This window comes from Sebastes umbrosus, chromosome 7 (genome assembly GCF_015220745.1).
Source record: "Sebastes umbrosus isolate fSebUmb1 chromosome 7, fSebUmb1.pri, whole genome shotgun sequence".
Taxonomy (NCBI): Eukaryota; Metazoa; Chordata; class Actinopteri; order Perciformes; family Sebastidae; genus Sebastes; species Sebastes umbrosus.
Window position 1 is genome coordinate 23,924,741 of NC_051275.1, and position 144,179 is coordinate 24,068,919.

General features: G+C 40.1%; 1 protein-coding gene and 1 long non-coding RNA gene across 2 annotated transcripts; one reads left to right on the forward strand and one right to left on the reverse strand.

Moving 5' to 3' along the window:
• The first annotated feature begins 19,026 nt into the window (after nt 1-19,026).
• si (sucrase-isomaltase (alpha-glucosidase)) lies at nt 19,027-98,816 on the forward strand. Its single transcript, XM_037776408.1, has 48 exons — nt 19,027-19,061; nt 19,666-19,789; nt 21,164-21,249; nt 21,547-21,667; nt 23,804-23,913; nt 24,218-24,369; nt 28,323-28,494; nt 28,936-29,035; nt 29,656-29,768; nt 29,931-30,056; nt 33,021-33,152; nt 33,606-33,725; nt 37,630-37,743; nt 38,268-38,352; nt 40,060-40,177; nt 43,254-43,425; nt 44,943-45,059; nt 47,073-47,227; nt 50,298-50,382; nt 54,436-54,492; nt 58,195-58,319; nt 58,501-58,589; nt 58,883-58,932; nt 59,437-59,622; nt 64,142-64,291; nt 64,429-64,635; nt 64,769-64,923; nt 66,197-66,365; nt 68,970-69,066; nt 70,490-70,602; nt 70,895-71,020; nt 73,247-73,375; nt 73,875-73,988; nt 74,099-74,161; nt 74,315-74,428; nt 74,521-74,611; nt 74,737-74,875; nt 76,119-76,252; nt 76,429-76,463; nt 77,066-77,182; nt 84,361-84,509; nt 85,835-85,919; nt 86,090-86,146; nt 87,009-87,133; nt 87,537-87,625; nt 90,773-90,822; nt 94,237-94,407; nt 98,492-98,816. Exons 2-48 carry the CDS (start codon nt 19,666-19,668, stop codon nt 98,570-98,572), a joined length of 5,469 nt encoding a protein of 1,822 aa, XP_037632336.1. The 5' UTR covers nt 19,027-19,061; the 3' UTR covers nt 98,573-98,816.
• LOC119492059 lies at nt 54,116-62,212 on the reverse strand. Its single transcript, XR_005207711.1, has 3 exons — nt 61,823-62,212; nt 55,130-55,170; nt 54,116-54,270 (listed from the first exon to the last, which is right to left on the reverse strand). It is a non-coding gene; the product is annotated as an uncharacterized LOC119492059 (long non-coding RNA).
• Nucleotides 98,817-144,179: the final 45,363 nt, after the last annotated feature.

Below are 144,179 nucleotides of genomic sequence, written 5' to 3' on the forward strand. Positions count from 1 at the left end.
AGTGGCACCAAGAGAGGGCAGGTGGAGCAGGAGGAAGCTACTGAGACGGAGAAAGAAGCAGGAAGGAGTGATTTAGGACATATGGTGAAAGACAGAGAGGACACCGGTGCACTTAACAGGGCTGCATTAGTAAGAATACAATTACCACGTATGCATTTTGAAATGATGGAATGATCGATCGGGAAATCATGGCAAAGACTAGTGCTTGAAATTGCAATTGACATTCTTCCAAGTTACTCATTTATGATTTTTAGTTGAGCTTTATTTTGTTTTAGACAGAGTTTTAGCTCAGGTTTTTAGATTTTAAGGAACATTTCATGTCATGATTACAACGGGAACTGTACAACACACTCGGTCGTCAATACTTAAAGGCCCAAGACCTAATTCCATTGTTGTTTATATCGATGCAATCTCTGAACCGGCTATCGCTCTGCCTACGGATAAGCCTCTGGGGGCTAGGGGCTATAGTTCTGGGGTTCCGGTGTAGCCAGTCAATATCTGGCCCGAGACTTCCTGTTCCGTGCACTGCTCATTGTTTACAGTTCGATTAGCAACTCGAGATGCAAGACTGAAGTTGGAGTTGAGAGACGACGTGTACAACCAAATTGTTTCACAAGTAGCCAGTTTACAAGCTTATTTTAAACCAATAAAAAGCTAAATCATCGTCAGATGATAGCTGGTAGGTTCCGAGATTGCATTTCGGCTGATGCGTTCCGCCTCTTTTGCTATCCACACGGCCTTTTACCTGCATTCAACCAAAGCCTGCTTGAACATGATTGTTCAATACCACTCGGACTACTAAAGGAAACCAACACATTTCCATTACCAAAATCTTGTCTTGTTGCCTACAGATTCTACATGTGAATGCAGAATCTTTTCATAGAGATAAATATCAATTTGATACATTCAGGGTGAGTTATAGATCCCAAATCAACATTTTGTGAGTTGCTTAGCTGTTCATAATTGAAAATGTGTGACTTTCCCAATCCATGTTTCTTCCCGATACCAATATGGTATCAGCCGATACCGAGTACCGATCCGATACCAGCGTGATAAATATAATACCTTCATCACTTTTGGGTTAGCTTTGTGGAACTCGTCTCGTCGTTGGAATGCGGTTTCCAGCATTTGCTGCTGTGCTTCGTTATTTTTTTTCCCCCTTTGCCTTGGTGTAGCTCTATCGCTTGATGCGTCTTCAAATGGTTTATGAGATTGCTGGTGTTTAATTTGTAGTACTAGTGCCACCCCTGGAAACAAAAGCCTTACATACTGAAGATATCACCGTTTTACTTGTTTGATTTTCCTCAGAAATATTGCCAAATGGCTGACATTTTCCTCGCTCTGACTACCGTTACACTCACGCATTGTTGCTGTTTGTCATCGCCACGTGACAAACTACCTGCAATGAGTTCTTCGCTGCTCTAAAACAGTAGTTGCCAGTTGCAGCCATGATACATCCCGGCCGACAGCACAGCGAAGGCTACTGTTTTGGAGCAGCAGAGAAGAATTGATTTATGGTTAAACAAGTTTTTTTCTGGGTTAATGAATTATTGTATCGGATCGGTGCATAGACATAGACTTGCTGATTCCCAATCCCAAATTTTGGGCAGTATCGGACGCATTTCTGATACTGGTATCGGAACAACTCTCATGGTTTTCACCTTGAGAGTGTGTGTGTCATCATGGCAATATGGGGTCCAGGAGACACCTACTGTAGCTACTACAGAAGCAATTTTGAGTACTTTGCCAGGTGTTTTATCAGTCTGTGGATAGATTTTGTCATTGTGATAGCGTCAGAACCGTGCAAGATGCAGTCACGAAACTTTACAGGTGTGTAGTTGAGATCAAAATAGAGATGGGTGTGGATTGAGCAATGGCGCCGGACGTAGGGGAGTGTAAGAAGTGAGGAAGGAGCCATAGCCCCCCCACACACTTTACGCCCCTGGCCCTATTTGGCATCGCAGCTGGTGTGATCCCAAGATGGTCTCTAGTTTCTTGTTGTATTTACAAATCAGACTGCTTGGTTAGTGACTGTTATGATGCGTAATGTGTCTCTATACTGTATGTGTGTATGGCCGTGATTGTTTCTCTGTATGCGTGTGTTTGTGTGTGTGTGTGTGTAATGATGTGGATCTGTTGCTGTGCTGGTGAAACTCCTCTGTAACTACTACTACAGCAGAGAGGGGGAGAGATTTATGGAGATTTTTGCTTAATGAGCAGCGATCACTTGCATTGTTAGCATTAGATCAACAATGCAGCAGTTCGCTTAATTAAGGCCTGACTGCTTTTAGAGGCTCAGCACTCACCCGCCCACACACACACAAACACAAGCAATGCATTTCTATAGGTCATGAGTATTTTAATGGACACAAATCCCCAGCTACTTGATGATGTTTATTGCCAAACATTCATTAGAGGAGGAATTACTGTAAAATGTATTTTTAATTGGTAGAGCATAGAGGAAACTACGTTTAACTGCTCATGTGGATGGCATGTCAACCAAACGGTGTTAGACTACGATGTGTATACATCTTAATATTGGTGCTAGTGGTGGTCTTCTAGCCTATATCTGTTCTTTAAAAAACCATATCAACGCTGCCTTTTCCTCTTCCTATCATTTATAGTCAAGCACTTTGCCATGGTTTGGAATATGCATAAATTATCTCTTTCATTCTCTTGCTATTCTCAAAAAAAACAATAGATAAGACCATGAATGTCGCCACGTAATCTGTAACACCATGCAAAGCACAGGCCCTTAGAACACGGGCACATTATTATTATCCCGTTTGGAATTTATAGAGCTCTGCCTGCAAGTGTGAACGTAGGAGGAGCGCGTGTTTCTTCTTGCCACAGCTGAGTGATTGTGTAATTTCTGGAAACAGTCTCACCAACAGGGGAAAATTGACGTTGAAGCGATTGTTTTTTTGTTATTTAAGAACGTCTCACTGATGTCGGTTGGTCTTCTAGCTGCGGCTGTGTGTGTGCGAGTGTGTTTGTTTCTCTGAACAATGTCTAGAGAGTATGTGGGCTTGTGGAGAGAATCCATAATGCAGCCCTATAATTCAGGCAGAATGCTGATTCACGGTCGCCGGCAGGACAAAAGCAGTAGCTTTAGCGCACTGCATGCTGCTGTTGCAAATCAGCATGAGTCTTAGTGTGTCTGCTTTGCTCGCAAGTGTATTTTTAAGGGGATTTTTCTGTTCGCTGTGTTTCCCTGCAGGTGTATGTGAGCATTTATGTGCAGACAGGCATGCATGCGAGTGTGCGTGCAGGTATAGCTGCTGTCAGGAAGTGAGGGCAGCACCAGGCAGATCTCAGCTGTATATGAGTGACGCTGAGAACCCTTAAGGAAACACATCTAGACAGAGAAGAACAGAGACCCCTGACGTGTGTGTGTGAGAGAGAGAGAGAGAGAGAGAGAGAGAGAGAGAAGAGAGTTGGATAGTGAGATAGAAAACCAGAGAGGGAAAAAAGCCCCCACCCACTTCCCCGTAAGCTGCTGTCACTCTTCCCTCCACTATCTCCTCTTCCACCCTGGTCTCTCCTTCTCTCCATCTTGCCCGGAGAGGAGAGGGCAGAGTGTGATAAGGAACCAGAGGGGGAGACTGATGAGATGGAGAGGTGAAGAGGAGAGAGGATTGGAGATAAACAGTGTAGACACTGCAGACAAGTGAAATCATGAACACCTAAAGAGAAGACTAGAGGGAGGGGAGAAGGGAGAGAGAGAGGAGACAGTGAGGTAAAGGGTAGGACCTATTTTTAAATGTCTGATGTATGAGCATGCTTAACTGCTTCGACTGAGTAATTTTGCCGGGCCGCGTGAATAATGCGGTTTGGAGGATGACTGGAGCGGTGAAGAGGAGAGCGGGGCAGGTGATGGACAGGGTGGCGGGTGAGGATGGACTGTAAAATGTAAAGCTGGAATACTGTACCTCCTATCAACACCGACTCAGGCAGTAATTTGGACTGGCACTCAAGGCAAAAGCCAGGGTGATTTATCATCATTGTCACTGGTCATTACGCCAAATTATTTTGTATTAAAAAAAAAAAGACGTCACAGAGGATTTGCACTGAGCGATTGCTGCTCGGGTTTTAATTGGAGCATTTAGCATTTTTTTTTTTTTTTGCTAGCATCAGTTTCTCTGAGTGCGAGAAGAAGTGCCCCTCTTTCACTCTCTTCTCTCTCTCTCTCCTTCACCTCCTTCACATCCTCCTCCCTCCCTCCATCTCTCGGAGCAGCAGCAGCAGTTGATGGATCGTTCAGGTCGGCAGGGTTGACAGGCAGGTTGATGTAAGAGACAGAGAGACTGAAAGATGTACAGCGTGCATTTGTGTGTGTGTGTGTGTGTGTGTGTGTGTGTGAAAGAAAAAAAAGAAAGAGGGAGGGAGAGAGTGAGGTGGCTACCCTGATCCTCTCCTTCACCCTCTCTTGTTGCCCCCATTCTTTGAACTTCTACAATCATCTGCTGATACTTTGACCCCGTTTATTTTTTCCCATCCTTCTCCCTCTCTCTGTATCATGTCATGGTTTTACAGGGGTGTTTAGGAGCAGCTGTAGCCCAGAGGCTAGAGAAAAAAGAGATTGCTGATACAAATCTCTGGCCTGGCAGTGAAAACACGGGTGGGGAATGTGAATGAGAAACAGTATATTTACTCCGATTACTCTGCTTTCTTGCCGAGTTATAATAAGATTGATACCACTCTTGTTTGTACTCTAAAAACAGTTAGCTTAGCATAGTAAAGAGACTCCGAAAAGGGGTAAACAGCAATTTGGACACGTGACACGTTCAATATTAATAAACAAGCACAAAGCGCTCATGTAGCAGCGGGGGAGGGGCTTCAGGGTCAACCCGTTCTCACTCCCAACCCATCAAATACCGCCGATTGGGCAGTGCCCCTCAGCATTGGAAACCGACGCACAGAGGCTTTCAACTAACTCCAATGTAAACCCACCCGTGGCATTATTCAACGGTCTGAGCAAGTAACGTAGTATTAATAGCATGAGATTCAGCTATGGGTGGGCGGAAGGGTTGGTGAATGGGTCAAACAAACGAGACTTTCAACCAGGAGACTACTGATAGTGTCCCGTGAGAAACTAAAAGTAACGTTGACTTATTTTGTCACATCAGTCTTTAGTCACGTGACTCGTTGGTATCATCAGCCCCGTGAGTCATGTGAGTCGAAAGTCAGTGAAGTTAACCACGACCGTTTTCTAACCCTAACTAAGTCGTTGTGTTTCCTAAACCTCCTGTGAAAACCGAAGTTTATTTTGAAAGGACAACGAGCGTACTATTGACACCATCCTTGGTCCGTCCAAAAGTCACGCAAGAGGGCTACCCCGTGCGTTGATCTCCGATGCCGAGGGGTACTGACCAAGTGGCGTCATTTGACGAGTTGAGAGTGAGAATGTGTTGACTAGAGTCAATGAGTGATGAGCAGTTCTCAACAAGGCTGCAAGCAGTACTTAAGGGGTCCAAGAAATCGGCGCGGTCCTTAACGGCCATGCGCTCCAAAAGGGCACATGTTCCGAATGGCCATGCCCCTGACAACACCTCCAAGCAGCAATACCGGGAGCCAAGCAATCGGCCCGCTCCTAATGGGCACTGTACTAGTCTTTTCTAAAGTTCACAAATGAATATGTTGTGTCTTGTTTGTTGCAGTTTTACAGGGGGTTATGTGCTGGAATATTTCTGGCCAGGGGCAGTGACAAGGGGAGCATATCCTTGTTACCAAGGTGCTTTGTTTCCCAGCTTAATATCCTTTTAATATGACATATTGGCGAGACCTTTCAAAGTGTTTTATGTTCTCAGCAATGTGTGTTTGTCTAGGTCAATAGCCTACTGATGTTATACTCCTTGAAACCTACGCTCTCAATTTTTTTTTTCTCCTCATAAATGGATATCTCCACAGTGGCTGCACAGATTTTTACCGTTTAAACTCCATTTGGATACGGCGGGTGGTAGCTTCCTATTCAACGTATCAATCTTCTCATCTAAATCCCTGCAAAAAAAGCACAAGTGTATTTTCCAAAATGTCAAACTATTTCTTGAAAGTGTTCAGAGGTGTACATAAAGGAATCCATTATAAAAATGCTGCATTTATGGATAATTCTCTACATTGTATAATCCCTGTTCAAAAAAACCCATTTTATCCTATAGTTTATATACCCAGGAGCTATTATAGTCATTACATATTGCCCATTTACAACACGCAGTGCCATTAGCACCTGATATCTCTCTACATTCATTTATAGGCTAGTTAGATAACCACACTATAGCACATTACCTTAAAGGAATGTATTCAACCTTTAAATTAATCTTAAAGCTCCTTACGTTACCTTACACAATTAACCCTTTGACTCATACTATAATCTCATGCATGAGATGTAAGTGCAGTGGTCTCAGCGGTGCACAATCTCACACGCAATACTAAAGAGCTTTTGAGCATTTATGTTGCAGCGAGTCGATGGGAGCAGAAAATTATCGATTACCTCCAGGGATACTTAAGCCAAGGTTTTGTGCCTGAAAGAGAAAATGGATCTTTAACGCCATATAATATATCCAACATCTATATTCAAGCTTTCCTCTTCAGTTTGCCATACCATATCGGAGCCTGAGCTATTACGTGTGAGTAAAATCATCCCGAGTGTTTACATCTTGATTGTCTTGGTGCAGTGGAAAGGGCAGAAGTCTCAGTACAAACAAATACCCCCCCCCCATTTTTTGTCTGCATTTTGGACTCTTAACTGGATGAATGAACGCTCAAGCATGCATGAGTAAACAAAGCCAGGGTCTTTAAGAGGTTGGAGAGGACTGACACTGAGGCTGTTGCCAGAAGCTGTAGGCTATCTACGGCAGGCAGAGGGAACTAGCGCTAACCATGCTACAGTGGGCCACAGAGACAAACACATTTACTTTGTATCTGCAATTTCTATATTTAAAAGAAAATTGTAACATCACAGAGTTGCAGTCAGAAAGGGCAGCATGACAGGGCTCACACTTCTTTCACTTCATACGTCTCTGAATCAAAATCGATTCAGTGTGCTTTATTGGGATAAGTGTGAGGATAAGAAAGTGTAGATACATATCAAAGATCAAAATGCTGTTTACCTTTTTGTCCATGTATTTGTGTGGACAGTGGATCTGATCTGGGTTTCCATATCCAGACCCTCTGTCAGTTGTTTGTGACGGCATTTGTGTGTATACATCCGTACGTATGATGACTTGCGAAAAGTTATCCCTCATTTTTCGTGCATTTTACTACGAATCACCAGCAAAAAGTGACACACGTGTCACTTTCCACTCCAGCCTTTTACAAAAAAAAACTAGGTTTAGGAAAAGATCAACTTGGTTAGGCAACAAAACTACTTAGATAGGTTTAGGAAAATATTGTGGTTTGGCTTAAAATAACTCCAGAACTGCCTTTACTTAAGTACGGAACTTACGTGACAAATAAATCAACGCTGACGTATGGTTTCACACAGGATATGAACACCAGTCTCCTGGGCGAAAGTCCGGTGTTTTTTGACCCATCCATCCACCACGACCTCGTCCCTATGGAGCGTTTGTTGCTCTTTACACTTCCTGGTTCACAATTATATGGATTACATGCAAATTGATTTTGTAGGATATATACTAATTACTGTGCATTACTTTTCGTAGGTATAGCTACGAACGGTGTATGAGAACAGCCTGAAAAAACACATATTATAAGGAAATGCCTGCAGTAGGTTTAACAGGATTCACATACTGTAGATGCCTTTGTCTAGTCTACTCTTTCACAGTCCTCATTTTCGTCTGTGTGCTTCGATGCTTGTGAGAGTTGATTCTCAGTCCTGTATTAAAGGACTGGGAGGGTATATGTTTGTGGAGGTAATAAGTCCAAACTGTAAAGGGACTGCTTTGAGTCTCTCAGTCATGAAACGCGCAGACCTCTGTGATTGGATGTGGCTGTTTTCTACAGATTCAGCAAAGTACTGATTTGGGACCTCTGTTTGTGATTTCTGTTTATACTTGTCAGTATGACGGCACTTCAGCGAGCTAAATTCCTGCCTGTGTTCTCAGAGGAAGTTTGAAAATTGAAGAGGCTCTGTTTCCTCTTCACCTTTCCTTATTATCTTGCGAGTTTCCAATTTATATTCAGTTCTAACACTGCTCCAGTAGTTTCACGTCATTACACGTTTTTTTTTAAATGATTATTATTACTTGCACTGGTTCTGAAGGATTCATCTCTGGCCTTCTCCCATTCATGTTTTGTCAAATTAATTGAAATTTAAAAGATGCTGTCTTCTCATGTTCAGTAATCAAAGTTCTTTTCTGACAGTTGGCTCAGCTAAAGAAACAAAAAAAAAGTCAGTGTGTGTAAGAGAGAGATGAAAAATGCTCACTCATAGCGCTGTGTGTGTGCGTGTGTGTGTGTATGTGCGTGTGCGTGTGCGTGTGCATGTGTGTGTGTGTGTGTGTGTGTGTGTGTGTGTGTGTGTGTGTGTGTGTGTGTGTGTGTGTGTGTGTGTGTGTGCATGTTGTGGGTCTCAGATTAGATTGGTCTGGTGGGACCTGACTGAACCACTCCCCTGGATTGAACCAGACATCAGTAAAGCCTGACATGGCAAAGGGCTACTGCTGAGCTCGCACTGCTTTATTTATCACCCTGAAGTGAGCGAGTTTGTGTGTATGTATGTGTTCACATATTTGGGCCTCTTACAAGACTGTCTGTGCGTGTGTGTGTGTGTGAGAGAGAATCAAAGAGAACAAGAGAGTGTGGGGGGTGGCTGTGAAAGTTTGCGTGTTCACACACATGCACACGAGTGTTTCGGACCTCTGGACTCAGTCCAAGCTCTGCTCCTTCTCTTTTTATACATGATATTAATGCCACAAGGACGGCGATGAAGTAAGGAACAGAATTTCGATGAAGCGTGTGTGTTTATTTGCCTTTGTGTGTATGTGAGTGTGTGTGCGTCTACGTATTTATAACACAAGGACAGTGATGCAGAGAGGAGCTGCATACTGATTAAGTGAAGTCGAAGAGAGGGCCTCTGTGTTGGCAGGCAGAGCCACGCAGCAACAACAAGTCATTCACCTAATTTAGGACACACACACACACACACACTCACACACACACACACAGATATGTTCGGATAACTGCATGCAGAAAGTGCGCCACGAGATGTTTTGAGCTGCAGTGCTGTATTCTATTCAACTTTCACTGGAGACTGATTTTTTTCTATCGGATATTTTTCTAATGATCGTTATATAGAAATAAAGATATGCCATAACTCTTCATGGCCTCTGATTCAGCAGAGAGGTCATTAGAGATGGAGAGAGGAAGGAAGAGAAAAGAGCAGAATGAAGGGAGGGTAATGGATAGAGGGAGCAGTGAGAGACAGATAGAGAGTGAGAGAGAGGGAGGACGGGAAAGATCAATACAGTCTGTACTTTGAGAGCTAAGAATCTGCATATCATGGAACAGGGCGAGGGAGGAGAGTTGGTGTAGGAAAATAAGAAAAAGTACACGCAGAAAGTTTGCACGTTTTGTGTCCTTCTGTTTCGGGAGGGAACGAGACACGAGTGCAGGTAAGAGCAGAGGGGGCGATGACAAAGTTGCCTTTAAGTAATTTTCAAGTGAAGTATGCAACAATGGCGGTTCTGCAGGAAAGATAATGGAAGATACGGAGAGAGAAGCCGGGGAAAGAAAGAAAAAGAGAGTCACGCTGCTGGAGGAGTGAGAGTGACAGACTGAAAAGGGGATTTGCGGTCTTTCTCGAAGATAAGCAGCACACTGTTGTCTTTCTATCCTGCTAACCCTCACACTCGCAGTGGCGCCATGTGCAAGCGTGCGCACACACAGAAACGTGCACAAACGGGCACGCACGCATAACCAACACTATTCTATTGCAGCAAGCTCTTGGCACCTGACAAAACATCACCCGCTCAGAGTTGCCATGGCAACGGGGAGATTCGTTGTTGCTACCCGTACAGCCTGATGAGAGAGAAGAGAGAAGGGGTGGGGGGGAGAGAGAGATAAAACAGCTAATTGAACTTTAAATGAGCATGTTAATTAATCTCATGGTACAAAAATGCCATATTTATTTGTGAAGTGGTTTTTAATTCATGTTTGACCAACATGTTTGTTATTTTACAACATCAAGTGTACGCTGCAGTTTGTTTGTTGTTGTTGTTGTCGGAACCATTTATTATTTATTATCTATTGTGGTGCAGTGTAATCAGAGATCATAGCACTGCAATCATCCACTGTCATTTTAATAAGTTATATATTTAAGCATGTCTTTAAAAACTTAAAAAAGCCACATTCTATCAGTCCAATATTGAAAATATATTTAATAATTTTAATTTGCATTAATGCATTTAAATTTTGGTCAAATAATAAACTCCGTCTTCATTTAAATTTGATTTATGAGAAATATGTTCCGATCGTGTTATCTACATTAAACACAGATTTCAGAGATGAAGTTAAAAACATTCGCAAAGCTTCTATGTCTGGCAAAAATAGGATTCATTTCTAGGATTAATAGTCTGCATAAGAATGGAAATATAATTGAATTTGCTGATACACAGCTCATCTCCAATGGCTGGAGAAAGTAAAGATGATTCTTTTGCAGTCAATATAACTTAAATAAGTTAATACTTAATAATAAAATCAGATGACTGCGAGACATCCCTGCGTAATAAAGTTAAAGTTGATGAATAATCGAAAACATCAGTTTCTTCACATTTTCCACACGCGTGCAGATTGTCTGTGAAAACCTTTAACAGATGCAACTCCCATAAAAACACACACAGAACCAGAAAGATCGTGTCTCAGCAACTTGTCTAAAGGTTCACCGAGTGTCTTGATGTTTTCTTTTATCTTTCTCTTCTTTGAGCTTGTTTGACAGGCGGAGACATGATGAGTGAGTAAAGCTGCTGTGAATGTTCTACAGGGATGCAGCTGCAAAATTCAGCGATGCAACAAAAATGTCAGATACTATGAGATCACACACGTGTGGTATTACATGCATAAATCTCCACCTATGACAAGACTACGTGCAAGAAGACAGAATGTTATGTTGCACATAAAGGCCTGCAGAATCATCACCGTGGGAAGGCAGGCTGGAGGAGATGATCAGCTGCACAACAGCACCTCTGGAGGGAACACTGCAGCAGGACAGATGTTTGGCAATGCAGGAGCTTAACCCAGGTTCATCTGGTGACTCCCAGCCTGCCACCCAGCTAAATGCATGTACATCACTCAGTATGCATAGAATAAACCTGGTCCATTAGTGCCCAATCAATTATGGATTCTCTGCCAACAAAAGTTAGTTTACTTTTACGGAAAATCTCAGTGTCTCTCATAACTCCAGGTGAAGATGATTGTTGTGGAGTACTGTTGTCACAATACAACAATTATGATCGATATGATACCCTGCCTAAATATCTGATACCGATACCATGGCAAAAACCCCAAACATCAGGAAAAGTAATGGAATAATAGATGACAGAACATAGAAATTAAAATTTATTTTTTTATTAATTAAAATCATGGTATCATGGTATACAGTAATCTGATGTCCCCTAAACGTGAGTTAGTGATTCATTTGATTTGACACTTTATATTTGCAACCAGATATCACTTATTAAAACAGAGTTTAATACATTTTTCTTTTGTAAAACAGCACCCCTGATGGCGCATCAGCAACAGTTAAGGTGGAGAGTGGTACTGCAGCACGGGAGACAGCGAGACGCTTCCAAAACAAAAACCCACAAAACGATCATAAATTCAAATGAAGTTCTGTGAGGAGTTGATGAAATAAAAGTTGCTAAAATCAGGAAGACACCACAGTAACTGTAGAAATTGCTGTGTTGTGTCGAAGTGGTGTTTGTGAAGAGAAGGTCACTCGCCGTTGGGCTGCTTTTCCCTTTTTCACTTTACAGACTAACACGGTAAAATAATACAGTATCACATGCTCTTTGGTGGTTTATATGTTTGCAGAATTACAGGAGATGCTTGGACCGATTCAGAAAAAATGGTAAATCTAATTGTATCCTAATGCCGTCCTCTAAAGCAGAGTGCATGCACAAACACACTGCCCCGCTGTCGCACATCGACGCAACTCACGGCTCATGTTAAAACACTGTCATTCTTAAAGCAGCAGTAGGCGAGATTGGAGCAAATATGATTAAAAAAAGTTATTTTTATAGAAAGGTCACTATATCCTGACAGTAGTGCATGAGACAGGTTCTCTGAAAAAGATCATGTGCCTCTGTGTCCGCCGCTGCTCCTAATGGCATTTGCAAGATTTCACAGAACGGAAGTAAACAACCAATCAGAGCCGAGCTTGAGCCTTGCCATCTCTGAGCAGCTGTCAATCACTCACAAACTCCGATAAAATGGTCAAGCTTGGCAGTGCAGATCAAATATGAATCAATATTCTGATCCTGTAATGCCTATTTCTCGCCTCAAATGTTTTCAGAAACATCTTGTAGTGTACTGTTTGGATGTAAAATGAGAAAGTTTGTGACCCAGCAGCCATGTTGAGATCAGTTGAGGAAATACCAAACATCGCCCGCCAGCCGGAGCAAACTTTTTCATTTTACAGCAGAGCCATCAGGAGGTGCAAGTCTAGTTATCTCTCAGAACACTTGAATTACAATATGCTGAAAGGGTATTATGTGATTTTTGCCCAATGATGCCAAAAACATTCTGCCTACACCCACTTTAAAGTACAGATACTAAAAAAATGGGGTATTGTACCATTTTAACAGCAGAGTATTGCATTTCTAGTATTGGAATACCGTGCAACACTATTGTGATGTTGATACGTTTTTCTTGTGGACCTCTTTCAGAATGATTGTGATGTACGTCATGTTGCAGTGGGGATATAGAGGAAGGACAAGTGCATATACTAATCATGAAATAATTATATATGGATGACTGTGAGTTTTGTTTGTGCAGTGTTTATCCTTTAATGGCATGACTATTATGCCGTCATCAGCACATTCAATTTAAGATAATTAACTGTCAGATTATATTAGCTTTTAAATCTGCTATGCAATCTCAGAAAATGGTGGGGGTGAAGAGGGGAGTAGTCTGAGAACTAAAAAATCTTTTATGTGCACATGCACGGAGAAAGAGAAAGAGAGAGAGAGAGAGAGAGAGAGAGACACGGCACACTTTCCTCTTCTGCTCAGCACACAGATATGAAATAATGAAATATTGATACTCCACAGACCGTGAGCAGCTCGGCAGCAGCAGTAAATTTGAGAACTCAACACATGAAAGGAGAGCGAGAAGTTTTTTTTTTTTTTTCTTTCATTTATTCTGCTTTTCAGCTTCTATGTGATACTATACATTACAACTCCACTGAACTGCAGGCCTTCTGGAGTTCACAAGGTCACTGCCAGGTTTCACAACATGCCTCACATGAGACAGTGGGAAGGAGATACGCTAAATATATTCACACTTTGACCTTCTTTCGACAGATAGTAGCAAGTGGTGAGCTTTGCACCGAACGTGAATAACAACACACAAATAAATAGTGGTTAATCATTATAGTGGATCTAGTGCACAGTGCATTTAAAGCAACTGTCAAAGCTTAACACCCGACAGGTGTTAGCATGCTCATTATTTTATGTGTGTGCACATGCCCATGACTGTGTGTGTGTGAGTCTATTCCTGTCAAAACATGAGAGAGCAACAGCACAGATGGATGACATTTCCCTTAGAAATGATGCAGCAGAAACTGTGTGTGTGTGTGTATGTGTGTGTGTGTGTGTGTGTGTGTGTGTGTGAATAAAGTTGTGCATATGCATTTCCCCCTCATTCAATATGCTGTTTCTCCCCCATAGGGGTCTAACATCTGTGCCATGCTTATGGGGAATGCTGCATAATGGGAACACTTAGATAGGCCACCTGCATGGTATGGCTTGTGCAGTCATTGGCGATATAACCGTTACAAACACACACACACTCATAGAGAACAACTGCAACAGCCCCGTATAATTGCTCGATGAATTTGTCTCCTAGGAGGTTGAACGGCTATATCAACATGGACAGTTCATTGTTATGTTCCCATTTCCTGGGCTTGATTTCTGTGAGGCTGAAGGCAAAGATAATCATTTCTCCACCACTAAACTTCATCCTGTGGCAGCAGTTTAATATGTCAGGAAGGGGTTATCCCTTTGCACAAGCATATTACAACGTGTGGGAGACCCATCACACTTTGATGCAAATCAAACGCCAATAAACGCGCAAATCAGCGCCGCTAATCACGTAATTTATCATTAAAAAAAGGGATGTACATATTTCAACCACACTCTCTTCTACCAGCGTCACGCACCAGTAACATTCTTTGATTTTCACATGCAAAAGCCCAGGACACCAGGTTAATTAGAGATGTTGTTGAGTAGCATGTTTGCTTGGACTGTAATTAAACTACCAGAACATAGATGCTTGTTAAGGAGGTAGACCTACATTTAAAGGAAACACCTTGCTAATTGCAGATTCCATGAGAGACACTCTTCATCACTGGGGTTACGTTAGATGTGCAACACTAGGGTGCTTATTGGAAACAGAAAGATGCGGTGATCGTTTCACTGACATTTTGTTTTGCTAAGCAAATGCATTAATGGTAGGTAGCAGACTCACACAAAGCGGTTACAGAGACCAGCACGGATTCACCAGATTGACGACCTGGAATCAACAAAGCCCAACACTGCTTCAAGTTCTCTGAGCAATGGCACCTGGCCATGTATGTAACAGAAATTATGTGTGTGGGAAACTAAATGGGCTAGTGTTTAGAACAGCTTCTCATGCACTGGACTCTACAGACGGACTTCTTACATGTGTGAAGTGGAACTCTCTTCTGTGAAGAGGTGAATCAACAAAGGAGGAGCTGGAGATCAAGCGCATGAAGAGCAGCACTGAGCCGACAGCTGAACACTACAGACCCACAGCAGGTAACAGGGTTCAAATGTGTGTGCACATATTACTATTGTGACTTCAAAAATAATGAATTGTGTGCAAAAATTGTGCCCTCAATCTGGTAATTACTGTATGTGCAGAAACAATATATTGTACCATACCATAAATCACAAAGGGTTAACAGCCACAACTCACAGTAATGCACTGACATGCATCTCAGTCTAAAATAAAACTCCATGTGGCTCATCATCTACATCTTCCAAGACTTGACAACTTACAAACAACGAGTGTTGAAACAATGTCCATTCAAAAATGTATAAGAAAGAGTGCAGAGCGGATTTTTAGGGACCTCTACACTTTAACACTCCGCCAGATATCCTTTCAACTTCAGTTTCTGCTAAGACAATTTGACAATATTTCAAGGGTAAGAACAAATTACTACAAACCTTGGCCTTATATATGACAGACAAGCAGAGCTATTTTTTTTTCAGTTCTGGCAATAGCATGGCAATTATTTAATCAAAACATGTGGAAAAGTTTGTTTGGATAAATTCAGAAGCTGGAAGTGTGATGACACATTGTTTCACATCGTGGAAATGTCTCCTATCTCAGTGTGCATTAGAAGAGTAGTCTTCCGGAGTGAACATTTGCTATACCGTCATATTGTCAATTATTAATAGACCTGGCATTTATCACTGGAGAGAATAATTCAGTGTAGAGACACAGTGGAGAGCCGAGGCCAGGTAAAAATCAGTATAAACACATTTATTATGACGAGACCTTGAGAGTGCTTTACTGTGCTTCGAGAGAGCGGAGTTACAAAATGGGAATGTAGATGATAAAACGTTGCAAAAGTCATAAAATGCAGAAAAAGAAAGATCCACGTGTGATCCGACTGTAAATGATACCAGTAAAGAGACATTTTAGTAGTTAATGGTGATCAAATTAACTTAAATAACTCTTTGTTTATGCAGATCTGTTATCAGGTAGACAATCGAGGGATTGCGTCTCCAGGATACTGGTGAGGGTTCACAGTCATACCCACAATGCACACAAACAGAAAAACACACACACGCATGAACACACATATATATAATCTTGGTTGGTTGGCAGCTCTCAATGTCGAGTGCCCAGTCTTAAAGTGACTGGATCGATACGGGGGAGTGAATTGCCAATTTCAGTTTGTTCTATTGAAATCGGCTGGCGCTGCATTCTAGAGGGAGAGCACCTGAAATTGGCAGTGGCAGAGTGGAATTGGATGTGTGAGGAGAGTAAAGGAGTGAGCAGAATGATCAGAGACCGACTGGGACGCCTATATCTCCATGCACGTATACTCAATGGCGATGTTCCTACATCATCGTTTGCATACATGGTATCATGGTTACTGTTACAAAAGCCCTTCTAGGCCTCGTCTTTCGCCGTCTCACCTACATGGACCCACTCACACACACACACACACTCAAGCTCGTATTGGCTTCTTCAATCGTATACCATAGCAATCATGGCTCTATGTTGGAAGAGCAGACAATTGTTTCTCTAGATAGCAAATAACTCATTCAGTAGATCCTCTCCATTCTGTTTACTGTGATGACATGGACTGGCGCCATCACCAAATGGAGTGTATTGGCATAGATGGATGTCTGGCCATAGAAACTGTGCACAATTTAAACCATAGCTTTGCAGTCCTTTTCTAGCCAGACAAACTAAAGCGACAGACAGTGCAGGACCACACAGAAACTTCACTCTTTCTGTGCACTTTGAATACCAGACCTGGGAAAATTAATATTTGTGACATTATGTTCGGAGTTAGACCCCCTTGTGGAAACAAATGGAGACTGCATCCCGTCATATTTAATCTCTGTTTGCAGAGGCAAGCAGTGGAACTATTTGCTTCAAAGGCAGAAAGCCAACTGCCCGCTTTGGTTTATCTGTGGGTCCCAACGACTCCCACGTGTGACGACCAGAGGGGTGGCGAGTGTTGTTCATCTCTGCTGCTGACCTGCTACATGATGATGATTGTGGCATTGTGTTAGTGTCACAGCAGAGGGTGCAGTCATCTGTCTTCTACCCACAAAGCCTGGGGAGCATTGTTACGAGACAAAGACGGTGTAAAAATGAGCAATAATTACACATAGCGACTCTTAGTTCTGTGATTACAAGCACAGCTTTGTACTGAGATATTTTGTTCCCTTTGGAGCTGAAACAATTATTCAAACAGAAAATTATTGTTTTTTGATAATCAATTAATTGTTTAAGTCATTTTTTTTCAAAGAAAAATGCCCAAAATTCATTGGTTCCAGCTTATTAATTGTTATGATTGTCTGCTTTTCCTCATTTTATAGAATTGTAAACTAAATATCTTTGGGGTTTTGGACTGTTGGTCGAACAAAACAAGATGTTTGAAGACATCAACTTTGGGCTTTAGGAAATTGTGATGGACAGTTTGAAGACCAAACTGAATAACTGATTAGTAGAAAAAATAAGCATCAGACTTATCGATAATAAAAATAATCATTAATTCCCTTTAATCTATATTCATAAAAGACTTATGCTCAAAACAAACAGATGAATGCATTTACAACTTTTCAACATCTGGCTAGAATGCCACCACTGGGGTGGTTTGAGACAAATGAGAAGCATGAGAGTCCCAGCAGGTGATCTGCATGTGATCACACGTGGAAATTTAACATGCTTGAAGGCTGCCACATGTAACAATACAGATACAGGGACTCTGTATCATCTGTTATATGATATATACAGTATATATAAAAATACCTTTGAAGTTTTGATCCCAATGGATTCAATACACATTATAGATATACTGTATAACAGAATATATATTATTATTATTCTAATGGGTTGCTTGTTTGTACTTCAAAGAGTCAACTAAATATTGCTAAGTGTGTGTGAGCGTGTGTGTTGCACATGTGTAAAACAACGGTAGCGTGATAGCAGTGGGGTAAAGATTACTCGTGCTGAGTCACAGCTTACATAAAACAAAAATACACACTAATCGTTGGGTAAATTATAACCACACACACACACACACACACACACACACATACACTCATAAGCTCTGTGGAATCAAACATGATAGCTGGATTGATTGTAACAAGCTGATATGGGGATTTTAGGCTGCAGTTGTTTTCTCATACTCTAGATGGTTATCAGACATTTTATGGCTTTGGGGTCTGCATGCTCAGACTATAAAACACACACACACACACACACACACACACGCGCACAAGCTACGCAGTAAAGGAGTGGTGAGCCCCTATGACCACAATACATCCTGTGGATTATAAGGTGCTATCTCACTTGAACTCAAAGGCACTTTGCCCTGAACATCGGAGAGAGCCGAGGTAAGTCTGCCGCTGCAGGCTGTCTACCTGTTCAGCTCAAAAATGAATCTGTATTTGATATTACACTTAGAGCATTCGTTGGTGATACAACACCATTTAAAATCTGGATACTGGATGATTCAATTTTAATAACATAACATCAATGTATTATTATGATGAAGAAATTAAAAACAATTGCATTAAATATCCTTTTTGATATAAATACAGATTCAACTTTATGTAGCTTGCAGATGTTTTTATTATGCAGTTCTATCCATATTTCTGTGGGCAGACTGTGACCAAGTTTGTTAATGATAACGTTGGTTATGTGTAGCGCTTTGCCTAATAAAGCTTTCTAATCTAATCTAAATTATTCACTGTAAATTGCAATACAGCCCGGAGGAACATATGCCTATGGAGGGCTTTGAATACTGATGTGTAGATTTTTTTATTCAGATGTACACTTCACTGATCCACATTTTTTTCATGGCAGTCTTGAACATAATTACAGGTGACAAACCTCCTCTTGGGTTGACATTAACTTTTAAAGGATACGTCTCAAAGTAACCAGTGAACCAAAGGTATTAAGTAAAAGTTCAAATGAAATATCAGATACAAATCTAGACCGTCTACACTCATGGGAACCTCAACAGTGCAGCCATAAAGTGATTTTTAAGTGTGTGTGCATGTACATGTATCAGAATGTCTGTGTCGGGAGAAGTAACATGATATGCTGTTACGGGCGGAAGCTATTTTTAGGCAGGTAGTGCAAGCTTAATGGAAGAAGAGAGAGGCTAAAAGGTTTGTACTGTATGAATGCGTTTGCTTGTGTGTCTCGGTGTTACATTGCATGTTTGCAGGCGATTTGCGATGCCTCTGTATGGTGTGCAGGGGGGCATGCACACGTTTGACTCTCTGTCTCTCTCTTTGCCCTCGCCTGCTCTTCACAGCACATTAAACAGGATGGCTATGAGCCTCTCATTCACCCAAATAGACACATACCCACACACATACATTCACCTTGTTTTTGTCTCCAAGAATACGTTGGAGTGAAGCCTAATTGCTTGAGTGATATGATGGGTGCCTTCACACGTGTTAGGGCTGGCCAGTCTTGTTGTTCTTTACTCTCATATTTATTTTTTCTTCAGTTTAGTGTGTTTTTTTCAACTACAGAAAGATTTTGCTGTGTCCAAGGTTAATGCAAGGAAAATATATGTGTGTGTTTACCATAGTTTTGGTTGTTTGTGCATATGTGTGTCCTGCCAGTGGGCCTCATTAAGCAGGGAAGTTTTTTTTGAGACCTTTGAGACCTTGCCTTTAGTAAACTTTGTGTCATTATTGGGTGTTAATGATGTTGACCTTTGTAATCACTCTCTGTGCATGTGTGTATGTGTTTGTGTGTTAGATGGGGAAAAGGCAGTTCACAGGTTTGGAGGTGACCCTAATAGTCATGTTCGCATTGATGTTCGTGGTGGCATTCGCTCTCATAGTTCTGTTTGTCACTGGAGAACCTGGGCTTCTTAAAGATGGTAGGTGAACAGAACATGCTTACACATGCATAAAGATGTATATTTAACTTAAACACAATAGCCCCAAACTGTCACCATCTTTTCAGCCAAGAGCAACTGATCACATTTTCCAGGTAACTTGGACTGGTCCTACTATCAAGCATGGTTACAAAAAATGTGTTTTCTCTGGAACTGAGATAGAGGCAAGATATTATAAAAATCTAGCTTTGCTTTGAGACCAAAGTCCATTAAAATCCCAATGTTAGTTACATGTAGCCTAATCAGTAGACAACTAACATTTGAACGTGACAACATGGTTACAATTATTTCCACCTGGTTATGGTCATGAAACCATCATGTCAATTGGAAACGACCCGTCTCAACGTATGTTTTGTCAACGTATTCTCATAGAATGGTTCGTATTATATCTTCCGAAAAGTTATTCCTCCTTTTTCATTCACTACGCATGTGTCAATTTTTGCACGTTACATGCATATAGTCTTTTAAAAATAAACTTCCGTCTTCACAGGAAACAACTTCCTTAGGTTCAGGCAACAAAACTACTTAGTTAGGTTTAGGAAAATAACAACTTGGTTAGGATTAGGTAAGAAAAATAGTGAAGTTTAGGAAAGGATTGTGGTTTGGCTTAAAATAACATTGACTTCTGGTTCCACAAGGGACACAAACACCAGTCTCCTGGGCGAAAGTCTGGTATTTTTGACCCACCCGGATGTCCTCTCTACGCGGCGTTCGGGGCAGTGCATTACTTTTCGTAGGTATAGCAATGAACAGTGTATGAGAACAGCCTTGTTTTGTTGACCCATCCATCCACCCAGCACAGGGAGGATGTTGTTCTATAATAACATCACCTCACTTCCTCCCTTCATAACTACTACGACCACTAGAGGGCTTTGCTGAAACGACTGATTCCGTCATTTCTTTGTATTCACTGTTACAATGTTTTTTTAATGCAGTAGCTGACAGGAAGTAAACTTGGACCAAAGCTGTTGCCCTAGCAACAGAATGGCAATGGAAATATATATTAACCTTTTTCATAGTAGAAAAGCACAGGTATATTAAATAACATTAATGATGGCTGACTTCTATAGGGACGTCCCTGTATTGTGCATGCTGGCTCACATGAATAGCTTACTGGGACACTTAATGTAACTGACCCATCTTTAATGTTATGAATTTCACCTTTGCTTTTCCTACTATGACATGTCAAAATGTCTGCCGCAAAAAAGGTCTATTGCTGAGAGCTATCAGTTTATTGCTCAAATTGGTGTAAATCTTAAATTAGTCTATTCAGTCTATTCAGTAGTTTATCATGGTAAGATTACTGGGTTGTCACTTAGAATTTTGGTTTTAAGTAAACATTTCATCTTTTGGCAGAAACTACTGAAGATTTCATTCCTCAGTGTCCCAACATTCCTCTGGCTGAGAGAGTCGACTGTTTCCCTGATGCTGGTGCCTCAAAGGTATGAGTCACTACCATTTCCAAGAATGCAAAGTAATGTTCATGGAGAAGGCCTTTAACTGAATGGGCGGTGATAAGGAGTTGAAGATTCCATAATGACTGGTTTTCTTACAACTCAATTCTTACTCTCACCATTGTCACAATTGAAAATGAAATGATTTCTGTTACCCCGGTCATAATGATTATTAGAACAACAGCGATGATGATAATGATAACATTGTGTATAGTAGCAACAATGACAATAATGATAACGGGGGGGGTGATAATGATAACAACATCAACCTCTCTACTCCAACAGCTGCAATGTGAGCAGCGTGGATGTTGCTGGAGCCCACTAGATGAGAGAAATGTCCCCTGGTGTTTCTTCTCAACCAACCATGGATACACAGTGGAATCAGTGGAGCAACCGAATCCTTACGGTAAATCCCCATTTCCGCTCTCTCCATCCCGCTCTCCCACTCATGCAGTCTCCCAATGATGAAAATATTTGGCTTTCTATTTAGCTTATTTTCTGATTCTAACTGCTCCGCATTCCTTCAATCTGTCCGTCTGTCTTCCTCACATTCGTTTTTCCCCTTTTTCACTGGCTTTGCCTAAGGCATGCTTTTCTGTGAAATATGACATGGATGGCATATCAGAAAACATGATTGACTTTGCAGCATGCAGGTTTTCCTATTTTCTGCTTGATTTCACTGCCTTATGTGAACCCAGTAGAAGAAACATTGGACATTTTACATCAATATTTTCAGTCACATCGTTTGAATAGCAGAATTCGTTTTGGAAAAGAAAAAAATATATATTTGTTAACAATATTTGTTTTGTGTGACAACAGTGGTTAAATTGAAAAATGGCAAACCCTTAGACCGAGGGGACCATTATCAAAAACAACCATTTCTCTTCCTCTGCCTGAGATTACTGTTACTCAACAGGGACTTTAACCATCATAGAAAAATGAAAGCACTTCTTCTTAAACAAGTCTCGTCAATTGTATCCCTCAAGGCTACTATGCACACTGCCCACATTTACCTCAGAGGCACCTGTGAACTCTGTAAGCATATTGCACCCTTTGGTCATACTGGCAAATGTATAATCTGGGAAAACCTCTGTTTGAACGGATTCCTTTCCCAGTTCACCTGTGCTCAACTCAAACTGGAGACTGTTGCAGTTTATTTTTATTGTTGCAGTCCACTCATCACTGTAGGAACTAGATATTTGTCATGTTATGATTAAATGTAAGTGCACTTATGTTGCCCGGATAACTAATATGGTTGGTGCACAGCTCATCCAACAATTGTTCTCTAGACCTCGGATGTTAGTGGAGCACATTGTGATCATCAAATAGACCACTCATGTTTAAGGCCTATTTGATATTAATACAGAATATTGGTCAGATGTGTATATAAGTATTAAAGGAATAACTCGATAGTCAGGGAATCTTGTCGTCACCATGATGTTGCCAGGCAACTGGCAGCACATAATCCCCTTTACAACCGCAATGTGTCTTGTTTTTATACGTACGTTTTTGTATGGGTTAAATAAACAAGATATAACAATATTAATTAGAGAGCTCTATGAGGTGATTGATTTTGTTACCTTCGAACAGAGCCAGGCTTGACATTTTCCCATTTCCAGTCTTTGTGCTAAGTTAAACTAATCTGCTGCTGGCTGTATTGACTGTACAGACATGAGAATGGTGTCAATCTTCTCACCCAACTCTCAGCAAGAAAGTGAATATTGTTTCCCAAAATGTCAAACTATTTCTTTAAACCCATAACTAAGGATGCACCGATACTGGATCGGATATCGGGCCGATACCGGATCGGATATCGGGCCGATATGGACTCAAATAGCTGGATCGGATATCGGTGACAATGGGTCCCATCTACTCAATTCCACTCCGTGTTTATATACTATATACATTATACAGTGAAATTTTTATTTCTGTTTAAGTTTTGACCTATTTGTTGCTGTATTCAAAAAGTTTACACCTGAATTGTAATCCCTGTTTATTTTGAAGATCTTTGTTTGTGTATGATTTACTATTTTCAAAATAACAATTGAATAAATGTATATTTATCTGTTACATTTTGTTTTACAAAGTTAAGAAAGCAATGTTTAAGTCAAGCCTGATGTTGCCTTATACATAAAATAATGATCCCAGCATACAGCTTATTGATTAAACACTGGTATCGGATCGTTACTCTGTATCGGTCGATACCCAAAGCTCAGGTATTGATATCGGTATCGGGACTGAATAAGCCGGATCGGTGCATTCCTAATCCCAACTAAAAACTTAAGAAATGATCACAATGCCTAAAACTACAGTACTACTGACTTAAGCAACATTTCTGTACAGTTTTGGTACACTGGAAAGTAGAGCAAAACAACAGAACCACTATCGTTCCACAGTAAAAGTACTATTTTTGTGTCATTTCATCTTTATCTTATTTATTTTGGGGGTTAAGTAGTTAAATGCGATATATGTCTTAAAACGAGTATTTTTAACTGTATTATAACCTTTACCCTTTTTTTTTACCATGTGTTTAATTTTGCAGTAATGAAAGCCCAACTGAAGAGAATGGCCTCTCCGTCTTTATTTGGGGCCGATATACAAGAGCTGTCATTTCACGCAGAAATGCAGTCAAACAATCGACTCCGATTCAAGGTACACACTGACAGACACCATCTCCGTTAAACACCTTTTTTTGCTCGCACACAAATTCACGCTCGCATCCACACACACGTTTAGACAGCAACAGAGGAAATTGTGAGATGAATCTCGTCCAGTCGAATTAATTTCAAAGGCAGTTCTTATCAAAGCGTGTTTAACACAAACGCTGCACAGAACAAAAGAGGACAAAAATAGCGACGTACACAACAAAGTACGAACATGACCGTAAGATATGAGGCCACACTCACACTGCCTGTGTGGTTGCTTCTCTCCTCTCTCTCTGTCTCTATCTCCTCAGATCTATGATGCCCACAGGCAGAGGTTTGAAGTCCCCCACGAGCACATCAACAGCCTCAACAGTGACCCCTCCAGCCCCATCAGCAACACACTGGAGATGACACACAAACCCTTTGGCCTTACTGTGCGCAGGAAGGAGAACAAAAAAGTCCTGTGAGTGCTCACTATGTGTGTGTGTGTGTGTGTGTGTGTGTTCATTGTATATTTATGTTGAACGGAAACAGTGTTGTTTTAAACTACAATATCACATTCTTTTCCATGTGGACAGTAAACGAAATACAAAAAAGAGCAGACTATACATACTGTATATTCAACAACATTATGTGAATCCAGGCATGTAGTATATTACTTTATTATGTGTTATAATAGGGTATATACTACTGTATGGCTGCACTTGTAGAGAGGGGTGGGTGGTTGAAACATTTATGGTTTTATTAAGATGATACTGCAAGCTACGTTCACAGTAGACTGTGTGGATGTACAGTAACTCTGGAGACAAAATACAGCAAGTGCCATAGTGCCCGAAAATATTATAAGACAAGCTGAGCTGTTGAATATTTGATTCGGTGTCTCACCTTTTGCTTCTCTCTTGCAGTTGTCAGTCTTTTCTCACTCACCTTATAGAATTGAGAATTGTCAATATATTAAAAGAGCAGTGTCGGTGATCTTGAGAAACCAGCAAGAGTACACGAGATTTTTTAAAAATGATCCAACCGAAAAATCTAGCCCGGTGTTGCCAACTCTTTTCCAATGAAAGTAGCTAGCAGCACTAGCTCCAAAAGTCCCGAAATCTAGCAAGAAAGTTGCCAAGTCAGCAACATTGGCCGCGAGTTGAGTTTGCCATGTTACGATTTCAGTGTATTTTTTTTGCTAAAAGCAGTACCTGTGAAGGTTTCTGGACAATATTTGTCATTGTTTTGTGTTGTTAATTGATTTCCAATAATAAATATGTACATACATTTTCATAAAGTAAGCATATTTGCCCACTGCCTATGTCGATAAGAGTATTAAATACTTGAGAAAGCTCCCTTTAAGGTACATTTTGAACAGAAAAGAAGATGTGTGATTGATTTGCAGTTAATCACAATTAACTATGAACAATCATGCGATTAATCGCGATTAAATATTTTAATGAATTGACAGCCATAGTAAACATATGCTATTGAATGTAAACAATGAACATGGCTATCATTAGTACTCACAGCTGTCAACCTAGCAGCTTGTGAAAGACTCCGATGCCGTGCAACGAGTGCAGGCAGGCAATCATGTCATTCAGGCCGAATGAGTCCTATGACAGCAACAGATGTCAGATTTCTTTTTTTTATTTTCTCAGAGCATTTGATTTATTGATTGTTGTCGGGATGTGAAGAGAATTTCAACTAATCAATTCCAACTAAAATCTTTACCAACCCTGCCTTTAACATTGTTTCTTTGTAACTCATTTGATGCAATTATGTCAGAAATCCTCTATAGAGGTCTGTGCGCCACTTTACCTCATTGCCATGCATTACTTTCCACATTAATGATGTAACACCTTGCCATGTTACATGTTAGTTTCCCACAGCAACAAGTAATTACTTTCATGTCGAACCAGGCTACTTGGTTAGCCCTGGGTGACATCGCAGTGAACAATTACCCCTCAGAGCTGTGTGCCCACACACACTTCCTAATTAAACCCCAAAAGGCATTAAACCATTATTATTGTTGATGCTACAGTATATAGAGTATGGCACTTTGTGAAAAATAGGGCTTGTGAGGGCACAACAACCTTGTTTTTATTACTACTAGGACGTGATGCACGGGGTTAAATACCATAACCATGGCTTCTTGCACTAATGGTGTTTTGCATACCACTGTGTTCTGTTGTTGTGAATTGGAGCGGATTATGGCGCATGACACATTTCCCTGCAAGGCAAACATTTATCTTTCATCTAGTTTATTTTTTGGGAAGGTGAAAGCCACATTTTAACTGAAACTTAGAGCTTGTCTAGACATGACGAAACATTTGGCGGCGACAGTGCTTGCTTTCTTTCCATGTTTTCTAACTATATGATGTTAGAGCTAAATATGTTAACCATCCTGAGTTTTCACACTGATAATTTATTTCCATTGTGAAATGTTCTAATATCAAATGACAGGTTTTGCCTCACTTACATCACTTACTGGAATATTGAGCAGCATCGTCTTTCTCAACACTTCACATGGCCTTCAACCGGAGGCAGTGAGATTGCTCTGAAGATTAGCAGCTATTTAGTAGTCAAATTGCTCTAACTGTGTTTTCTTTTCCCTGTCTTTACGGGGCAAATGTTACATGAATCACCTTTATCCCTCAGTGTGTTTTCTGGTGTATTCAGGTGATAGGTCAGCCTTTGGGTTTTCATGGGCTTCTCTTTTGTTAAGATTATACTTCATTCCAAAAGGTGGAGTTTTCTTCTCTGCATTTAATACTCGGAACTCACTTTACTTTTCGAGGTCAGTGTAATGGTCTCTGCCAGTCGCAAGAATACGAAAAAGCCATATTAAAAACGCCCACGCCACCAAATTAAATCATTTTACAGGACCTTTCCAAGGTGTTAGAGTAGAATATCAGCATCTATTGAAGGAGGGCCGGTGGTTGACCCCAAGTAAGTTTCAAATGGCTTAATCATATTCAACCTTTTTCACCATATTTTTAAAAGGTCTTATTGATAACATTTTTATGTAGACGAATATTAAAAAAAAAAAAAAGAACTTTAGCTTTAGCCTTTAGTGAAAGGCGAAGGTGCCGAATAAAAATGTGGATTTTTCTAAAAACAATGATTGTGAATTAATCATTACAAAATGTTAGCAGGTCCACAATGAATGTTTTGTTTATCTCTGTAGAAGATCTGACATTTGGTTCCCACTTCTAACAAGGTTTGTGAGCCAATAGTAAAACAACATTGGTATCACGTGGTATCTCTGGGTCGTTGGTTAGCATGAAAAAAAAAAAAAATGGCTTAGATTGACCGTAAGTGTCTGGCAATGACTTGTTGTGAAGTAAATTCAATGGGAAGAGGAGGGAGGGGGAGAGGAATTGTTAATTCAACAGTTTCATTGGATTGTCGTGCTCACACAAGTTTTGTTTTTTTTATTATTTAAAATGGCCTTGTAAGAACTGTAGGAAAATCATTTGGTACAATAATCTGCATCCGTTATCATCGTTATCAAGAGCGATATCGCACGCACCGGCGAGTTATTGTTTTTACAACTATTTGCTACTATTTTTCCAATCACATGCTCGGGACATTACCACTTATGTCCATAAAGTAGAGTGATAACAAGGTTTATAAAATTTATTTTCATACCATAAACAATTGCATCAAGTCATCATTAAACGTTTATTCTCCAGATATCCAAAGTTCCATCGATAGATGGAGAGATAGAGCGAGAGAGAGTGTGCACATTGAGTAATGATACTCATAATCATTCCGCTCTTTGACCTCTCTGGCCGGTGTATGGGCATTATCTTCTCGTAATAAAAGCTAATTGTGAATAGATTCCTACGCTGAACACAAATGTAGCCACTCCTGGTCATCCTATTGACTCTGATTTAGAGTTACAACTAGAATCATATGAATAAAATCTAAATTAAATAGTCTTTATTTCAGTTTATTTGGTTGTCTCTGTGTTGTCATGACTATTCAATAACAATCAACAAAGCATTTACAAGATTTACTTACATATTGTGTCTCTACATCTTCGTTTTGGCAGCTGTATTCAGCTAGAGCAAGCTCAGTATTTCAACTAGTGTATGTCTTGTTTTGAAGGCTAGAGAAATGCTACCCAGAAGGCTTATTAGAGCTTGATGGGATGGTCTGTCTCCCTTGTTTTTTTTTCCTTTCTACAACTCAACTCCTCCAACGCGTCCTCGTCTGGTTCCCACTCCCACTCTCTCTTCTCTCTGCATCTCACTCTTTCTTTTCTACTTCCTCATCTCTCACATTTTCTCTCTCACCTGCTCTCTCTTATTTTTTACCACCTCCCTTTGCGCTCTTTCTTTTCTCACATCATGTCTTCTCACTTCCACAGCGGTGACCTGTTCTTTTATTTTCTTGTCTCCCCGTTCTTTTTAAAAACACATTCAGGTTTGACACTACAATGGCTCCGCTGGTGTTCGCAGACCAGTACCTACAGCTCTCTGCTAAGCTCCCATCACATAATATTTATGGCCTGGGAGAGCATGTGCATCGACAGTATCGCCATGACACTAACTGGAAAACCTGGCCCATCTTCACCAGAGACGCTTTCCCTAATGGGGTGAGGAGTACGCACACAAACACACACACAGGTTTAGATATTAAATCGACAAATCATTTTTAACGCCATTGATGCTTGCATGGTTCAAGACACACTTGTGCATGCAGATGTACATACAAACAAAATGATAAATAGTGCATCTGCATCTAGAAAGTATGTTAACCCCTTTAATGTTGTTTTTTTTTTGTTGTACCTGAGATATTGTGTGCTCAAAGGCTTACACTTGACTACCTAGGATGTGTGTGCAGTGTGCGTGCCATGTTTACGTGCGCTCCCAACATGTGTATTCTCCTTCCCAAAGGGCTTCTAATTGAATGCCTTGTAAGCTGATTAGGCGGCGGAGTCGCCCCCTCTGCTTCAATAAGTCTCCCACGTCCCTTGTACGCCTCACACCTCTTCCCTACGTCCCCTCATCCCTCTGTCTCTCTGCCTTCCCCGCAGGGAACACATAACCTCTACGGACACTACCCATTCTTCCTCTGTCTGGAAGATGAGAGCGGAAAGTCATTCGGGGTCTTTCTTCTGAACAGCAATGCTATGGGTGAAGATAAAAGAACACACACACACGCAAGCACACATGCATACTGGGGACATATAGGAACACATGAAAACACAATGACCGTGTCCTCAGGGAGGTAGACAAGAGACGTGTTTTGAAAAGGCAGCAGTGCGCAAAAAGAAAAAAAGAACATATAGTTTAATACACATACACAGGCAGACAAAACATCGGAAAAAGAAAGCTATTTTGAAATGGTTCAAGGGCACATGAACCATCAGTTATGCCTCATCCTCCTAACACAATTGGATATACGGTTGCCTCAATCAAAAAATTGTGCTGACAAATCAAAGAGAATATTGCATGACTGTTTTATTCTATGAAGGAGATGACTGAAAGCAACGGGAATGCCCGCTGACATGTTTCTCTTACTCTAGTCTATAGTCTCCGGATATAAAAGCTGGATTTTTTTGCCTCTCTTGGATTGTCTTGATTGATACACAGATGATGTGTGTCTGCACAAAAATAAATAAATCTCAAAATAGAGGCCATGCTGGTTCACAATAGTTTAAGAGGGCATTTTTAAGGTTATGATTTATAGTGAAGAAATGCATTAGGATTTAGTTTGCAGCGTTTTCATCTTGTGTTTTTTTTTTTTTTTCCAGAGGTGACTTTGCAGCCCGCTCCTGCTGTGACCTACAGGACGATTGGAGGAGTCCTTGACTTCTACATTCTCTTTGGAGACACGCCAGAACAAGTGGTGCAGGAGTTCCTTGTGGTGAGGCACAAATAAATGTCTTGTTTTTTTTAGGTATACAGTATACTGTATATTACAATATACAGACACAGTTCCCTGGGTAAGTTTGTTTGTGCAAAAGTGTTTTGCGAGTTGCCTTAACGCAGTAATTGCAATAACAATATGCCTGACTGTGTTGTCCAGCTCACTGGGATGCCGGTCATTCCACCCTACTGGTCCCTGGGTTTCCAGCTTTCTCGGTGGGACTACGGCAGCCTGAGTGAGGTCAAGAAAACAGTGGAGAGGAACCGTGCCGTGGCCCTCCCATATGTAAGATCCTATCTGCTTGCTATTCTTTCTTTTTTTCCCCATTTCTTTTTAGGCTGTTTATATGCAGTATGTCTGACAATAGAGAGGCAAAGTCCTGCATTCGGACTAAGCGATGGCCCTTCGGGTGGACCAACATCGGAAGAAATATGAACGGTAGTCGATGGCGAGATACTGTACAACTATGTTTTTGATCCCGTTTGAATTGCGCCATGAATCACACATGATGTTTGTCAACTTAAAGCCTAATTTTGCAAAACAAGAAAGTCACAGTTTATTGTAAAACTGTTGAAGTATAAGACTGTGAAAATACGTAATTAGAAAGACTACACATCTAAAAGTTGCGTAAGTGATGTCTCTCACACTGAAACTACGATGCCTGTGTGTTTCGTACTGGGATGCACTCACACGAGCAACAGCTTTTGTTCGTTCTTTCTCTTCCTGGCTGATAAAAAGAGCAGGAGTCGCTGGATAAAACACATCAGATAAGATAAAGTTTAATTTGTGCGTGGAACATAGCTAAGTTAGCTGGCAAGTTAGTGTCGGTGATGTATATTGTATGAGACAAGAGATGTAGTTCACTCAGCAGTTCCACACAAAACAAAATGGTACTATGACAAACTGATACTTTATTAAATTGCAAAGTTATCTTTTAAATTAACAAACATCATATGTGTGATTCATGTTGCAATTAAAATTAGATCAAAAAAATATTTGTCTCTTGCCGTTGACTATCGTTCATATTTTTTCCAAAATAAGGTCTCATGGTGGTCCATCGGAAGGGGAGGGACTTCGCCTCTCTCTTTGTCAATCTAAAATTGCTACCAAGGCTACTGCTGCCACTTCAGTCTGTGGTTTTGTATTAATATTCTTGTGATAGAAATGTGAACTGTTTTAACACATTTTGAATCGTATTGCTATCATGATATATCATGGATTTCAGGCACATTATTGTACACACGTTTGGCACTTTCACACTCAATATCTCAGCTCTGTGCTGTAAATCTCAAGCATATACATTCTTGTCACATTTTGTTTGCATGGCGTTTATTAGCGCAATAAAATCCTATCAGACTAGGTTTAAGGTGAGGCTGCAAGTTCTCTGTGTCCATTCATACGGTTCTGATTGTTGTGACAAAGAGGAATGGGCAATCTGTTACTGAGAATCTACATGACAAAAATTCACCCAAAGTATCAGGAGCGTGCAATCATTATCAATCAACAAGAGTCTGGGAAATGAATACACGTCATTTTCTTTGCAAAGCCGGGAATGCAAATTGGGGACAAAACAGAGGCAGGTCTTTGAATTTGACCTCAGATGTCAGATGTTGAGATACGACTAAATGTGCATTTCAAAGACCAACTGTCTGAAGTCATGTTGTGACAATGCGTAGTACGTGCAGTGGGGGATTTCTTTAGCTGGGTGGGGGATCGATACTTCACCTTGTACACCCCTTGTTAAATTTGAACCGCTCATGCACTACTGTGTGGCTCCAGAGGCAAGAGCCTTAACCACTACACTATCTGCGGAGACGTGATATGAAGGTTGAAGCAGGAGTTCGACAGACAGTCAGAGTGATAGGGATGGCCTTTAGCTTAGACGGGGTAATCCAGCTTTCTGTCAAATAATGGAGAGTCTTCTGGACTCTATAGGTTCAATCCCAGGACAACTATTTTTCAGGCGTCGCTGAATGTTAGCGCTGATCAAAGATCAATCGACCGAGTTCCTTTCATTATCTCATTCATCCTGATGTGAATGTTAAAACTACTCCAACGCCTCTTCCCTTCCGAGACACTTGATAAATACCAGTTCTGGTTGACATTTTCTTGGGAATGAGCCTCGCTGCTTATCTTCGTCTGGGCTCGCGAATAGTAACTGTAAGAAGTCCGCACAGAGCGCTGATGTTTGATGTACTTTCTCTTCCTTAATTACTAAAGGTAAACGCCTAATCTTTATACGTCCTCATAAAACACTTCAACTGTATCACAAGTCAGCAAAGACTGCACCAACGAAGGCCGCGGTTTGAACTCTTATTCAAAGATCAAATACAAACACATGTCTCACCCATCTCAATATTTCACTCTGATGATCTCCAATATTTCTTTCTTATCTGAAGACATTAGGATGCAGCTGCTTCCTCTCCTGCTGTACTCAGGGACATATTTGATAACCATTAGATAGACCACAGAGGGCATTATCACATTCTCCCTAATATGTCTGGAGCTGATTACCATTAGAGGAAGGATCTGGCAGAACCTTCCAAACCATCTGCTCCATCGATATGAAGTAGATTTTGGCAGACAACGGACAGACAGAGAGCAAGCGGAAAGTCACACCCAGAGACAAAAAAAAGAATAATAATGTGCATTCCCACTGTCCTCCCAAGGTTTAGCAGCACATTAGCCAAGTTGTTAGCACTCGCAATCAGGTCTCCAAAAATCCAGCGAAGGCAGGTCAGACAAGATAGCAGTTTTAGTTGTTTTTTTCAGCGAGGCTCACAGTGCAACTGCTTCTGTGTTTATTAGCCATGCTGAGAAGGGAGAACGTACAGTGTTAGGAGGAAGCGTTCAAGTCAATATTGAGGATGCTAAATTTTGAGTGGATGCGTTCAAGTTATGCACGGAAGTGGAGGCATGAGCGGGTAACTTTAAGAGCCATTAAGAGTCATGTCTAATTCATTGCATTAATGCAAGATGCAAATATTATTTTAATACATGGAAGCCATGCCAGCATTTTAGCATTTCCAATTAAGCTTTGAATATCTAATGACATCTAACCTATTTGAAGTAAACTCATCAAGGTATTCAAATCACATGCAGTATTCTGAAAAGATTATTTCAAAGCAAGACTAGGAAACTGATTTTTTTTGTAAATACTGTTTTTTTTTCATGAACTGCATATTAATAGGTATTGCATGTACATGAGGTGCCCATACACTAAGCACTAATTGTATTCTACCCATGCAGGACATTCAGTACACTGATATCGACTACATGGAGGATAAGAAAGATTTCACATATGACAAAGTAAAGTTCAGCGAGCTGCCTCAGTTCGCCGACTACCTTCATGAGAAGGGACAGAGATATATCCTCATCCTGGTAAGAAGCACTTCAGTGTGCATTTGACACATTTACAGACAATGCAACCTTTAAACATCCCTGTGCGACTACAAAACGACAATGCACCTTTCATTCCTGGGTCTTTTATTGTTTGGTAGCATTCATATTGTTGTATTACTGGCCAAGTGTTGGCTGCTGTGTTGTCAGGATGATATATTCCAGATGTAATGAGGCTTGTCAGATATTTGTTTTTAACTATAGGAGCTTGCCGTCATATAAAAGTAAACTTCTCAAATCACTGACTCCGTTAATGATCAACTTATGTGAGAGTTTAAAAAAAAGAACACTGCAAATGTATGGTTTATCGTTTCTGACATGTTTTTTTACTTGAGTTTGCAGCTAGTGAAAACACAGCAATTTCTAAACTTTCATTAGGCAGCCTTGCAAATGCACCAAATGACTGTTCTTACGAGTGCACTCCTTTGCCCCCAGGACCCTGCAGTAGCCACCAGTAAGAGGGTAGGTAATGCTGCATATGACTCCTACGACCGTGGGACTCAGAAGAATGCCTGGGTCACTGAATCAGACGGGAAAACTCCTCTGGTGGGAGAGGTGAGCATGCATACAGATGAAACAATACACTTAGTGGCTCCTTGATTAGATATTTCTCTCCATTCAAGCAAAGATGTCCCTCCTCCTGATGGTAATGCCTCTTTAACCCCAAGCTTCCATCCCATATATGCCCAATGTCTGCGTCTTATGTAAATGGCCTCGTCACAGCGATATGAAAAAGTACATGGGTCAAGCTTAATGTTGCGAAGCGCGGGTCAAACGCAGGGGTTAAGTGTAAGAGGGGTATTAGTCATATAAATATATTTATCATCATATACTGTACAGCGAAAGGTACATATGTTTGAGAGGTTCTTTCTGTTCCACTTAGTGTTACAACTGGCAACAGACATGATTTAAACACCCTTAGCATGGCATGATTGTTGCCAAACGTACCAAGTCTGGCATCTCAGGAATTGCCAAACTGTTGGGAATTGTATACACTACAGCATATGGATTTTACTCAGACTAATGTGGTTAGCAAAACATATTCAGACAGCTAGAGTCCCTGAGCAGTCTTATACCAGCTTGTGCTGAGACTTGCTCTCGGATAAGTAAAAAAAATACAAATAAAAGACTTATTATCAGACTGAAAATTGATGTTGGAAAATTCTTTAAAATCTCCCATTACATTCACAGAATTACCAACTACTCCCTACAATATGTGTGTGTGCATGGCGACTACAATATTGTGTTTAAAGAGAAAAGTATAGGTTAAGGAAAAATCATGATCATGCTTCCATTCTACTTTATACAACAGATCGAATGATATCTTGTGAAAAATGTATTCTTCCTTTTTCTTTCGTTTTCCTTTGAATGTCCAGCAACGCTTGTCATTTTCTGCTTGTTACGTGCATACAGTCTTTTCAAAATAAATTTCCGTCTTCACAGGAAACAACTGCCTTAGGGTTAGGCAAGGAAATTACTTACTCAGGCTTAGGAAATGATCGACTTGGTTAGGATTAGGTAAAAAAACAACTTAGCTAGGCTTAGGAAAAGATTGTAATTTGGCATAAAAACCAAGTACGCCAGTTACGTGACAAATAAATCAACGTTGACCTATAGATTCACACGGGACACGAACGCCGGTCTCCTGGGCGAAAGTCTGGTATTTTTAAACCCACCCATCCACCACGACCACCTCCCTTCGCAGCATTTGCCGCTCTTTATATTTCTTAGTTCACGATTACGTGAATTACACACAAATTGATTTTGTGGGATATACACAAATTAGCGTGCATTACTTTTCGTAAGTATAGCTATAAACAGAGCATGAGAACAGCCTGCTTTATATCAGTTGTAAAGGCCAGTGAAAGTGTTTTAATAGTTAGGGAGTTTTGCGACACATATTTGGCCCTAAGCATCAATTGAGCTTTGTATCTATGGTACAAGGTCAAGTATAGCTTTGCGAACTTAATATCCCAGGAACGTGGCATTAAGATAAATTCCAATAATCTATGCAATACAAGGATAAGAGCCTGAGGATAGCCATCAAAGAACCAGCATGATTTAAGTAACATTATAATGTTGGCGAGATGCCTCCTGACATTTGCTGAATCCATGACTCATGAAAATTAAAACTGCGCTGAAGGTCCATTGAGTGTTTGGGTCTTTGAATTATCGTGTAACATAAGCATAAATGTATGCATTAGCTCTGTGTGTGCACATGTGTGACTGGCTCACCATTATATCCCCTAATGGAAGTTCAAGCCTCCGGTATGTTATTTTTTGATCCTTCTCCCCACAGAGCACATGTTTAAAAAGCTCTCCCCCGCAGAGAGAGGTGGAGGTGGGGGGTAAAAGTCTGTTGCTCCCGTGCTTTTATAGTCTTGCTTTTGATTACGCACACGATTAGGCCCGGTCCCTTGGCTAATCGCTTTTTCATGCTGTTTATAACAGGTCAAACATATGCATTGATTCCGCATTAGTGTTTAATCTTAAAATGTTCTGCATCGACGCATCACAGATTGGGTGTGCGAGTGTGTGTGTGTGTGTGTGTGTGAGAGAGACAGATAAGGAGAGAAAAAGTCAGTCTATGTGCCCATCTACGTGTATCCATTTCTCTAAATGAGAAGCTATTCTCGGTTGTTTGTGTCTGTGCACGCATGTGTAGGATTATAATTGATTCTGGTTTATTTCCATATGAATATACAGTGTGTGTCCTGGTTATGAAAACAGTGGGGTCTTTGCAAAATGACCTCTGCGGCAGCTGTGTCAGTGATAAAGGAGATACAGAGACAGGCTGCTATTTATTCTGCTTTTAAGACGGCTAATTGCTCACGGAAGATAAGGATAAAAGCTTTTTTCCTGGTGTCCCATATGTTTCGGTGTGCGAGTGAAATCATAGCAGGGACCTCAGTCGCACGGATCAACATTTCTGTTCTGAGGCAAAACAAATGGATGGGAGTAAACAAAGCAGCGTGGAGAGAGAGAGAAGGAGTCTATGTGGGTTTAAAGGTAGGAATGACAGACAGAAACATGGGCAGAGAAAAAGGCAGGTGCAGGGAGACAGACACAGTCACAAATAATAGATTAGAGAGTAATGTACGGGGGAGACAGACTGGCTGTCTCTCTGAGCGACGGAGTGACAGGGGAGGTACACAGGAAGTCAGCCAGAGTGAGAGACAAGAGACAAAAAGACAGATTATCAGGTAAACACGAAAAAGGGACAGACAAGATGGAAGGTGGGGAGACACTTTTGTGGAGTAGCAGAGGCAGGCAGAGGGACATATAGAAGACAAGATAGACAGGTGGGCAGACTGACAGACAGACAGAAGAGCCTAAAAGCAGACAAATAGATATAAAGATGGAGTGAGATTGGCAGCTACAAATGCCAGCAGATTTGTTAAAAGTGTTTATGGTATTAGTAAGCAGCTGGAGACGTCAGACCGACAAATATGTGGAGTTAAAAGAAGGAAGAAATGACTGGAAAAGAAATGATGGAAACTGTGAGGGGACTATCAATAAGCTCTGACCTTGGAGTTCTGACCACCTGCCAAAAACATCTGACTATAAATCTATGTGAGTGTGTGTGTGTGTGTGTGTGTGTGTGTGTGTGTGTGTGTGTGTGCGCGGACACACGAGCGTATACGTAAGCATGATTCATGTCTTTGCTACAGACTGGGTTGTAAAGTTATTGGCAGAGGAAGTAAAGGTAAAAGATAGCTAGCGTGGAGCAACCTTGAGATTTAATATCTACTGCGCTCTACAGAGGAGTTCACACACAGAAACACACACACACACACACACAGAGACACACACAGAGACACACACGTGCAAAAATCTCCGCCTTTCTCTGTGGATTAATCATTTTTCTCAATACATGCCATTAAGGACGGCTTCTAACACACAGTCACGTCTAGAGATTTCTATTGCATTATCGATTTCTCCTCTCCTCTGTGTTCTCTTCCTCAACTCTTCGGTCTCTCTCGCTCTCTCTCCTTTGCCATCTCTCTCTCTCTCTCATCAATCCCGCCCCCTCTCGTTCTTCATCTCTCTTCTGTTCTCTTTTTCTTTGTCACTTCCACATCTCTAAGCTGTTTCTCTGACGTTGTTTCCAGCTCTAGTTTTGCGCCTCAGTGGAGCTCCCTATACGCCTACGCCATCTTAGCCTATCTCGCCGTCATGTTGTTTACCTGTTTTACCGTATTGTGTATAAGCTCGCTTCTTGCCTAATTAAAGACATGTTGCAGAAGCTTTTTAAACTGAAATAAAAGGATAAGAAAAATACTAATGAAGTCCTGTCAAAAAAAAGAAGTGCAACATTGTGTTTTGCCAAAACAAAAAACCTGAAGTGAATACTGTCAGCAGGGGAGCTATCTGATGCCAAACTAATGTTCTTAGAGTTTTACTCCAAAACTATTAAAAAGTGCTTGTAAACACATATCTCGCATTCACTCCCTCTCAGGTGTGGCCAGGGGAGACTGTGTTTCCAGACTACACCAGCCAGAACTGCATCGACTGGTGGGCTGATGAGTATGAGCGGTTCTCCAGAGAGATCAAACACGATGCCCTCTGGATTGTGAGTCAATTTTAAATACATAACATGAAGTTGTGTATTCGCTGATTAGCTGTTCGCCAACCGAATATCCTGAATATGACATTATTATGCAGCCAATTACGCACACACAGGGGCAGTGAGCTTAGATTTTTGTAATTTTCGGTGGCAATTACTTCACTGTGAGTTGAACGTCGGAGGCCAATAAAGAGCACCAAACACAGGCTGACACACAAAGAACAGGCTGATATTCATATTATGCTGTTAATGGTTCCTCAGCTGAAAATTTGGATTTTTGGCTCAGTCATTACTCGGACTGTTTGCGGCAACACACACACACAATTTCTTACTTCAAACACCTTCGCTCAACCCAGGTCACTTTATGTTTATCATGGAAAAAATATATATATATTTTGGATGTGGATAATGCTCGTTTTCAGCATGTGATTATCCTGGATTCACAACACTCGTATGGCATGATAATTAGAAGTTCAAATGATTAGTTATAATTGTGTTTTATTCAACCGTGTCCTCTGATGCACTTGCAGGATATGAACGAGGTCGCTAATTTCAAGAAAGGATCAAATAAGGGCTGTGCTGACAACAACCTCAACTACCCTCCCTACACTCCAAGTAAGACACTGTTTTGTAAATGTCCTGCGCCATAATAAATGCTTGCTGTTAATATCCCAACGTATTCTCCTACAACGGTTCATATGATATCTTACAAAAAAGTTATTCCTCCTTTTGTTTTCCTACGAAATTTCCGATCATTCTATGCATACAGTCTATTCAAAATAAACTTCCGTCTTCACAGGAATCTACTTCCTTAAGTTAAGGCAACAAAACTACTTGGTTAGGTTTTGGAAAAGATCGTGGTTTGGCTTAAAATAACTCTTTAAGAGGCGTGACTTAAGTACTTAAATTACTTGACGAATAAATCAATGCTGACTTCTGGTTTCACATGGGACACGAACGCCAGTCTCCCGGGCAAAAGTCCGGTATTTTTTGACCCATCCATCCACCCCGACCTCCTGCCTATGTGGCGTTTGCCGCTCTTTAAACTTCCCGATTCACAAATACATAAGAATTGATTTCATGGGATATACACAAATTACAGTGCATTACTTTTTGTCAACACATTCTCACTCCCAACTCGTCAAATACCATCACTTGGTCAGTGCCTCATGGCATCGGAGACTGGCACACATGGTAGCCCTCTTGCGTTACTTTTGGACAGACCAGGGATGGCGTGTCAACCAACGCTCTTTACATGCATAATGTCAATTCAAAATAAACTTCTGTTTTCACAGGAAGTTTAGACAACACAACCACTTAATTAGGGTTAGGAAACGGTCATGGTTGACTTTAACTTCGCTGACTTACAACTCACGAGACTAGCAACTCACGTGACTCACAAGACTGACAATACCAGCGAGTCACGTGACTAATGACTGACAAAAATAAACAAAATAAGTCAACATTACTTATACTTTCACACGGGACACAAAAAGAGTTGTCCTGGTTGAAAGTCTTGTGTTGGTTTGACCCATCCACCACCACTCCCGCCGGCCCTTAGCAGACTCACACTAATAATACTACGTCACTTGCTTCGACTGTCGAATAAGACCGTGGGTGGGTTTACATTGGAGTTAGTTGAAAGCCCGGTTTGTCACATACTTTTGCCAAAGGGTGCCTCTTTGCGTCGGTTTTTCAATGCCGAGGGGCACTTACCAAACAGCGGTATTTGACAGTCTGTAATATCCACAATATCTGTGTTCCTTTCGAGACATGTTTGAGTCTCAAAACTTTGTCACAGCAGCACTGTAAGCAAGTTTGCCCTTGCCTACAAACCAGTCATAAATCTACATACCGTACTATAAAGAAATAGAGGGTGTCATAGGCCTGCAGCTTGAAGCCCAAATGCTGTGCACAAGTTGATAAATTCCGCCACAATAGCTCATAAAGTAAGTTCAGGTCCAGAGGAAAACTCATCTAAAATAGTGGGTCCCCGGTGAGGAATTTTGAAAATGACTCTTCCGCCATGTCTTTTATTCCGACTGTGTCCCAGACAGGATGATCATAACTGGAAAAGGCATGCTCCCCTGATGCCACCTTTTTATTGCACTCCTCCTTAGTCATCCTCTTCCTCCATTGCTCTGTCTGTCTCTCATTTCCTCACTGCTCCCACTTCCTATTGCTGTATATATCAATGTCTCTCGCTCCTTCTGTCCCCTCCTTCCTCCTTTTTCTCACCTTCACCTCTGCCTCCTATATTCTGTATTCCTTCCATGCCCCCCATCTCTTTACCTTCTTCATCTTCTCTCTCTCTCCCCCCAGAGGTTCTGGATGAGGTGTTGTACAGTAAGACTCTGTGTATGGACGCCAAGCAGGCCTGGGGGAACCACTATGATGTCCACAGTCTGTATGGCTACTCTATGGTGCTGGCTACAGAAAAGTGAGTGCATTCACATTGATAGAAGGAGTTTGGCCATGCTTGCACTACGGGAGCCAACTTGCTGCCACCCCCGCCAGAGCAATGGGGCATTGGCAAACTCAAAACACGTTGTGTAATGTCAAAACAGTGCAACACACAAAATATTTAAGTGTAGTAGAATCAGAGGCTTTTGAGCAATGGCAACATAATTATGTAGCGGACATGAAAAAAAAGTGCAACGGAGAAATCTGTCAGTTCAGTGCTGCCCAGTGACTTACGCCCTTCTGCTAAATCAAAAGCCTGTGACTCTTGCAGACCATTTTGCAAGTTGGATCCCATGTGATAAGTGCAGAAATATGCTTTAATGAGCCCGGCTCCCAGGGTGAGTGAATGAATTTCTCATCTGGGGTCTGGCGCTGAAACAGTTTAAGGGCCCATTACTTACACAAACCTACAGAGAGGAATCAATGTGATTATAGGATATAAGCAATGACAGATGAAAATTGATGACACATTAAGCAGGTTAAAGTCTATTTAGGCTTTATTCATGCGAAGGCTACTGTTTTAGAGCGGTGAAGGAGAATAGATTTGGGGTTAAACAAGTAGATTTTCATCTGGGTTAATAAATGATGGTATCAGATCGGTGCATAGACTGGGGTACTCGCCAATACCGCTATTTTGGGCAGAATTGGATGCAGTTCTGATACTGGTATTGGTATCGGCACAACTGTAACTAATAGAGGTGTAAGAAAATATTGATACATGAGTATCACAATGTTATGTTTTGGAATACTGTATCAATTCTCCAAAACACTATCGATTTTTAATTAACCTCTTAAAAATCCAATGGCCCGCCTACAGTGAAGATACTTGCATCATATGAAAGTAGAAAAGTGAAAGACTCCATTGGTCACCAACCATGTCATACTTGCTTGTCGCAAAGGAGGCTAAATAACGCTCTAAAGTACCCATGAGTCTCCCCTTCACAGGCATGCCCACTTTATGATAATCAAATGCAGCTTTAGGCAAAAAACATGCAGTTGCATGCTGTACAAAGGAGCTATTTTTCCCTATTTTATTGTAAAATGGTGTATTTCTGGTGTGTTCTTTATACTGTGACAGTTTTCCTAAAATCAGATAAAAAGAAAAAAATACATCCTATAGTTCCTATAGTCTATGCATATTGCATAATGTCATTTGCATGCATGTGGCACACAAGTTTGAGTATAATCAAGTTACTCTAATGGATGTAAAGCCCATTAAGTTACATAAAGCATGCTACATAAAGTTTGCCTCACCTCTGTTACTGTGCTTTGGCGCCACGCAAATGATGATATTGTGACAAGTGAGGTGAGTCTAAATTGTAGCTAATCTGTGTTTCCATCACAGTAACAAGCACAGAGAAATTTCAAAAGAGAGTGGCAGAGGAGGGGGGAGGGGTTCACAAGAGCACGTCAGATTCATCCTCCAAAGACTATCAAAATAGTGCAGTCAAGTTGGTGAGCCAGGCACAAAGCACTTAAATGTCACAGAGGTATAGAGGCTGCAGTCACATTTATCTTGGTACAGGAATCTCTATAGTCTCCCAGCCCCCCAGCTAGTCATTTCACACAAGGCTAAAGCTGGCGTCAGTTGCCAGAATTTTAATATGTACTAATGGTGATGGTATGGGAAATTGCATCAATTAGAAAGCAGCACACACCTGCACTAATGGGTTTTCAGCTGATGGAAAATAACACCCCGTGAAACTAAACAAATGCAATGCGCACCTCTTGATGCAGAGATATATCATAAACTGTATGTTGAGGTTAAAAGTTAAAAAGTAGCAAAGAACTGTCAAAAATATCGATACAATTTTACCAATGGTTATATATCTCACATCAGTATTACCCCCCCACATATTGGGATGTTGTGCAGTGATTTTCTGCTGATTCATCACTGCCATAAACTTTCAGATGCATCTCAGATGTCTATAAAGAAAAAACAAAAACAATGCATTTTCATAAAATGCCACTATAACCTTTCAGGTGTTACTGTTCTCCTGACTGCAGCCTCAGCACTGCTTAGTCTGCAGAGGCCAAAGAAGAGATCATTCCTCAATAATATTATTATGAGATAGTATTCAGCACAACACTCTTTGTGACATCTTAAAGGTTGCAATGACATTTGGCTGCAAGACGTCCCACACTGATCATCTTGGAAGTATACGTGGAGAAAGGCTTTTCACATTCATATTTGGCGGTCTCATATAGACATATATTGCACAATAATATTAAGGAAACAGTGTGAAGTCAATATTGTCAGACCTTACCTTGTTGGGGCTATGGTAGAGTACAAGTCATTACGTCATCGTAGAGGCATATCAAATGTAGCGCCACCTCCTGACACTAATAGGAAACATTTTTGAGAGAGCTGGCTAAGCTTAGCCCTCCTGAATATTGGGGCTGTCCCGAATACCATTTTTTTGGGCACTATATGTCAAATTTGCTTAAAATCCCGGGACTCTTCCTGGAGACTTGGTCACAACCACACAGTATACACGGCTGCACAAAGACGCACACAATGTAGGCATGAAGGGATACATAATACACATGGTCACACACATACATACACACACAGGCACATCCATATGCACCGGAGACCATGAAATACAAGCGCTCTGACGTCGAATTGCTGACTCACTCCTTTGGTATTGAAGCTGGCTCGTCTTTCTTTTATCTTCTTTCTCACTCCCTCCTTCTTTTTTCTCTCTCTGTCCACTAATTAAAATGTATTATTGGCAGGAGACACATTTCATAAACATCATCAGGGTTCCATATTGTCATGGAAATCAATGCGGCTTCGATTTCCCTCTTCAAACTAAATAATAATGTACAACGCGCTGGGGAGAAAAAGTACAAGTAGATCTGGCATTGTCCCCATCTAATACATCTCTCTCTTTCTCTACTCTGTGAGCATGTATGTGTGTTTGATGTCGGTTTCTCCCTTGTGGTGTTTGAGTCACGCTCTCTCTCTCTCTCTGTCCCCACGTCCTTTTTTATCTTAACGACCTCTTTCTTTCTCTCCCTCTCTCGCTCTGCTCCTCTCGCTCCCACAGAGCTCTGCAGCGTGTGTTCGGAGGAAACCGTACTCTGATGTTGACCCGCTCCTCCTTCCCAGGTGTGGGAAAATATTCGGGTCACTGGCTGGGGGACAATGCTGCCAACTGGAACGACATAAAATGGGCCATCCCTGGCATGCTAGAGTTTGGGCTCTTTGGGGTTCCCTATGTGAGTAGCAAACCTCCACACAGGGGCAAATACTGTTCATATTACACTCAAAGTAAGTGAGTTTGACAGGAAAAAAAAACTGTATCTACCTGGTTGCCATGACAGGACTTAAGAGGACTGCTAGGAGTAATCGCTTCAGCTTTTCACTTGAGCTACAGATTCAAACATCACATAACATTCAGTGTTAATTTGGGCCTCATTTCAAGCCTTTTGTTACTCATATTGTCACAGAACACTTGCTGCAGAAGAAAAAAAAACAACTCATGTTTTGTTTGATTTGATGTGGCGAAAAAAAAAAACTCCAGGCGACCGGGAGCTCCGTGCAGTCGGGTTCATTTTTTAGCAAATATCCATTAGCACAGGCACATTTCACTTGAGGCTCAGATTCCCTTCAGATAGTATTAATGAAAGAGACAGAAATGCTATTAGGTGTGGAGAACGCTTATATCATACAAAAAGACCTTGTAACAAATCAATTTAGCTGGAGCCAGTCATAGCTCTTATTACGTGTTTCAGTTTAGTTAACATGCAGTTCTGGCATTTCCCTCTTTTTTTTCTTTTTTAAAGGAGGATTTTAGCTGCTAATTGAGATCCATGTTCAGGCGTAAGCATTAAGACAGAAGGGCAAGAAAAAGTGTGTCTGGAACGAGATCCATTAAAATGTCTGGAAGAACACCAGTTCCCCTTGCATTAACATAAGATTCAGAAAAAAAAAAGCACACACACTTCTAGTCAGTAGCCATGAAGTGCGCTCTGTACCGTGTACTGCCATGTGTGTATTTGTAGTGCAAACAGCGGTGAGAAAACAACAGGGAGTCGGACGCACGCGCAAACACACACACATGCACACACGCGCCTCCAGCTGTGCACGTCGGGTGGTCTAGATGCCAACTACATCCTGGTGGGACTGTGTCAAGCAGATTTTTGGTTCTTCAGCACACACACACACAAACAAACAGAGAGAGACAAAAAGAGAGAGAGCGGGAGAAATGGGATTTGGATCGATTGCCTCCCATTGAGCCAGTTGTAAAATGTGGCCAGTGGTAAACAATAGAAAGCGGTCTCTGTGGACTGGCCTTTGACGGAAGTCTCTTTTCTTGGACTCCGCGGTGCAATTAATGTAAATAAAGATCACTGCCCGCATCTGCTGCCTGCCAGTAAATCTTGACTGGATTGAACGGACATCAAGAAAGCCATTTTAAAAGACAAATATGTGGCCGGCTATCACATCGGTGCCACTTTTTCACTACTGCGGGAGATTTGTTGACCTCAGATTCAGTTTATTTTCTCTCTGAAGGCATTTTTTAAACATATAGTGCTACTATATTTTATTTCAGTTTCAACACACAATCTTGAACTAGAATCCACCTGTACCCTCTTTTTTTTTTTTTAGATGAAACGGCATGCCAACTGTACAATTCAAATACACTGAATTTCACATTTAAAAGGACATTAATAGAAATATTCTGTAGGTCCTGGCTAAATGTCAAGCTGTCATCCCCTCCTGTGTGTTTCAGATCGGAGCTGACATCTGTGGGTTCTTTGACGACTCCACTGAAGAGTTATGTCGTCGCTGGATGCAGGTGGGAGCTTTCTATCCCTTCAGCCGGAACCACAACGCTCAGGGCTACGAGGTATCGTAAAGGCATTTTGTTCTACAATTCTTCTATTACACTGTCAGTTTTAGATTTATGTATCACACAGCCATTGTTTGGTCTGAAGTGCTGCGGGGTATACCCCTCATTTCATAACATTGCATATATATATAGGTGCTGTAAAACACCAAGTGGTTAAAAATAGGAACTTCTTTCAGTATCCATGGAGATTGTCATCATTCCAGCACTGGTACAACTATGTTGTACAATGGGAGCAGTGGGACATCTGATTTTGGGTTTAACACTGGGAATATTTGCTGTTGAAAATCCATTATAGCTGCAGTGGGTATTGGAACATCTGAGCCTGAAGCAGAACGAAGCTCAGTAGCTCAGCGCCAGACTGACACTCATCAAAGAGAGTTTACACTTTAGTAGAAGATAACGTTAATGATAAATTATGTTAAATGACTATAATATGATGTACCATATGGTGGATACAAGGCCAACGTATTGTAAACTAGCAATTTCAGCTTCGGTGGCCCCCATAGGAATCAGGTTATCACTCTCTAGTCATACACAGCACCATCTCCTAAAACTAAAGAAACACCAACCAAACTCTTTAAATATGTAGTATCACTCTAACTACAACCCCGTGCACACCGCTTCATAATGCAGAAGCCTGCCTTGCCTTGCGGTTAATGAGCTATGATTGGACAATTGTTGTTCAGAGGAGGGGTTCAGTGAAAATTTATAGTACATATTTAAGGTTCGGTATTTTTAAAAAACATTAAAAAACATTTTTAAACATTTCCTAGGCCAAAGCAGACCAAATTATTATTATTATTATTATTATTAATTATTTCATTTTAATTCAGATATATTGTACATATTTTTTATAGTATTTATTTTTTATTCTAATTTTCTTTTATTATTAGTATTATTTTTTATTTAATGTTCTCTTACTCTGTTTATGTTATGCACCAATACACTAAAGCAAATTCCTTGTATGTGAAATCTATGTGACAATAAATATGATTAATAATAATAATTATATGAAGCATACTGAATATAGAGTTGTTTATCTTTAAGAGGCACACTATAAATGTAAATGTCAGATTTAAAATGTCACAGAGACACAGGAACAGCACCCACTGAGCATACAACAGTGTTTATATTGATTCTACACACTGAGCTATTATTGTAGATGAACATATGAAATCGGTTCGAGAAAAGTCAGACGGCAGCATTGAATGGCGTGGAAATTGATGCTCTCGCAACATTCTTCATGTGACATTTCCATGCTCATCATCACTGCTGCAAAAAATAGCACAGCATTGAGGTTATGCTGGCGGGGGGGCTGAGTACGACACGGTGTGTTTTATAGAAGCAGGAAGGGGAGAAGGGGGGGGTATATTTGCTGGAGGACAGGGACATGATGATGATGAATCTGAAGTACGATTTCCACTAAACGAGACAGCTAATGTGTGACCTTTGCTTTGCCCTAATCATGGCTCTCATCACACGGCCATGCAGGCCAGTCCAAACACACACACACACACACACACACACACACAGTCCTCATCACACTTCTCCGAGGTGCCGAGGGCATAAATGATTAGCCAGATGAGAGGAGCACGGCCTGTTAGCGGCTAATCACCCTCTCACTCTCCACTATCATCGGAATTAAATCATACTTCTGTTTCTTTCTCACACACTTTTTTTCTCCTTTATATCTTTCTCTCAATGTTCTCCTTTGCTCGTTCTCTTTGCAAACTCTGCTTTTAGATTAGTCCTATGTAAAGGTAATTCCCATTTTAATCTTCATAATCAATGTTAACTGTCCACTTATTCATCGTGAAATAAATTGGTGATGTAAAAAGAAATCTCCATTTCCCTTATTTACCTTATTTCCCTCATTCAAACAAGTTCTCTCTTCTCATCTCTTTCTCTTTTTTTGCTCTGTGAATAAAAGACAAATCTTTATTTTCCGTCCTCCCTTCTTCTTTCTCGTTCCTCAAACCCCATCCCTTTAATCCATCTTTCTGTCTCCAGCCCCAGGATCCAGCTGTGTTTGGCCCCGGCTCAACGCTGGTGGAGAGCTCTAAACATTACCTGAGGATACGTTACACACTCCTGCCTTACCTCTACACGCTCTTCTACAAAGCCCACACCACAGGGGACACTGTTGTACGTCCGGTCATGCACGAGTAAGTCGTTTGTAATACTGTAAGTGTACTGTCCTCATAATATGCTGGCAGGGCATGGACACTCATGTTAAGGCCATTTATATGGTTAAGTGGTAATACAGTTAGGTTTGGTGGAAAAGGCTCTGCTCTTGAGGGAGCTGTCACAGAATCAGAGCAGAGATCATTCTGTTACAGAGAACTAATTTGCCTTAATAAACACATACGTCAACATCGATCTTTGTTTAGCTAACAATATCACATAAGACGAAGTTTGAGTGGTGGAGGTAGCTGTTTTAAATTAGTTCAGACTTTTGGTCACATGAGGTTGGAAAGGGTTACCGTGGTCTCAGGGTACGCGTCTCCCACTGGCAAGGAGTCTCTCAGGAAGTGACGACGTAAATTCCTGCTCAGTGCTTCCAAAAAGATACAGACTGCTGTTTATTCACACAAAATGACGTTGAACGATACACATGTTGGATATGTAATGCATAGTATGCAATTTTGAACAAAGTCATAATCTTTTTAGCATGCATGAGGTTAAAAACATCTTCAAACCACCAGGGGAAAGCATATCAAAAAACAATTCAGCCCATACAGAAACTTTAAATGATCATTTTGGACATTAGCACCAAGGCAAGCGCTTGCCAGACAACAACACAAGACATCAACTAAACTGCCAGATGGACTTCATTTTTTACCATACCAATCTAAATGAGTGCACAAACACTGAAAATGACTACACACAGAGTTCAATGAATACGCACATATTCAGAAAGCAGAGCAAATTGCAAATCGTCAGCAGCACAACATTGTGTGCAAACATGCAGGTCATAAATGCCAATAATTCATACACATCACAAATTGAATCATGAACAACGACAGCAGAGCGGCAAAGCTGAACACCGAAGTAGCCATCAACAATGCAGCCACACTGTCATTGTCAAGCAAACACAACGTAAAACAACAAGCAGCACAGCAGCAGACACTTACCTTCACCCCGGTACAGCGGTGAGACGAAATGTCCGGTGAGGAGCAGACTGAGATCAGCATGTGGCAGCAAACGTGCTAACATGAGCACAATGAACAATGAACTTTCCAGGGTTACATTAGACTAATGAAAAACACTGTTTCTAGATTATTATTTCACAAGTCATGAGTCATTCACAACAGTAATGTTTGCCTGTTATGGCCACGACAGACATTGGAAAGAACAAAGCTTCTGTGCATGTTCAGTTCAGGAGTCAGCTCAGAGAGCCAATCCTCCCTTAATAAACGCATACATGAACCTCAATCTTAGTGAAAGCAACAATGTACAATATCACATAGGAGGAGGAGGTATCTGTGGCAGCAAATGGCGTTGGCAATCCAGACCTCTTCTCCTCTCCACACACACCAAAGCTTTTAAGTCTTTATGATATTAATGACCATAAATTAAAGTTTGAGTAAAGTATTCTCTAGTGATCAACGCTTTAACATGCATGAGGTAAAAACGCCTTCAAAACCTCCAAGGGGGAAATATGCAAAAAAACATCTCAGCCCATAGTCTACAGATTTATATATTGTATATCATTTTGGACATTAGCACCAAGGCAAACACTTGCCTGACCACACCACAAGACATCAACTGCTGCGTGAACTTGCAAATGAGTGCACATACACTGCAAATGAATAAACAAATTAATACATATTCAGTAGCATACATGTAGCAGATTGCAAGCAGCCAGCTGCACAACATCACATGCAAGCATACAGAGGCCATAAATGCAACTAGTTAATGCACATCCCAAATTGAATCTTGAACAACAAGGAGGAGTTTAGCTTTATATCCCATTATGATATGAACGACCAGGAACCAAAATGTGAGTAAAGTATTCTCTAGTGATCGTCTTTTTTAGCATGCATGAGGTAAAAAAAAGCCTTCAAACCGCCAGGGGGAAAATATTTCAAAAACCAATTCAGCCCATATAGAGGAAGTAATTCTTCAAATGATCATTTTGAACCATTAGCACCAAGACAAGCACTTCCCAGACAACACCACAACACATCAACTGAACTATTACACAAACTTCATGTTTTGTTAATTTCAAATTAATAGGCATATATTCGACAGCAGAGCAGATTGCAGTCACACAACATCACCTGCAAGCAAACAAAGGCCAAAAAAGCCAATAATTCATACACATCAGAAATTGAATCATGAACCACAGAGAATCAAACCTGAACACAGAAATGCAGCCATGGCTTATTTACTGGCATCTAGGCCATATCTAAGAATGTTCATTAAAAAATCTGACCGCTGCTGGAACAAAAGACCTCCTGAATCGTTCAGTAGAAACACTGAGGCATCACTAGTCGCTCACTGAATGAGCTTCTGAGTCCGTTAAAAACACCATGTAATGGATGGCCTTCAAAATGCAGAACTGTTTTAAGTTTGGCCCTTGTCCTCTTTTCTATAGTGACCTCCAGTAAGTCTGGTGCAAGACCAATCACTGAGCCAGCCTTTCTGATCAACTTATTGATCCTGTTTTGTGTCATCCACAGTGATGCTGCCCCCCCCCCCCCAGCAGAGCATGGCATAAAATTAGGAGTGTTTGCCTGTTAGGGCCATGGCAGGCATTGGGGAGAAGAAAGGATGTTGTGCATGTTTAAATTGTCCAAATATAATAACAATAATAGTAATAGCAAGAAGAAGACAAATGATGATGATAATCTTTATTTATATAGCACTTTTCAAAACAAAGTGACTGTCAGTAGTGATTTTATGAGCTGAGTCAACATTCCTGCATCCAAATGATAGGCTGTAACATTAAGTGGGAATTTTAAGTGGGCCGCAAAGTGTTTCTTTATTTATTTTTACTTTGTTCAATTTGAAAAAATGTTCAAACAATAATGAATTATGAGAGTAGAAACAGTGGTGATATAATTTTACTACCCCAAAGGTTGTCATAAAACAGCAGCAATAAACAGGTGAATTTACTGAACATGCTGCTTTTTACACAATGAATGTAGTCTTAAGATGTCTTTTTTGTTAGCCAGAGCATAATTTAAAATATATCTTATTGGTTTTATACTCTTCTTTGTCACTCCTAAGGTTCTACTCTGATAGCGCCACCTGGACAGTGGACCGCCAGTTCCTCTGGGGAAAACACCTGCTCATCACACCTGTACTAGACCCGGTCAGCCAACACACACACACAAACAAAAAAACAAAACATCCCAGAATATATACACATATGAACATGCTTTGGTCCTTCAAATGCAAATACATTTACTATATCATATCTATAGGCACAGAAACTAGACTATACTATCATATGCAGTACATATAGAAACGTACGTGTAGTACATAGAGAAATGTGTCTTGCAGATGATGCAGATGAGATGATCAGCTACTCACACACACTCACACAGTGATACACACACTCTGACCTCCACTGGGAAAACATGACATGGGATTTTCTTTGTTGCCCTCTCCTCCTCTCATCCCTCTTTCTTCTCTCTTTCATATCCTCCCTCTTTTCTCTCAGCTCTAATGAGAGCACTGACCTCATTACTAGCAGATTAGAAGTGTAGATAGAAGTGTGTATGTGTGTGTTTGTGTATTTTTGTCTCAGTGCGTGTGTATACGCGTGTGCCTGTGTGTACTAGTAAACGTGCGTGCCTGTGCGTGCATACACAGCGATTGCGGTCATGTCAAAGTGGCCTGATTAATAAGCAATTTAGCATGGCCTCTTGTGAATTACCGAATAGTGGAAAGCGAATTGGATTCATAGTGGGGCCAGGGATAAAGCAACTTCAATCAGTGTGATTGTGGAAAAGTTTCTCATACAAGAAGTGGAGGGGTTTATGCTTGCAGTGTAGGGACAAGGAGAGGCCATAAGGTGACTATTCAGGTTGTTATTTTTGCGAATCAAACAGACTAACAAATAGCAGTCAGATGTGCACCTATGTTGGGTCCGTTCAAAGCCAGAGGCACATCAGCTCAGCTGCTGTAGTGCAGTTGGAAACAGACTAGGATGAAAAGAAATCCATTATCAGTGGGTGTGTTAGGGGGCTGGCATCAATTTTGACCAAGCGCTCGCTTCTTTTCTCTTTAAAAGTAATGTGCTCTGCATCATCAAAGTGCCCCGATAATTGAATAGAGAGCAATGCCTGCAATAGAAATGCATCTCCAGGGAGGCAAATTATGGCCTTGCTTGTGATGGTGCAGAAATGTCATGAATTAATCCACAGTACATTAGATCAACTTATTCAGAAATGAACTAATGTTTGCTTACCGTGTTGCTGTCATGTGAAAACTCTTTGGGTGACACTGTAAGCAACTGCAGGGTTATAGGGGGGCGTCTAATATGACAGACGATGCATTCAGGCCTACAATCCTCACTTCATGCATCATAACACAGTCTGACAGCTCGGGTTCGTTCACACCACAGCCACATGTGGAATATACAGTTGGAAAATACAAGTTATTTTTTTTCTCTGCTTGAGGGAGTTCAAATTCCAAATCAATTTGGCCAACATATCATCCACAAACAGAGTTTGTAAGCTTCGGAGTGACGTTTGTTCACGCGCTCAGAATTTGGGTTAAAACAAACTCGAGCAAAACACCAAAGATGCACCATGCTGCTTGATCAATACTGACAATCAATGCTTACAAGACCTCACACGAATCTCCCCTCCCACTTCTGCATACTGAAGTTCATCGAAAGCAGAAAAATACCAAAATACGTCCAAGGTAGCAAGAAAAAAATTATAGAAATGCAACATTAATGGCATAATATAATACATTTACAACGGTAACATGGTTACCCATTGACGACAAGTGTGAAAGTCACTGGTGGACTCAGGGGAGGGGGAAGCAGGAGGTTGACTGCCCCCCCCCCCCTTGGTGGCCCCAGGTTTAAAAGAAATGCTGCAAAAGTGCCCTCTTAGATGACCTTATGGTAGATAAAACATGATAAGTGCCCTCTGGGGTGGCCTTCCAGTGGAGAAAACATGATAAAGTGCCGTAGGCAATGTAAATTATCGACATTGAGTATGTAATAATAATTTGTATCTATGTATGTATAGGTTTACGAAAGCAAACGTCTTTTTTTTAAGTTGTGTCTGTATAGCCTATAATTGTGAAAATGTAAATGTAAATAGATTTATTTTTCTTCTCTCACCTATTATGATTTTTAGTTTTTTTAATGCACAACATGGCCTGTTGTGCTATTATATGGCAACCTTAATCTGTTGTAGAAAAGTAACAGAGCAACTCAGTGTAGCACGCTGTCATACGCTTTAGAAGCATCTCGGACCTCTGCTACGCCACTTGAGAAGGATCCTTTCCAAATGTCAGATCCGATGTGGCTGAATATTCATCTTTTTGTGGTGACAGGGTGCTGCTGAGCAGCGGTGCTGCGGTTTAAGCCAGGGCGAGGGCAGGCATTAAGAACAGAGCGCCCGCTATCTGTTACAGATGCATCAGGCTGTGAAGGGCCACATGAAGAGATAGTGTCGGCTTCTTGAGTGAGGTCACAGGCCGATCTTTAACAAGCCTTCACATCCTACCGTCACTTTTCTTTTTTCATCACTCTCATATCTCTCTGTCTGTTTCTATTTATCGCTCTGTCCGCCCGCCTCTCCCTCTCTCTAATGATGCTCTTGCTCCATCATTCAGATCAGTCGATTCTTTAACCTTGATCTCTGTGATAAACTGGGGAGATCTCCTGCACTCTCTCTCTCTCTCTGTCATCCCCTCTGGTCTTCATCCACTCTCCCTCCCTCTTGCCCATTACTCCCTTTACTTTTTAGCTCATCCTTTCATCAAACGTTGGCTCCCTTATCTCATCTGCATTCTCTTAATCAGCTGCTGTCAACTCACCCTTGTGATCCCATTTCATTTCATCCCTCTCTCTCTCTCTCTCTCTCTCCCTTTCTTGCCTCTCTCATCTACCTCAGCTACCATCTGATCATTCTGCCAGTGTGAATCTTTAGCCCACCTGATCAAATCTTACCTTATGGCTAACTGAGCTTCAGCACTCCAAATGAGGATACAGACCTCATGCCTTGTCCCTCTCAATCACAGTTAGCAGCCATGCTAAGTCCTGCAGTCCCTTCCCATTAGTCAGAGCGGTGAGTGATAGGCGCCGAGAGCAAATCAGACACCAGAAAACGAGGTATAGGGGGAGCATCCATTTCCCCAGGCTGTCATCCCACTGGCTGCAGTGCAGCAGGTGTGACAGGTGATCTGCCTCAAACTGCAAATGTGGATCCCAAAGAGGACTTTAAGTCACTTAATTTGGTTAGCAGGCCATTATAGCAATATGTCTCTATCATATTTGTCTCTTTATAGAGTTTCACGTGTGCTTTTGGGGTGTTTTGCATTTCAAATTTGCTCTTCTTTATCCTTTTTGTTCTTTCGTCTCTTACCTGTTTGTTCTTTTCTTGGCTTCCTGTCAACTCTCTTTCTTGTTCCTAATAACAGGCCTCAGAGGGCCAAAAAATAGGACATGCTGCTGAAAAGAGAGAGAGAGAGAGTGGGACAGACGTTGGTGCCTTTGACAGACGGCCTTGGCCTACACAGCTGACATAGTGTATTTCACAATTTGGTCTGTTTTGAGAGGGACCTCTAGTTCGCTCTGCGCTCTCTGTGTTCATCTCTCTCTCTCTCCCCCTCTCTGGTCTGCCCTGTCAGAAAGAGCAGGGAAGTGACAACGCTATCAAAGGCTTGATGCTCTTCTATTGATTGCCCCTGTCTGTCCGCCACCTTAAGCTATCAAAGGCTGTCACCTATCAGTCGTCGCTTGATGCTGTCTTTCCCATCATCTGTTGCATCATGGCACTGTAGACTGAAATGTCACCAGGGCTTTGTGGAAACTTTATATCAGATGGTAGGCAGTTTTTGAAATAACTCTCCTTGATGGAAACATTTTATCTTCGTCTTATTTATTATTAAGTTGCAGTGATTTATAGCGGCAAGAAATATCCACGCTTCTTATGTGGTGTATTGTGCCGCCTCTCCTTGTATTCAAGATGAAAGTTTTAGGATTGGTGCGGTGAACTTCAGCAGGTGTTACTGGCTGCAAACACAAATCACACACAGGCATGTTTTTACACAGAACACAAAGCTGACATCTGTTGATGGTATATAATGTTGTAATTAATGGCAACAACCAACATTTAGATTCGTTCAAATATGCACACATGAATACGAAGACATTTATTTTGTTCTTTGTGTCCTGCAGGGTGTGGACAAGGTGCGGGCATACGTCCCGGATGCTGTGTGGTATGACTATGAGACGGTAAGACTATGATCTGCTCACTTTAAAGGGGACCTATTATGCTCATTTTCAGATGCATACTTGTATTTTGGGTTTCAATTAGAACATATTTACATGCTTTAATATTAAAAAAAATACTTTACTTTTCTCATAACGGCTGTGCTGCAGCACCTCTTTTCACGCTTTGTCTGAAACGCTCTGTTTGAGCTCCAAAAAGCCCAGTCTGCTCTGATTGGTCAGCTGGTCCACTGTTGTTATTGGTCAACTGAACCAAACTCTTCAGACTCCGCTACAGCTCCGCTCTAACTAGCTTTGTTTGAAGGGATGCCAAACTACCCGCTAGGCAAAATGTGTTACTTGGTGACATCACTATGTTACAGAAGAAAAGGCAGGACTTTAATCAAGGCCTTTCAGGCAGTTCAGGAGCAGTGTTTCTGTGGGGGAGAGTAACTCCCTTTGGCGTAGACTTTGGGCTTTTTAACTTTGCAGACCTTTTACATGCACAAAAAATATATGCAGTATAACACACTAAAGGAAAGGTAAAAACACAAAAGCATAATAGGTCCCCTTTAAAATAGATTCCTCTAAAGCACATCCTTTTCCTCTTCAGATGAGTAATTAATAGTTGTTATAAATGTAAATTAATTCATATACTTACAGCAGACATTGCAGACACTTGACAATGAAAAGGAACTTTACCTGCAACAAACTGAATGTTATTCAAGTGAAGTGCACATAACATGAATTATTTCATTATTTTTTCTGTTATGAGGATGAGAAAATTTGATTTATCCTTTAATTAGACAGCGAAGTGTGGGTGTTCCTTTTCTACCAATTTATATACAGTACATGAAGAAGACGGAATATTAAAAACACACTTTCAATAAAATGCAATCAGATTCAAAACCACAAGGCATAAAAAAAAATTCTAACATCTCTCTGATACAGACGTCATAAGCCTTATAAATATCATAAGCAGGAAATGGTTTGACAAATAGGCTAACCGGATTAATTGGAGGGTTACTGTATTACTGTAGAATGCATTATTTTGTACAGGTGTACCTGATTAATTGGTAATAAATGCGTTGCACTCACCAAAAATAACTGCAAAATGGCTTATCATTATTATGTTACATTAGTGGAATTAACACCTACACAAAGAACGTGTATCACATGAAAGTCGTTGCCTCGAGTTCTTTGTTTGAGACTGAGAGACGAGAGCGATAAGACAGAGCGAAAGCGAGGACAAAGATAGAGTGAAAGAGGGGACAGGGAAGGGAGGAGGGAGACTATCTCCCTGACAGAGAGATAAAAGAGGTGTTGAGCTCCTTTGGGACCTTATTTGGGCGTCACAGTGGCGATGTAAAGCGCCCGCTGATCAGATGAACGATTAGATTGGCTGTCTTGCCGCCGGCCCCTTGTCCTGGTTGGTCCCCTGTGATTATCTGGGTAGGAGGATGGAAGGGTTGGCGGGGGAGTATTGATGTAGTGAAAATGACCATGAAAAACAACTTACAGAGGAAAGGAATAATGGAAAAACAGGGATGAAGGAGCAAAAACAGACAGGACGGGAACTAAGAGAAAGTAGGTAAAAAAAAAAGAGGAGAGAACGTGACACGGAGAGAGAGGAAGAGCGGGCACAAAAGAGGAGATGAGAAGAAGAAAAGAGGGATGGCAATAACAGTATGTAGAGGAGTGGGAAGATGGGAGGATTGCCCAGCAGGAATAAGGAGAAGAAGAGAAGACAAGGGTAGAGAAGACCTCCTTAAGGCACACAATGAGGGGGTGATAAGATCTGAAATTGGTTGTAGACGCTCCACTAACTCCAGCCCACACACTCACCCATACTCTACTGTACTGCATAAAGTGGTACACGCACACACACACACACACACCTCCATGGGAATGGAGGAAAATGGGATAAAAAAAAAAAAAGAATTAGAGCACCACTAGAGAGACTAACATGACGTGGAGAAGGAAGTAGGTAGAAGGAGAATGAGAAGAGATGGAGAGAAGAGAGTTTTAAATTGTTTTAGGCCGGGATGAGGATTCAGTCCTCAGGGGATCAGAAATTAACTGGGCTCTATCTGGGCCCTCGGAGAAATGAGTGGAGGGGCAGAGAGAGAGAGAGAGAGAGAGAGAGAGAGAGAGAGAGACAGAAAGGGAGAGCGAAGTGTGTCTCCTCATCTCAAATAAATGCTCCTTAGCAGAACCGAACATAATAATGATTTTATCATTATGATGATTATATCATTATAGTGCAAAAAATAACACATTTGACATCCTCCTCTGACTCAGTCGCTGCATTTTCAAAAAAAATTTGTAAGCATTTTTTTTATTCAACTGTGATCAAGCCCTTTGTCCAAAATGAGGCTTACGTTTGATAACTATGAGCTACAAGGACATTTATTTAACCTGTGACTATATATTTAAAGGGTCAGTTCGCCCAAATTACAACAAGACTAAGACAAGTATATGTCTGGACTGTGTACGGTCAGTCTGTGAATTTGTGGCAAAATTGTTACAAAAGTCAGTAGTCAGTGGTCATGTCTATAATGTTAAATCCAGCGGTCCATGTCCACCAGGTCTGGTGAGGACGCTAGGGGACGTGCTGCTCCACTCAACTGGTCATTCAAGCAGTGTCGTACCCTATCTTGGAATGCACGTGATTGGTCTCTGCTTTTCTGCTTTCCGTTTTCAAACAGAAAACAACAATCTTGTTTCATTTTAGACAGTTTGAAGAGCTTGGTCCAAGTTTCGTGAGCCGGACGCGTCGCGCTGGACGGGCTCAGTTGCATAAAGTTGCATAATGCTCAGTTGCATAAACGACTGTTGGCGCCTTTTCATTTTGAAAGAGCAACGGCCAATGAGGAAACTCAAACATTCGGCCGACTAATCGTGTAACTTCATCACTCACTTACTCACTCACTCACTCACTCAGTGACAGACTTTTGCGTTTGTAGGGCTGGCCCTCTGCGGTCCAGCCAAAAATACATACTTACTTATGTGTTCTTCTATACTTCGTGGAGATTCCTGTTGCAACCCCAAAACAATGGCAGAGAATATACATACATACATATTTTATGTGTATAGGTCACAGGTTTTTAAATTACAATAGAGCATAATCCACAAACTTCACACTGTGAACATATACCTTAGGTGCTATTTCTGCAATGGAAAGCAGCTCCAATGAAAAGTGTCCACAGTAAGGTCTGTGGAGTATCCAGAGTAAACAAAATCAAGGCTATCCACATAGCTCGAAACCCCAGGGGATATGTGAGAAAAAAAACATTGTAAACTGGTACTTCAAAGCATTTTTTGATTACTTTTTGAATTATTCTGTAAGCTCATGCAATGAAACTTCATGCAACAACTGATGCAATCAGGTTTGAGTATCTCAAGTATTTCCAAGAGTGTACTTTGTTGCAGCGAAGGCCAAGAGTCATCATCAATGTCTTTAAGTTTCCTATGCTGTTGTAACTTAAGAGTCTAATCCATTTACACCACTATAAAGCACAGGTTTCTCGTGTGTTTCTGCGTCAGTGTTAAAGAGTCCTCAGAAAAAGTCAATCGAAGAGATGGCAATTTCACCCATGCTTGCGCAAAATTGTGGCCACTGTGCTAACCTTGAAACGGGCGACATGGAGATTGTCTCGCCCACATGTGGAGCATCACATGGGGGAATTTATCTGAGTTAATGGATTCCGTTCTCCTACCGATCAGATGGAACGACTGGCAGACCGCAAAACGCACGTCGATATGCATCTTCCAGCTGACAAGCTTGGTTTACACATCAGAGGTGGCGCGATCCTCCCCACGCAGAGACCTAATGTCACCACCACATACAGGTACAGACGTTCATAGTCCTTATTATCATGCACACACTCACAGAAGCATAATACACTGATAAATCAACACATTTTAATAAATCATAATCATAAATGCATCAAATTGTGCTATAAATGTGCACATGAATAGTAATTACATGTGGGTATGGTGTTTAGCGTGTGTTTATGTATATGTCTTTAGTCGGCGTAACCCCATGGGTTTGATCATCGCTCTTGATGACAACAACCAGGCGGCTGGGGAGCTATTCTGGGATGATGGAGATTCCAGAGGTATTGTGTGCAAATGTGTTTGTGTGTGTGTGTGTGTGTGTGTGTGAGAGAGACGGGATCACCCACATCTTGTTATAACCACTCATTACAGGCATTTTTTTTTATGAGCATAAAATTGAAGCTCTTATCTTGTTCAGCACAAAGCATCACATGAGTCAGTGCGGCTGTTTAAACACTGTCAGTCAGCTCACACATATTAACAAGTGAAGGTCAGTTACTCGACTGTGTGGCAGTAAATCAGTTGTGGAACCGCTGTGACAATTATTAACATCTGCTCTTTCTTTTCTTTACAGAAACAGTTAAAACAGGCAACCACATCCACTACCAGTTCTCCGTTGTCTATGTAAGTTCCCCTCGCCATCTTTTAAATCCGGCCCACATATTCCTTCTGATCCGAACTCAAGTTCAAAGTTCAAAACCACCAGAGACTTTCGACTTCCCCAGTCCACAACACCGAGCATAATTGATCCAAGCTTTGTTGGATCAAGTACTCTGTGTTCCTGCTTCACACAGCACTGAGAGTTGCCCTGCATGTTTAATGTATGGCTGGCGATTTTCTTCCTGTACGTTAGCATTACACTGGGGTGAGGGGTTTACAGACAGGAAATCTATCGGAACAGCTGTTTGACTGATGAACAAGAGTTTTGGGAGTTTTTATAAGCCGGTTGCTTAACCACTAATAGAAGGGAGTGATGTAAGCTGTGACTGTTGTACACTGGAATGGATCAAGTCTATTCAAAACAGCAAAAAAGAAAATGAAAGTTATATGTTTCTGAATAAGTTTGAGAGAATGCAATGAATGTAATGGGCTCACATAAGGCATATGTGTGTGTCCTCTGCCTTATAGGGAGTGCTGACGATGCAGGTGACCCATGCCGGCTACAAGGACCCGAACAACCTTACATTTGAGAACATCGTTGTGCTCGGTGTGCCTCATCCTCCCATTTCCGTCTCTGTGACTCACGTTGGAACAAATGGAAACTTTACCACCAGGCTGCTGAACTCGGATATACAGTACAATGAAGCCAAGAAGGTAAACACACACATAGACATCATCCTTCGCAAACAAACAGCAACCATTTTTTATTTCATGCCAGTGGAAATTACCTTTACAGAAAAGGCCCTAAATTGATACATAAAACACAATGAAATAATACTAACGATGTAAAAAAACAGTGAGCATTGCCAAGCATTTATCAGCTAGGGACAGTGAGTAAATGTTGGACCTACATTAATCAGGTGGCCAGAAACCAGTGGGCAACCTCCGTGTCTGAAAAGTGAAGCCAATGCGGAAGTGCCTTAAACTTACATTCTTTCTAATAGCCAGCAGGGGGCGACTCCTCTGGTTGCAAAAAGAAGTCTGACAGTATAGAAGTCTATGAGAAAATGAGCCTACTTCTCACTTGATTTATTATATCAGTAAACATTGTAAACATGAGTTTATGGCCTCAATCGCTAGTTTCAAGTCTTCTTCAATACAGCATGATGTTCATTTAGTAATTGATGGTTCCATTTAGAGTCTAAAAGACCCTAAAGCAGGGTATGCTTTAGGGCTGGGCTAACTTGTGATTGACAGGTCGCTACCACGATGTTGTCCAGTCTGGGAGTTGTCCGTGTTTTCGTCTTACAACTTTAACCCTTTCACAGTGTGTTTTCAGTTCATGAAAGTTAATTGTAACATTTTTGGTCACCTAAAAATGTCTTATTCAGCGTTCGGTTGTACTTAGCTCCACCCTTTCGTTTCACTTTTGGTTGCAAAAAAACAAGATTGTGACAGCCAAAAACCAAGATGGAACCAGCCAAAATGCCAAACTCAAGGCTTCAAAACGGCAGTCCACAAACCAATGTGTGACGTCACGGTGAATACGTCCACTTCTTATATACAGTCTATGCCAGAAACACGACTCCAAATAAATGTTAATGTTGCTCTGTGTCTGCTGAATGTGTAAATAGGCCACTATTTGCTGACAAGTTTGCCATATCAACTTTATACTCTGATAATATATCAGTGTTTAAAACAAACTACTACTATTAAATAATAATAATAATAATTTTTAATTCATTTGTTGTGGTTGTTTGGCTTTATTCATTCCTCAGATTTAGTTTTGGGAATGCCAAATTGCATAATTGAAAAGGAATTGTTGATAGGCTGCACAAGTACTTTAGAATTGAATACATAGTGGAACAATAAGCACTACACATTCATAAAGTATTAAAAACTCCCCTATATATCTTCAAGTTTTTCCATAGTCAGGAAAACCTTGCTGTACTGATGCAGGGTGGATGAGTACTACGGTGGTTACTCTTGCAGGTGCCCTCCATTTGTTTCAATAGACCAGGGATGAAACCATTACTGTACATTTCAAGGTTAGCCTCTAAGTGTAAGAAATGATAACAGTTTACATTAGGAGAGGATCGTAAAAGCTTCTGTGTGTGTGTGTATGTGTGTATGTGTGTCAGAAAGAGAAAGAAAGATTGAGAAAGAATAACTGAGCAATGGTCCTACAGTAAGTGCCCAGGGTTATGAGCTAATGGCACGAGTCTATAAAGTGTCAAGAGGTTCGGTTAAGTACAGAGATTTGCTTTACGCGCTTGTGTATATTTGCGTGCGCACACGTGTTCATGTGTGTGTGGCCGGGGGCTATGCTTGTGTAAATCCTCAAGGTCTCTCTGGTCACACACACAAGCATGCATTTATCAAATGACTCTCAGCGGTAATCATTTCCTGGGGGTGAAGGGTAAATGTGCTGTTAAACCTAAACTCTGGCTTGTCATGTCCATCAGTCTTTGTATGCGAAGTCGGACTGGGCCTTGAACATGGCTCACAGCCGCCAAACATCATTAGTTCCATATAGACTTAAATAGAACACATGAGTCACGTTGGCTTTCTGTATTTTATTTAGTTTTTTGACCTGATTGCGTTTTTTGGAAACCATTTCCCACCTGCTATAAGGCCCTACTGCCTTCTATTTTGTTCACAGTGCATGTCCTTGTGCCTGTTTTCTTTCTCTTCTTCCTCATTGTCCTCCCTCTCCTCCCTCTGCCTTCCATTTCTGTATTCATCCCTCTGCCCATTTGCAGTCTCTTTGCTCTTTTCTTCTGTCCAAATATGCATTTGTTGTGTGCTTGTGTCCTGCGAGATACTTTTTACACAATGGAATTGCTGAAGCATGATTCCAAAATAAAATGACACGAGGAAAAAAGACAGATGAAGATCGCGGAAGTCTACTCACCAGCTGAGGATGTATCAGACGGTGACTGTAGTGACTAGAGTGGAAGGGGCTCCCTGAGATTTGTTGTGAGAATGACTCATGTTTTCCGACAGAGGCTGTTGAGACGGAGAGGAAAATTAACAGCTATGTCCAACAGTACAACAGTTAACCACATATACAACATTGAAGTGATGTACATCATCTGAAAGCTGGGAACCTGAAGATTAATTTGAGATGCAGCTCAGCACTGTGTGTCCAGTTGTTCTAGTTATAAATCAGAAAAAAAAAAACATTCATTATTAATTACAATAAATTGCAAAAGTGTATAAGGTCTTAGCCCTGGGGCACATATACAACGTCAGGAGCGCGTGGTGATACACGCTTCGGGTGTTCACACCAGCTGTGTTTCTGCTGCTGCTGTCAGCCCTTTCTTTCTACATAGAGTTTGCCTTTTAATGGCCATTTCACTTCATGATAAATGTGATTTAAATTTATTTTAGACAGAGAAAGGTTCAGAAACATGTGGTAATTTGTAAATAGTAGTAATAATCCACAATTAAAACTGTACTGTATTAATTCATGAAGCTCTCCAAGTCACTCTATGTTCTAGAATACTGTCCGGCACATATTTCAGAATAAAAGCCTCGTGTTAACAAATGAAGGAATTCTGTCCAGAAAAAAACGCTTGAGGACTTTTATTTTGAAATGAAAGCAGGAAGTGTTGATTTAAACCCCAAACTTTATCAAGTCATGGAGCTCTCCAATTGACTGCATGTGTCACAGCACTGACTGCTCATATTTCAGAATAAAAGCCTCGTGTTAACAAATGAAGGAATTTGGTCCATAGAAAAAAACGCTTGAGGGCTTTTATTTTGAAATGAAAGCAGGAAGTGTTGATTTAAAAATAAGTCTTTACTTTTTTTCATCTCCGTAACATAATGTACAGATTGACATCAAAACTGTAGTAAAGTCTTGCTGGTATGATGTCAATATACAGTCAATAGATCACCTTCACTGTCCGTGACATATTCTACAGATGTCCAGACATGTAAACTGTATTATGTAGATGATATGATGTCCATATACTGTCAATAGATCACTTTCACTGTCTGTTGCTGCTGTGAGACGCAGCTGAGATGCGCGTGGCTCGCGTGAAAAATAGGCGAGACCTCTATTTTATAAAAGAGACGCGCGTCTGACTCTCGCGGGCAGTGTGGCTGCTCTAACCTGTTAACATGAATGCCGAAATAAAAAACAACACAACATGCAGCCGCCACGTGCTCCTGATGTTGGATGTGTGTCTAAGCAATGTGTGTCCAGTTGTTCTAGTTATAAATCAGAAAAAAATTAATTATTATTTACAATAAATTGCAAAGTGCATAAGGTCTTAGAGCATTATGGTAGACGTATATGATGGCCATTCCCATGGTCTAATATGTCTCAGAAGTTGTTGCAGCAATGTTGGGGTTAATACCATTTGTTACACAGGTTTGGTTTAACAATTTTTTACCATTCGAGAATTGATAAAAATGATCAATAATCCCTCCAAAATATCACATTAAGACACCAAGACCTTGAGGAACACCATAGAAAAAGCCATGCTGTGATTAGGTATCAAAAACTTTTGACATTTGGAGATTTCTGCAAGAATTGCATTTTTCAGTGATTGAATGGCAAGCACTTCTGTTCTGGAAACTGTTCAGAAACCCCCTTATTGTCAATCTACCTAGTAAAGCCATCCATCCTCTGAATGCCAAAGGTCTCTAGTTTGTGGCTGTAAAGTTTCATGAGGCTGTGATTAACCTAGAGGTCACTACAGTTCATTTTATACAGAGAGGAGAACGTTTTGAAAAATGGTCTTACTATAATGAAATGGCTACTATGGGGACTTACATTATCACACATGAATACAATTTGGCTCATTGGATCCACAAGAGCCTCGGCTTTACAGTGACAGCCAATTTATGCAATTCCAAGACTGTTAAGAGACCCCTTTGAAAATGGCCATGCCAATTTTAATTCACCAAAATTTCGCCTATCTTTAGAGCCTTATTGAGCCTCCTTCCCGACAAACTAGCCGGTATACCAGTCTCTCCACTCTACCTCTAAAACTGAGTCGCTACAGCCTCTGAAAGACAGAATAGCTCAGGCCCGCCGGCAGGTCATCAGATGTTTAAGAGGTTAATTGATAGCACATGCAACGTCAAGCACACATTCTGTCTCAAGGAAAGCCTGCCTGGGCATGTTCTCGCATTGTCATCCTTGGATTTAATAATCACTTCTTTCTCCCACCTTTATCCTCTCCTTCACTTCATTACACACACCCACACACACACACAGGTTATGTTCCTGCTTGGCCTCTCGCTGACTGTCGGGGAGTCCTATCTGGTGCAGTGGAAGCTGGAGCCGAAGGAGAACAAGCGCTTTGACTGCCATCCAGAGGAGCATGCAGATGAGGCTAAGTGCAAGGCCAGAGGCTGCATCTGGGAGGTGAGGGCTGACACAGATGAGTTGCACATGCACATATACATATTATTTCTGTATTCTATCAGTACACAATTGGAACGAAATAAAGTTTTGTTTTTAAACAGCTGCAAAAATTTGATATGCGTTCTGTCTCCATTCAGCAAAGCACCATTGAACATGCTCCATGGTGCTTCTATCCAGAAGACTATGGCTACACCGCTACGGCAGTAATAGAGACCAACTCAGGCATGACAGCTGATATCACTCGGAACAAGAAGTACAGGAGCAGTGGTCGCCCAGATTCACCAGACATTGACACGCTCCGTGTTGAGATCCATTACCACAGCAGTGACATGCTGCAGTTCAAGGTGTGTGTTTCTTTGTGCTAGTAGTGGTGCATTCTCTTGCATATACTGTTTCTTTCCCCCACGCTGCTTCTCAAAACTATTTTTCTATATTTCAGTGAATCATGCTCCACACTAATATTCCCTCCCTGTCCAGATCTGGGACCCAGCCACGGATCGTTATGAGGTTCCAGTTCAGCTGTCGGTTCCTTCTGCTCCTGAGACTGACGAGAGCAAGAGGCTTTACCAGGTCGAAGTTACCCGCAACCCATTCGGCATCCAGGTCATAAGGAAAAGCACAGGAACCAAGATGTGAGTAACTCAGTTTTACAAGTGTTTCAGGTGAGGTTGTTGGCATGTAGATGTTTTATTCTGTTTCATGAGTTTAGGGGTTTATTGCTATTATTTTGGGGTATCTTTCATCAGTCTCTGTTAAAAAAGTATTCCTGGGTTTTCTTTCCATATCCTCAATTTGGCATCCACTGCAGCACTTGCTATTAAAATTTGAAACAGTTGTGATTAAAACAAAGTTAAACAATAATTTGTCAAAATATAAAAAAATACAGCTCCAAAAAAGTTACCAGTTCAGCAATTCACTAATTCAGCAAATTTTTAAATGTTCTTTATTTAAACCTATGGAGTGAAATGTAAATTTCCCAGCGTCAATTTTTGTTTATTACAAATGTCAATGTGATTTTTAATGAGGTTTTCTTACTTCTGCAACAGAACCTGAAAGTTCCAGTTTAATTTCAGATTTCTATTGGAATTTGTATTTTATGATAAAACAATTTGAATAAAGAAAAACAATATTTTTTCATTAATTCCTATGTGTCGACATAATTTGTCTATTTTATGTCTTTAACTCCTTGTTAGTGCTGCCTACCTTGGCCAGGTAGCGCTTAAAAAAAATTGATTTTTAACCTCAGTGAGATTTTATAAATAAGTGAATTATATCCTTTCCTTATCATTAAGGTAGATGAATATGCATTGCATGCATTTTGTGTCCACAAGCACGATGCAATCCCTTCTCGTTGCCCCTTAAATTGGCCCCTTTAGGGCGGTGATTCACCAGGCAAGTTTGGGCAATACAGATGCTCCTATTAACAAGCAATACAGTGAGATGTGGGGTAAAAATTCTATTCAACTATTTCCAGGCAAGAACATCTTTATTCCCCTGTGAGATTAAAGTAACAATGCTGAGTCAACTCCTCTGGTGCCGTTACCCAATCAGATATGCTCAGGAAAGTTGCCCAGTGTATCAGCGCCTAAAGTAGTTTCCTCTTGTTCAGCAGCCGCGATGATGTCACGTGTATAGCAGCTGAGCGTCGGAGAGTCTTTACAAGGCATATCTTTAAGCGAGGGTGACATTATTTCGTCGTTAAGCCTTCCGTGTTTTTTAGAAGTGTCAGTTGGATTTTTACTAATTAAAATTTATGAACTATGCTGAAGGGATGCCTGCGGTTCCTGCAGGTTATTATGCTTATTTGTGTCAAACATATTGTGAATAACTCCCTTTGACAATAATTCCCTCTCCCCCGCTCTCTCTCCATCTCTCATTGATTTAATCCTCTGTCACTTTTCTCAGCTGGGACTCCTCTGTGCCAGGTTTTACATTCTCAGACATGTTCATCCAAGTGTCTACTCGACTGTCATCGGAGTTTGTCTACGGCTTTGGAGAGACGGAGCATCCCACCTATAAACACAACCTCAACTATCACACCTGGGGTATGTTCGCCAAGGACCAGCCTCCTGGTGTAAGTATCACACTGAAGCACATGCATGCACACACATGAAAATATGAGTACAGCACTCATACTTATCAGAAGTAGCTGTTATTTCACATTGTTGTTAAAGCATAGTTCACTAGCATGTCATCTGTTAGAAGAAATGTTTGACTGGTAATGATTTCCATGAATACACACCTTTTTAAAGCATTGTCATGTTCCATCAAAACTAGTTTTGTGCTGGTAATGGCATACAGTACGTAACAGAGCACCCTGCACTGGAAGTCTTTAACATCACACCCTCTAGAGACTGCAGAGGTGACTTGTAAACAACTTTCCTGCACAGTATGTAAACTCGTCTTTCTCACATCCGTGTCACTTTGATGCGGTGCCGTTGATATGTGCGGCGGTTATGGAGTGTCATCATGTTTTCCCTACTGGTGTCAAGGCCAGACAGGATGAGGTTTCCACCTGCATCAGCATTATCAAGCCTAATTGCTGAGCTGTCAAGACAGCTCCACAGGGTTCAGACAAATGTTACGGGGCCCCTCGGAGAGCAAGGGAATTAGAGTTAGGAGAGAAAAAAACAAAAGAAAAGGTAAAGCGGATGAAAATGAGAAATAAATATAGAGCAGACAGGCTGACGTGAGCTCTGTATTTACACAGTCTTTGATATACTAATATTAAACCGGATAAGACAATGCTTTAAATAGGAGTTTGCCACATAAACATGATATAAATTAGGTCATAGACAGAGTTATCATAGTCACATAAGAGCATTAACTTTTAGTAGCATTATTTAAAGCTGCAGTTGGTAATTTTGAGCTAATATGATAAAAAGTTATTTTTATAAAACTGTCACTATGTCCTGACAGTGTAGTACATGAGACAGATAATCAGTAAAACAAAAACTAATGTCGTCTGCCTCTTCCTAGTGCTCCTAATGGCATCTGTAAGTTTTCACTGGGCCCAAAGTAAACAACCAGTCAGAGCCGAGCAGTCTCTAAAACAGCTATCAATCTCGCAAATCTATTCAAACTAGACAGTGCTGATCAAATATGAATTAATATTATGTTACTGTAATGCCTATTACTCGCCTCAAATGTTTTCAGTAACATTATTTATTTGTGAAGGGTGCGTCGTCAACCTAAAACCTTGTATTAGATTGCTTTTTAAGGGCCGTTTTTCCCTATAAGCACTATCCAGGTAATTCACAGCAGTGCACAGGCCAAAAAATGTTCCTCGGAAAGACTCTTTTTCTCACACGTTTCACCATTTACATGACCTTTCTACCACCGAGTGTAGCTAGCTTTACTTACTAACCAACATTTACACAGAAAAAATAGATCATTTCAAAGGAACTGACAAAAAGCCAACAACATAATAAACAAACTGAATATAACACTGCAATGCAGAGCATATCGTCTGATTCTATACTCTCATGGGTCTTTTTTGTTTAAAACATTGCACAGACATAGCCACAAGGATACACAGCTGCATCAACATGAAAGAGAGATATGGTTTGAGGTTGAATACTTGATAGTTGAGGGAAACTTTGTAGTGTATACTCTGGAGGGGATATCTCCAGTCATTAACAAGGTTGTGTGCCATAGAATATAAATATGAAGTTTTATAAGACACTAAGTACATTTCAAATCCTGTTTTATTTAGTTTTGACTTTTACACCCGACAGAGAGAGACCAAGAGAACACTGTCACTGGCTGTCACTCTTTGTTAGCGACGAACTAACGACCTTTCCCCTTCTTGAGTCAGGCCATCGCACCATGTAGCAAGGCCACAAGGACACATGCATAGCAAGAAAAGCACACATCCAGACAAAAGATGACAGAGCCGGTCCTCTGAGCCATTATATTACAGTTTAACAACTTCTTATGAAGCAGAAGTGCAGGAGGCTGATGGAGTGTGGCATGCCCATGAGTTTTGGTTGCAGGATGGTGACATCTGAAAGTGGCAGATTTCCTGTCCCCCGCCACCTTGCTCTCTGTTCCTCTTAGCCCCGTCTGTCTACTTCCATCCTCATCTAAACACTGAAGACAACAGTGGGACCTTCACAGTAGTTACAGAAGAAACACACTCTGAAACTCAACTCACCCCCATTACAACAATATATTGTTACACATGCACAATTACTGAGGGAAACTGCAGTGTATGCATGTAGAAAATCAATGCAAGTTAATGCAAAAAAAAGCCCATTTGTTAAGCTGTGTTTGGTAACCACCAAGCCACAGTTTTGTCATTAATTATAATGAGGCCAGAGGAATTTTGGAGATTTTGGAGCACTACTGGGTGCTATAACTAACACAGAAAGTATATATTTAAATAAATGTTCTAGTCAGTGTACGTTAATTTGCATAGAGGATAGCTGTAGGAATATTTTTTCCCTACTTTTGGGAAAACCGTTGAATGTTGACAGCACTTGGAGCAAGCCCCATTGTAGCAGTGTTGTTGTCATAAATACAATTAGAAATGCCCTGTCAGGTGTAAAGCAAAATGCTCATGAATAAACAAAGTGGTGCACAAACAAACATTAGTACATGCCACAGAACAGACCAATTCTTTACCCAAATCTCACAATTTGTTCCTTCATTCCTACTTTCTGTCTCTCGGCTACAGTACAAGATGAATTGCTATGGAGTGCATCCCTTCTATATGGGCCTTGAGACCACCGCTGATGCTCACGGTGTGCTGCTACTAAACAGCAATGCCATGGGTGAGAGAAACACACATGCACAAACACACGTGCACAAAGGTGCACACATGCTTGTGCATGAATTGCCAGTACATCCACATACGCTATATGCAAATGCGACCAACCACATGCACAGATAATCACACTCAATTACATATGCGGTGAGACTGTATGTATTAATGAGTGAGTTTGACAGGGAGTGTTATTTAAAGCCAACACAGCGCAATTAACACTTTCTAGTCATGTCCACTTTTGTATATATGCATACTGAACAGTTATTTAACTGTCTTGATGAAAAGGTAAAATAAATACCTACTTTTTTAATGTATTCTAACTAGTTTTCATAAAGAGGCTCATATTTATGCAACATATTCTCCAGTCTTTTCAAAATTACCTTCTTTCTTCACAGGAAACAACAACTAGGTTTAGGCAACAAAACCTCTTAGTAAGGATTAGGAGGAGATCGACTTGGTTGGGTTTAGGCAAGAAAACTATGTAGTTAGAGGTAAGAAAAGATCGTGGTGAAGTTATACCAAACCAACAGTGGTTACGCCGCACCAGAAGTAGCGTAACTTAAAGCAGCAGTAGTGCATGGGACAGGTAATCTAAAAAGTCCTCCGGTGCTCCTAATGGCATCTGTAAGATTTCACAGACCGGAGAAAAACAACCAGTCAGAGCTGATCTGGAGTCTGTCCCCCAGCTGCCGTCTATGACAGCCAGCTGTCAATCACTCGCAAACTCACGACCAAACGTTCAAACTAGGCAGCGTTGATCAAATATGAATCAATATTCTGTACTATAACGCTAGGCTAGATTTTCTAAAACCTGAAAACAGAGCCATGACGAGGTGCAGAAATCTAGTTTTCTCTCAAAACACTTGAATTACAATATGCTGAAAGGTTATTATGGAATTTTTGCCCAATGATGCCAAAAACATTCTGCTTACTGAAGCTTTAAGTATGGAAGTACCGTGACAGAAACAAAGTAGTTAGGTTTAGGAAAAGATCGTGCTTAATAACGGAAGTGGCGTAACTTAAGTAGTGGGTAGGTGGGTCAAAAATCCGGTGTTTTCTGACCGCACCCATCATCCACCTCCTCCCTACACGGTGTCCGCCACTCTTCATACTTCCTTGTTCACAATTACGTGGATTACATACAAATTAATTTTGTGGGATGTATACGCATTACAGTGCGTTCACTTTTTCATAGGTGTAGCTACGAACGGTGTATAAAAACAGCTTGACTTATGTAGAATAGTGTTTTAGTTGTTTGTTGTTCCTCCAATCTTTTCCTCCCTTCCCGTAATGTTTGCTTCTTCCTTAAGTACTAAATCATGCATTATGCCCCACATCGTAAGTGAGCACGGGCCCATACTGAACACACACATGCCACTTCATATACATTTTTAAAAGGGACATAAATGTCTTATTTGCTTTATGTCCAGATGTGACTTTCCAGCCTACTCCAGCTTTAACCTACCGAACTGTGGGAGGCATCCTGGATTTCTACATGGTCCTGGGACCTACGCCTGAAATGGTGGTGCAGGAGTACACTGCAGTGAGTCTTCTCGGACTTCTGGTCTGCCTGTGTGTGTAACTGTGTGCTTCGGCGCCTGTGTGTGTGTGTTTTGTGTCTGGCCCTGGGCCACTGTTGATGGACTGCAGCAGCTGGGAGTTCCTCGCTTCATTGCGCTCTCTCATTTAGCCTATCTAAACACACACACACACACACACACACACACGCAGACAATCAAACAAACACTTTATGGACGCCGTCCCGTTTTCCTGCAAAACAACTTTTTTCTGTGCTGAACTGTTTTGACTTCCTTGTTTGTTTTTCTTCTTAACAGCTGATTGGACGACCTGTTCTACCTGCCTATTGGTCCCTGGGGTTCCAGCTTTGTCGCTATGGTTACGCCAATGACCAGGAGATAGCAGAACTATACAGAGACATGAGGGCAGCGGGCATACCCTATGTAAGTTCCTGGCCAAAGGCTTTTAAAGATAAGAAGAGCAACAGCCACACGGGTACCGTTTACAATGCTGTGGCAGGAAAGAGTATTGTCAGCATTAAAAAAACATGACAATAAAACATAAATCCTCATCTCATATGTTTTAAAATAACAAAATATTGCAGGGCACAATGCCAATTTTGCCCACATACATTTTATCCTATTAAATTCCAGTATGTTTGCCAACACTGATTTCATTCAATCAGTGTCTCAACACCATTTTTTCCCCCTCATACGAACAAATGCAATCTGATAGCTTCTTCTTGTCTGCCGTAGGTTGTATAGTAGGGACAAGCACTCAGTGGAATAGCCTGAGCTAAATCCAACACGGTATCTGCCCATATTACACAATATGATTAACTGTATGCGGACAATAACTACATGAATCTAAATTAGATAAAAGAAGTTATTGGGATGAAGCAAAACGGAGACATTTACCTAACTTAACCTAATGAAACATGACCTATAATTTAATTTGAAATCCATTCCATAGTAGGTTTTTACAGCCTCTAGCCGTTTCCAGTTTGTACAAGAGCCAGTAATTCTCTCTGACAATGAAATCTGGGGTTCACATTTGAATAAAATAATAAGTAATATTCATCTGTGAGAGCTCTGTGTTTGACCATGGCCAGATGTCCCACGTGGAAGCAGGACAGAACATAAGAATTTCCATCAATAATCATGCGATCCCCTGAATACACTTCCACAAAGCCAACCTAACCTGCAAGGAGCTGACGCCAGCCAAAAAGAATTCTGCATCATTAACTGGAATGAAAAGGCAGAAAAAAGCAGATACTTACAAAGACTACACATCAGCTAGCTTTACAGACTAACCAACCTTAAACTGCCACTGACGCACCAGACAACCCAAGCAGATGAAATTTTGTTCTCACTGTAACAAATAAGAGCCAGAAGCAAAGGGAACTCTCTCTTCTCTCTCAGGTGTTACCCGCCATATGTTAAGACAGATTTCCATATTTATTTAGTGGGAATCCCAACATTCGACATCACTTTAGCAAAATGTGCAATTAAGGCGAGACACCTCAGGCAAAAACATTGCTTTTTCATGCACCGGTCAGTTTTAAGATTTTGCGCAATTGAGCTTCCAGAACATGTCTTCTTTCAGACGACTGGAAAGAAAACATCCAAAATACACATTTAAGTGTTTATTTTACTACACTTTGTCCATTTGTGTCTTTAGATTTCTCCTAAATTCACCAAAAGTTAGCATTAGATAATGCCTCATTTGCATATTTAATATAAGTTTTCAGAAAACTTGTACTACAAAAACATAATTGTCTTAATGTAAGTAATTAACTGGTGAAGTTGCATGGTGATATCTATTAGTTAAACATTTTACCCTATTCACCTGATGTCTCGCCTTAATGTTCCTGACCTGATGACAAGAAGGTTGCTTTTTTAATAAAATGTAAGTTATAATTATTCATTCATTCATTCAGTCTTTACAATCACATAGCGTACCAGCTCTTAAGCAGCTGTAAAGTTCTGGGAGTTGAATATGCAACAAACAGTTGAACAACAGTGTAATGCATGTCCTAAACAAAAAGGGCTTTGTCATGCTCATAGCACAAAATAGACCTGAATTTAATACAAGGAAATATTGTTCTTTAAAACAAGGGTTATCAAACTTTTTGGGGCCAGGGAACTTTTAAAGGGGAGAAAATTGTCCAAGGATGCCATCTTATTCGTAACACCAATTAAGCCTATGCTACTACCATTTGTACTAAATGCCATTGGAACTATTTGTCTTCTAAAACTTTTCAACCTGCTATACTTTTCAAGAAATTGATCTAAAAATCTGACAGTAGCAAAACTGGCATAGTCCTAATAAATCCAGATTTTTTAAATTATACTGACTTGCAGTGAGTGCTTCAACTTAAAAATAATAAGCTTATTGCTGTGTGTCACAATCATATCCGAGTTTCTATTGGCCCAAAGCTGACGTGGTTGGAAGTAATGGACACACATGTTCCCCATCTGTAGATATAGACTTTTTAATGATACATCACAGTATTATAATTTATAGCAAATTATTATGTGGACCCCACTTTGAGAATCACTGCTTTAAATTACAGTGTTGTTTTAATTCCTGTCTGGTTCTGATATATTTAATAAAACAAAGTCAGTTTAACTTCAATTAATTTGAGCTTTAATTTCCGTCTGCTGCAGGATGTGCAGTATGCGGACATCGACTACATGGACCGTCAGCTGGACTTTGTTCTGGACCCGGAGTTTTCTAGACTGCCTAAGCTGGTGGACGACATGAGGGGAGAGGGCATGAGGTTCATCTTCATCCTGGTAATGCCATTATATCATAAAGTATTGATACAGTCACATGGTTGGTAATCTCTATAAACAGGTTCTGCATTCACATGTAGAATCTGTTGGCAACAGGACAAGATTTTGGCATCGGAAGCATTCTGGTTTCCATTTGTAGCCCGAGTATTATTGACCAATCACGCTGGCTTTGGTTAAATGCAGGTAAACATGTGGAGAGCAAAAGAGGCGGAACGCATTGGATGAAATGCAATCTGGGAACCCACCGGCTAATATCTGACGATGATTTAGCTTTTTATTGGTTTAAAATTAGCTTGTAAACTGGCTACTTGTGAGACAATCTGATCAATCACGTCGTCTCTACTCCAACTCCAGTCTCGCATCTCAAGTTGCCAATCAACCTGTAAATGATGATTGACTAAACCGGAACCCCAGAAATATAGCCCTTTGAATGTTAAATTACTGAATTGCCCGCCTCTGTACTACTAAATACACAAGAAATGTGTGTATTTAATTCCAGGATCCAGCCATCTCAGGCAATGAGACTGTATACCCTGCTTTTGAGAGAGGTCAAGAAGCAGATGTGTTCATCAAATGGCCCAAAAACATCAGTGATGACATTGTATGGGGGAAGGTAAGAGGGAATGGACGGACAAAAAATACACAAGCAAAACCAACAGGCAAAATTATACTTTTGCATAGTGTGTGGTGGTATAATATCATTTGTCATGTCTTTTTTTACAGGTCTGGCCAGACTACCCCAACGTCATAGTAGATGAATCTCTGGACTGGGATACACAAGTAGAGGTACAATATTTTCCGTCTTCACCACTCTGACACATATCATTTCATAGCTTCCAACACATTATATTTATGAAATGCATGAGATCTTTGAGACTTGGTTGGGTTGATAACTTTTTGGCATTTCATTTCCCGGTCATTTGACTGTCCCATTTCCAGAAATACAGGGCGTTTACCGCATTCCCCGACTTCTTCCGCAATGAAACAGCAGCGTGGTGGCAACAAGAAATACTGGATTTCTATAAGAATACCACATTTGATGGCATCTGGATTGTGAGTGACCCAGAGGAAGACATTTTAATAAAGTGACCTTATTACCTCATTCTGCCTGATTTTCATTTCCTGCACTCTGTCTTCATCTGTAGGACATGAATGAGCCTGCCAGTTTTGTCCACGGGACAGTTGGAGGGATGTGTCTCGGTAATCCACTTCTAGAGAACCCTCCGTATATGCCATGTAAGACACACAGGATTCTATTGTTTGTTCTCCCTAATTGTGTTGTAATTAGATTATTAAGCTATGATGTCAACATCAAGAGTAAATTATTCTTTGTGTTTGTTTTTGTGTTTTGTCTCCAAAAGCCCTGGAGTCTAAACATCTTGGCTTAAACCATAAGACTCTGTGCATGAACAGCGAGCAGATACTCAGTGATGGAAAGACGGTCAGACACTACGATGTCCACAACCTCTATGGCTGGTCCCACACCAAGCCCACCTATGAGTAAGTCTAATTGTACTTGGGTCTATACAATAGGTGGTGCTGGTATTATTTTACACTTTACAAATAAATATATCACCCGTAAAATGGCAGATTAAATATATTCCGCAAAAGTATGAAAAAAAACTTCCATATTAACCAACAGAAATGGTATGTAATTAATTTTGTGATATTTTAAACACTGCAAAACAGGACATTATCTGGCAAATATGCATGATCCCATGACAATTGTTTGTATTGCCTACTGAATCAGACTGCATTTGGAAGTATACAGATTAGTGTAATAATCCCAATCCTACATAATCTGAACAGTTAATTTAGATGTAGGTGAAGAGAAAAGCAAAGTATCCTCATACAATGGTTCGTATGGTATCTTACGAAAAGTTATTTCTCATATTTTGTGCGTTTTCCTACGAATGTCCAACAACACCTGTCAATTTCCGTTCGTTAAATGCATAAAGTCTTTTCAAAATAAACTTCCGTCATCACAGGAAAGAACTTGATCAGGTTTAGGCAACAAAACTACTTAGTTAGGTTTAGGAGAAGATCGTGGTTTGGGTTATAGTAACTTCGGAAATGGCGTAACCTACTGTAAGTTCGGAAGTTACATGACAAATAAATCAACGTTATTTCTGTTTTCAAATGTGACAAAAACACCAATCTCCCAGGCGAAAGTCTAATGTTTCGCTCTTTATACCTCCTGGTTCACCATTACGTGGAATACATACAAATTGATTTTGTGGGATAAATATGAATTACAGAGCATTACTTGTATGGGAACAGCATAAGAAAAGAGGACAGCAGGAGCAGAAACTATCATCGCAATCACATTGAGGAAGAAAATGTCAGCCACGAGAGATGCATAACCGATATCCTCCAGCTATCCACAGAAATACAGTCTCATCAAATCTTTATGATATTAATCACCAATGTGAAACTGCATTGGTCCTTGTGGTGGTGAAATGTTTCTCTCACCACAGGGAGGCCAGATTGCAGAGTTAGCTACAAAAGAGCCCGGGGATACTCGGCACCACCGGGCCTTGAGCCCAGGTGCTTCAGTTTAGGAATGGTTTCATGTTTAGCACCGTGCTGAATTTAACAATCACAATTAATTGGCTAATTCGCTTCCAAAATGAAAGTAGTTTATTTAAGGGGGAGACGACACTTTTACGTTCTATTTGTTGCTAGTTTATGTATGTCTGCGTGTGATTTCCACTTGTAAAACAAAAAGCCTTTCTCTGTGCAGCGCCCTACTGAATGTGACGGGTAAAAGAGGCATAGTGGTGACCAGGTCCACTTACCCCTCCAGTGGAAAATGGGCAGGACATTGGCTGGGAGACAACGCTGCAAGCTGGGACCAGCTATACAAATCCATTATAGGTATACAGACATACACTGTAAAATACTCTTTTGGATACAACTTCTCATAATTAAGGATGGCCAGTAATCTGACAATATTAGCACATTTATGAGAGGGAGTATGTGATCAATCACACATGCTTGAAAGATGTGCAATTGTAATTTGACATAACTCCCCATTTTCCTTTGTTCTATAGGCATGATGGAGTTCAGTTTGTTTGGCATCCCTTACGTAAGTATCATCCGTTCTCTTGGTTTTGACAAGACATAATCATATTGATGTGACCTTGTCCTCTCTAAGTAGATTACAGCGGCCTGAGCGATGTTATTTTGTTTGATCAAAGGACATCTTGAGATACAACGTGAAGCATGTCATTACAAGCCCCACCCAAGACAAGAAGCCTAGCGCTAGTCCGTCATGACCTATGAAAGCATAAATAAAACTTACATTTTTAACATTCTTGTCCTGCTCTGACTTTGCTTGTTTGCCCCGCTGTCTCTTTGTGTTTATTTCTGTCTCTCTCTCTCTCTTTCTCCCTCACATGCTGTCCTTCTATCGTCTCTCATCTCCTCAGTGCATCTAATAATAATTGTAATCTGACACCTCATCGATCCCAATATGGTAAATCATTTGCTTGCCCTCCGTCCAGCCAGCGGGTCAGATACACAACATCGCTCACTCTCATGGTGTCTTACTCAAGGACGCATCAGAAACATGATGCTACTTGCAACAAAAGTAGTGTGACCTGCACCCTGGGTCCAATCTCTCTGTCCATCTTTGTCTCACACACACACACACACACTGACACTATTGTGTCTTTCCCTCTTTTTCAGACTGGGGCAGACATATGTGGGTTCTTTAATGAAGCCGAGTATGAGATGTGTCTTCGCTGGATGCAGCTGGGTGCCTTCTATCCATACTCACGCAACCACAATGGCAAGGGTAACAAGGTGAGAGAATTCAAAACGGGAGAAAAACACTCCCATTTCCTTCCTGAAAATACTGATGTTTGCTCTTATTTGTGGTTGCTTGTTTCATGCTGATGGCCAACTAAGAGCCTGTTGCTTTTGCGCATTCAAGCTAACTTGACTTAAATTCAACATGATCTTTAAAATGATGTCAGATTTTTGCAAAGACAAATGTTTGTTAGGCTCTACTATAATGCTGGGAATTGAGATCCTGATATTTCCAGGCAATTCCCACCAAATTGTATTCCAACAATTCTCCTCAACATACCAAAAGGGCTTCATGCTTCAGATTTTTTTCTTCCACTTCACACAGCATAATCAGTTGGCAACCTCTGGGTCTGAGAAGTGAAGCCAATGCAGAAGTGAATTAAATTTGCATTCTTTCTAGTAGCCAGCAGGGGGCGACTCCTCTGGTTGTCTAAGTCTATGAGAAAATGGCCCTACTTCTCATTTGATTTATTACCTCAGTAAACATTGTAAACATGAGTTTATGGTCTCAATCGCTAGTTCCATGCGTTTTTCTATACATTATGATGTTCTTTTAGTAAATTATGGTCCTATTTACAGTCAAATAGACCATAAAGCAGGGTGTGCTTCAGGGCGTGGCTACCTTGTGATTGACAGGTCGCTATCACGGTGTTGTCCAGTCTGGGAGTTGTCCGTTTTTTTGTCTTAGAACTTTAACCCTTTCACAGTATGTTTTCATTCCTGAAAGTTAATTGTAACATTTTGGTCACCTGAAAATGTCTTATTCAGTGTTCGGTTGTACATAGCTCCACCCTCTTGTGTCCTTTTTGGTTGCAAAAAAAGAGGATGGGGACAGCGAAAAACTAAGACAGCAACGGGCCAAAATGCTGTCAAGACTCAAGGTTTCAAAACGGCAGTCCACAAACTAATGGGTGACGTCACGGTGACTACGTCCACTTCTTATATACAGTCTATGAGTATAATGGTAATGGTGGCAAAAGAATAATATACTGAAAAACCGAGGAAAGAGCACTTTTAAGTGGAATTGTTCTACTGCCAATAATCTAATGAATATGAAAGAATAACCAGATAATTGAAAATAAAGAAGAAAAACATATGGGGAGAAATCTTGTCAATCTCATGAAAGGAGTGATACATACAGTAGGCTATATTCTCAGGAAGTCGTTATTTCAGAAGTTCAGGAACGCTTTCAACCCAAAAAGTGTTAATATAAATCAGGAAAATTGTTGCATTCCAAAAATGCAAATGCACAAATGCCAAATGCTTTCAAAAGGTATGAGAGTTGATTTCAGTCGCCTTAAATGATACCAAGCTGGTGCTCACCGTAGCTCAAGAGATGACTCAAGCTGTATGAATATAGGTATGCAAAAAGCTACTTTACCAACACTTTTATTGTTTGCAAAAAAAAATACAAACTAGGTGTGTTCTCTGCCCGTCTCGCTCTTAATCTGCGTCTGACATACACAAACACACAAAAAGATAGACCTGTTTGGTGGTGGAGTGTTGGTGGCATTCATTCTAGCGGTGACCTTTAAGAGCGTTGGAACACATCTGAGAAATCCAATAACGCCCGTCCGGAGATCGATCCCACCGGGCGAACTTTCTCTGCACTGGAGTCTGCAATACGAGACAGGACACATACACAGTGGTGTGTGTGTGTGTGTGTGTATGTGTGCGTGTGTCAGTTCCTGTGCTTTTTAACGGCATGGAGTGGGGATATAATTGAATTCTCAAGGTGATCTGGGCACCACTGCACACCACCTAACCTCCACTCTACACACACACATATACACCCCGTGATTCCAATCATTTAATAATGGCTTGCAAATGGGTGTTTAAACATGGAGAAAATTGACAGATGAAAAAACACACACACGGCAGGAGAGGGCTGCACATGACAGTTTGAGAGTCAGGAGGACAAGAGGGATAGAGAGAGAATTGGTAAGAGAACGGTTCAGGTATTTATATCAAATAGGATACAAAAACTATAGAGGTGGAATACGGACAAGCAAATACAGATAAAGAAGTAGGGAGGGGAAGGGAAGTTCAGAGGCTATGAGATAGAGAAAAAAAGATGAGGGATAAAATTGGCAGAGAATAAAACAAGATGGCAATTTAGCAAGTTAAATGGCGGTGACACAGGGTAGTGATAAGGATGTGAGAGCTCAGACAAGGCTGAATAAACAATTTGCCGATTTTGAAACACCTGCGATCAAGTGTGGAAAGGGATGTGAGAGAGTAAATAAAATACTCAAACCAGGACTGAGATGGAAGGAAAGGGAATCAAGGTCAGCCACTTATGTAGTCTACTGTAAAAACTGTATTATTTTTCCATTCGGCCATATAAAATCCCCAATCATCAGACAGTTAGCGACTGTAACCTCGGGTCTGCTTAACAAGGCATTTGACAACAAAGTATTAACGCCACAAACCAGACCGGAGTGTACACAAGGTCAGCGACAGTGGAGAGAGAAAGAGAGAGGAGAGCTTTTTGCAGAGTCATTCCCAGAGCTCCGTCACACCTAGTGTCTCTTTGCCCTCAGACAACTTTCAATGTTGACCTTGAGATAATATTCACTGCACCAGCAATATGCTGCAGTGTCCACAGTCATATCAGAACAAAGCGAAATTAATTAAACAAGATATACGTATACTCTCCTCCAATATTTGTTTCAGCAGCATAGCCATATTCGAGTTATGCATATTGTTATTCACCCAAAGGGACATATTATTGTTTGTCTAAATATATTTTCTGTTTATGATGTGTGCTCTGCAATGCAAAACAGAAACGCGAAAGGTTTATGAGGTGGGGCGAGGGAGTAGATTCCAGACAGATAAATGAAGAGAAAGACCAAGCAGAGGAGAGAAAAGATGAGAAGGGCCGACACAGCCAGATAACCTCATTTTTCCTTGAAGCCGTGCGTGCGAGTATGTGCCCGCACACACATGCGTATCTGTCTACAATCAGCGTGTGTCGCAGAGCCTTTTGCCGCTATCAATGTGGCCATAAATTAGGTGAATTCATAAGATGGATTCTATGTCTGCTTCTCACTCTTCAGCACTCCCCGCTCTCTTCTCTTCATCAATCCCTCCTCTGGTTTTCCTCTGATGAAAAGTCTACCTTGAGGCCCCAACAGACAGCGGTATAACTGTCAAAGTCATGTAGGATTTGTGCGGCTGAATGTTTAAAAGTATAAAGTTTTCTGGAGATTATGCTGATGGTGATCCTCCTTATTATAAAAATGACAGCATCTACACCAAAATCATTTAAGCGTGCATTCTGGGCTAGTATTAATAAACATGATTTCAAAGTAAGAACACTATATGTGTCCGTCTGTACACTTAAAAATATCATCAATATTGCTAATGTGGCCTTTTTAGTTATTAGAGATGAGTATGCCCTTATTCATACATGTTCACATCCCACAAATACAGTGACCAACAAACACTTACTGACTGCAGGGCCGTAACTCCATTCATCTTTCTTTTTCTTTTTTATTGATTAATCGGTTAGTTTATATAAAACATTAAAAAAAATCCCCAGAGCCCAAGGTCATGTCTTTAAACTGACCAACAGTCAGATATCTATCTTGATATAATGACGCATGAAAAGGCGTATGAATGCCACGATAATGCGGAAGACCTTTAGCGTGCAATAAGAACGCCGTTCTTGGATTTGGCATGTCATTTGTATGTCATGTAATCTGTACTGACTGCAATGTAAACGCATCCGTGTAAATATGCTAAGCTCAGCGCTAGTGATGTAGAATAAAAAGCGAGAAAGACTGTTTTTGGCGTGAGGGTGAGGAGGTGGATGGGTCCAACAAACACAGGACTTTCAACCAGGAGGCCGGTGTTACGTTAGTGACGTTTTTCACGTGTTTATTAGTGACATTTTTTATATGTTTCCCGTACTTTTGTTATGATGTTTCCATATGTATTTCACTTAGTTGACGTACGTATTTTAAGCCCAACCATGATGTTTTTCTAAACTCAACTGCAAGCGATACCGTAGTTTTGATACGTGGCCTACAAATGACATGCAAAAAGCCTAAAATGCATCCTCATGACACGTGTAATGTCGTACTATTTATAGGCCTTCCCGTGAGACCTGGTTAACTTGCAACACATGGCACACATGGACACAGATGATTGGAATTGAGATGAGAGAAAAAAAAGAGAGGAATGTCTTAATGAATTACACTTGAAAATAACCAAACCTGACTTGAACCTTAAGCTTTACACAGCAAAACGCCCGAGGACGGCCCTGGTACCCAGTTCGGGTTGGGTGGTACAACTGTATATGCATCGCGACAACTGCATCTCTCCTCTCTCTAAATGTGAAACCAATACAAGCTCATACTCGCTCATTCAGGTCCATTTGATCAGTCTCTCTCTTCATCTCTCTTTCTTACACACACACACACACACACACGCACACACGCACACACACACACACACACACACACTCACAATTTACCATGATAATTGCTTCCCAGTGAACACATCTGATTGGGAGGCATGAGGGTGCAAAAGAAGGGTTACTGAAAAGGGAGGCAGGTAGAGGAACTCCTGGGTTTCCAGATAATTACAATCTTGTAAATTCCCTCAGAAAATTAAATAATGATCTGGTAATCTCCTTAGGTCATAAGATAATGGAAATGCTCTGTATTCAACCGTGTGCTGTTAGGCCCGTACTTAGTAACCACTGGGCTACAGTTAATAACTATTATCAAATCTGACCCAGCTAAATTGCAGCAGGGAAAAAACTGTCTGTCATTTTTTATTGCTCTCTGGGATGATTTTTATGATAATATCTTATCATTTTTTTTCTTTTAAATTGAAAGACAGGAGACACACACACACACACACACAGAGATTCACACTTAACTGCATAAAACACTGAGAGAATCCTTGCAAACACATTCATACACACAGTCGTATGCAAATAAAGTACACACCAAGACACACACACACAGGGTATCATAGGGAGGAGCATATGTTGATGACACACTTCAGCATCCTCCTCAGTGTGTGTGTGTATGTGTGTGTGTGTGTGTGTGTGTGTACTTGACCAGACTGATGATTGTCCTCACTACAGCTCCAGAAAATGAGCTAATACATTTAGATTGGCCCAAATCTACAAAATGACAGTACACCGTGTCCTCTTTTTCTGTCCTTGTCTCTTAAGGGGACGTTACACTTGTTGCCAATTAAAAAATGAGGTAAATGTCAGTACGGTGTGGGGCAGAATAGCTGAGCATCATTTATCAGTATAAATGCATGCAGGCCATTTGAGTTTTTTCTAGCACGCTGCAAACTAGCTAGTGTTCCTGTCAGTCTCTCTAACATTTTAAAGTTATTCATTTTCAGCATGTTGTGAAATCCAAATAGGAAAGAGTCAACTTCTTGAAACACAGTGACAAGATAAGAAAAACGCAGCTGTGTGTAAATGTACACTTATTTCACGGACGGATGTAAAAGTAATACATTTATACTCGGCTGGCTTTTTTCTGCAGAGCCCTGCGTGTCTGTGTGTATCTGTGCTTGTAACGGAGAGAAATGAACCGTAGACAGAGCTTTTGAAATGTACATCTATTGAAACAGTGAATCTGTTTACTCAAACACTGAGTACTTGTCTCGAGCTACAAGTAAACAATCTCAGTCAGGGGATGTTGTACAGGTATTTTGACTTTTTGCATTTTGCATTTCCTAAAACAGGTTGTCCAACTACAGTATATGTCAACTAGGGCAGTGTTTCTCAAATGGGAGTAATAGTACCCCTAGGTGTACAGTGGAGTACCACAAGGGGTACTTAAGATTTTTTTTTAATGTTAATTTAAAAAAATATATCATTTAAATTCCTAAAATAATTACATTATAATGAGTTCAATGAAAAAAAATGATATAAGTTTGATAAATCACATTTTGTATTTAATATTCCTATTTTCAATGCAATCATCAACTGCCACAACAAATGCAACCACGTTCATGATTATGTTTGTTCAGTGTGTCAGTTTCGATATTGAATGACAGACGAAAATCAAGAAAATGTATTCGTGATTGAAACGTAGCAGCAATACAGCTGAAAAAACGGAGAAAGAAGTGTCACAGAAGCCCGTGTTTCAATGCAACTGCAATGCTGTCTCAGTGTTATTGCATGACCGAAAAATTGCCATGAATTTGAAAGGATGTAGCGTTTAAGTGTTTTTCAGTTACAAGGTTGTTGTTTAGTAAATCAGACACTGATGGTGCAGTGCTGCATTGTACGTCTTTACAGACATTTTTTATGCCTCCGTGCCAGCAATAGCTGAGGCCGGAGGCATGCTTTCAGGTTGTCTGTCCCTCTGTCTGTACGTACGTACATCCGTCCAGTCCATTCTTGTATCTCAGGAATGCCTGGAGGGAATTTCTTCAAATCTGGCACAAATGTCCACTTGGACTCAAGGATGAACTGAGTAGATTCTGGTGGTCAAAGGTCAACGTCACTGTGACCTTATGTCCGGCCCGCTCCGTGATATCTCAGGAACGCCTTGATCTAATGTCTTCAAACTCGGCACAAACTTCCACTTGGACTAAAAGATCAACTGATTCGATTTCAGTGGTCAACGGTCAAGGTCACTGTGACCTTACGTCCGTCCCATTCTCGTGAAATCTCAGGAACGGCATGATTGAATTTCTTAAAATTTCGTAAAAAACGTCCACTTGGATTCAAGGATGATACAATTTTGGTTGTCAAAGGTCAAAAGTCAAGGGCACTGGGATCTTACAGTACAACACATGTTTTTATGACAATGTCACACAAATGTCTAATAGAAATTATTAAGTGATGACATTTAAGACAGACATGGATGTAAACTGCAACTTGACTGGTTGGCAGAGGCATGCATCCGCAAGGTAATAATTGTAGTTTTTTTCATACCAAAAAATGTTTTGCACTGGTCAGGGAGTACTTGGCTGAAAAAAACATTTCAAAAGGTTGAAAAAAGTTTGAGAACCACTGAACTAGTGGATCCCCTGATAAACTGAATGATTCAGGGAACATCGTTTTAATGGATTTGGGGTTTACATTTTAGTAACCGCAGCCATTATTACCAGAGATAGTGCTTTTATTACTATTCATTTTGGTCAACCCGTCTTCAATGACCATTTTAATATTATTTTCCTCTCAGAGACAAGATCCTGTTGCTTGGGATGCAGCATTCTCCGAGATGTCCCGGGACGTCTTGAACATCCGTTACACCCTCCTGCCCTACCTCTACACACTGATGTTTGAGGCTCACACCAAAGGAAGCACAGTCGTCAGACCACTCTTACACGAGTAAGCACGGACTCACAATACACACAGGTCTTATCTTTTCTGCTAACATTATGGTTTGAGCGTTACATGTAATCACTTAATCAAATCATTTAGTTATTACTAGGATGGATATTACCTCCTGATTTTCTGGTAAGATAACCTGATGTTATACTACATTGCGTCTCATTAGTATGCAGAATATCATACGTGGTAGCTGCTGGACTAAAAAAACAATTTAAGTAGCGCTTTCATTTAAGTGCTCCAACACGTTTTCAGCAGTACGGCTTTAATGCCCAATTCATTGCTAACTAGTTGTTGAAATGCTACCATCAAAGCCTCCCTTAATAGCTACAGATGTTAAGTTAAATGGATGGGGAAATAAACCTTTATTTACACATCCATACACGTTGCAGTGAGGTTAAACAAGTTTGTGACTTCTGCTCATGTGAATAGCTTGACAGGGTATGACAAATTAGAAGTGCCTTCCCTGCCGCAGCAGCTGTCATTAAAGGGTAACTTTGGTATTTTTCAACCTGGACCGCATTTTCCCATGTTTTTGTGTCTAAGTGACTAATTGGGCCAACATTTTTTAATTTGGTTGAGTATTGAGGGATAACGCTTTAACTGGCAGTCACAAAACAAGCTGTCAGGGCAAGTGAGCAGCCTTAATGTAACACTACGTTCACTAAAAGTGCTTGTTTTTGCCACTGACATGCTCAGATTATGTAGTTATTATAAGTGTCTGACAACATTACGGAAAGGACACGTTTTTCCTTACCTTCCGCTCGATAATGTCAGACACTGTCGTGAGAGCCTGTCGTGGCAAAAACAAGCACTTTTAGTCAACGCAAATAACGGTACCAGCTTGCCCCAATTGCACCATATTACTGTGCTCTTCCTCAATACTGGACCAATTTCAGAAATTGTTAGTTAGTTAGTTAGTTAGTCAGTTAGACACAAAAATATGGAGGATCCAGGTTGAAAAATACCAAAGATACCCTTTAAGAAGCCCTTGAGCAAGGCACTTTCTTTTTCAATTCCAGTGAGACTGTTTAGAGGCCAAGCGTAGATGACTATGGCTATACTTCACAGGTCCCAGATGTGAATGTGTGGAGCGGTATGAAAAAAACAAACATATTTATTCATTTTAAGAGGCTCTTATAAAGTCACAGATGGTATTTAAGGAGCTGGCAGGGTGAGTCTGGCAGGGATATTTGGCTTGCATCTTCAAACCTTTGAATTCTCAATGAGTACTTGAACAGTCGTCTGGGCTGAGGACACAGGAGAGAGCGTTAGTGACATTTTTTTCAGTCGGGCTTAATGGCATCTGTGCTGGTGTGCCACAGGTTTGTGAAAGATAAAACCACATGGGACATCCACAAGCAATTCCTCTGGGGACCTGCTCTACTTATCACCCCTGCCCTCGACCAGGTATACACACACACACACACGCTTCAGATATTTATATCACTATGCATTAATAAAGATATCGCAGATGCAACTTTGCAATCACTTCAGGGATATTTGTCAGTCTATCTCCTCTGCCTGTGTTTCTCTGTGATTTGGTTGGACTCATTCTTTTGATTAACTGTGATTGACAGGGAGCCAGGAGCGTGGATGGCTACGTTCCTAATGCACGCTGGTATGACTTCCATACGGTGAGTCCAAGTCCGTAACAACCCAGAAGACAATTAGAAAGACAAAGTATTCACTGAATCCAAAGCCTGCCTCTTCTTGGCTGGTGCACTGCAGAAATACAGCAGATGAAAATGAACATTCAAGTACACCCCTGGTGCAACAACACAGAAGATGACGCTGAACAATGATTACAGTGTCTATTATTGAAAGAGATAACACATCTGACTGGCTGATTAGTGAATGCATAAAGTACATCTGTGCGTCACATCTTATCTTGAAGCGCTGCATTTATGAGGTGCTTTATGTCTAAAAACTATTTTTACAAAAACAAGTGAAGACCACAACTACAACAAAAACCCAAATGACGATATTAACAGGAGACGTCTCTGACAACATCATTACAGACTTGTAGCTCAACAGCGGCAGAAGGTGCCTTGATGACAAAAACAAACATCCAATCACTCTGTCTCTTTCTAGCTAGGGGACTCCCCATCTGTTAGACAGCATCATAAAGCCAAACACAACTCGAGAAACAACAATTTAAACGGGGGGGGCACGGGATGGAGGAGAGGAGTGGTTACCTCCATTTAACTTGTCCATTCAGCACACAGAGAGGTGCAAGCTGTTAGAGGAAGGACCAAGGACGAAGTGGAAAATACTGGAAGAAAGAAGTCTGCAAAGAATTCTTTTTCGACATGTAATAAATTTCTGAAATGTTTCAGATGTAGCCTTTAGAGATGTCACATATTTTATTGCGTGTTTTGTGATTTACCGGCGCACAAAATGCCAGTTTCCCACAATGGAATTGTTGAATAAAATGAATCAAAGTTTAATTCCTTATAGTATGTATAGTATTTTAATAATTATTTCTGCTTTCATCAGGCCAGAGATGTTGGAGTGCGCGGCCAAATTGTTAGCATGCCCACACCCTTGGAGCATATTAACCTTCATATCAGAGGGGGATATATCTTACCCTGGCAGAAACCAGAGAACAATACACTTTACAGGTAAGGGCACACGCATCACGGCTGATATATCGTGACAGCACACAGCTACAGGTCAGCATCCAGCGTGTTTGGTGTGAAATGTGGGTGTTTTCCGTCTGTTTGTGAGCCAACGCCTGTGCACAGTTGGGGTGCCAGGGGTAGGGGGGTACATATATTGCTGTTGTGTTTTTATGATCAACACTCATCAAAATGAGTGCCTTCGATGATCGTCAGCGTGTGTTAAAGAAAGAGGCGGCGAGAATGAGAGAGGGACACAGTTAGAGGGTGATGAATGCTCCGGCAGAGGTGAGATCAGGTGGATCCCCCCAGCAGGAATGTTAATGTATTTGTCCTCAGCAGCAGGTATAAATAGACGTTGTCCTTTAGCAATCTGCTATAACCCTCTCTACCCATTTTGTTTCAGTCGGAGGAATCCTTTAGGACTGATCGTTGCCCTGGGCGACAGCGGAACTGCTCAAGGATCGTTCTTCTGGGACGATGGAGAAGGAATAGGTAAGTGAAAGGTCACCCTTGATCACCCACAACCACCCCCCTCCCCCCCCCACAAACACACACACACACACAAACACACACAGAGAGAATAGCATGTTATTGCATGTTTTTTTTTCAGACATTTTTTACAGACTTTTTTCAGACTTTTTTTTGGGACATTTTTCAGACTTTTTTTTTTACGGACATTTTTTCAGACTTTTTTTCCCAACATTTTTCAAACTTTTTTTCCCAACATTTTTCAAACTTTTTTTTCAAACATTTTCAGAGACTTTTTTTCAGACATTTTTCAGACTTTTTTTTCATAATTTTTTTCCAGACTTTTTTCAGACTTTTTTTGGGACATTTTTCACACTTTTTATACAGACATTTTTTCAGACTTATTTTTTCCAACATTTTTCAAACTTTATTTTTCAGACTTTTTTTTCAGACATTTTTCAGACTTTTTTTCAGACATTTTTCAGACTTTTTTTTTCGGACATTTTTTTCAGACTTTTTTTTTTTACGGACATTTTTCAGACTTCTTTTTGGGACATTTTTCACACGTTTTATACGGACATTTTTTCAGACTTCTTTTTTCCAACATTTTTTCAAACTTTATTTTTTACGGACATTTTTCACACTTTTTTTGGGACATTTTTCACACTTTTTTTTTTACGGACATTTTTTCAGACTTCTTTTTTCCAACATTTTTAAAAAATTTTTTACAGGCATTTTTTTCAGACATTTTTTTCAGACTTTTTTTCAAACATTTTTCAGACATTTTTTTCACACTTTTTTTTTTACGGATATTTTTTTTCAGACTTTTTTTTTTACGGACATTTTTCAGACTTTTTCACACTTTTTTTTTACGGACATTTTTTTTCACACTTTTTTTTTTTTACGGACATTTTTCACACTTTTTTTTACAGACATTTTTTCAGAATTTTTTTTCCCTAACATTTTTCAAAAAAAAAAACATTTTTCAGAGTCTTTTTTTCCAGCATTTTTCAAACTTTTTTTTTCAGACATTTTTTTTACGGACATTTTTTTTCAGACTTTTTTTTTTTACGGACATTTTTCAGACTTTTTTTTTAACGGACATTTTTTTTCAGACTTTTTTTTTACAGACATTTTTCAGACTTTTTTGTGGGACATTTTTCACACTTTTTTTTTACAGACATTTTTTCAGACTTTTTTTTCAGACATTTTTCAGACATTTTTTTTTACGGACATTTTTTTTCAGACTTTTTTTTTTACGGACATTTTTTCAGACTTCTTTTTTCCAACATTTTTCAAATTTTTTTTACAGGCATTTTTTTCAGACATTTTTCAGACTTTTTTTTCTACGGACATTTTTCGGACTTTTTTGTAGAACATTTTTCACACTTTTTTTTACAGACATTTTTTCAGACTTTTTTTTTCCCAACATTTTTCAAAAAAAAAAAAAAAAAAAAACATTTTTCAGTCTTTTTTTCCAGCATTTTTCAAACTTTTTTTTTCAGACATTTTTTTTTACGGACATTTTTTTTCAGACTTTTTTTTTTTACGGACATTTTTCAGACTTTTTTTTTTACGGACATTTTTTTTCAGACTTTTTTCAGAGTCTTTTTTTCCAGCATTTTTCAAACTTTTTTTTTCAGACTTTTTTCAGACTTTTCTTTGGGACATTTTTTTGGGACATTTTCAGACCTTTCATGTGTATTTAGTTGATTCATGACGGTTACTCATTCCTTTTAAAGAGTTAGAGCCCCAAACAGCTCTGAGGAGAAAATAAAAGGATAGGCACATTTTAGAAGCCGATCCCGGATTACATCAAGATTTACTTAATCTTGTCAGGAGCTCATTGTGATACAGTACATTACTAAAAATGCTGTAATCTCATGTGAGGAAGAATTGGACCATGATCTAATTGACCCTGAACAGCAGCTGGCAGTATTTGAAACACACATAAATCACACACACACACGTTGCAAAAGTTCATTCATAAATACCTTCACCTCTTTTGAGCCTTTTAATTAAGACGAAAAAAAACTTTATCGAACAAATTTTGTTGGACATGAGACTCACACAGCAACACAGGATGACACCACAGGGGTCATCGTACAGATGAAAACACCAGAGTTGGAGTTTAAATGGCATCAGTTTTCATCTATAGAAGTAGTTTTGAAAATAAGGAAATGAAGATCCACTAGAATGTCTTCCCCCCAGTATGCCTTAAACTAAGTATGTACAGTATGAGAAAGCACAAGTTATTTTACTGAATATGAATTCCTTCATTGATTTAATCAGATACACACAGACAACATAGTTCCTCCACTCTCTCGCTCGTTCTCTCTCTACACACATACACACTGATATACGAACAGAATCCGCCTCTGAAGTGCTCCTGTGAGAAGATGCACTCCTCTGTGAAAGGCGTGTTTGTGTTGGGACAAAGGAAAAGAGTGGGAGATAGAGAGAGAGGACGAGGGGATGACAGAGAAGGGGAGTGACGGAAACTATTACAGTAATTCCCCGTGTCGCTGCCTGGAGATATGCTCTCCATCACTCCTCTTTTATCTGCTCCCCTCGCTCCTCTCTCCTGCGTCTCGCTGTCTGTCTGCAGTGCAGCCTCCCTACGTCTTTCTTGTTTGCTGTGCCTCTCGCTATAGCGCCTGCTTACCTGTATTATCTCTGCTTCTCTGGAGTTTCACTTCCAAGGGTTAGCTATCCACTCTGCTGTCAGTCAGGATGACTCAGCCAACCAGCCCGTAATTCACTCATTCATGCAAGCGATTAATTGTTCAGCCATTCATACAGTTAAGGGAGTCAATCATTTATTTTACCGCCCTAATTTGATTATTTGCTCATCTAATCCACCAGTAATGAGTTGAAGTATTGCTGTATTCACTCATCCATCCAGTCACTTGGCCATTTATTCACTCATTAATGCACCACTTCACTCATTCATGCACCTCATCAGGTGATTATTATATTTATATGTATTATTTGTCCAGGCAGTCAGATGAATACAAACTCAGATCAATATGAATGCTCCTTCGTTTATTCACTTGCGCGCTCTCTCTGTCCAACTGTCATCCATTCATTCACATACGTATTTTTTTGTGTCCCTCCTTTGTCTCCGTTTCTCGCTCTGTGCGTAATTCACTCTCATTTTTCTGTCCTCAGACACAGTTGAGCGAGGACACTATCTGCTGACCTCCCTCTCAGCACAATCGGTGAGTTCAAGGGCCAACTACATGTCACGTCTTTCTTTTTCTTCATCGTCATTATTGCTATTTATGCAGTCAGACTGGAGAACTGGAGAAGAGTCCATGCTTTACCATGCAACAGGGCTGTGGTGGGCGGATGTCAAAGGTTAACTGTTGGAAACCATTCGTGCAGAATTTATATCTAGCTCTGAGGTGGTGATTTGAATTTAGCTTTTACCCCTTTTGGTTGAGACAAAGTTCTCGCTGTAAAGACTCTTCTTTTGACAACTGTATCAAAGTAATGACATACAAATGCTTTAGTTGACGAATCACTTAATATTAGCACTATTAATATAATCTAAAAGTACAGTAAATTAATTTTCATTAAACTTTAGTCACAATATACAAAAGCTTGAACGAAGAACATTTTACAGTCTTTAAAGGGCCGGTCCATTATCTATTTATTTATTTATTTTTTGAGGTTTTTATATCATTCTAGCTTCACAGTGGTGTTCCTAATGTAATCAAATCCAACATTCAAATGTTGGTTAAAGTACGTATGTTTTAGTGTCAAAATGCTATTTTCCAAGGCCTCCTAAAAACTTTTTTCCCACGTGACCTGACGTAGGTTTCTGCATAATGATATTCTACATATACAGTATATACAAATATCCTTATCCATAGTCAAGTGTGTATTACCTAATTAGATGGAGGTCGGCATGCTCCCAGTTTGGAGAAGCAGAGGATGCTAAACAATGTACTGTTGTGTGGACGCCACGTTAGTTTGGATACTAAAGTCACACAATAACACAAACAACTGACCAATCAATGCAGCAGTAGACCAGTAACTCTTGTGTTCTGTGAGGTAAAATTGCTGTTTTTGTGAACGGAGTCTGGTGGATTTGAAGACCGCGATATAACGGCTGCAATTCCCCGTCGGAAAGGGGCTGTCTGATGCAAGGTAAAGCCGTGAAAGTATTCAAAATAATGAGCACACTTAAACTGATTTCTTTAGGTGGGCCTTTTTGTGGATATAACATATTTTTCTGCTGCTCTCGTCCACAGCTGCTTCACTTTGCCATCCCTATCTGACGGGGAACTGAAGCCGTTGTATCGCTCTCTTCAAAGCCACAAAACTCTATTCACAAAAACAACAATTTTACCTTGCAGAACACAGGAGTATACATACAACCCCACTTCAAAAAATATGAACTAACCCTTTCAGTTTTTTCCAAACTTGGCACAGTTAACTTGGACTCAGCTAGTGCTAGCGTTCATATTATTCATAACCTTATTGATTGGCTTACTTTGGTAACCTACATCACTGCTTTTTGCTAACTGCCGAACGCAGATGGATGGCCCTTTAATACAACTGAAATGGTGAGGTACCAGGATGACCGCAACTTTCTTGTCTTGTTCTCCTCATTGCTTTTGATGCACAATTTAGCTGTCTTATGCATGTCATGGTGACACTACAATCATTTTACATTTTACACCTAAATGAGATGTTCCAAATGTAATAGTAAGAGTCAAAAGCCTTTGGTTTTGTGTCATTGCCAAGCCGATGAAGTCACGATGTCATCTTCATCAGGTAAAAAGCTTTTGTCGTGCACACACCTATGTAGGATTTTCATGGCTCCAAACAAACTTCCTCGTGTGGAGGTGGTTGGAGTGGAGCAGCTGTTGTTGTGTTTATGCAGATCACAGTGCATTTCTAGTGCTTGTTTTGGCACGAAATTGCACTTACTGTACATTTCTGCCTGCTCACACAACCTCTTATCACAAACACAAGCACAAAGAGCAATTGTGTGGCTTTAGATGGCAAAAGCACCGATTCCAAAATGACAAAAAAATATCTTGTATATTGCACTTGTCTGTTTTCACTTAGTACAGATTTAAAGGTGTATCAAAGTACAACTTTTAGTGTGATTAAAGCAGACTTTGTTCTGGTCAGATTAATGAGTGATTCTTATCCATTGTTGTTTCCCTTAGTAGATTGAATATCTGTAGCCATCACCCAGCATTAATAATAATAGGCGCTCGATACAACCTCTAAATTGATGAGTACCCTATGTTTAATAAGTCAAAAAGCCTTACCTTCATTAAATCATTTTGAATTAATTAATATTAGGACATGGCAAGGAGTTCAACAAACAAACATATATTAAGGTGCATAAAAAGGTCTGCCAGATACAGCCACAAACTCTGTGTTTGTATTTGTAAAAAGAGGTGGCCTAAGCAGCAGAAAATGAGGGTGCAATTTCCTCCAAAAATGGGTACCAAAATTGCACCATGCAACCTGATAAACCACCGACCTTCTATGACATTACCAATCACTTAAAAACATATATAAAGACAGACAACAAATATGAAATTGTACCTGTGTTTGCTGCACCGCTGCTGCACTAAAATAGAGCCGGGAGAGTTTGTGTTGTATGTCTTATGGATAATTTCGGCGAGAGGAGAGTGTTTACCAGGCCACAGTTTGATCACATTTTGAGTCAGACATGACAGAAACCCCGTAATCACTGGGACTAATGGGACCAACCCAGCCCCATTTGCTTCTTAGCCAGGCAAAGGCACACAATCACACACAGACACACATTAAAACGAGCACACGCTTAATCACGAACGCACACACACATACACATATATGCACACAACTACAGTATACACATACTCACATAGAGCTAGCATGGCCAAACATCTGTGGCTGTCCTCTGCCTACCATCAGGCTCATTCCAAAGCAATTTCACACAGCGATAAAACAGCCGCACTGTCTGACAGCCAAAGGGGGAAGAGAGAGAGCGTAAGTGTGTGTGTTTTTGTGTTTGCGTGTGCTGTTGTGTGTGTGTGTGTGTGTGTTAACAGGCAGATGTGAGAAGATGAGGATAAGTTGGGCAATGAGGCCAGTGCTGCCTGGCAGATTAGCAGATCGTATGCCATTTTGGATGGCTATCTGGATGTAGATGTGTGTGTGTGTGTGTGTTCCTGTAGCTCCATATGAGTTCTGGACATTCAATTTGAGGCCATTTTTATACTAAGAGAGAATATTTTAGTCGTCCTCAGTTTATAAGGGGCTGTCAGTTCTTTGGTTCATTCATATTCAGGGACCTTAAACATTTAAGGTGTGTCTAAGCATGTGTGTCTCTCACACTGTGAGCATAATAAAGGCACAGATGTAAAACTATTCACACAATCAAACTCTCCCTGCAGAAGATTATCTACTAAAAGCAAAGCATAGAGTAAAAATGATAATACGGGTGGATATAAAACCAATGATATGGAGAAAGATAGTCAAATGTTAAATCTCACTCAGTAAAGAGATGAAGCATAAAGCAGAATAGATATCACTTAATATGAATCAAGTACATGCTTTTATGGTGTCTATTTCTAATAACCCTGTCTCCTTGTCTCATCCTCCAACACTTTCACTACCAGAACAACTTGTCCAGTCAGGTTGACCACAACGGTCTGACCGCTGCTGACCGGTTGTTCCTGGGTGTGGTAAAGGTTTGGGGCGCCGGCAGCGTTAACATCATAGAGGTAACCCTAACAGACGGCACTGGAGCGACGCATCCACTGACCCCGCAGCACAACCTTGACACTCAGGTCAGTAAATGTAGTCTTGGTATAATTAATGTAGTTATCTAAATATGTATCTGTGTTAAATTGCAAGACAGTATAGTGCAAGTTAGACTAATTATAAGAAATAATTCCATTCTCCCTTTAAGTTTTTAAATAGGCTTACAATTAAGCTTTCTGCTACTGTGCAGCTTCATCGTGATAAACACAATTCAGCAGACTGCTGGCCAACGTCATCAAACACAGGAAATGGTCTATGACGGCAAATGCCAGTTTCTGGCAATTGAAGTTTATTTTTGTGCACATAGTCGCAGACAGAAACTGACTGGTAGTCTATTTATTTGTTTGTTTGGATGTTTTATTTAATGGTAAATTAAACAAAGCACATCATACTGCAGCTTTAAAGCCACAGAAAAACTTTTTAAGAAAACAGAAAATGTTTCCAGTATCCAATTCACAGTGTACTGCCTCAAAGCATTTGCTAAAAAAATCACCTTTTTTTTGCAGCCTTATTCACTGATCATTAAGAACATAAATACTAGACTGAGGCATCCGCTAGCAGGGATGGGGAAACTTCGATAATAATGGAACTGTATTAACTAATGTGTATACAAGCACACATATTCCGTTGCATCCCACAAATGCTACATTTATGCTCTAATAACCCCAAAATAAACCCATTAATCTCTGTCTAACATGCAAACAATCGGTGTCATTGCATTTAATAGTTCACGTTGTGCATTAATACAGTAGCTCAGTGAGCCTCTTTCATCATTACATGCACACAATCCATAAACACACCCCTGCCTTCAAGTTGAGCATTTCCCTGCCAGTCACAAACTGTCACTACAATAATAAAAAAAAGAAAACAACTCAGGTTCACAACCCAACTCCCTGCTGTGCCGCGCTGCGTCATCTGACAGCTGTAATCAACTGTGCATTCCCCCTGACACCGTGCTTCTGTAATGAACACAAAGCTGAAGACTTGACTCAGGACAGCGATTCTAAAGCTGCTCATGTAAAATGATTGTCGTTTCCTTTCGCTCGCCCCATCATCTGCTCCGATGGTTCAGCGGAAAGAAATGTGATAGAGAATCAGGAGGAATTGTGGACACAAGGCCAAGCCATATGGCCTGTTACAGTGCGGGCAATGTGGTGAGTCATTTGTCCAGAGGGCCATTTCTAGTGGACACTGTGAGAATAGGACACTGGCAGTTTGTGTGTGAATCTTCTCTGTAGAGAGATCAGAGGGTCGAGGTCAATTACAACATTCAGCTAGAACTAGAGGGGATTCAGTGTTTTACACAAGGACACTTCCATAGGGTGGACGTTTACCAAAACAGGGCTTAAGCTGAGGTCATTCACCTGAAGGACAACTTCTTTAATCACAAGGCGAAGAAGAAGAGTCTGGCTCATTATAAGAGAGACTGGAAAAGAGGGGAGGGAGGGTATAGGGCTATATTACAGTGCAACTTATATATGTTTGAGATGGAGCATGGGTAATATGGACGTTTACCACTACAAGAGTGTGAAGCCGTAGAAAAAGTGAAGTTTATTCCTGTCTTGCCAAGTCCAGTGTATTTATGGAAGTTTTTATTGGACTTTAACAGTCGTAATCCATAGAAGACAATCTGTACCATGATCCACAAATATTTCACAATCCATAAACATGTATTTTTGTATTTGTGTCGAGTAATGTCACCTCAACAAAAATACAGGGCGATTTGCAAATATGCATAACTTACTCTGTAAACATAAAAAAAAATGGAATAGGTTTACATGTAAAGTGATATATACGCATTTGTGCATCCATTTGTACACGTGGAATGATATTTGCAGGGATATTTGTGGGTTTGTGGGCCACTAGACATTTATAACTTCCCTCCTGTTTGTTTGGAGATTTTTGTCCAATTCGTACTGCAGCAGATCTGTAGATAATAGTTGTAATCCACAAAAGACAATCCACAAATATGTACGTGGAACTACAAATATTTCACTATCCATAAACATGTATTTTTGTATTTGTGTTGTATAAAGTCACCTATTCAGTCCACACAAACCCCACAAACCCACAGGAAGTGATCCACAAATTTGCAAATATCATTCCACGTGTACAAATGTGTATATATCACTTTACATGTAAACCTATAACATTGTTATGTGGAATCAAAATATGTGTTTACAGAGTAAGTTAGGCGTATTTACAAAGACAAAAATACATGTAAGTGGAAAATATTTATATTATATTATTAATATTTGTGGATCATGGTACACATTTGTGGATAGTCATCTGTGGATTACACTGTTAAAGTCCAATAAAAACTTCCATATGTTTTGAGATGCAAAACAACGGAGTCAAATTCCTTGTGTCCCTGCACACGTACTTTGCAAATAAATCTGATTTTGATTCTGAAGTTTAAGAAGATAGCATGTGTTCCCTCTCCTCATTTGGCCTGTGATGAAATATTCCTGTCGAGGTTGTGTACTGTACTCAGTGCACTTATCGGGAGCATGAAAATGATAGCTACAGCAGCTCCATAAATAATCGTAGGTGAAAATGCCCGGAAGCCTTTGATTTATACTGTTCTTGGAGAAGACAGACAGCGAGAAGCAGGACGAGATGGCAAGAATTGCAGATGAAGAAAGTCAGAATGACTGAGGGATTTTGGGACTGTGCGTTTATGTGTGTTGGGGATGCAAGGATGGGCAGAGAATAATGAAAAGACAGTCCATCTTTGGAAAGGAGTGAAGGAATGACAGACAGTGGTGGAGAGAGAGAGAGAAAGAGAGAGAAAGAGAGAGAAAGAGAGAGAATGCATCATAGGAAACAGATGGAGAGAGGAATAGAGAGGTGAAATAGATAAACAGGAAGGATGAGAGATGGGCGGAGGGGAGGAGGAAGGGCAGAGAGGAGAGAGAGAGAGGGGATGAGGATGACACAGTATGCGCATGGTAATAAGTTGTTTTTCAGTGTGAGACAATCCATTCATCTCCTTAAGTATTGTCTGATAGGGTAACAACTTGAAAGAAGCGGTAAGCAGCTGGCACTGTGTCATTTAAATACAGTGAGGTGGGAAAGCTATTTCTGTCTGGTACAGGACGTTTTATTCTGAATCTATATAGGCCTATTCAAACTGACATTTAAAATATATCATTATGTACAAGCCCAGGCTCGTTTGAATTCACTGGGGACCCATGCTGTTTATATGACATAAATGAAATGGGATGATTTTCCTTTCAATCGGATATAAGGTACAGAGCAGGAGGAATGTACTGTACATTTTCGCACATCTGTCACATTTAGTAGACTTAACTTCTGAAGGGAGTTTAGAAACAAGGAGCATGTTCCATTTATTTATCCATTATCTATACTTGCTTATGCTGTGCAGAATGCATAGGGGCGAGAGGCAGAGTACAAGTCTATTACCGGCTCACATGTAAAGTGTATACAGGCAATTTATTCATACTCACATTCACACCTACTGTACGGGCAATTTGGAGTCACTACTTCACCCAGCTTGCATGTCTTGGGATATGGGGCCAGTTTATAAATTTCTACGTACAGTTTATCTCTCTCTCGCACATACATTTTTTACATACATTACTTATACATAGCCTTTACAACAGCATAACACCCACCAGAAGTAAAACAGATGTGACAGGGGAGGTCAAGAAGCCATAGGTATATACAGTGAACTTAAAGAATTTCTTATTTTTGATCTCAACTAAACAAAATATGTCCACAGATATACGATGTGAAAACAATACCAGCGTCGCTGTCGCTGCTGGTAATAAAAGACAATTAGAGACATATAAAATGAACATAAGATTCCAGCAACCAATCAGCTGCCAATAATCATGATGATAAAAGGGACAAAAAATATGTTAAAGAAAAGAGGGAAGAAATTAAAGTAAGAATTAATTAAGATTAATTATTCGTGATGACAATTTCTTTTTAAATGTGTAAAAACGTAATGAACGCTCTTCATGATGTTAAAGTTGGACTTCTGTGTCAATACAATACAATATTTGAGGAAATATTGGTCATGTCTGGTTTTACAACAACATGCATACTTAAATACACTACATCTATCTTTCTTCTCATGTCTAGGAGCTGATTATTGATGCTACTTCAGAGTTTGTTCATGTGGATCAGAACTTTTCCATCACATGGAAGACCGGCAGCATCTAATCAACAGAGTACATTTTGTGTGTTTTACTTAATAATTAATACACCTGTACATAATGATAATCCATTGCCATAAATGATCATGTAACTCCTACCCTCATTAATGAGCCATTTGTTTTATATTGCTGTACCATTAAACTCTAAGTAACATTACATCAAATTGTGTACAAGCAGAAATAAATAACTATTTTGTGTTTCAATACAAAACTACAAATTATTAAAGTGCAAGCACTATGTCAAACAAAAATCTTGATTTTTTTATTTTTTTTTTACATTTATACATTTTTAAATTGTAATTACTTTACATTAAAGATTCCCTGTTGGATTCTTTGACCTCTAGTCTAGTCTATGGAGCTCTGAATGAGGATGCGCACATGAAAACCGCTAGCAAGACTGCGTATCTTATCACATCATTCCAGTGATCTACAGGTGGCGGTAATGTGCCAGGAAAAGTAGGACTGTGTCCAATAAAGGCAGGAAAGAAGAAGACTGACAGCTAGAAACCATGCGCGTAAACAATACATGTTCGAATTTGCAAATGTTTTATGAGTAAGTGAGTATATTCAACATGTGTGTTTGACCTCAAAGACATATAAGAGGAATTTTGGTGAGTAACAGTGAAGGTAAACATAATAACATTTTTTTTTTTTTTTTACAAAAATCTCCCCAAGGCCCTTTAAATCCACTTTCAAATGATGACATTGAAAATAGCACCAATACTAATGCTGCACACAGGCTAGTAACAATTGGGCTACCGGTTCAAAATGACATCCATGTATTTCTGTTTTTGTGGCTTGTAAAACATGTAAATGGTATATTTTCTATGCCATATATACCGTTTTTACCTTCATTCCTCCCTTTTTCCTTTTCCTTTCCTTTAAATTATAACCTGCATGTTGCACTTTATTTTTTAGTGCTTATTCTATGACTAAATTCAGTTATTCATAGTCTTTTATTTATGATGGACAGGGGGAAATATTATCCAATTTCAGATATTGTCACATTACCCATTTATTAGTGGAGGAGAGACATGTTAACCTGATTTGGTTCCCTAACACATGCAGAGTGAGTAATTTCATGAAATTGTTTTGGGCCTTATTTCACCACACAGAAACATCAGTAGGCAGCCAACTGCTGCGCAAAATGAGCGAACAGGTGTTTATAATAAAATGACAGACAGCCAGAGTTAATGACCAGCGGAAGGAAACACATGCGACATCTCAAGAAGTCTGCTTTTGTTAGGCCCGATTGGAAATGCTTCGATTCAAGGGATGCATGATGCTGTGATTGATTCCATGCAGCACACCCACCACCAACAGAATAACAATGACTCAAGTGGAATTATTATGCGCAGCTTCAACTTTTAAGCACATTTTTAGTGACATTGCCATATTTTAGTATGCACGAGCAGCTGCGTGATCCCAGAGCTGCCCATATGCATGCATCAGTACATGTATGGGTGTGCCAGGAACTAATTATAGCTCTCACCTGCGGCGAGCTGTCTACCTGTGCTTTGTTTCGTCCCATTACTTCCCCATATAATGATACAGTCATCCATTATTCAGCCTGCAGTAAACGTAATGATATCAATTTAGCCATGGGCACCTCAAATTGATTTCCACTCTAATCGCCACTGCATGGACAAGAATGTACAGGGGGTTTACTGCCAAATGGTGGATGTGTGTGTGATTATTGTCCAAAAAGTGTAGCTTTGTGGTGATTCATTCCAGCCCGTCTTTAGGTTAAATGTGATTTTGAAGAGAACAAGTTCTCTGTTTTGACTTTCGAAAGCAAAGCCAGCCACCCACGAGTGCCAGGAGGACTAATTGAGCAGGTGATCTGTCTTGACGTTCTTCCTGGATTCATATCGAAGTCATAACACTGCCGTTGGTGGAAATCGAAGAGAAGAGAAAACCCTGAAACAATCTTTTATCTGTTCTTCCACATTCCTACACTAGTGGTTTCTGGTTTTATCAATTGTTAGAAAACAAAACAGTATTACATTTCTAATCTTGCTGGAGAAAGAACTTTGATAATGAATGCCCCCCGACAATACAAACATCAGAAGTTGTTCTTGTTCTCTTTTTTTTCTGCTAAAAATGTGTATGAACTACCTCGACAGACTAAACCATGGGGCAGTCAAATGTGGCTTTCTTCTTAGACATAAAGAAGTTCTCATATCTATTTTGCTTGGATGTGTTTCAGCTCAAATGTGTAGTTTGTAGCTTACAAAAACACTTTAGGCAACAAAACCACATAGTTAGGTTTAGAAAAAAACAACATGGTTGGGTTTAAAATGACTACGTTTGTACAGTGAAATATGACTTTTTCACTAAATTACATCACCACACTCCAGGCGTACTTTCTCTGAGCGTTTTCTGTTGCCGTGGATGGGTTTACATTATAGTTAATTAAAAGCTTGATGCGTCTCTTACCGCTGCGAAAGGATGCCTTGTGCGGCGGTATCGAACACCTGATGACCGTGACAAAGCGTCAGTATTTGACGCCTGGGAATGAGAACGGGATGAAAATTAAGGGAGGGGAAAATTGATATATCTAGAAAATACAGGACTTATATATACTTATGCCGCATATGCAATGTTTACATATGCAGAAAATTATGAACAGTAAGCATATGGATGACATTAAATCTAGATCTACGGCATGATCCTCAGAGTTCTTCTTCTAAGTAATACATTAAAACATGTTTCCTTCTTTCCACACAATGAAATAATGTGGCCCACCACATTTCACAGAGAGTCTCATATCTCATTGTCCATAGATCAATGTGTTTTTCACTGACTTTCTGAAAGAGAACACATCTTACCAGACGACATGCTTTTAAATGAGCTGCAGTAACAATGTGTCTTTGTTACTGGGGTGACTGACAGATACAAGTGTGTCACAGATGAAGGGGGAAACAAAAAGATAAAACAACATGAGAGAAAGAGGGAAAACACTTTGACAACTTCAAAGACTGTCAGATGTGATGTGATGTGTGTGTGTGTGTATGCGTGAATATTGTGTTAATGTGTTGATATACTTTTGTATGCATGTGCATTAGTGTTTATGAGTTATTTTTTTGTCTTTGTGCATGCGCCCTTAATAAGAACTGAGAGGGGCCTTGCAAAATTGCAAAAAATTAAAGTCACTTTTACCAAATATTAACTGAGATGATTAAGCATTGGTTCTGTGCATCTGTCTACAGGCTTATGTAACAGTCGTTCATTAAAAACATCTATGTGCATAAGCTGCCACCTGCATAAATTCTACATTTCAATATTGTTATTTTGAACAGACAGGTTGCATCTTGAAAGTATAAGTCATTAGAGCATGAAAAAGTTTCTTCTTTATGTATTCCTAAGAGCTCCCTTTCCTTGACGTGCTGTATATACAGGCAAGAAATAAATCACACAATTATATAAGGCCCCGTTGTCTAGCTTTTCTTACATACTCCTTCGCACTCGCACACACAGGCGCACACACACACACACACCGTTTCCTGTCATCCTGTCATTTTGTGAGCACAGCAACTGTCTCGGCAGCCCAGTAGCACCCAACCTGACCAGATCCTCACATTTCGCCATTTTCACCATTTGACACACACCCACACTCTCGCTAACCCACGCACGCAGACACACAGTGTAAAAATTTCACCTGTTAGTCATGAGCCATTTCATGTGTGTCGACACCATGCTTCAGCTTCACCTTCACTAATCTGCCGCTCATTTAGGGCAGTCATGCACACCGGCAAGTCAAACATATCTGCCCACTGGGAGCCCGCTATGCTAATTACGCTGCACTGCATTAAAGGTGGTTCCTGACCGAGACCAAGAATAAAATGAAAATCCTCCCCAAATCCTTAGATGATAAATAAAACAGAAAGAAGAGGAAACCTCAGGAGAGGCAATTCAAAGAGAAATTCTCCCTCCCCCGACAGCTTGGGGTACAAAAGGAGCCATAGGCGAAAAGAGAAAAAAATAAATCTTCTTTAAAATTGTTAACTTATTTTCTATTTTGCACCCCCTTTGGCTGATTTACGTCTGCCATTTCTTGGCATTGTCATCCCATTCTTTTATTTCATCCTTATTTGTCAGCGTGCCCTTGAAGTAAACAGAATGTTTTTTTTGCCTCTATTATATATAAATATCTGTCTGAAATGCCACTTTTCTCTTTTGTTAAAAAAAAATAAAGGTTGTAGATAAATATCTAGTACAAAAATGTAAAGTTGATGACAGAATTACAACACCTGCATCTGTTTTTTGTTTGCACTCTTTCCGCTCCACTGCTTGATTTGAGGCTAGTTAAAGCACATTGAGATTAATGATAGTTCACATGGGCACGCTGCTAGCGGGTTTTGATAGTATTAGACATAAATTATTGACAAGCCAACACAACATTGACAATATGATTGACTTTATAAACTGAGAGCAGCAAAGCAGAGGAAATTATGCATCAGACATAGTTAATTAAAAACATGACAGTTAACCATCTGTAGGGAACGTTGAATAGGCAGATAAAAAGGTTTGACCGTTTTCATTCAGGTCAGCATCCAAAGGGGCAAAAAGAACACACATGAATCTGCAGAAAGCCCTAGACAGCCATTTTATTTTACAGTGAATGACTGCAATTAATAAATGCCATTAAAACACATCTGTCGACACTCACGCTACCCCTTCAGGTGGCATGGCAATCATAATTGCAGCAATCATCATCATCATCATGATCATCACTGTTATCACTCTTAAAAACCTCAGTCAAGAACAGAAACAGAATTTCCCTCACAAGAAATAAGCAAAGGAAAAAAGAACATGTCTTTCATAAAGCTGTACAAAGTTTCGATGGCCATTTTCAAAGGGGTCCCTTGACCTCTGACCTCAAGATATGTGAATGAAAATGGGTTCTACGGGTACCCACGAATCTCCCCTTTACAGAGATTTTATGACAACCAGATGCAGTTTGGGGCAAGTCATAGTCAAGTCAGCACTCTGACACACTGACAACTGTTGTTGCCTGTTGGGCTTGAGTTTGCCATGTTATGATTTCATCATATTTTGTACGCTAAATGCAGTACCTGTGAGGGTTTCTGGACAATATTTGTCATTGTTTTGTGTTGATTTCCAATAATAAATATATACATACATTTACATAAAGCAAGCATATTTGCCCGATCTCATGTTGATATGAGTACTAAATACTTGACAAATCTCTCTTGACGGTACATTTTCAACAGATAAAAAATGTGTGATTAATCCTGATTAACTACGGACAATCATAGGATTAATCGTGATTAAATATTTTAATCAATTGACAGCCCTAATATCTGTTTATATTTATAATATCCACACTAATATTTACAGTGATAATAACAATGACAAAACATATAACATAGGACATTTTTTTTAATAAAAATATAATAAATGTTATAATATAATATAATATGCTACAATATAAATCAATAACTGATTAAAATTGAAAGGATCGGAATCAATTATAATATTAGTATCATGGGTATTGATATTCAAATTATTATTATAACACTGCAAATAAGTGCAACATAATCCTCATTATTATGTATTATAATTATTGATTTTATCCCCCTTCCCTTTTTTAATGTATGTATATTTCCTGTGTCTTTGACCGTGTTCTATCTAGCCATCTACCAAATACTTGCTTTTTACTGCTAAAACTAATTAATTCTGGCTAGTAACTCTGACTGGTGGTTGAACAAGAGACCAACTCTTTCTGTTTGTTTTGAAATGACTTATCAGCCAATTATGCACAAAGCTTACAATAAGCCTTAGGTAGAATCAAATGAACAAAATGATGGATCAGATATTTTCCCTTGTTGCAAAGGAGGGTGAAACTGCAAGGCTACTTATGAGTCAGTGCAAATTGAGAAAGAAAATGCATTTTTTTTTCTGGATGGAGCATTGAGGGAAAAAAAAAGAGACATTTCTTTCTGGCAGACGGCAGATTGTGGATTAAGCACCGAAGGATGGCCACACGCACACATCTTCACAAATCACATCAAATGGCACAACGGCACACCCACGCACTTACACACTCACACAAACATTCCTTACAAATCAAATCAAAAACAGGGCACGCACTGAGGAAGAGCGATTTGCCAATTGGCCAGACCATCCACGCAGAAAAGGATTTAAATATCACTGGAAATGGGGCCAGTGTGATTGCATCACTTCCGGTTCAGCAGAGCTAGTCAAATGCCTCTGGTGGCCAAGTAATTCAATACTCCAGATAGCTTGCATAATGTCACAAATCAGCCTGCATGCGGGATCACCAGCAGACGGGAGATTCAAATCAAGCTCGCCCAGTAGTGTCGTCCGAGGGTATACATAGTTAAACTAAACACATTCTGCCCTTGAGTGTTTAGACTGTACCAAAACACCAGCTTAATTACATATGCAATATATAAAGGGTCAAACTTACTGCCCTTAACTCCTAAATTATAATGATGTGCTTGCCTCATCTGAATATGAGAGAGAACATGTGACAGCTGCTTTCTGTAGCTGAAGAAGACCAATATACGAATGAATAATCCCCGCTCATTATGTACGCAGAGAGGGCGGTGAAATCTCTGTTTATTTTGGGTTTGCATCCATTTATTTATTCTTTTTTAGTCACAGCACCACAATAGAAAGAAGGGGACTGAAGCATCCACCCCTAGCTTCACTGTAGATTACAATCACCCCCAGAAAATGACACATACATGATTCATTCGCACACTTCACACACTTCTGTGGGCTCGGGCACGTTTGTGGGAAGTACATGCACACAAGTCGGAAAGTGTGGCAAAGGCTGACAGTCGTGATGCATTGTAGTAATTGCCGAGCTAAAACGGGAAAGTGTTTTATTTAGTTTGTGGATAAAGGTTGCCATGACAACACGCACTGCGCCTGACTGACATTTATAAAGGACACACTGGGATTGTGCTCCTCATATTTAAGTCTGTACATAACGACGTACACACACATAAGCTGGTAAATACCAAGTGTGCATTTATAGTGCAATTACAGGCTAAATATGTTACTGTGAACGTTCATCAGTATTTGCTCAAAGTGTTTTTCTACCGGAGAAAATCAATCCAAAGGCGGAACTGATGTTATCAGCAAAGTTTAACAACTCTTTGATCTTTAAGAAGATGTGACATTGAGAAAGAGGGAAAAAAAGAGACAGAAATTACAATAAAAAGTAAAATTGTAACTGTAAAAGTTGTTTATGTAAAAACCACAAGTGATTTTCCTACATGCAGGAAATTGTGTTCGTCTATGGGACCAGATCAAGAAAACAAAAGTGTATAAATAAATTGTGCAATCCCAAAAGCCAATAAGTACCTAATATAAGTGCACCTGTTAAAGTGAGATGAAGTATTAACAGTTTAATTGACAAATACCACACTTAATAATTACTGGTCTAATTACTGGTAAACCCCAAATAGGACTACTAATTACTGTACAAGCCCCATATTTGCTAAACATTAAAAATATAATGCAGTTGGTAGAAGTCAACAGCATGCTGACTGACTTGTTGGAAGTGGGCAGAGGAGAGTCTGCAGGATCTGGTGGAAGCTTATAACTCCGAAGTACAACACACAATATGACCACCTTGAAATGTAACATCAGCCAAGCTCCTGGGATGCACAAGTAGCCTACTGTCATGCAAACTTTGGCAGCAGAGAGAATCTTTCACTTCCATTACCATTCCACTCAAAAATTTAAATTCAGACAAGAGAAGAGCTGTCACTTAGAGCAAAAAAAGCTTTAAAAGTCATCTTACCGTATCAAGTTATCTTGCCCCTGACGCTCAGCTCTGAACTGCTCTGGGAGCTGCCTGCTTCGAGTGGTTGTCACTGCTGTTAAGACATTAGCATGAGTCTCCCTTTAGCTTACTAAGTTGAGGAACGAGCCAACAAAAAAACTTCGGGGGATTTACAGTGTGTGCGGTATTCAACCATTTACAGTAAAAATATTTAAAAGTCATCATACAACATTGATGGAAACATATGTTAAGTGCTTGTCTTTCTAATAGCCACCAGAGGGCGACTCCTCTGGTTGCAAAAATAAGTCAAATAGTATAGAAGTCTATGAGAAAATTACCCTAATTATCACTTATTTTATCACCTCAGTAAATATTGTAAACATGAGTTTATGGTCTCAATCGCTAGTTTCAAGTCTTCTTCACTACAGCCTGATGTTCATTTAGTAAATTATGGTCCCATTTAGAGTCAAATAGACCATAAAGCAGGGTATGCTTTAGGGCGTGGCTACCTTGTGATTGACAGGTCGCTACCACGGCGTTGTCCGGTCTGGGAGTTGTCCGTGTTTTCGTCTTAGAACTTTAACCCTTTAACAGTGTGTTTTTAGTTCATGAACGTTAATTATTATTATTAAATTAACCTTTTTGGTCGCCAAAAAACTCAATGGCTGATGTCACGGTGACAACGCCCACTTCTTATATACAGTCTACGCTCCCTGGTGGTTAGAGCTAACTTGACAAACTAACAGACAACAACTTGTTGAGGATTTCCATCGCTGTGCAGTAGGCTTTTTCATCATCAACCATTTAATGCCAGACCTTGACAGCACTACTTCTATACAGTATACAGAACAAGTCACCACACACCTGTAATCACATTAAACTGAAAGGATTAAAGGAGGATTAAACCACAGTACAGTGTCTATGGCCTTCATCTCAACCTTTGTCTCTTCGCCTAATATATTTTTGTTTAATTCAATTAAATTATTACCACAATTCCACTATAAATATATAGGTATTTAAAATAATTTCCTAAAATGTAGCCTTTTTTGGAAATATGAGCTTCTTGCACACAGCTGATGATAGCAAATTTGAGAGTTCCCCGGAAGGGCAGACTACCATCACAGAACAATACAGCCGATGATGACAAATTGAGAGTGATCACTGTGAGTGGATGGGAGAAGATGAGAAATGAGAGTAAAGAGAGCGAAGATGAGAGATGGGGAGCACTGACATGGTGAGGGAGCGGGTCAGGGAGAATAAAGGATGGTGGATGAGAGTCAGGGATATACTGAGTAGCAGGGATGGATGGAGGGATACAGAGATGAGGGGAGCGTCCTCTTGGTAGAATACTTCTGATTGAGGTCAGTTTTCCCACCAGATGAGACTCCACTTTAATCACCCTCCGTCGGTCTCATCACCATGGAGGGGCTGGCCTCATCAGGGAGAGAGGAGAGACAGTGGAGAGAGAGAGAGAGAGAGAGAGAGACATATCGACAAGAGAAATACAAAATTAGGACGAGAGAGACACATAGAAAATGCGAGCGGGATGCGCTGAATAACAGAGTAGGGGAGGCCGATCTGTAATGAGAGAAATGGAAAGCAGAGGACGAAGTGACAAAGAGAAAGAAATGCATACGCTGCATGAGATACAATGTTGTAGAGAGAAGGAAGGGGTGGACAGAATATGAAACAGAGTAGGAAGAGAGAGAGAGAGGGAAACGTTTTTTGAAGTAATTGACTAACACGGCTTCGGCATTATAAATAGTAAGGGATTTTATACCGACCGAATGAAAAAAAAGAAATGAAGAAAGCCAGTGATACACAATAACAGTAGAAGGGGAAAGATTTATCGTTTGTGTATACAAGAGGAAGAAGATTAAGAGAAGGGGAAAAAGAGAGACTAGCTGGGAGGAATACCGAGAGGAAGAGGCTAACTGACTGAGACAGACTGTTTGAGTTCAAACCCAAGTTCAATAGTCTGCCACCCCCCCCTAACCCTGCTCGCCGGCTTTCACACTTATTTACTGTTGTTCTGATGATGAAACGTTTACGTGATACGTTTGCAGATAACTTTTTCTCATCAAAGTGTAGCTGTGTACCACCATTTCTGGATATTACATTCAGTACATAAGTATTGTACTTATTTTAAGCCAGTACTTGAGTATTTATACATTATTTTATACTACTTATACTTATAATATACTTCTACTGTAGTACACTTTAGGAGGAAATATTATATTTTACTCCACTGCATTTACCTAACATTTGCATTTAAAATGTAATTTACGATCAGTCGTTTTATAGATTAGACCACCCAAAAGTTAAATTTAAGTCCACATGATCAACGCTTACCCATTCAAGCATTACTGATAAACCCACTGAACACATACCAGCCCAGTGCCAAATGGCAGACAGACGCATTAAGTGACTAGCTGGTGAACAAAATTAAGCATTTCTGAGCTAAATACCAAGATATTTCCCTCAGGAGTTGGTGGAGACCAAATTAGAGCTAAAATAAGAGTAAATATTGTTTGCCAGGTGGCCAGACACACAACTCCAAATAATCCCAAATGTCGCTCCGTGATGTGCAAACAGTCGACTGTTAGCTAACAAATTCATCATATCAACTTTATAAAGTGACAGATGGTACTTCAGTGTTAAACAATTATTGCTTGCTTTTGCAAGTAAAAGTAATGGACCTTTTTTTACAGGTTGGTATTGCCAATTTTGCTTCATTAAATGATCTGAAAACATCTTCCACCACTGTCGGAGATAATGTACAGGCAGCTGGAACAAAGTGAGCACAACTTAAGGGAGAATATCATGTTATTCTCTAATGAACACTAGTAAGGCATTATAAGCAATGCAAATCAAACTTTATTTATATTCATTAGAAATCAACATAACACAAACAATGGCATATTGTCCAAAAACCCTCACAGGTACTGCATTTAGTATGCTCGAATCATAACATGGCAAACTCAAGCCCAACAGGCAACACCAGCTCTCAGTGTGTCAGTGTGCTGACTGGACTATGACTTGTCCAGAACTGCAGGTGATTATTATAAAGGCATGGCATGTCTGTAAAGGGGAGACTTGTGGGTACCCATAGTACCCATTTTCTTTCAGCTATATTGAGGTGAGAGGTCAAGGGACCACTTTGAAAATGGCCATGCCAGTTTTTCCTGGCCAAAATGTTGCTTTTTTGGTGCGTTCTAGTTTCATAGGATGTCAGTATCTTCACTTTAGCTTTAAAACTGAGACCACTACAACCTCTGAAAAGATCGATATCACCAGTTGCGTTAAAGAAAATGAACGTATTAAAACTAATTTGTGTTAATGTGTTAACTTAACCCTAATGTTCAATTAGAATGGCCTCAATGTGCTCCACATAAAAACATATTTATATAAAATACATAGACATTATACGTCTCCCCTTTTTTAACAATTAATGCAAACAATGCCACCATGAATGCAATCATGTGTAAAAATGTAGTAGTACACACTGTACTTAACGACCATAAACTGCACTTCAGTGTGACTGCAATCGATCTCAGACAGCTTCATCAAAGTGGACAGTTTTGTGGATTGCTTTCTGGAAAAAGTATTCATACAATGAAACTACAGCTTTAGGTATTTTAGGTTTAGGGAACCCCCACCGGATTCACACAGATTGTCAGTGTGAAAGCCTCCTGAGTGAAAAGCCAGCCTGCATTGATGCATGGATTAAAATGGAGATAGGCAAACAAAGAGAGATAAGAGAGAGTGAGAGAGAAATGAGATGAGAAGATTCTGGTTTCAGCATGAGGCCTCCCATCTGTCTGCAGCCAGAGTGACACCTGCTAAGCTTTGATTCAAAATTGCACGCTGAGCTTCAACAGGCAGCTCTCATTTTGAACAAAGGCTAAGTGATTTCAAAGAAATAGTTGGGCACTGTAGTTTTTAGCACATGTTACTTAAGTGAATTGTGCATTTGATGCACTAGGGAGTACTTATGGCAGAAGGATGGCGTGTGTGGGATTGTTTCTAGATAAACTGCAGTGCCCATATTCATTACATAAGGAACATGTCACAGAGTGCAACAGTGTGGCTCATTGATGTGTTTTTGGACAACAATGTAGGCTTAAGGTACAGAGGAATAAGCTATATCAGGCTTTGGCTATCCATATCATATTTGTTTGAAGGATCACTTCATTGTTGGTTTTGGTCTTATCTGTTGACAATAAAAATATAGAATATTGCCAGCATTTTCATTAAATAACAGCAGGCTAATAGATTTGCCATCTCAATTTCAGAAAATCCACAATATACAGTATGAATATAGCACTTAATCAACAGTCAGGTGTACCAACGAATAGTCGTCTTTGTGTTCACAAGCGTTAAGTGTCGCTTTCACTTTTGAAACAAAGTTATTTTAATCCAAAACATATTTTTCCCTAAACTTAACTAAGTGTTTTTGTTGCCTAAACCTAACAAAGTTGTAGTTTTATGGCCTAAACCTAAAGAAGCCTTTTTGTTTAACGTTTCATTCCATTTTACGTGTTAAAACGTGTTGCTTTTAAGTTTGGCTTACACTTTTACAACATAGTAGATGTACAGTAGTAGGCCCCTAATGACCGACATCTATGGTGCTTATAGCAACCGATAAAGCCTATTTAATGGCTTTATAACAGTTAAATCTGGTGCACTACTGCAGAGACACAGGGTTCCATGTGGCCGTGTTCAGGGGTTGGAAGACATCAAGGGTTCTCATCCTTGTCACTATAGTAGGGACTCTATCCAGATGGCAGGGGCACCAACACAGTGGAGGGTTGCATCATGCCCTCCCTGTGAAGCTCATTCCTGGCTAGAAGCCGACTGTGACTTGCCATGAGTCATGGAGGTATGTTGCTCTCTGCTGCTCTTACCAACAGCAGAGACAAGAGGACATTCACATCGCACCGATCATCACCGCGAGCAAGCTAGTGGTGGCCCTTCCTGCTTATCGCCTGTGTGTGTACATTACATAAGACAGCTTTGCCTTCAGTGCTATTCTTGGAATTGAACCCCTGCAGGATCTGTTGTCCTATACCTCCATAGCCTCCAACAGGCAGTCTAATAACATCTCCATCACATAAAGCCCCTCTGTCTCAGATCCCGATGAAAGTAATAGCCGCGGTTACTAAGACGGGGATGGAGACCAAATCCTTCCTAAATGCCGCCATGACGTCACAGAACAGCAAAGTGGAACAAGAGCGGATTTAGAGCACTAACTTTGTGAACCTTGTTCGAGAGGTCACACATTCAGCAAATGAGTTTTCATTTTGTTTCTGATGACCTTGAATTGCTGACATTGAGTATACAATGTGCTACTGAGATGCAGTTATTATTATTACAACGATAAAAGTGGCCGACAATTATAATAAAAAAAAACACCAAAAGAATAATTAAACTATTTACACAATGCTACTATAATGTTAATGTTGGACTGACCACTAAAACACAATTTTGAGTTATATGGGTTTGACTTTACGTTAAAGGTCATCCTTTGTTTATGAACAGCTGTCTGCTCATTGATGTTTATGCGATTTCATGCATGGTTTGTAATGCAAATGGCACATGGCTATGTTTCTATATATGGCTGTGTGTGTGTGTACATGTGTCATTGTCTATTAAGTTTACAATTAAACAATATATTAGTGTTTATATGAAAATACACAACACAGAGTTGAACAGTTTTTTTAGCACTAACACAAATCTTCAATCAAGACTAATCAAATCCCAAAACACTTGATTGTTCAATTTATATGTGTGTGCAGATGCGTTTAGTGTGAGTGTGCTCTTGCATGTAAATGTAAGTGTGTGTGTGCGGCCTGTGCGTGACCCTGGTTTAACCTTGGGGCCGGTGTCATCCAAGAGATAGATCGGTTTGGGAGGAATCGCAGGCCCCGCAGACACATTAAGGGAGTGCAGCTTCACTGAAGGATTACTCTGCGCAGTGGGAGCCTGCCTTTAAATGTGTTAGCATAATGCCGGAGACAGGCTGCGAGAGAGAAAGGAGGCGAAAGAAGACCAGAGAGAGAGGGACAAAGAGCGCGAGAGACAAGTTCTGTGAAAAGGAATGGAGAATGAGAAGATACTGAATTGAAAGAATTAAAATCTGTAAGATCAAAAAAAAGTCCACAAGATGTACTGATATAAGATCTCAAATCGTGTCCATATGTGGATAAGATTATACATCACACCATATTACATAAAAAAGGAAAAGTAATTTGGGTGATAATTGTATGAGCCTTCTTCAGAGCTCTTGTCTAAACAATAAAGCTTTAGCCTATAATTCTCTCCCAATTACCTTAAGGAGAAAATTACATGGTACGTTTCATTCTTGCTCTCTTTTAAGTCCTCCTCGTGCTCTTTATAGAATAATATTCACTCTGTTTCCAAGGGCCCCTGTGATAATCTGTTCACAAACAAGAAGTCTTCATGCATTAACCACAAAATAGGTTCTTTAATGTGTTTTAAAAATGACTCATATAAGCATTTTCTGCTGCTCCATGGTTATGGTACGGTTACGCCTACTGTAGGTAATTTGTCGGTTAAGCATAGGGCTAGATGGTCATGCTGTAAACATGCTGCAGATATAATGGAAATTGTTTAAATATGTAAATTGATAAGCAATTAGAAAACGTTCTTCGTTGACCTTTGTATGTCCTTATGTGTACAAACACAACAGCACAGTGTTATAATGGAAATATAATGACTATTTTGTGTCTCCCAATTTGGCATATCCGTCATATTTACAACATCAAGGCCTATTTTCCTTTGTTTACATGTCTGGTGTTGATATTACTCATCATGATTTTACCATCTGCCCAACATTCTTGATGTTTGTTCGTGCAAATGAAGCGTGGGGATCCGGTGAACTCAGTTCATATGTTTGAGACCGAGTGGATATGTGTTGCTATATGGAGCCTTAATTAGCTGCAGGGTGAAAAACTGATGGCGGAGGGTTGTGCATTTGTGTTGATGTGACAAAAAGTGTGAGCATATATTACTGCACTTATAATCTAAATGAGACAGGCTCGTGTGCGTGGATTGATGGAACACTCGTTGGCAACAGGGTGGCACACTGATCATGTGCGTAACATATGGGGAATCACAATCTATGTGACACAAGCAATCTTATGTGAAATTTGGCTTTGCATGCAAATGTGAGAGAGGAGCTAATGCGTGAGTGTAATTGAATTGTGGAAGCGGAGGTGAAGTGAGGTAAATGCAAATGCAACTAGAAGTGACATGAGAGGGTGGAGCTAAGTAAAACCGAACGCTGAATAAGACATTTTTAAGAGACCAAAAAGATTATAATTATCTTTCATGAACTGAAAACAGACTGTGAAAGGGTTAAAGTTCTAAGACGAAACACAGACAACTTCCAGACCGGACAACTCTGTGGTAGCGACCTGTCAATCACAAGGTAGCCACGCCTTAAAGCATAAACAGCTTTATGGTCTATTTTCCTGTTTGATTTGGTGACACATGCGGTTGCGGTAGTAGCAGCAAACTTGAGCAGCTACTTTGTTAGAAATACAACAGAAGAGCCACTGGTGTATCTGTTTGCAGCACAGCCAAACAAACCCACATTGTTATAAAGAAGTCGGTCAAAAATAATCGCAACCACGATCTGATTACATGCTGCGCACAGCGTGAGTAGTTTTTCACACAACAGAAGGGCACGGTAAAGTTTGCTTCAGGCTCTTCATCTAACAGCTCACTTTGGCTGCTCATTGTTGCCTGTTTGCCAAAATAAAAAATGTAAAATGCAGAAAATGACTGTTGGCTTGTTTGGTAGACACATTTTCCCTCGTGCTTAGGTAGGCAATCTGAATCCAGAGCAGGGAAGGCGGACTCCGCCACCATGAATAAAAAACACTAAATAGGGATATAATAACTGAATGTAAATATGTTTGAACTGATAACTGCTGAAAAATGCAGACCATGATTAATATAAAACATTGGGGTTGATACCTGAAAATCTAATAGATTGTACTCAGTAATCTTTTCTTTTTCAGTAACAGCAAAAGCATCTCGACTGCAAGCCTCCTGCTCACCACGGCCATCGCTCTCTATCACGGTGAATAATAGTATGAAAATAGAATGTAAACACAATTACTCAAGGGAATATAATCAAAGCATGACACGGTCTGATCACGTACAATATATCCGTCTTGTGTTGCGGTGGTGCTACCAACGGGTGAAAACACTGAAGTGTAAATCAAAAACCTATGCTACTGGACTGCCAATAACCATCAAGAATAAACCCATCTTAAATTGGAACACGGAATGTATTTTTTACATATAATAACAAGATAAATGAATCAATCTATCTATCATCTATCTGAGTGTAAATGATATAGTAAAAAAAGGAGTTTTCTGCTAGTATGCGATAGCTCATGTCTTGTAAGTGAGCATCCAAAATGTAATTTTACATCAGGCAGAAGCCTGGCACAATGCACTAGCAGTGTAATATGTATTGTTGGATAAAACCCTTATTTTTGATACATGCCTGTCACAGCAGCTTATAGGAAAATGGCTCGGTCTCTCACACACACATACACAAACATGCACTTGCCCTGTAAGCTTTTGAGTGAGTGCTGTCCAAGGTTCTGAGAGTTAAGCTCCTCTTGGCGTTGGCTGTATCACTGAGGCTGCCACTGGCCATGGTGCTGAAGTGGCAAGGTGTGCTTGTGTGCCAGTGTGTGTGTGTGTGTGTATGTGTGCATTGCAGCTTTTGTAACAGGTATGTGCCATTCCAGTGAGGTTGGTGATTTCAGGTCACAACTGCCCGTTTTCAGCACTGCCAATCCCAAACAGTTTCTCCCTCAAAGAGACCCAGACTAGAAAGAGAATAATCTCTCAGAGACGAGGACTTTTCCAACCTTTTCACAAAGCCACTTGACGTGAGCAAAAGAAAATACGCCATATATAAAAGCCATATGCCCTCCATCCTCTCCCATACATACGCACACTCCTTCCCAGGCTCTCAATTGGTGCTGCAGTTCACCTGTTTAAAAGGCACGCAAGCCCAAAGACAGGCATCTGGTGGAGGGAGATAAAGACAAGATGTCCTCTGACTCCCTGACCCTTGGCATCTTTTTCCTTTCATCTGCCCTTCCCAATCCTATCAACCCCACTCCATCATCCTGAGTAGGCTTCACTCAGGTGTTTGACAGCAAATCAGGATAAATGGCAGACGTGGACTGTCCACTCACTTTCCCGTAGCCTCCTATAGAAATCTCAAGCTAGTGGAGGGAGGGAGGGGAAGAAATGAAAGATGCACATCTGAATAATGCAACAGGCTAGAGGGAGAGGGGAAGAAACAGTTGGGAGGAAATATAGAGACAGACAGAGAGATGATTGACAGAGGGAGGGGAAAGATGGGAACAGAGCAGAAGGCAGAGTAAGTGAGTTGAAGACAGGGTTAGAGAGTGGGAGAGACAAAACGTAAGACAGAACAGAGAGGTAAACAGAAAAAAAGGGAGGATGGAAATAGAGATAAGAGGGCAAGTGGAAGAGGAATGGGGAGGAGATATGGCAGATAGAGGGAAGGCGGGATCACAGAGTTGAAAATGGCGTGAAAAGAAGCAAGATAAATGGAAGGAATAAGGGCAAGAGGGAGAAAGTAAGACTAATAGTGGAAGTGGAAGAGTGAAACAGAAAGAGGTGGAGGCAGAGAATCTAGGAGGCGACAATTCTGTTCCACTTTTGGCAACAAGACTGCAGAGCGGAGAACGAACAGAGGACAACATTGATATTCCCTTCTTCTGTCTGCCATGTTCTCTTCTTTCCTCATTGTAGCTTGTTGTCATTCTTCATGTGCCTCGCTTTTTTGTGGTTTTTCAATTGTTTGTGGCTTTTCAATCACACCTATTTCAATACCCGGCTCTCCTTTCGCATTTGAGGTGTCTTTGGCCCCGGCTGACTCCACATCTCTTCTCTGTGTCTAAGTGCCTCTTCTCTGTCGTCATCCTGCAGTGCATTCCTTCACCTCACATGCACTGTTTTGTCTGGCAACGGCACAGCGATGACTAAAATTATGGATCTCTATTGATTTAGTGTGCCTGCAGACTGTTTAAGTACTGTTTTGATGAACTCTGTCAAAGAGTGAAAGAAAGTAAGAGTGTGACTGTGTCTAAGAGTTCCTTTACATGTGAGTGCACGCGTGTGCCTATTGTTTGTTTTGATTCATCTGTCATATTTCAGAAGCCAAGGCAATATTACAAAGCAAACACAGTTTTTGGTGGAAGAAATAAAAGCAGAGCCTATAAAGTTGTCCACTGAAAAATAAAAGCAATGACATGTTAAATATAGGCTACACTGAAAACAAGTGTAAAAGGTGGCCAGGTTTGAACCTGTGATCTAAAGCCTATAGTAGCACAGTGATGACCTTGGCTACGTCAGTGTGCATCCCTCATGCAGCATCACAGGCAGCCTTGTTCACAGAGCAACAGGAGAGCTGATGCATGTTGAGTGAATGCTAGACAGTGATATGAACGTTGCATATTACGCTCATAAATATGTTTTGTAGGCCTACTGGTAAGAGTAGACTACCGTAAATAGACAGTTATGGTGACAAAATACAGAATAAACTCTTGTAGGCCCTACACACTATGAGCGTGTGTTTTGATTGGAAAAATACTGTGAATTTGAGTTTAAATGCAAGGCTGGGATAGGCCTATATGCTGGAAGCATTACAAATTCAAATTAGTGCTTTGTGGGCTAATTGGCGTTAGCGATTAGCATTTGCAATTCACTGGAAGCTATCCTGTAAAAGCTAGCTGTTGTTAACGGTCATTTAGATATGGTGACAGAGGTCCCGTTTTGTCCGGGATTGTCCCGATTTCAAGCTAGGTGTCCCGAGCCCAACAAATATCTTTAAAGTTCCCATATTGTAAAAAGTGAGATTTTAATATCTTTTATATTATAAAGCAGGTTTAAGTGCCTTATAAATACTGTTAAACTATCAAAACGTTCAATATACAGGGCAACACACACAGCCTGTATTCAGAACTCGTGCTTTTGAAACAAGCCGTTAGGATTTCTGTCCATTTGTGATGTCACAAATATACAATATTTAGAACATTTCAAGGTTTTAAACGTAAACATTCTAAATGTGTCCCAGTTAATTTCCTGTTGCAGTGTATGTAAATAACATCAGCTGACAGGAAGTAAACATGGACCCAAACTGTTACCTAGCAACGCAATTCCCTTGAAATGCACTAAAACGGAGCGTTTCAGACAGAGGGTGAATACAGGTATATTCAGGCAGACAGTACGAGGAAAATAAAAAAAAAATATTTAACATTACAGCATGTAAACATGTTCTCATAGAAACACAAAATAAAAGTATGGACCAACAGTCACTACAAAATGGTCCCAGTTTTCACCACAATTAAAGTAATAATAATATTTTACTTGTTTTCAGCGCTTACATACACTCATTAACCCAATATTAAAAATATAAACAATACACCACGCATCTGAATTCAACACTGATTTGTCTGTATGTGTATCAATCTATCAATGTGTCGTTTTCAAGGCTGTTGCTATGACGCTAGCAGTACTTTCTGACAGAACCGGTCAGTAGGCTAGGCTAACGGTTAACTGTCATACCAAAGAGGAAGTCTGTCTTTTCAAAATATTTCCAGGTGACTGCAAGAGTACATTTTCGGTCGTGAACGGAGGAAATGATGATATATAATGTCATGTTAAGTCGAATATTGTGTTAAACGTAGAGATATTTACTCATACACGTATTTTAATTATTGAATATGTTGAATGTGTTTTTTTGTACATTTCTAAGAAAATGTTTATTTGCATTGTGCGCTTTTTCTGCAATTTTCTACTAAGTGAAGTAGGCTATAATGAGGAGTTTAGAGCCTAACCATGCCTATATAGATGATTACAGCCCCGATCACAGAGCGATACAAGAGCTGATGTAGGCCGATGTTGACTGAACAGCAGATGATTGACTGAACTACAGTGTATGTTTTACACAAGTGACCCCTGTAATTAAATGTGGACCGAGTGTTTCATTCTGAGCCTGTAACACTACTGTCAACTCTCTTTTTTCTGCTTTGTTTTATATTCCGTGTCTTCTGGAGATCAATTTCTAGAAGTCTGACAGTCTCATTTTTGTTACTGTCCTGTTTCATATTATCACGCCTCTCTCTAAATTAAGAGTTAAAAATCTTTGATGTGTCAATTTTTATGCTAAAATATGAGGAAAGAGAGACTGAGAAGGACCAGGGGGGATGTAGATTGAGGGGACATCACGCTGAATAATGCAATAACAGACGCCGTGAGCTACTTGTTGTCATTATTTATTTATTTCTTTTCCTAGAAGAACAGTGCATCCATTCCTCTTCGCAGGCAATTACTTTTAATTGGATAACCTTTTCGTTTGCGGAAGAGCACTATTTTTAACTTAGAAAGCGCAAGGTGTTGAAGCGCCATGCTTTCCCTCAGGAATAGCTCACTACACAGATAGGTAGACTGCAGAAGGGAGTCTCTGTTAATATGGAAAGGAGATGCAAAAGTGGGAGGGAGACATGGAGAAGCACACACATCAAACAGATGGAAATTCCTTGTTTAGGGTGATTTCATATGGAAAAAAAGGAGTAGAATAAAGTTTTGAAGAAAAGAGATAAACATTCACTCTTAATACATATGGAGCAACTCCACCTCAATGAATAAAAGTAGGAATTCATAACACAACAAAGTTTTATGATTCATGATAAGCAGTGATATTATCAGCCAGTGTAGTCTGAGGTATTTCTTACCTTGAAGGACTGACAGCGATAAGAAACTCAATTCTTCTTTTCAAGTCTCTCGATGTTTTGGGATGAATTTGATATTACCTGCATGTGAGATAAAAGAAAAACAAAGATAATGCAGTATGTTAACTCTTGGGTAACAGCCCCAAAATGCCAATTATATTCAAATTAATTATCTGTCATATTTAACAGGTATAAAAGTTTATCTGAATACAGTCCTACTGTAAGCGTTACATAGTGTTTGCACTCTCACAGAAAACAGAAGTACATCTGTTTTTCACCATTGTTACCATATCTCTGTCCTCTGTGTGATAATTTAAAGAAGACCTATTGTGCATATTTTCAGGTGCATACTTGTATTCAGGGTTTTTACTAGAGCATGTTGACATGATTTGATGTTCAAAAAACGCCACCGAAAACCCAAGTCTACTCTGATTGACCAGTTGGCCCACTGTTGTGATTGGTCAACCGAACCAAACTTTTCGGACTCTGCTTCAGCTCCGCTCTGCTTAGTTTGACTGGGTGCCAAACTAGCAGTTATGCAAATGTGTTACTTGGTGACATCACCAAGTTACGGAAGAAAAGACAAGACTTCAATCGAGGCCTTTCAGGCAGTTCAGGAGCAGCAGCATTGACATTTGATGTAATGGACAACCAAGCTGCAGTGCTGTACATGTAGGCTACATGTGTCTCTCTAAGAAAAATCAAGGGAGACAGATAGAGGGAGCCTGTGCCAAGAAAATGTTCAACCCTCTGTAAGATACATTGGTGGGTGTCATTTGCTATTCTCCATGCATGAGTTGAATTGGACTGTTTACTCAATTTGTATGCTATGTGTCAGTTCACATTGTTTGGTGCAACCTGCGTCTGCTGTCATGGACTTTCAAATCAACTAACAAATCGAATCCCAGATGAGGTTGGGTCACATGTTTGTGCCTGAACTTCAGATTTCAATCCAAAGATTATTTTAATTATTGCTTCTTATTACTGCTATAATACTGCTTATGTAGATTTAAAAAAGAAAAAAAGAAAAGAAAAACGTTACAGTAAAAAAATGTACAGCTTGAAAACAATTATTAAGAGCAAGAAGGTATTTTTTTTGCCACTATTTGTATGAAAGTAGCCCTGTCAAAGCCTCAGACAGAGCTTATAGCAAACACAGTGATCACGTGTCCTTCAAAGTGCCGAATAATGAAGAGATGTGTACAAGAGAAGTAGATTACAACATGCATTATTTAAGATTTAAGATATATTGCAGGTAAAACAACCTTATATTGAAGGCTTGTGTAGACTGGCAGTGTGCCGCTAAGTAGAAAGCAGGCCAAGTGCAAACAAAATACAGATTTTGTTATGTTTTGGGCAACCCCACCAGTAGTTGACAAGGCATGAAATCAGAGGGAAAGGGCTACAAATAAACTAAGCTGTTGTGATCTTGTTCTCTGGACGGCCTTCAGCATGTTTTCAGGATTATACTATCTTTTCTGCAGCACTCTCCAAACTGTTAATGCTTTTTTTTTCCTTTCCTTTTTTTGTTTTGACACAGCAATGGATACTATTAAACAGACACATTTAATAGAACCAACATTTCATGTTTTGTACCCAACTCAATGGTTCAAGCAGGACAGTACAATTCATCTATGAAAGGCAACACTGCAAATGATCCGTGGGCAAATAGCTAAGAGAGAAACCTGAAGCAACCATCATCCCGGTTAAATGAAATGTATTGCTGTGTATCGTCTGCGTAGGTGTGGGAAAATGATGTTGGCCATGACTAGAGCCCAGCGGAAGCATATACACTATAAAACTATTCTCATAATAATTATATGGTCTTATTGCATTGTTAGAATATATGTGTTTATCCTTCAGATTGGAAATACAAATAACCTTTTGTTTTTATGTCACTATGATGAATCCTTGTATGATGATGATTTGGATGTTGACACACATTTAAACTATTGCACTATATTGTCCCTTGCATTTCATTAAATGTACATGCTTACTATAATAACAACCTTATTTGTGGGAAAATTCTCATTTTTTTCACATTTTATAACTAAAATAAGTAGTTCATGCTGTTTATTTCTAAAAAAAATAGGTGTAGTTCAGTGTCTTTATGCCTGTTGATAATTTCCAAAAGTTTAAGGACTTCTTTCTAAAAATAAAGTTTTTTTCAGAAAAAAAGTGTCTTTGTGTTTTTTCTATGTGTATGTGTATTTGTGTATGTGTTTGTTTCTGTGTTTACATTTGTTTTGCCTGCACAAGATTACAACTGTTTGAAAAATTGCATTGATCGATTGTAATGTGTATAGGTTGGCGGACTGGGTGCATGCTGAGTTGATTGCATGCAGTTTTATTTAATCAATCGTCAAAAAAATAGACAGTCAAATACAATGGTAACTGAAGTATAACTGAAATACAAATATATGGATCAGCATTTCTCACAATTTGTGTTCCTAAATATGGTAGGAGGCAATTACAAAAACAGAATGCATTGCACGCTTGTTGAGTGATCTGTGCATTTGTTTGATGTTTTTCTACAGCCAAGTAGGGTTTGTGATCTGCTTCATCTTCAACTTGTTGAGCAACTTAGAGTCATTTTAAAGTATCCTTTTTTTGACAGCTACACGGGCTAAATCGTGTTTTGCAATGGTTACAATTGTTTTAGTAAAGATAAGGTCTTAAGGCTGGATTCACTGGGCTTCCACTTAAAGTATCTCTGAATTATCAGTGGCAGCTGGGCAGGAGTGCCATTGCAATCATTTATGAAATTACTAAGTCCATTGCTTAGGAATGCCTAATGCCCAAAGTATTACGCTCATAGATGAATATCCAGTAAGGTCACTGCACTAAGCTGGTTGGCCATTTGTTAGCCTCAAGGGTGCATCACTATTTATCAAGTTGAAGTCATGTGTTAGTTAATTGCTCAGCCTTGTAGCTTCTGTCTGTTTCTTTCTGTCTTTTATTCTCTACCCTGCAGGCTAGCTGTTGATGTGTACATATATGATACAACTGTAGTACTGGATGTGTGTGAGTGTGTTTGTGATTGGCCTGTGTGCCATGTGAAATGTTTGTGTCCTTTTGTTCCCATGTGAGCGTGTGACCTGAATGCAGGTGTTTGTATGGTAACCCAGTTCTGTACATAAGCAGCACTTGAAAAGTCGCTCTTTCAGCAACGCCTTTGATCATAATCTGGCTGCCGCTTTCATGATAGCCTGATCCTGAATGCACTGAGAGTGCAGATGTTTGTTTTACTCATTGCTGTGCATTTGGCACACTGCTGTGGCTACATTTTATTGTGTGTGAACTTGTTTGAATTGATTATCAAGAGTGTATATATACAGTAAATGATTGTACTCTGGAGCTAGGACAATAATTGCAATACATAAATGGCAGTGGCAATACATCCCTTTCATTTGAGAGGCATTAGGGAACAAAGTTCTGAGTCTTTCTTTCTATCAAACGGACACACTGACACGCAAGCACACATACAGTAAATATCACAGGCTCCACAGATTGGGGTCTATAGGCCTCTCTTGTTCTATTTCACACAGGCTAGTCCCTGTAAAAGCACTTTTTAGGCTTGACCTCTGCAGCTCAAAACCGTGAAAATGTGTATGTATGTGACCAGCCAATCAGAGCCTATTCAATCCTGTGAGAGTTGCCCGTTTGAAATGGCAAAGATCAACCCATTTCTCCACTTTCCTTCAGAAACAGCAGATGCCAATATAACTGAAAATGGGTTTGTCTGATGCATATGTAACTGTTCTTTTAAGTGCCGCAGTGCTTAGCAATCTGGCTTCTTAGGACTGGCCAGACTGTACTTGTTTGCTGCGGTGGGCCTTTTTCCAGCAATCTCCTCAAATTGCAGTGTACATGCCACTGCATCAGACCCGCCACTTAGTCCTCTGGAATGTGAAGGCAGCTTGTCATATAAAAATTCATGCGTCACTGTGACGGTGTTGTAACACCAAAACAAGCATATTCCTACTCTTACTAGTTTGTGTCTGAACCATAGACTGTATATAAGACTGTATATAAGAAGTGGACGTAGTCAATGTGACGTCACCCATTGATTCGTGGACTGACATTTTAAAACCTTGAGTCCGACATTTTGGCCATTTCCATTGTGGTTTTTGGCCGTTGCCGTGTTGGTTTTTTTTGCAACTAGAAGTAACACGAGAGGGGTGGAGCTAAGTACAACCGATTGCTGAATAAGAAATTTCTAGGCGACCAAAATGTTACAATTAATTTTCATGAACTGAAAACACACTGTGAAAAGGTTAAAGTTCTAAGACAAAAACACAGACAACACCGTGGTAGCAACCTGTCAATCACAAGGTAGCCACGCCCTAAAGCATAACCTGCTTTATCATCTATTTGAGTCTAAATGGGACCGTAATTTACTAAATGAACATCATGCTGTATTGAAGAAAACTCAAAACTAGAGATTGAGCCCATAAACTCATGTTTCCAATGTTTACTGTGGTGATAAATCAAATGAGAAGTAGGGTCATTTTCTCATAGACATCTATACATTCAGACTTCTTTTTGCAACCAGAGGAGTCGCCCCCTGCTGGCTGTTAGAAGGAATGCAAGTTTAACGTACTTTTAGCATTGGCTTCACTTTTTAGAACTGGAGATTGCCCACTGATCTTAACACCCATAGCAGGGTGCTAAGATCAGTAAAGCAATGTCAGATTAGCTACAATCAGCTTTATCCCTGATTGATGAATATGTTGACTTCAGCAATAAATATTGGATTGTCTGCACAGGATATCCCTCATCTGACTCATATAACTTCTGCTGAAATTCAAAAATGGTCCTCTAAATAAAAAAAATCCATTAATGAAATAGATCTATAAATTACGTGTGTTGCAACAGGATGTTGACAACATGATGACGTACTGTAAGTAGCAGCACATTCTGTTCATCCAGTCAGGTAGATATAATCCATAAAAATGTTATTCAATTAATCTTTCTTATGACTCAACAGCATACTGTAGGATTTTTTTTTTTTTTTAAGTTTTGTTTCTGCAGTCCTTTAGAGAGGAATGTAGCTTACAGGAACACTGATTCCATTAACTCACATCCCCGCTCAGAATAAATTATTGTTTTTAAACAGCGGTTAAAGGCTACACTAAGACCTCATTTTCACTGCATTAAACCACAGTCCATGTTTGTGATCAATATGTGTGTGCTGCATATGCAAGATAATGCGTCTCTGTCTTCATCTACTGTACAAGTGTGCGGTTAACGAAGGCCAGTAATCCACAAATCAAGTTTAACACTCTGTTTAATGAAACAGGGCTATTAATGGTGACAGCCATGGACTTGTGTTGTATTCATAATGGATGAGTATGCTAAGACGACTTAAAAACCAACCAGCCAGTAACATTAAAGCAAGTTCTGAGTTTTCAGTTCTCTTTTCCTTTACTATTATTATCAAAGGGGTGACACTTTGTTTTTAAGTCTTTTATCTTTTTTGTGCTTTCTTTTGGTCTTACATCTCTTTTGTCTCCTACTTCATGCTCACATTTTGCTTATGCCCTGCTGCAACTGTGAAATATATTGGTTCTCTTAAGATCAATGTGTGTGTCTGTGCATCTGTGGCCAAAAAAATATCAGTTTTTGACCATTTTATATTATGAATTTATAAAAACACGTATGCATGGTACTGTTTGTTTAGCTGTTATATGACAGTCTCTCTGTGTGAATGCTTAATTAGATTCTACAAAGAAGTGAGGAAAATATATGTATTTTGCAAGAGCTGGGATGCGCAGCTGAACACTTAAAAAATGCATTATGTTCCACTAAAGCTGTGAGACAGGTCACAGTGACATGCCTAGCAGAGTTTTCTTCGTAACGTTCAATTTCACTATGAAAGGTCAGGGCAAACACTTTACACCAAGCATTGCTAATTGATGTGAACTGAAAAGGGAGTGCATTAGAGACACTAAACTGGTTGGAGATTGTGTGTGGGTAAAACAGTGTGTGTGTCAGCGGGGGGGTGCATTGGGTGTGCAACTCTGTGAGCGTCAAAGTGTGTGTCCGTGTGTGCGTCCAAACCATGCGTTTGCGTGTCAGTGTGTAATTGGCCTGACGTGGTTTGTGTATTTCAGCCCAGGGGAGGCAAGTTATTGGACTGACCTCTGTAGTGTGACAACAGTAGAGTCTGAGGCAATCTAAAGGCCCAAACATCAGCAGCCACCAGCAACCAAAACACATTAAAGATTAAAGCAGTCGCTCAGAACAAAGCCACTGGTGTGTGGTTTGTTAAAAGCGGACTTTGTGTGCGTCGTGGGTTCCGTTGGGGCTGGTGGGGGCGCAGTACGTGTTTGTGTATTACGGAATTTGAGTCACACAATATTTGTGAGTGTTGCTGAATCCGCGGTGGCCACTTTGAAAGCCACTTATGAAAATTCTGGTGTGTGTGCTTGTGTTAGTTTGTGTATGTTGTTAAACTTACATGGGGACATTCAGTAATCTCGGCAGTGTGATATGCTCCAAGAATTAACTCCATGATTGTTCTGTACTCGCCCACTGAAAATATGTTTTTTTGAAGATGAAAGGTTATGTTAAATTGGCATGCATACATCTCTGCTTCAGTTAGAGACATTTTGACGGCCACAGTGACTGATGAGAGCTGTGTGTGAGTGTGGATCATGAAGGAGATGATTTTGGCAGGGCAGATAACACCTCCTTGTTAACTTAGAATCTGTTCCGCTTGTTAACAGCATCTTCAGAGGAAAGGTGACTAAAACAACCTTGTTGTCTCCCTTGTTAAATCTGAATCCAGGAGCACGTTTTTGTGTGTCAGTTGAGTGTGTGTTTCGTTGGCCGTGATGTCTGAGTGCACATTTAAGTTTCTGTATTGGATAGTGATGTGACAGAAGGCGAAGTCTCCATGTGAGACAAAGTCAAACTGGAAGAGGAAGTAAAAGAAGGAAGGACAAAATGTGCTGTGAGTGACAGGGAGAGGGAAGAAGGGAAACACTGAAGCAAATGCAGTATAATAAGACAAGAAACAGTCAGAGTGTCAAAGAGAGTGCAAGGACAATCAAAACAGATAAAGTAAGAAGAATGGACAGATGTAACAGTGACTGAAGATATGAGAAGGATATAGAAGAATACTGAAAGAGACTATTAAAGATAACTTACACATTTAAGAAACTCAACTCCATTTTAAGATTGACTTTACACATAACAACAATAAGGCATCTTGTGACATGTATATACAAGATAAATATAGAGTATAGAGTTCATATTTTCAACATATCTGCTATCATTAATTCATTAATTTAAGGATACAAATATTTATTTTGCTTTTAAAAAATTGTATCTTATAAAACCATATCTAACATGCAATAAAACCTTTGTATGTATTTCTATGTTTATTAAATGTTTAGCATGACCCTTGGTATTTGGTGCTAACTCTCTAACACAGGCCAAGCAACCATGTAGCCTAACACGGAAAGTCTTAGTAGAAAAGGAATGGAGACAGCAAGAGATTATTGACGCCTATAAGGATGTCTCATTTAGTGAAGTAGTTGTACACTATACGCTACACACTACTGCTTTCCTACTGTGATAGCACTGATGCTGCAATGATAAACAGTATAAATTGTCAAAAAGAAAAAGAAAAGAAAAAACAAGTTTAGCTTGTGTTTGCCACTAGTTGGACAATGTGAAATATGCAATGATTCAGCAAAGTATAAAATAGACATGGAAAAAGAGAGGAATTAAGAGATACACAGGGAAAGCACCAGAGAACAGCCATCACTGTTTCAGCACAATCTTCTCCATAGTCCCAAACCTCTCAACCCGTATCTTAACACAGTAGAAATGATTTTCCTGTGTTTGACTTTTTGTGTGGATTTGTGTGTGTGTCCACGCCTAAGGGCTGCTGAAGGGGGTTCTGTCCCTGCATGAGCAAATGTTGTGTTTTTACTTGTGTCTCAACCTATAAGCCACAGTTGAACACACATGCACAAACACACATTGCTAACTGATGTTCAACAGCTTCAATCAGTGTTTGGACAAAATGATGTTGATTCTAAAGCTGCCCATTGGTGGAAAGTAACTACGGCAAGTACATTTATCTATAGGTACAACATTTGAGGTACTCGTGTTTTACTTCCATTTTTTGCTTCTAATCTATACTTTTAACTGGTCATGAAACAGTCTCAATTTAATACCGATGCCTATATACTGTAATTGCCATTGCCATTTTGAAAGGACACTACGCATGTAACGAGCGCCCATTGACACGCTGTCCCTGGTCCGTCCAAAAGTCAGTCTCCGATGCCGAGGGGCACTGACCGAGTGGTGGTATTTGACGAGTCGGGAGTGGGAATGCGTTGCATAGTAATGCACACTCATTCACAGTCAACACACCACATGCTCTCATAAACTCCTAAAAAATCCTTAAAACAACAACACACACATCCAACATAAATCGCAGTCACGTGGTTATTCTGCTCAACTTGTCCTCTACAGATCAACTTTTATTTTGAAAAGGGGGCAGATGGAAACTTTTGTACATATAAATCCCCAAAACTTTGCCAACACCTCTCACTCACTCCTCTCCTCCCTCTGACCTCCCATCTTCCCCCTCAACTATATTAAGGTGTAACTGATGCCAACATCACACTAATGGGGCTTTGGATGGACGGAGGGGGAAAGGCGAAGGGACGGGTTATAGATAGATATGGGGTTAGGTTGTAGGCAAGGGAGACAGTAGATAAGAATGAATGCAGGGAGATGACAAGAAGGATACAGGGAGGTGAAATTAATCACAGAGGTAGTCGTCGCCTTTAGCAACCGAAGGCACACTGATCGATACAAAGAATATTTCCGCGAGTCCATTAATCTACCTGCTATATTTATCTTAGTTTGTTTCCGTGACCTCTTCCTCCGGTTTCTGTCTGCCTCGTAACCTCTTTGTTTATTTACTGACTGCCTCTTCTTCTCTTGTGTTAGGATGTGTGTTACAGATATAGGTTTGCAAAAGTTAATAATAAGATTATATGTGAATTCCATTTCATTAAAAAAATATGTAAGAATTGCAAGTTATTATAGAATAAAGGTCAACTGGTATCAGGATTTTAGAAACAAATTCATCTCTGCCAGAGAGAAGATTTAATGCCAGGTAGCATCAGGTTTAAATTTGCCTCTTCGTTGTCCTCACTGTAACTTTCAACCAGGCATGCAGTAGCAGTGCAAATACTCTCTGCAAACTGTAAAAAATAAAACAACATTTTTTTTTTTTTAGCTGATATGGGCAGGCGAGTTTTGTTTTTTTGGAAAGACTTGCACCATATTGACTGTTTACGCCTGGCTGCGGTTTGGCTTCATGGCTTCCTGTACCGTCCCTGTTGGGACTTCAGACAGGTGTGTGTGTGCATGTGTTTGTCAGCCTTTGTGAGTGTGGGAGAGGAAGAGATGGAGAGAAGCGGACTCTGAGAATTGATTTCTGTATGAATGCCGAGGATTGATTTGCGTGTCTTTGTTTAAAATGCCTCCGTGTGAAAAGTGTCTGCAAATCCATATCAGCGGTTGAGATATTCCATACTTAACAGCTGCTGGATGTGTGGTCGTGTGCTTCAGGTGCACGTGTGTGTGTGTGTTTAGATGCTGGCGTGTGGGCTCGAGTGTCATGAGGAGACTCATTCTCTGCCATTTCCTGTTCCCTCTCAGTCCCACATTGCACGATTCCTGCACACACACACACCCACACACACACATGCAAACACACGCAAAACATCTGATCACACACACAAAGTCTCCGGAGCTCTATGCCAACAGACCGTCGGCAACTGCTCTTGTTTGCGCTGGAGATAATATGACAGATCGTTGCTCAACTTGCCTAAATAGTTCCCCAAACACCAAGACAGGTGGCGTGTATGTGTGTGTGTTCGGGGACTATATGTGTGTGTATGTGGGTGGTTGCATAGAGTGTGTGGTTGTATGTACTGTATGTTTCAAAGATCTAGTGGCAGGTGGCACCATTTCATTGTTTGTTTTTGCTCCCGTCCCTCTCGACTTCCCGCTCCTCTCTCATTTCCTCTCCTCTTTCTTACCTTCTCAGCTCCCTCTTTCCTTCTCTCTCTGAAGAAGTGCAATTCTTAATTGGAGAACAAAACTGAGGTATGCCATACCTAGTAATTTCCTGAAGAACCATGTCAAACATCCATTCTGAGTAAAAGTGTAAATGTGCCGCCAATCCAATCACTTAGTTAAAATTGCGAAGGTGCTGATACGCAGAAGACGCTACTGCTCATTAGGATTCTGGAGAGGAAAGCAGAACATTTTTATTTCCTCAAGTACATAGAATATTAACTAAACAGGGAAGCAAATGTGGGGGGAAAAAAAATCATAAACGGACACGCTATCCCTGTTGCTAAAAGAAATGTTGTGTCGGAAAACAGAGCTGAGAGAACCAACACAACCGGAAAGCAAGAGATCTGTGGAGGATCTGAAAAAAAAAAGATGCAGCAAGATGTGAAATAAAGGAGAAAGCTGCACTTAACAACAGATCAATATGGTTTGACCGCAGGAGACATAACCCCAATAAAGGGAAAAAGGTAAAGTATAATTTTCCGAGTCACAGCAAATAGAGCTATCAGGAGTTTATACACTTGACTTGGAAAAGAAATGTAGCTTAAAATTAAGACCGAACACTTTCGTACATGCACACACATGACAATACAATGCAAGATTGACTGTAATGCAAATGCTACGCTCAGAGCTTCGGATGTAGAATAAAAAGTGAGAAACTTGTGGCGGGTGGGTGGGGAGGTGATCAAACAAACACAATACTTTCAACTAGTGACCGGTGTTTGAGACCAGTGTCCGTGTCCCAAAGTGTTGTTGAGTTGAGTTATGTTAGTGACGTTTGTGATGTGTTTTCCGTGCTATATTGTCCTTACGTTGTATCTGTACGTACTATACTCGTTTTTTTAGGCCCAACAATTATGTTTTTCCTAAATCTAACTAAGTAGTTTTGTTGCCTAAACATAACCGCAACCATTTCACAGTAACAACGTAGAGTTAAATGACACGCGGAAATCCGTTTCACAACGTTAAGCCCACGGCGTATAAATGACACGCGAAAAGCCTAAAATGCATTATCATGACACATGGAAATGTTGCGCTATTTTTATGCCTCATGAGATTGGGTTGACAACAAAAGGAAAAATGAAGGTGTGTTTGATTTGAAGAAATGTCAAATTTGGAAGTATATGAAGAGGTCAGTAAGTTGAAGGCAATACCCAAATGAGCGAAGCAGGAAAATCTGCCTTCACTAAAGAAATCCCCAATTGTGCTTAGGCCTTGTCCGTCCCAAAGAGAGAATCTGGCATCAATTTTAGCAGGTTTGAACAGTTCATTATTACATATTACTGTTTTAATGGGGAGTGTGTTCCAACCAAAGTGTTGTTTGATTTGTTGCCAGATTTTCAAAGTTGATACAACTTTGTCTGTGTACTGGTCGAGGGCCCATCTCTTTTTTAAATTTATAGGCACATTTGTTCGGGCTGCAGTACATTTATTTTTTTCAGGGCACTTGGCTTATCTCTGAAAAAGGGGATAGGGACAATCTTCAGTATTCAATATCCATATTATCAATTATTTTTTTATCAGTTTATAAGGAAAGATGGACTTTTTAACCTTTTCATCATTGATGATAAAAGGCTGGAAGATAACAACATTGAAGTACATCAGAAAAAGCAGGAGTTGCATTGGAGGGTGTTAGCACAACCTGTCTATTCAGCTACCACGACTGAGTACTATTGAAGACCGAGATACCCCTACTGTCCTCACAATTTAGCAGTACTACTTCATCATTTTCTAGCACAGCTTCGAGCACCACTGTGCTCTTCCTGAAATAGTCGCCGGATGACTTGATGGACAGATGCACCAACACACATACACCGACCCACACATCAGACGCATAATTCTGTTTAACGTCTTAGATGCACTTTACAAAATGTCTACTCTCAGCGAACCCAAATAAATCAACAAAAGAAATTGTACTTCAAAACACTTATACTTCATTGATTGGCATTTGAAACACCCACTAGGAAGAAATCAATGGACATCTAGCCTTTGTTTGTAAATGTTTGACTCAAAACCCTGGGGACCAAAGTTACTTGTTGACGTACTTTGCCATCTTTTATGAATTCTTAAGTGTTCAACATTTCTCTGAGAGTTTAATATGAAGTTGTAAAGATCTATTTTATGGCTATATGGGCCATAAATGTGTTGTTTACATCTTCCAGGGCCCAGGGCCCTACTGTACAGTAAGTAAGCCTCAAAAAGCATTGTTCACAAATAACGAACACAAGATGAGAAACCTAAATAACATGGATTAAAGTAAAAAGGACATCACTGTTGAAATAAGAGTTATAATCCTTAATATATATCTGTATAACCACTCTTTAAGCAGCAGCACTCAAGTCCCATTACACAACATTACACAATACTGTCCCAAAAACAAACTTAATAGTCTGCATTTAGAGCACATCCTTGGGGTAAATGTGTATGTGTGCATCTGCAGGTGTGTGTGAGTGAATATCATTACGGTATTGTATGTGTGCGGCCCTGGAAGGAGCAGAAAGCAGGTCGCGTTCCTTGCTGTCAGTTCATTTTTACTATGCATCTTTTCTATCCATGAAATATTCACACCAATTACAATGAGGCCTCATCAACTATTTACAGCAAACCTGCGCACACCTCAGAGTACGAAGACTTGTGATGTTAAATGAATAAGTGAAGGGATACTGTATCATCTCTTTCAGACTATCAATAATGCAGCAATTTACATTTTGTATTAAACAATGCAGGCCTGGTGTAGAATAAAGTGCTAATAAGGCTTTCCATTCAGAGTATGTCAAGAAAGTGCCCTTTAGGTAGGAGACAGTCTTTTTACCTTGATGCTTAGGAACAATTCTGAGACAACCAGACTCCCTGCTGCTCGAGTGTGTTTCAAAGCTGAGTACTGTTGAATATCTTATTTTGGGTTGCAGTAATGTTTTCAGAATTATTGCTATGTCATTACCTTTTACAACTAGCGGGCCTGGAATTCAAGCAACTGTGACTGCAAGCATACTCCCTTTTTGACCTTTGACCTCTGTCTGGGATCTGTCTGACCTCTATACCTGTGTAAACCCTGTGATTGGGTGGAAACTTCAGGGGTTGTACCTCACCTCCCACATGACAGAATAGGTTTCCTGCCTTCAACAAGCCTGATAGTGTTGGGTTGGATGAAATAAAACATAAGTAAGTTGAAATATAACAATTGAAATGCAAGTACAGTATATTGCAAAAAAAAAAAAAAAATGGAAAAAAACAGACAAAGGCAATAACATGATTTTCTTCGGTTCTCATTTTGGTTGGTTCGATTGAGAAGAAAAAAAAAGCACTCAAGCCATTTTCAGCTCCTTCCAATACTTTCAGAGTTCTGTGCTCTTTTCCAAAGAGTCAGAGAGTTTTATATGATCCTTCTGGCAAAATGATACAAATTATTCGACAACTACAGCGGTGGTGTCTTATTTAAGCTGCGATGAAAACTAGGCCGTAGGCAGAAAAAAGACAGACAGATAAGGACTGAAATGAAGAATGAAGTCAGGTGGCGCAGCAGACGGAGAGACAGGCGGGGGAAGGGGGTAAAGCAAGTCGTAGACCAAGCTGGAAAAAGTGACAAAGTTAGAGGGAAGAGAAAGAAAGAAAGGGGCGTGGGGGGAGTGTGTGACAGACAAGACTGGCACTGTTACACCGAGAGAGAACAGTATATGTGACAACAGTGCTATAGAGCAGTTACTTAAGCTTGAGTATAGAGCAAGCTCTCTGTAGCCTGCTACCCATCTCAGCCATTACAGTAAATATTGTGGATGCATGCACACACATGCACGGATAAACTCACAAGTATGTGACTTATAAAAAGTGCCATACACAAAGAATAACTTTAGCACACACATTGTAGGCACACGGATCCAAATAATAGCTAGTTTGCGACTACCCAAAGTCACACTTACAAACACACACAAGCTAGTACGTGCACACACACACACACACTACAGCGGACGCACATCCTCATTCTCATGCTCAAATGCTGTCTAGATCTTTGACACACAGCTGCACCCCAGCCGGGCAGCGAGCTGTTGTATGTGTCCATCTGCAGCGAACATTTATGACAGATGGGAGACACTTTGAAGAGCCATCGGCCATTACACTTCCCAAAGGAGCAACTACCTGGAACGACAAATCACTCCTCTGTTCATTTCTCCTCATCCCCTTTTTTTCCTTCCTTCTCCACAGGCTCCTGCCACAGCAGGGGAGAGATTTAACACGGCACACCGCTGTAAATGACAAAACCGTCAGGCACATGAGAAGAAGAGAAAATAAAACGGGAGGAAGAGCGGATGGGAAGAGGGAACTGCAGAGGGGATTTAGATATATTGGCAGATGAAGGAGACAGAGGCGAAATATACTAGAGAGAGTAAGACGTCCAACCGAAGATATGCACGGCGGATATGCATTATCCATGATGGGAAAAGACTGGGTGCAGCTTTTGAAAATCAACACAAGCAGGTGAGAAGAATCGGTGAATAAGAAATGTAAAGAAGGGAAAACATGGAAAAAGAAGGGAGAGGTAAAAAACATGGATTATTATAATGCCTGTAACTGATTAAATTTGGCTACTCTGGGTTTTTGCAACAGCCCAAGTGTGAGTGTGTGAACAGGGCCTTCCTGAAAAAGAAAGCATTGGTCTCAGTGCAGCTTCCCTTTCAAAATAAAGGTTTAAAAGTGACACTTTTATTGCCATGAAGTCCTTGCATCAAAGGGATTGTTAGTGGCGATCAAATGCAGCAGCACAATTTTCCTGTCAGGAATTACTGTAACTGTGCAATTTGTGTGGCTTTCAAGGTGAATTGCATGTGAATAAATCAATCAATCCCCTTCCAAAGCTTAGAAACTCCATATAATATGATTAACAGTCGATATTTATAGTATGATATGATTTGATATGAGTTGCTCAAGCTGGAAACAATAATAATGGATACAATCAAGTGATTAAAATGACCTAAACTGCACTTTAATGGAAGGGAATGTCACAGAAACTCTAGTCTATTAGAGATGTCCCCATTCAAAACAATTCCGGAGGCTCTTTTGATCTAGATTTTGGAATATCAAATTGAGTATAGGCAATAACTTGCTCCCATATGATCAAAATATTAAAAAACAAAACTGTGTCCGACCTCTACTGTAAAGACTTAATGAGCTCTATGTGATTAATGGTACAGTTGGTTGGATAATTAAAGGTCATGGTAATCTCTTCAGTTGGCCTTTCCTGTGGCCCTGTTATTGAAAAAAAAACAGGCAAATTGTGGATATGCAATTGGATTAGTGGTCGTTTAGAATTACGTTGTGCATAGCTTAACAATAAGCAAATCAATGCAAAGCCTTCACAAGCCCAGTGCTTCCTAGTGTTTGAGTGTGTGTGAGTATAATGATGTGAGGGCATGTGACAGAGAGAAAGCAATGGTTGAGAGGTGAAGATGGCCAAAGTGACAGAGACAGATAGAGATTTCAAAAGGCTACCGTCTCTTATCAGCAAAGGTCACTCAAGCAATTACGTGACACATTGATTTATATCCCCTGAGGCCAATACACCACAAAAACAAGCACAACACACAAAACACACACGCGCACAAACTCAAATACACACAGACACCTGGTATCAATCTGCTGCCCAGCCCTAATTATTATTGTTTTCTGTGGAAGTCTTGTGGTTGGCTCAGATCATTAAGGTCTTGGCCACTGGGAAGGGGCTGCTTTTAGTATCTCCACTAGCTCTTCGCCACATCCTGACAAGCCAGTCCATTCATCACATAAAACATCCATCAGTCACTCCTCGCAGCCGGGAGCTCTGTTGTGTTTAACAAAAAGAGAAAGAGACAGTGTCTCTTATGCCTAGTTCACCCAACACGACTTTAGCCCTGATTTTTCACTCGCTGTTTTTGGAGCGCTCAGACAAAAGAGCCCCAGATCAGAGGCAAATCGCCGCTGGCTTGGCGCTCGCAAATCACCGCTTGAGCACTATGTGTGAACTGTTCAGACACACAACGAGAGGCTCGCAGACGCATCGCAGACACATTTCAGATATCTAACTTGCTAAATATCTAGACCTGTCAGGGAGCTCCAGCCAATGAGAGCACAATGCATGGATTGAAGGAAAACTGGGGGAGGAGTCGCCTGTAACTGCGTGTGCTATGTGTTGCATTTGCACGGACCAAAGTTGTTGTTGCACCTGGTGGAAAATAGATAAATAGTAAAGATGTATGGAAACAGGCTACTTTGTACGATACGATACAATACGATACGATACGATACGATACAATATGATATAATTCATTGTCCCCTTGGGAAATTCAAGTGTTGTGAACAATTGTGCCAACAAAAACATCAATAAGAATGATAACGCGCATGTGTCAGACATGCAGTATGAAAACCACAACAACTTCAAGACTCCTGATTACAAGCCAGCAAGTGTAGGGTGAACAGTACAGCAATCAGACGACTTTGAAAGTCGTGTAGTTTAAACTTGGCTTTAGCTCTTCCTCTCTCTCAGTCAAATAGTGTAAGTATATACTATAATGTAAGTGCATGTGCGTCCAGGAATTCTGGTAACAGATGTGTAAGGTGCGTGAATGAAGGTTGATACGATCACATGCACTAGTTGAATTGGATTAGAGGGAATTTTCTCTCACATTAGACTTGCATCAGAATGCATTACTCCTGCTAATGAAATATAGGGAGCATATTTTATTTATTTACTTTGGTAATTCATTTATAGAGAGAGCTTAGCTGTGTAGCAAAGTTGTCAATGTGCTAGCCAGTCACTCATTACAAAAACCTCACCAATGTCCATAAGCTCAAATTTAGATGGATGAATGAAAAAAACTAAATTAAGGCCACATTCATTCTGACTTTAGCAGCTTCATCCCTCTCATTCATTTGAATGAGGCCAGTCTGTTGATGCAGCTGTGGTGCCACTGCACAGGGCTGCAGCACAAAAGCACTGAGTCCTAGCAAAAAAAGGTGAACTTGGCTCAACATTTAGTGGACTGCAGCGAGATGTCATCCGACAAGGCGGGGGTCAATCCCACATGTGCAAGCGTACATTCTTGGTGGACTACTTTGTAACATGAATAACGTATTCCTACTGTTTAATTGATTGTTGGGACAAAAAATAAAATTGCCACCATAATAACTTTCTACAGATGTGAAATCCTGGCTTTTACAGTGTTTTGACATCTGACGAGCCATCAGACTCATAGATCTGTTATCCAAACTGGACTCCCTGGATCCCCTTTCATTTCTCAACAGTTACCTGAAACAACACAACTGAGACTGATGAGCATGTCATTACTTAATGGTCACAAATCAAGGGTGTGTTCGATATTGCATACTTTTTCTTTTTACTTTTAGTACGTACTGCAGCTGCCCTTACAAAGTATGCACTGTTACATGCAGTATGCATACAATTGGGACATATACTTTGTCGTAACATTGCACATTTGACCCTCTTGCTCATGTATCTGCTGGGCAGAGGATTGTGGGTCAGAATAGCCAAAAAGCATGCTGGCTTGCATACTGCAAAATGCAACCGGATGTAGTAGGACATCCTTTTTGCTACATTTGACATACTATGTATTAAGATATACTAAATCTTTTTTCTCGCATACTAAATAGTATGGTAGTATGGGTATTGGAACGCACAGTTAATTTTGACTGGCTGGTGGCGTTAAACGAAAAGGACCATAAGCCATTAGGAATGAATTTCTATACCATCTTGTAGTACTGTATATATCCATACCAATCCATCCAAAAGTTGTTGAGATATTTCAGCCTGGACCAAAGTGGGAGACTGATATTGTCATCCCAAGAGACATGGCGCTAACGTCGCTTAGCCAATGAGCTGCAATGCAATTTGCAATTTGGGATAGGATACTATTTTAAGCCTAACATATTGTGGAACAGCAGGCAACACCAACAATGTCAGCCTTGTAAGATGAAGGCCCTGAATTTATCAAGCATCTCAGAATCACGACCCGCATTACCCAGCAGAAAAAAAGAAAGATTTAAAAAAAAAAAAAAACATTGTCAAAAGGAAATACAAAAGAATAGCCTGTCAAAGTTACATTTCATCATTTAATTTAGTCATGAAGTCTTGGAAAAGTTTGAAATAGGCTCTCAGGTTGTTGCTCCTAAATGCCAAGTCCAAAGCTGTCATCCTGTACCATTAGCTCCATATGGCACCACAGCACCAAACTCCAAGCTACCTTCTCCCCGATTCAATCAAGCCATTCTCGGCCACATTTCTCGGCTGCCCTCCCAAGGGCAAAATGTGTGTACTCACCAGGAGGCAAAGTAATTCTGCTCTGCCACCAAGCCAAAACTAGCCTCCTGGATGAATGTGTAAATACACACAGCCTGAAACGCACACTAAACAGTATGTGTGTGTGTGTGTGTGGGTGTGTGCGTGCGTGCTCGCTTGCTTGCTTGCATACACACGCCAGCCAAATGGTTTATTAAACATCGCTGTCTCCTGCAGTGAGCCCTGGTTTTCCATGGCGTCTGTTCTTCTTGGCACTCGGTGCACAACTAGCACACGGGAGACTTTAGAAACACACACATCCAGTCATCACTGGATTCCAAACAAGCACACAAACACACAGCTTGAACGCATTTAGATTAATGATGAGTAAATGTACACATCCCATAGACACACAATAGCACACCTGCAAGCAGCCATGCCCCCACCACAGGGCTGGGACCACACACACACACACACACACACACACACACACACACAGTCACTTCAGGTGACAGTGACTGTATTTTATATGACATAATTACCTGAGGCAGTGTTAAACAATTACTGAGCCTTTGAATGGATTTAATTGACTTGTGGAGAGGGCACTTCACTTTCAACTGATTCATTAGGCAAAAACAATGGGCAACTAATTGAATTTAAGCTCCAAATGCAAATAGGTGAAAAAGCAATAAGTGTCCATACTAAGCCACCCCTGCATGCGCACACTAAAACACGCACACACACACTGACTGCAATATAGTCAAGGTGGGCTGTTTCTAACACACTGAGGGCTATATTTATGTACAGGAGAGCACAGGTCAAAATTGCCCATTTTATTCAATTTTCGCTCACGATCAAATTACCTGATGTACTTTGCCATGCAAGTAACACTGGGAACTCTTTTCAAGCATATTTTGGGGGAAAAAATGAGCTCAGTAGGAACAGTTCAGTGGTGGGATTTGTTTGAGATCACTCAGAAAATAAGTATGTCCCAATGCTGCACAGAAGTATTAATCAAATGAAAAAAAAAACTCCCAAACATTACTACGGCCTTTCAGTTCCACCTGAGAAAAATGTTATAATTTAATTCACTCCAGTTAATATTGCTACAGGGGTAGTTACACTTAACAAATGTGAAAGGCAATGAAAAAGACATGTATGTATGACATAATAAGATGCATAAAACAAATGATAGGCTATGAAAAACTGCATTTGATTCACCACTCCGGGTGAGAGAGCTTAAAGAGAGTCAGACAGTGACATGGTGTAGATGGTGTTGATAGCCTACAGCTGATATTGCACTATTATACGGAGGTAATGCACAAAGTAAATGTCTTAACAAAAACTGTGAGTGGTAGCCTGTAATGATTTCACAGTTCAGTGAACGCCAAGTTCAAGTTTAATGAACAAAAGAACTCAACTCTCCATCCCCTCTTTGTTGCCAGTGTACATTTTGTTCACTGTTTTTTACTTTCTAAGAATATTGTTGGACTGGAATAATGTTGGAGTAATATTTTTCTGCCAGGGTATACTAAGGATTTCTTCAGACCTTGTTACTAAACTCGCTCTGCAGCCCAGTCGCACAAAAATGCATGTGAATGACACAATAATGTGCAAGGCAAAAGTGTGTAATAAGAATGTTCACGCTGTACTGACTGCAATGTAATGGCGTAGAATAAAAGGGGAGAAAGAATGGCTTATGGTGTGCGGGAGGGGAGGTGGATGGGTCCAACAAGCACCAGACTTTCAACCAAGAGACTGGTCATCGAGATTGGTGCTTTGTTTTTTAATCTACGTTAGTGACATTTGTCACATGTTTTACATACTTATTACGTGATATCGGGTTGTGGTCTGCAGCGAGAGAAGAGGTGCAGTGGGGGAACTTCTGGCCATCTTCCTACTTGGCTTCCTACCCTCACCCATAGATACCTCTCCAAAATCGTTCTGTCGACCAGTCAACACATCTAAATGCACAGAAGAAAATGTTTTATTTTGAAAAGTTCCAAAGAAGCAGACGCTCGTTTTGAGAAACGTGCATAGTCAAAGCACCATTACACACCACATCACCCTACTGGCAGGCTTCCCTGCATGCACATTCAAACCTCTGCAGATGAATTAAAAGGCACCTGGTACTTCCATCACAACAGGAACCTAAGTCCTTTAAGAAAAAGCTAAAGACCCAGCTCTTTCATGAACACCTCCGCACCTAATGACATAAATGCTATTGATGATGTTGATGACGACGATACGGATGGTGATGATATTGAGGATGTTGTTGATGTTAATAAGGATATTCATGATGATGATGATATTGATAATGCTGGTGATGTTGTTAATGACGATGACAAAAAAACTGCTTCTATAAACCCTGTGCATTGCCTCTGTGCACTGCCTGTCAGCACCTGTGTCCAATCAGACTTGAAGCTTTTGTTGGCATTTACTCACGTTGTTCCCTCCTATCTAGATCAGGGCTTGTGTTGTACGAGCTCTCAGATGTACGTCACATTGGACAAACGTTTCTGCTAAATGAAATTGTAGAATTGTAGAATCAGATCCACACCATCCACTGGTTATGTTGAAAAAAAAAAACACATTTAAGCAGTTGGTTATGATACAGTTTCTTAACTGATGCAAATCAATAGGAGTGCTGGAGATGGAGACGTCCTGAGAACATTTTAGAATCATTTGGAGTTGCTCAGGCAATTCGCTGCTATGTACTGCCAATTTTGTAAAAGTCAAAATTAAAGAATTCTTTCAATGACAGTAGTTGCAGTTTACTGCAGGCTGCAGGCAAAGAAAGTATGCAGCAAGAAAGTCTGGATTCTGACTGTGACACACATGGACCCAGCTTAGTATTCTACAGTAAAATGCAATATACTGTATGCTCACATACAAATCCAACCCATACACGTTTGCCAAGAATCTTCTGCAAATATACATTGGCAATTCATTCCCCATACAGCTAATCTGCGTGAATACAATTGATGTTCTGCAGATATTGCTTACAATACTTTGTTTCCTCATTTGCAATTCTGCTCTTTACTAGTTCATTTCTGCAGGAGGTCTGAGAAACACATCAAATCTGTCCATGGAATTGGATTCTAAGTTCAATTTGCTCTGTAGAATTACTGTTTGCCATCTCAGCTTGGTGGGATTCTTTCCACTCCCACCCCCTCCCACCTTGATTGTGTTGTAATAGAGTTGTCAGAGGGGAAAGTGGGGTTTGGTGGCAAAGTCCTAGGTACACACTGTACTACTGTCTGGTAAACTTGAAGGGGAAATGTAAATCTGTGGTAATACTTTTGAACATTTTCTTCCCATTGCCATTTTGGCAGAACAAAAAAGAACGCTGGATAGACTGGGCTAAATATTAACAAATTGTAATGAATCCCTCAGAGATTTTAAGATTGCTACCTAGTTGCGTAAATCTTAAAATGTGTCCAAACCATAATGTTCTTTTGTTTCTTGTATTTTCACAATATGATCATTATTATGAACATTGACGAAAATACTGAAAAGGAGAAACAAGGTGGCAACAAATTATGATAACAATGTCTATGAAAACAAAAAAGATCTGTAGAATATCATGTAACATATTAAGGAGATTAATTTACTCTGAAAATATCAGTAATAGTTAACTAGAATGACGTATAATAAAAAAAAAAAATAACCTGTTATCACTTCTCTTTCCAAAGAAAATCTAAATACAACTTTTTAACATGTTCTGTGTTTTACTGGGCACAAACATGTGTATCTGATACTGTATATAATGTGTCTAAGTGTGTGTGCATATGCAAAGTAGTGCTAGTATATGATCTGTGGAGTGGAATAATTGATATTACATGATTAACTGATGTAATTGGTCTGCCTGTCATTGTTGATTGCTGCACCAGGAGACAGCTACGTTTGATTGGCCTCCCTGTGAGAGACACATCCTCTTGCTATGTGTGTACGTGTGTGTGCATTCACATCTGCGAGAAGCAATAACATCACTTTGCAGTAATATATATTCAGAAGCAATGTGAAATATGAGAGGGAAATAAATCATATTTGATATATCCATCATAACCAGGAATTGACTAAATAAGTGAGAAGGAAGGCAGTGTGATGCATGGATGAGCGAGGACTTTTTTCATTTTATTTCCCCCGCTGTAATTCTCATTGCTCTACTTCTTTATGGACATTTCACTGACGGCTCAAGCCATCGTGAGGCCATGCATCAAATAAGGGATCCACTTTTCAATAAAGCCAAATCAATGTTCACTTGGGTATGAATTTGAAAGAAGTGAGTTTATTGAAAAGCACTAGCGCGTACAGGGAAGTTCTCATGCATAACGCAAAATAAAATGGGCCAATAAACAACTAAAATAGGCAAAGTGAGGAATTTTGGAGATGCCTACTTTACTCTTTGGGTACTTTTATATTCTTGAGATTTTAAGGACGCAATTAGCCGATTATGTTGGCTTTTCCATACAAGTCAGCACTGGATTTCTGGATAATGTTATTTGGAAAGTAGAAGTAGTTTAGTGGAACTACTCTGCTGCACGTATAAACCAAATTAGCTATATGGCTACTTTTAAATAAAAAAAAACATAATTACAATAACAGATAACTTTGATGATTAAAATATTCAGTCCTGTATCACTTAGAATAGCATTCATAATGAACAATTCTGGAGTGCACAATATGGATCTAATGGCCATGTTCAGGAAGCATTGTGCCTTTAATGAAGTGAAGCATGAAAGCACTGTGTTTCATTTGGGCCAGAGGATGGTAACAACGATTAAGCCATAGTTGAAGCTCAGCCAGAGAACTGATAGGGATCAGGTTTATCTGGAAAGATACAGTGCTATGTTAACGTCACTCAAGATTATTTAAACCTGCTTTCTGGGAGGGTTTTGGAAAGGAGTAGGGCTTTACTGAAATAAGCCTGGCTTAACCAGTAATCATATACTTTGTGGAACAACTTTCAGAGTGTCCTATTTGCCTTCTGTTATCTCTGTAACAGCTTGGATGTTATCTTGTGCTGCTAAACAAACTATCTAACAGTTTTAGACCTTCAAAACTTTTTTATGCTATTGTTATTTTTTATGAATAATGAGAATGACAATTTGAGACACACATTTGATTAATCTAATTTATTCTCCTTAACACATCTCTATTAGTATTATTATTTGCAGCAATATACTACAAAGTGACATTCCTTTTGAAAGCAGTGTTATTAATGTGATATGACCATGGACTGTACTTTTTTATATTTGTACAGACATGTATTGTCTATTAGATAATGTTAATGTGCAGTGAACCCCTTGAAATACGTTGAAATCCTGTTATGAGTGCTTATAAAAAAAATATGACATATCACTAAATGAACATACTGTACTAGCAGTATAAGCTTAGGGCTAATTTATGAAGAGCTGTAGATAAATGGGATTTTTTTTTTACTGGAATACAATGTACTTGTTATGGCAGAGGTGGAAGAAAGGAATGAAGAGGTGCTAAAAGAGGCAACGTGCGAAGTAGAGGTGTGACACCAGAAATCTGACTCTCTAATTGAGCTACAGTACATTAGTGTTAGTCTTGTCATACTTTTGGGTGCTGTCTTATTCCCAGAAAGACTGCCTATTCTCTTTTACTAGCAGATACTAACCTACATTCACACAAGCAAATGTTTGTGGTTAGTAGGATATCTCAAAATTTACTGGGAAAATATTATTTATAAAGCACTTACATTTTGACTTCTTGTGTTTGACACTTTAATAACTCTTAAATACAATGTGCAATTTCAAACAAATATAAATGAGTTGTAGACATTCACTCCGAAGATTGCCTCAAAATCTGATGGCATGTCACCTACCGAAGGCTCTTGATAAAATTATAAATTAAATGGCTATAACCCAGTTATCATGAACCTACTGTAAGTCTCTTACATCAAATGCTATCTAGTTAGCTCAGAAAATCTTCCTGTAATGGAAAGTTAGGAGAAACTTGGGGCACTTGGGAGTAACAAGAAATATAGGACAGAACGATAAATGCATGTCACGTAGGCAATCTCCTACAATGTTGTTGGCAGTCTTTTGATAATCTTTTTTAACAAATATATTTGACCTTTTTACAAAAATACTCTGGTGCGAATTCACAAAAGAATTGCCAGCTTTTGAGGCTGCTAAACAAATAAGACATAAAGAAACGTGTAAGCAAATAGTGTCTCGGCACTCCTGTTTGCAAGTATTTAAATTAGATAATATACATTTAGCACAAAATTGGCACAAGGAAAGGGGAGGAGTTAAATGACCCCAAGTCTGAACCGAGCCCGGTCTATATGGCCGGAGCCCGGCCCAAATCGGCTCAGCATGTAGGGGCCCGTTGGGTTCTGAGGCTCACCCCTCACAACCGACGCATTGGCCTCAAGTGCATTTATACTTTATCGGACGCAAAAAAAGGGCAATGTGCACTCAGATGCAAAACTTTATTGCCATATTTGCACTGCAATATCGTTAGCGCAATATCTTTTGTGAATCGGACATTGAGACGAGCAGATAGTGGCTGCAAATGATGCGCAATCCATGGTGCTATCAGCGGCTTAGTTCAATCCATTCTTTGTGAATTTGCACCTCTGACAATGAAAGATTGCTCT

What these genes read in the sequence shown, in the direction of transcription:
- si (XM_037776408.1), top strand. Translation starts at nt 19,666, where the DNA reads ATGGGGAAAAGGCAGTTCACAGGTTTGGAGGTGACCCTAATAGTCATG. An exon ending in GTACGTCCGGTCATGCACGA is followed by an intron (nt 47,228 to 50,297) that starts GTAAGTCGTTTG and finishes GTCACTCCTAAG; the next exon opens with GTTCTACTCTGATAGCGCCA. An exon ending in CCAGAGGCTGCATCTGGGAG is followed by an intron (nt 64,292 to 64,428) that starts GTGAGGGCTGAC and finishes GTCTCCATTCAG; the next exon opens with CAAAGCACCATTGAACATGC.